The following is a 140,160-nucleotide window of genomic DNA, read 5'->3' on the forward strand; positions in this document are numbered from 1 at the left end:
GGGAGTGGGAAGAGAAACGCAGGAAAGGGGCGGGGAGTGGGAAGAGAAACGCAGGAAAGGGGCAGGAAGTGGGAAGAGAAACGCAGGAAAGGGGCAGGGAGTGGGAAGAGAAAAGCAGGGGATGGGAAATAGAGGGGCAGGGAAGGGGCGGAGAGTGGGAAGAGAGACGCAATTCATCTCATGTAAACAATAACGTGGCGCACAGCGTGACGTGAAAAAAGTCACATACCTTTGACGTTGCCTGACGAACTCTGTATTCCTCGTCCACACGTAAACGCAAAAAAGGAGTTTTAAAAAAATCTCAGTTTTCAGTGATTCCAAACGCCGTTTACGTGTGGACGAAACAGCTGCGTTTTCAAAAGTAGGTGCGAACGTAGCGTAAAAGAGTTAGTAGTTTATTTTCTTACTACCTGTAATTTATTGCAGATTACTTGTATTTGCTTAATTGTTTACTAAATGTTTGAGGTGTGAAATAAACCGCAATGGAGCAAAATATGGGTGTGTGTGGTTGCAGGATGTGTTTGAGTGTGCGCTTGCGCGCAAGCATTTTTCTTGTAAAACAAGGGGGGCCTTGCAAAAAAAGTTTGGGAACCACTGAGTTAGGGCAACAAAAGATGCCTGGGACAGTTCAGCCATAACTTAAATCTTTTCCTGCTCATACATGCTTGGAACGATCTTGCCACTAAAGTGGGCGCGAATGGCAGGGCCCTAGAGTGCGACCAATTTGCTCGCAAATGCGACCAAATTTTTCAGTGGTGCGACTAAAAAAAAAAAAAATTTGGTCGACTGTTCAGGTAACAAAACAAATAAAAAATCTCTGCAACTCTCCGTGTGGTGAACAACAGACACACATTTTGCCCCTATCGTGGACTAAACCAATCAGAGATAGTCAGGGGCGGGACCTCTCTGATTGGCCGTGGTCCAGTTGAAAGTGCAGGTGGAAGAGAGAGGTGAGTAGTTTGAATAAAGCGATATCGATTCATTAACGGATTCCACACAAAGACGTAAACACAGAGCGGACCCGACGCATCAGAATCAGCTTTGTCTTTCTCGGCTTTCTCACCCAACGGCCCATAGACGGATACACTGTCGGAGCTTAGCGATTCTGATGACACCACGATAAAAATTACACTTCATACACTCTCTGTGTGTACTTCAAGAACAGTTTCCCATCTCAAAGCTGTTTTCTCCTTCATGTTTTTCTGTGTTTTATTCTCAGTTACTTTCACTCAAAGGCATCTGCTGTGATGTTCACAATTCTGATGAAGTCTCATGTGTATCAGTACTGATAAATGATCAGAGTTATAATATTTCTGACTGTCTGAGGCTAAAGTGAATCAAATCAGGACTTTGAGAACCGGAATCGAATGGATTATAGAAATCAGTGATGATACCCAGCCCCAGTGAGCAGCCTACGCCCGACAGAAGTGGATGTAGCTGTGGGTAATAAGAAAAGATGAAAAGAACGATTGATAACTTTTTTGTTAAGGCCTGAACCGTCTGAAATGCACTGCCCAAGTGTCCCCTCTCCCCAATGCCTTTCAGCAACAGACAGCAGCAAACAGGTCGTCAGAGGAGGCCAAGATGATGATTAAGTTTAACATTTTCTACAATATTGACAAAGCACTTTAAGCACAAGTTTGTTAGTTAATAATTTAGAAATGAATATTGTCTGTATGGACTTACCCCCCAAAGAAAGTGCACATGTAAAACTGCAGTGATAAGCGATGTGGTTGAAAAATTTGAGTGCGCCTAACTTTTGTGCCGGTACGCCTAAATTTTTTAAGTTAGGTGTACCGGTGCGCCCATGTCAAAAAGTTAGTCTAGAGCCCTGAATGGGATATCATAGCGTGGCTCAAGCACGTTCATCATAGTTTAAACCCCTTGTTTTGCACAACGGAATACGGCCTCCCGTCTGCAGCTAAACACACCAATAGCTTTTGTAATAGCTTTAGCCCGGTCGGATTGGGCAGCAAAGGGCTGCTTAAATTCCGCAAACTCCTCTGCTCCTCCACTTGGACCGCTAGCGCTGGCCATAACTATCGCTGGCCATAACTATCGCTTGACAGACCCACCACGTGCACCATACACATACTTTTTTTTCTTCTTTTTCGAATCTTCGGATCACGTGCGCGCTGAACCGTGGAGTGGGATCAGTTCGGATTACGAATAAACCGTGATCCAGTGCACCACTACTCTCTTGCTCTCTGTCCTGCCAGGCCCTCTTATTGGCCTCTGTGACCTCCTTAGTGATCAGGAGGGGGTGTAGTCTCCCCAGGACACAATAAAACATGCAATAAAATATAAGAACAAAACACTGTACATTATTAAAATATTGAAACTAAAAAAACACATGCACATGCAACACATGCAAAATAAAAACACTTAGGTGAACTTGTCCATTTCACCCCGTGACATAAACAAAGAAATTGTCTGTGTGGTAGCTGACGGGAGTAAAAGTGACTCGTGAGATAATTAACCAAGAGTTTTTGAATTGCCTTTTTTATAACGTGGCCTACCCTTTTTAGTTTTGTCAATATTGTAAATACTGAAAAGTGTTATTGTAGGTGTTGGGTCTGCACTTCAGCAGGCCCGCTAGTTCAGACTTATTCCTGTGAACAAAGCAAGACAGCTCAACCAGTTTTACTCGCTAGCAAGGGGAGGATCTCAGAGCAGCACCTCTGCCTTCAGTCTCAGACCACTCCAAAAACCCAGCTTCCCCTGCAGCCTTTTATTCTGTGACACACAGTTTATGCAAACACACATTATAAACCCCCCCCCTATGGTGCATCATAAAACTAGGGCACTGAGTGTGTGTGTGTGTGTATGCATATGCAATCGTGTGTGCGTATATGCATGTGCACGTGAGTGAGTGTTGTGTGGATGTGGGTGTTTTTGTGTGACTTCCTGCTGATCACAAAGGGTCATCTCCCCTCACCCTTTATATGGCACAGGTGCAAGCACAGGTGAGGACATAAAGGGCAAGAAGTAAAACATCCTCACTAAATAAGGACATCCAGAACCTTACATGCAATGTCTGCAGTTAAACACTATAACTAATTACCTCCCCCACCATTGAGCCCGGGGAGGAGGACAGAAACAGAAGAATGTCTTTGATCATACAGTTTAAGGCAAGGCTTACAAATTTAAGTACAATATTGGCAACATGTAACAATTTCAACCTAACAGTTGGGCTTGAATATATTTGATATAGGCCACCCAATTAAGGTAAATATTATGTTTTTAGTTGTTAGAAGAATCTGATGAGCGATATTTAATTTTTTGTTGTTTTGTTTTTCTGGTTTCCCCCTGAGGGATTGCCACCTTAACGTTGTCAGGGGCTTGCATCCCTCAGTGACTCTAAAAGCTAAACTAGCAGAAGCTTAGCCTTCAGGTGGGACACCCAAGTTGATCATGTCTTAGGATAGTGGCCTAACAAAGTGTAATCAGCTGAGACTGAAGAAGTCACTTGGATGAGAGACAAAACGTTTCTCCCACAAAACGCTACGTCCAGATGAACAGAATCAACTTTTGGAGATAGAGTTATGAACCTTTCACATGCCATGCTAGATTAGCAACATTTGTCTGCTCAAATATAAATATGCATAATAATAATTAAATTTTAAATAGACAAAAAAACCCAACAATGTAACAATGAAATTAATATTTTACCTACATCCTCAACTTGTATAACACATCTATGTCCACATGACAATTATGACCCAAGAATGTGTTTATAGTTTAAGTATCCATGTGGACTGTCTTTTATAATAGATGATGAACTCTCCACCTAAACTAACTCAGTCAGTGCCTTGTGTCTCAGATATTTCTCCAAGCAGTAGATAGCAATGGGATCTCTGTCTGCATCAAACTTATTTGCAAAAAGGTGATGCTGTTCAATCAACCACTGCAGGTCTCCAGCACCATACACACATACTGATTTGACATGGTGGCCTTTACATTCTGGGTATACTGCTTGCAGGGAACCCTCTGACCCCTCGTGCCACTGCCACTTGACCATCCGGGCAATTGCATTCATGTCCGTCATGTCGAATTTACGGTTGGGCCATGTTGAGCCAGGAACACCAGGTATTCGTTGTATTGTTGCCCACAGAAACTCATCAGGACTGTAGGTGTCTTTGGCCCACTCAATGAGGGCCTGTATTCGCTTGTCTTCGAACACACTGCGAACGTAACCTCGGTTGACCACAATATAGGCATTTCCTGATAGTATGGGCAGATTGAAGGGAGCTGGATCCTTTGTTTTTCCTATTGGCTGGGACAATTGAAAAGTTAATATGATGGTGAAGTTTTTTACAATAGCAAGGTGAATTGATTAATAGCTACATGATACAATGTAAAAAATCTCCAAATGAAGTACCTGGACTTTTCCATCAACTACTCGGTGAGCATTAGACACTCTTCCCTTCTTTCCTTGAGGCATTTCCTCTGACTCCAAACTGTTACCTCCTTTTAGTGCACGCAAAGCTTGCACAATTTCCAAGTTAGTTTTTAGAGGGAAATCCTGACCACAGAGGTTGATGAAGTATTTCCATGTTGTACTGGTATTATAGAGATCAGCCATGCAGTTAAGATCAGCCTGGACACGTGTCCAGCCAGTGTAGACCACATTCATAGCTTCGCTGACCATGAACACATTTGAGAAACAGGAAGTAATGGCTTTGATGGCAGCAAAGACTGAGGCCTGTGCTTTTTTGTCCACATGGACACAATAAATATTTTGAGGTGCGTAAATAGCTCGCAGTAGTCGCTCAAAGTTCTGCACCTATGGATAAAAATAATTTAGTTTTCTTTGTGAAATGTTTTTGCTGGAACTGTACTGTACTAATGACTTAATGGACAACAATGTTTGATATATATATATATATATATATATATATATATATATATATATATATATATATATATATATGCGTTGTTATGGGTTAACTGTCCGTTGTTATGGGTTAACTGTCCGTTGCCATGGGTTACCGGTCCGTTGCCATGGTAACCGGTCCGTTGCCATGGTAACCGGTCCGTTGCCATGGGTTACCTGACCGTTGCCATGGGTTAACTGTCCGTTGTCATGCGTTAACTGTCCGTTGCCATGCGTTTACATGTGTTGTTATGGGTTAACTGTCCGTTGCCATGCGTTTACATGCGTTGTTATGGGTTAACTGTCCGTTGCCATGCGTTTACATGCGTTGTTATGGGTTAACTGTCCGTTGCCATGCGTTTACATGCGTTGTTATGGGTTAACTGTCCGTTGCCATGCGTTTACATGCGTTGTTATGGGTTAACTGTCCGTTGCCATGGGTTATATGACCGTTGCCATGGGTTAACTGTCCGTTGCCATGCGTTAACTGTCCGTTGCCATGTGTTTACATGCGTTGTTATGGGTTAACTGTCCGTTGCCATGCGTTTACATGCGTTGTTATGGGTTAACTGTCCGTTGCCATGCGTTAACTGTCCGTTGCCATGCGTTTACATGCGTTGTTATGGGTTAACTGTCCGTTGCCATGGGTTATATGACCGTTGCCATGGGTTAACTGTCCGTTGCCATGCGTTAACTGTCCGTTGCCATGCGTTTACATGTGTTGTTATGGGTTAACTGTCCGTTGCCATGCGTTTACATGCATTGTTATGGGTTAACTGTCCGTTGCCATGCGTTTACATGCGTTGTTATGGGTTAACTGTCCGTTGCCATGCGTTTACATGCGTTGTTATGGGTTAACTGTCCGTTGCCATGGGTTAACTGTCCGTTGCCATGCGTTAACTGTCCGTTGCCATGCGTTTACATGCGTTGTTATGGGTTAACTGTCCGTTGCCATGCGTTTACATGCGTTGTTATGGGTTAACTGTCCATTGCCATGGGTTACCGGTCCGTTGCCATGGTAACCGGTCCGTTGCCATGGGTTACCGGTCCGTTGCCATGGTAACCGGTCCGTTGCCATGGGTTACCTGACCGTTGCCATGGGTTAACTGTCCGTTGCCATGCGTTAACTGTCCGTTGCCATGCGTTTACATGTGTTGTTATGGGTTAACTGTCCGTTGCCATGCGTTTACATGCGTTGTTATGGGTTAACTGTCCGTTGCCATGGGTTATATGACCGTTGCCATGGGTTAACTGTCCGTTGCCATGCGTTAACTGTCCGTTGCCATGGGTTAACTGTCCGTTGCCATGCGTTAACTGTCCGTTGCCATGCGTTTACATGCGTTGTTATGGGTTAACTGTCCGTTGCCATGCGTTTACATGCGTTGTTATGGGTTAACTGTCCGTTGCCATGCGTTTACATGCGTTGTTATGGGTTAACTGTCCGTTGCCATGGGTTACCGGTCCGTTGCCATGGTAACCGGTCCGTTGCCATGGGTTACCGGTCCGTTGCCATGGTAACCGGTCCGTTGCCATGGTAACCGGTCCGTTGCCATGGGTTACCTGACCGTTGCCATGGGTTAACTGTCCGTTGCCATGCGTTAACTGTCCGTTGCCATGCGTTTACATGCGTTGTTATGGGTTAACTGTCCGTTGCCATGCGTTAACTGTCCGTTGCCATGCGTTTACATGCGTTGTTATGGGTTAACTGTCCGTTGCCATGGGTTATATGACCGTTGCCATGGGTTAACTGTCCGTTGCCATGCGTTAACTGTCCGTTGCCATGCGTTTACATGTGTTGTTATGGGTTAACTGTCCGTTGCCATGCGTTTACATGCGTTGTTATGGGTTAACTGTCCGTTGCCATGCGTTTACATGCGTTGTTATGGGTTAGCTGTCCGTTGCCATGCGTTTACATGCGTTGTTATGGGTTAGCTGTCCGTTGCCATGCGTTTACATGCGTTGTTATGGGTTAGCTGTCCGTTGCCATGCGTTTACATGCGTTGTTATGGGTTAGCTGTCCGTTGCCATGCGTTTACATGCGTTGTTATGGGTTAACTGTCCGTTGCCATGGGTTATATGACCGTTGCCATGGGTTAACTGTCCGTTGCCATGCGTTAACTGTCCGTTGCCATGCGTTTACATGCGTTGTTATGGGTTAACTGTCCGTTGCCATGCGTTTACATGCGTTGTTATGGGTTAACTGTCCGTTGCCATGCGTTTACATGTGTTGTTATGGGTTAACTGTCCGTTGCCATGGGTTACCGGTCCGTTGCCATGGTAACCGGTCCGTTGCCATGGGTTACCGGTCCGTTGCCATGGTAACCGGTCCGTTGCCATGGTAACCGGTCCGTTGCCATGGGTTACCTGACCGTTGCCATGGGTTAACTGTCCGTTGCCATGCGTTAACTGTCCATTGCCATGCGTTTACATGCGTTGTTATGGGTTAACTGTCCGTTGCCATGGGTTATATGACCGTTGCCATGGGTTAACTGTCCATTGCCATGCGTTAACTGTCCGTTGCCATGCGTTTACATGTGTTGTTATGGGTTAACTGTCCGTTGCCATGCGTTTACATGCATTGTTATGGGTTAACTGTCCGTTGCCATGCGTTTACATGCGTTGTTATGGGTTAACTGTCCGTTGCCATGCGTTTACATGCGTTGTTATGGGTTAGCTGTCCGTTGCCATGGGTTAACTGTCCGTTGCCATGCGTTAACTGTCCGTTGCCATGCGTTTACATGCGTTGTTATGGGTTAACTGTCCATTGCCATGGGTTATATGACCGTTGCCATGGGTTAACTGTCCGTTGCCATGCGTTTACATACGTTGTTATGGGTTAACTGTCCGTTGCCATGGTAACCGGTCCGTTGCCATGGTAACCGGTCCGTTGCCATGGGTTACCGGTCCGTTGCCATGGTAACCGGTCCGTTGCCATGGGTTACCTGACCGTTGCCATGGGTTAACTGTCCGTTGTCATGCGTTAACTGTCCGTTGCCATGCGTTTACATGTGTTGTTATGGGTTAACTGTCCGTTGCCATGCGTTTACATGCGTTGTTATGGGTTAACTGTCCGTTGCCATGGGTTACCGGTCCGTTGCCATGGTAACCGGTCCGTTGCCATGGGTTACCGGTCCGTTGCCATGGTAACCGGTCCGTTGCCATGGGTTACCTGACCGTTGCCATGGGTTAACTGTCCGTTGCCATGCGTTAACTGTCCGTTGCCATGCGTTTACATGTGTTGCCATGGGTTAACTGTCCGTTGCCATGCGTTTACATGCGTTGTTATGGGTTAACTGTCCGTTGCCATGCGTTTACATGCGTTGTTATGGGTTAACTGTCCGTTGCCATGCGTTTACATGCGTTGTTATGGGTTAACTGTCCGTTGCCATGGGTTAACTGTCCGTTGCCATGCGTTAACTGTCCATTGCCATGCGTTTACATGCGTTGTTATGGGTTAACTGTCCGTTGCCATGCGTTTACATGCGTTGTTATGGGTTAACTGTCCGTTGCCATGCGTTTACATGCGTTGTTATGGGTTAACTGTCCGTTGCCATGGGTTATATGACCGTTGCCATGGGTTAACTGTCCGTTGCCATGCGTTAACTGTCCGTTGCCATGTGTTTACATGCGTTGTTATGGGTTAACTGTCCGTTGCCATGCGTTTACATGCGTTGTTATGGGTTAACTGTCCGTTGCCATGCGTTTACATGCGTTGTTATGGGTTAACTGTCCGTTGCCATGCGTTTACATGCGTTGTTATGGGTTAACTGTCCGTTGCCATGCGTTTACATACGTTGTTATGGGTTAACTGTCCGTTGCCATGCGTTTACATGTGTTGTTATGGGTTAACTGTCCGTTGTTATGGGTTAACTGTCCGTTGCCATGGTAACCGGTCCGTTGCCATGGTAACCGGTCCGTTGCCATGGGTAACCGGTCCGTTGCCATGGTAACCGGTCCGTTGCCATGGTAACCGGTCCGTTGCCATGGGTTACCTGACCGTTGCCATGGGTTAACTGTCCGTTGCCATGCGTTAACTGTCCGTTGCCATGCGTTTACATGTGTTGTTATGGGTTAACTGTCCGTTGCCATGCGTTTACATGCGTTGTTATGGGTTAACTGTCCGTTGCCATGCGTTTACATGCGTTGTTATGGGTTAACTGTCCGTTGCCATGCGTTTACATGCGTTGTTATGGGTTAACTGTCCGTTGCCATGCGTTTACATGCGTTGTTATGGGTTAACTGTCCGTTGCCATGGGTTATATGACCGTTGCCATGGGTTAACTGTCCGTTGCCATGCGTTTACATACGTTGTTATGGGTTAACTGTCCGTTGCCATGCGTTTACATGTGTTGTTATGGGTTAACTGTCCGTTGCCATGGGTTACCGGTCCGTTGCCATGGTAACCGGTCCGTTGCCATGGGTTACCGGTCCGTTGCCATGGTAACCGGTCCGTTGCCATGGGTTACCTGACCGTTGCCATGGGTTAACTGTCCGTTGCCATGCGTTAACTGTCCGTTGCCATGCGTTTACATGTGTTGCCATGGGTTAACTGTCCGTTGCCATGCGTTTACATGCGTTGTTATGGGTTAACTGTCCGTTGCCATGCGTTTACATGCGTTGTTATGGGTTAACTGTCCGTTGCCATGCGTTTACATGCGTTGTTATGGGTTAACTGTCCGTTGCCATGGGTTAACTGTCCGTTGCCATGCGTTAACTGTCCATTGCCATGCGTTTACATGCGTTGTTATGGGTTAACTGTCCGTTGCCATGCGTTTACATGCGTTGTTATGGGTTAACTGTCCGTTGCCATGCGTTTACATGCGTTGTTATGGGTTAACTGTCCGTTGCCATGGGTTATATGACCGTTGCCATGGGTTAACTGTCCGTTGCCATGCGTTAACTGTCCGTTGCCATGTGTTTACATGCGTTGTTATGGGTTAACTGTCCGTTGCCATGGGTTATATGACCGTTGCCATGGGTTAACTGTCCGTTGCCATGCGTTTACATACGTTGTTATGGGTTAACTGTCCGTTGCCATGCGTTTACATGTGTTGTTATGGGTTAACTGTCCGTTGCCATGGGTTACCGGTCCGTTGCCATGGTAACCGGTCCGTTGCCATGGGTTACCGGTCCGTTGCCATGGTAACCGGTCCGTTGCCATGGGTTACCTGACCGTTGCCATGGGTTAACTGTCCGTTGCCATGCGTTAACTGTCCGTTGCCATGCGTTTACATGTGTTGTTATGGGTTAACTGTCCGTTGCCATGCGTTTACATGCGTTGTTATGGGTTAACTGTCCGTTGCCATGCGTTTACATGCGTTGTTATGGGTTAACTGTCCGTTGCCATGGGTTAACTGTCCGTTGCCATGCGTTAACTGTCCATTGCCATGCGTTTACATGCGTTGTTATGGGTTAACTGTCCGTTGCCATGCGTTTACATGCGTTGTTATGGGTTAACTGTCCGTTGCCATGGGTTACCTGACCGTTGCCATGGGTTAACTGTCCGTTGCCATGCGTTAACTGTCCGTTGCCATGCGTTTACATGCGTTGTTATGGGTTAACTGTCCGTTGCCATGCGTTTACATGCGTTGTTATGGGTTAACTGTCCGTTGCCATGCGTTTACATGCGTTGTTATGGGTTAACTGTCCGTTGCCATGGGTTATATGACCGTTGCCATGGGTTAACTGTCCGTTGCCATGCGTTTACATACGTTGTTATGGGTTAACTGTCCGTTGCCATGCGTTTACATGCGTTGTTATGGGTTAACTGTCCGTTGCCATGGGTTACCGGTCCGTTGCCATGGGTTAATTGTCCGTTGCCATGGGTTACCGGTCCGTTGCCATGGTAACCGGTCCGTTGCCATGGTAACCGGTCCGTTGCCATGAGTTACCTGACCGTTGCCATGGGTTAACTGTCCGTTGCCATGGGTTATATGACCGTTGCCATGGGTTAACTGTCCGTTGCCATGCGTTAACTGTCCGTTGCCATGCGTTTACATGCGTTGTTATGGGTTAACTGTCCGTTGCCATGCGTTTACATGCGTTGTTATGGGTTAACTGTCCGTTGCCATGCGTTTACATGCGTTGTTATGGGTTAACTGTCCGTTGCCATGCGTTTACATGCGTTGTTATGGGTTAACTGTCCGTTGCCATGGGTTATATGACCGTTGCCATGGGTTAACTGTCCGTTGCCATGGGTTATATGACCGTTGCCATGGGTTAACTGTCCGTTGCCATGCGTTTACATACGTTGTTATGGGTTAACTGTCCGTTGCCATGCGTTTACATGTGTTGTTATGGGTTAACTGTCCGTTGCCATGGGTTACCGGTCCGTTGCCATGGTAACCGGTCCGTTGCCATGGGTTACCGGTCCGTTGCCATGGTAACCGGTCCGTTGCCATGGGTTACCTGACCGTTGCCATGGGTTAACTGTCCGTTGCCATGCGTTAACTGTCCGTTGCCATGCGTTTACATGTGTTGTTATGGGTTAACTGTCCGTTGCCATGCGTTTACATGCGTTGTTATGGGTTAACTGTCCGTTGCCATGCGTTTACATGCGTTGTTATGGGTTAACTGTCCGTTGCCATGGGTTAACTGTCCGTTGCCATGCGTTAACTGTCCATTGCCAAGCGTTTACATGCGTTGTTATGGGTTAACTGTCCGTTGCCATGCGTTTACATGCGTTGTTATGGGTTAACTGTCCGTTGCCATGGGTTACCTGACCGTTGCCATGGGTTAACTGTCCGTTGCCATGCGTTAACTGTCCGTTGCCATGCGTTTACATGTGTTGTTATGGGTTAACTGTCCGTTGCCATGCGTTTACATGCGTTGTTATGGGTTAACTGTCCGTTGCCATGCGTTTACATGCGTTGTTATGGGTTAACTGTCCGTTGCCATGCGTTTACATGCGTTGTTATGGGTTAACTGTCCGTTGCCATGCGTTTACATGCGTTGTTATGGGTTAACTGTCCGTTGCCATGGGTTATATGACCGTTGCCATGGGTTAACTGTCCGTTGCCATGCGTTTACATACGTTGTTATGGGTTAACTGTCCGTTGCCATGCGTTTACATGTGTTGTTATGGGTTAACTGTCCGTTGCCATGGGTTACCGGTCCGTTGCCATGGTAACCGGTCCGTTGCCATGGGTTACCGGTCCGTTGCCATGGGTTACCTGACCGTTGCCATGGGTTAACTGTCCGTTGCCATGCGTTAACTGTCCGTTGCCATGCGTTTACATGTGTTGCCATGGGTTAACTGTCCGTTGCCATGCGTTTACATGCGTTGTTATGGGTTAACTGTCCGTTGCCATGCGTTTACATGCGTTGTTATGGGTTAACTGTCCGTTGCCATGCGTTTACATGCGTTGTTATGGGTTAACTGTCCGTTGCCATGGGTTAACTGTCCGTTGCCATGCGTTAACTGTCCATTGCCATGCGTTTACATGCGTTGTTATGGGTTAACTGTCCGTTGCCATGCGTTTACATGCGTTGTTATGGGTTAACTGTCCGTTGCCATGCGTTTACATGCGTTGTTATGGGTTAACTGTCCGTTGCCATGGGTTATATGACCGTTGCCATTGGTTAACTGTCCGTTGCCATGCGTTAACTGTCCGTTGCCATGTGTTTACATGCGTTGTTATGGGTTAACTGTCCGTTGCCATGCGTTTACATGCGTTGTTATGGGTTAACTGTCCGTTGCCATGCGTTTACATGCGTTGTTATGGGTTAACTGTCCGTTGCCATGGGTTATATGACCGTTGCCATGGGTTAACTGTCCGTTGCCATGCGTTTACATACGTTGTTATGGGTTAACTGTCCGTTGCCATGCGTTTACATGTGTTGTTATGGGTTAACTGTCCGTTGCCATGGGTTACCGGTCCGTTGCCATGGTAACCGGTCCGTTGCCATGGGTTACCGGTCCGTTGCCATGGTAACCGGTCCGTTGCCATGGGTTACCTGACCGTTGCCATGGGTTAACTGTCCGTTGCCATGCGTTAACTGTCCGTTGCCATGCGTTTACATGTGTTGTTATGGGTTAACTGTCCGTTGCCATGCGTTTACATGCGTTGTTATGGGTTAACTGTCCGTTGCCATGCGTTTACATGCGTTGTTATGGGTTAACTGTCCGTTGCCATGGGTTAACTGTCCGTTGCCATGCGTTAACTGTCCATTGCCATGCGTTTACATGCGTTGTTATGGGTTAACTGTCCGTTGCCATGCGTTTACATGCGTTGTTATGGGTTAACTGTCCGTTGCCATGGGTTACCTGACCGTTGCCATGGGTTAACTGTCCGTTGCCATGCGTTAACTGTCCGTTGCCATGCGTTTACATGCGTTGTTATGGGTTAACTGTCCGTTGCCATGCGTTTACATGCGTTGTTATGGGTTAACTGTCCGTTGCCATGCGTTTACATGCGTTGTTATGGGTTAACTGTCCGTTGCCATGGGTTATATGACCGTTGCCATGGGTTAACTGTCCGTTGCCATGCGTTTACATACGTTGTTATGGGTTAACTGTCCGTTGCCATGCGTTTACATGCGTTGTTATGGGTTAACTGTCCGTTGCCATGGGTTACCGGTCCGTTGCCATGGGTTAATTGTCCGTTGCCATGGGTTACCGGTCCGTTGCCATGGTAACCGGTCCGTTGCCATGGTAACCGGTCCGTTGCCATGAGTTACCTGACCGTTGCCATGGGTTAACTGTCCGTTGCCATGGGTTATATGACCGTTGCCATGGGTTAACTGTCCGTTGCCATGCGTTAACTGTCCGTTGCCATGCGTTTACATGCGTTGTTATGGGTTAACTGTCCGTTGCCATGCGTTTACATGCGTTGTTATGGGTTAACTGTCCGTTGCCATGCGTTTACATGCGTTGTTATGGGTTAACTGTCCGTTGCCATGGGTTATATGACCGTTGCCATGGGTTAACTGTCCGTTGCCATGGGTTATATGACCGTTGCCATGGGTTAACTGTCCGTTGCCATGCGTTTACATACGTTGTTATGGGTTAACTGTCCGTTGCCATGCGTTTACATGTGTTGTTATGGGTTAACTGTCCGTTGCCATGGGTTACCGGTCCGTTGCCATGGTAACCGGTCCGTTGCCATGGGTTACCGGTCCGTTGCCATGGTAACCGGTCCGTTGCCATGGGTTACCTGACCGTTGCCATGGGTTAACTGTCCGTTGCCATGCGTTAACTGTCCGTTGCCATGCGTTTACATGTGTTGTTATGGGTTAACTGTCCGTTGCCATGCGTTTACATGCGTTGTTATGGGTTAACTGTCCGTTGCCATGCGTTTACATGCGTTGTTATGGGTTAACTGTCCGTTGCCATGGGTTAACTGTCCGTTGCCATGCGTTAACTGTCCATTGCCATGCGTTTACATGCGTTGTTATGGGTTAACTGTCCGTTGCCATGCGTTTACATGCGTTGTTATGGGTTAACTGTCCGTTGCCATGCGTTTACATGCGTTGTTATGGGTTAACTGTCCGTTGCCATGGGTTATATGACCGTTGCCATGGGTTAACTGTCCGTTGCCATGCGTTTACATACGTTGTTATGGGTTAACTGTCCGTTGCCATGCGTTAACTGTCCGTTGCCATGCGTTTACATGCGTTGTTATGGGTTAACTGTCCGTTGCCATGCGTTAACTGTCCGTTGCCATGCGTTTACATGCGTTGTTATGGGTTAACTGTCCGTTGCCATGGGTTATATGACCGTTGCCATGGGTTAACTGTCCGTTGCCATGCGTTAACTGTCCGTTGCCATGCGTTTACATGTGTTGTTATGGGTTAACTGTCCGTTGCCATGCGTTTACATGCGTTGTTATGGGTTAACTGTCCGTTGCCATGCGTTTACATGCGTTGTTATGGGTTAACTGTCCGTTGCCATGGGTTAACTGTCCGTTGCCATGCGTTAACTGTCCGTTGCCATGCGTTTACATGCGTTGTTATGGGTTAACTGTCCGTTGCCATGCGTTTACATGCGTTGTTATGGGTTAACTGTCCATTGCCATGGGTTACCGGTCCGTTGCCATGGTAACCGGTCCGTTGCCATGGGTTACCGGTCCGTTGCCATGGTAACCGGTCCGTTGCCATGGGTTACCTGACCGTTGCCATGGGTTAACTGTCCGTTGCCATGCGTTAACTGTCCGTTGCCATGCGTTTACATGTGTTGTTATGGGTTAACTGTCCGTTGCCATGCGTTTACATGCGTTGTTATGGGTTAACTGTCCGTTGCCATGCGTTTACATGCGTTGTTATGGGTTAACTGTCCGTTGCCATGCGTTTACATGCGTTGTTATGGGTTAACTGTCCGTTGCCATGCGTTTACATGCGTTGTTATGGGTTAACTGTCCGTTGCCATGCGTTTACATGCGTTGTTATGGGTTAACTGTCCGTTGCCATGGGTTATATGACCGTTGCCATGGGTTAACTGTCCGTTGCCATGCGTTAACTGTCCGTTGCCATGTGTTTACATGCGTTGTTATGGGTTAACTGTCCGTTGCCATGCGTTTACATGCGTTGTTATGGGTTAACTGTCCGTTGCCATGGGTTATATGACCGTTGCCATGGGTTAACTGTCCGTTGCCATGCGTTAACTGTCCGTTGCCATGCGTTTACATGTGTTGTTATGGGTTAACTGTCCGTTGCCATGCGTTTACATGCGTTGTTATGGGTTAACTGTCCGTTGCCATGCGTTTACATGCGTTGTTATGGGTTAACTGTCCGTTGCCATGGGTTAACTGTCCGTTGCCATGCGTTAACTGTCCGTTGCCATGCGTTTACATGCGTTGTTATGGGTTAACTGTCCGTTGCCATGCGTTTACATGCGTTGTTATGGGTTAACTGTCCATTGCCATGGGTTACCGGTCCGTTGCCATGGTAACCGGTCCGTTGCCATGGGTTACCGGTCCGTTGCCATGGTAACCGGTCCGTTGCCATGGGTTACCTGACCGTTGCCATGGGTTAACTGTCCGTTGCCATGCGTTTACATGTGTTGTTATGGGTTAACTGTCCGTTGCCATGCGTTTACATGCGTTGTTATGGGTCAACTGTCCGTTGCCATGCGTTTACATGCGTTGTTATGGGTTAACTGTCCGTTGCCATGGGTTATATGACCGTTGCCATGCGTTAACTGTCCGTTGCCATGCGTTAACTGTCCGTTGCCATGTGTTTACATGCGTTGTTATGGGTTAACTGTCCGTTGCCATGCGTTTACATGCGTTGTTATGGGTTAACTGTCCGTTGCCATGCGTTTACATGCGTTGTTATGGGTTAACTGTCCGTTGCCATGGGTTATATGACCGTTGCCATGGGTTAACTGTCCGTTGCCATGCGTTTACATACGTTGTTATGGGTTAACTGTCCGTTGCCATGCGTTTACATGCGTTGTTATGGGTTAACTGTCCGTTGCCATGCGTTAACTGTCCGTTGCCATGCGTTTACATGTGTTGTTATGGGTTAACTGTCCGTTGCCATGGGTTATCTGTCCGTTGCCATGCGTTTACATGCGTTGTTATGGGTTAACTGTCCGTTGCCATGGGTTATATGACCGTTGCCATGGGTTAACTGTCCGTTGCCATGCGTTTACATGCGTTGTTATGGGTTAACTGTCCGTTGCCATGCGTTTACATGCGTTGTTATGGGTTAACTGTCCGTTGCCATGCGTTTACATGCGTTGTTATGGGTTAACTGTCCGTTGCCATGCGTTTACATGCGTTGTTATGGGTTAACTGTCCGTTGCCATGCGTTAACTGTCCGTTGCCATGCGTTTACATGCGTTGTTATGGGTTAACTGTCCGTTGCCATGGGTTATCTGTCCGTTGCCATGCGTTTACATGCGTTGTTATGGGTTAACTGTCCGTTGCCATGCGTTTACATGCGTTGTTATGGGTTAACTGTCCGTTGCCATGCGTTTACATGCGTTGTTATGGGTTAACTGTCCGTTGCCATGCGTTTACATGCGTTGTTATGGGTTAACTGTCCGTTGCCATGCGTTTACATGCGTTGTTATGGGTTAACTGTCCGTTGCCATGCGTTTACATGCGTTGTTATGGGTTAACTGTCCGTTGCCATGCGTTTACATGCGTTGTTATGGGTTAACTGTCCGTTGCCATGGGTTATATGACCGTTGCCATGGGTTAACTGTCCGTTGCCATGCGTTAACTGTCCGTTGCCATGTGTTTACATGCGTTGTTATGGGTTAACTGTCCGTTGCCATGCGTTTACATGCGTTGTTATGGGTTAACTGTCCGTTGCCATGGGTTATATGACCGTTGCCATGGGTTAACTGTCCGTTGCCATGCGTTAACTGTCCGTTGCCATGCGTTTACATGTGTTGTTATGGGTTAACTGTCCGTTGCCATGCGTTTACATGCGTTGTTATGGGTTAACTGTCCGTTGCCATGCGTTTACATGCGTTGTTATGGGTTAACTGTCCGTTGCCATGGGTTAACTGTCCGTTGCCATGCGTTAACTGTCCGTTGCCATGCGTTTACATGCGTTGTTATGGGTTAACTGTCCGTTGCCATGCGTTTACATGCGTTGTTATGGGTTAACTGTCCATTGCCATGGGTTACCGGTCCGTTGCCATGGTAACCGGTCCGTTGCCATGGGTTACCGGTCCGTTGCCATGGTAACCGGTCCGTTGCCATGGGTTACCTGACCGTTGCCATGGGTTAACTGTCCGTTGCCATGCGTTAACTGTCCGTTGCCATGCGTTTACATGTGTTGTTATGGGTTAACTGTCCGTTGCCATGCGTTTACATGCGTTGTTATGGGTTAACTGTCCGTTGCCATGCGTTTACATGCGTTGTTATGGGTTAACTGTCCGTTGCCATGCGTTTACATGCGTTGTTATGGGTTAACTGTCCGTTGCCATGCGTTTACATGCGTTGTTATGGGTCAACTGTCCGTTGCCATGCGTTTACATGCGTTGTTATGGGTTAACTGTCCGTTGCCATGGGTTATATGACCGTTGCCATGCGTTAACTGTCCGTTGCCATGCGTTAACTGTCCGTTGCCATGTGTTTACATGCGTTGTTATGGGTTAACTGTCCGTTGCCATGCGTTTACATGCGTTGTTATGGGTTAACTGTCCGTTGCCATGCGTTTACATGCGTTATTATGGGTTAACTGTCCGTTGCCATGGGTTATATGACCGTTGCCATGGGTTAACTGTCCGTTGCCATGCGTTTACATACGTTGTTATGGGTTAACTGTCCGTTGCCATGCGTTTACATGCGTTGTTATGGGTTAACTGTCCGTTGCCATGCGTTAACTGTCCGTTGCCATGCGTTTACATGCGTTGTTATGGGTTAACTGTCCGTTGCCATGGGTTATCTGTCCGTTGCCATGCGTTTACATGCGTTGTTATGGGTTAACTGTCCGTTGCCATGGGTTATATGACCGTTGCCATGGGTTAACTGTCCGTTGCCATGCGTTTACATGCGTTGTTATGGGTTAACTGTCCGTTGCCATGCGTTTACATGCGTTGTTATGGGTTAACTGTCCGTTGCCATGCGTTAACTGTCCGTTGCCATGCGTTTACATGTGTTGTTATGGGTTAACTGTCCGTTGCCATGGGTTATCTGTCCGTTGCCATGCGTTTACATGCGTTGTTATGGGTTAACTGTCCGTTGCCATGCGTTTACATGCGTTGTTATGGGTTAACTGTCCGTTGCCATGCGTTTACATGCGTTGTTATGGGTTAACTGTCCGTTGCCATGCGTTTACATGCGTTGTTATGGGTTAACTGTCCGTTGCCATGCGTTTACATGCGTTGTTATGGGTTAACTGTCCGTTGCCATGCGTTTACATGCGTTGTTATGGGTTAACTGTCCGTTGCCATGCGTTTACATGCGTTGTTATGGGTTAACTGTCCGTTGCCATGGGTTATATGACCGTTGCCATGGGTTAACTGTCCGTTGCCATGCGTTAACTGTCCGTTGCCATGTGTTTACATGCGTTGTTATGGGTTAACTGTCCGTTGCCATGCGTTTACATGCGTTGTTATGGGTTAACTGTCCGTTGCCATGGGTTATATGACCGTTGCCATGGGTTAACTGTCCGTTGCCATGCGTTAACTGTCCGTTGCCATGCGTTTACATGTGTTGTTATGGGTTAACTGTCCGTTGCCATGCGTTTACATGCGTTGTTATGGGTTAACTGTCCGTTGCCATGCGTTTACATGCGTTGTTATGGGTTAACTGTCCGTTGCCATGGGTTAACTGTCCGTTGCCATGCGTTAACTGTCCGTTGCCATGCGTTTACATGCGTTGTTATGGGTTAACTGTCCGTTGCCATGCGTTTACATGCGTTGTTATGGGTTAACTGTCCATTGCCATGGGTTACCGGTCCGTTGCCATGGTAACCGGTCCGTTGCCATGGGTTACCGGTCCGTTGCCATGGTAACCGGTCCGTTGCCATGGGTTACCTGACCGTTGCCATGGGTTAACTGTCCGTTGCCATGCGTTAACTGTCCGTTGCCATGCGTTTACATGTGTTGTTATGGGTTAACTGTCCGTTGCCATGCGTTTACATGCGTTGTTATGGGTTAACTGTCCGTTGCCATGCGTTTACATGCGTTGTTATGGGTTAACTGTCCGTTGCCATGCGTTTACATGCGTTGTTATGGGTTAACTGTCCGTTGCCATGCGTTTACATGCGTTGTTATGGGTTAACTGTCCGTTGCCATGCGTTTACATGCGTTGTTATGGGTTAACTGTCCGTTGCCATGGGTTATATGACCGTTGCCATGGGTTAACTGTCCGTTGCCATGCGTTAACTGTCCGTTGCCATGTGTTTACATGCGTTGTTATGGGTTAACTGTCCGTTGCCATGCGTTTACATGCGTTGTTATGGGTTAACTGTCCGTTGCCATGGGTTATATGACCGTTGCCATGGGTTAACTGTCCGTTGCCATGCGTTAACTGTCCGTTGCCATGCGTTTACATGTGTTGTTATGGGTTAACTGTCCGTTGCCATGCGTTTACATGCGTTGTTATGGGTTAACTGTCCGTTGCCATGCGTTTACATGCGTTGTTATGGGTTAACTGTCCGTTGCCATGGGTTAACTGTCCGTTGCCATGCGTTAACTGTCCGTTGCCATGCGTTTACATGCGTTGTTATGGGTTAACTGTCCGTTGCCATGCGTTTACATGCGTTGTTATGGGTTAACTGTCCATTGCCATGGGTTACCGGTCCGTTGCCATGGTAACCGGTCCGTTGCCATGGGTTACCGGTCCGTTGCCATGGTAACCGGTCCGTTGCCATGGGTTACCTGACCGTTGCCATGGGTTAACTGTCCGTTGCCATGCGTTAACTGTCCGTTGCCATGCGTTTACATGTGTTGTTATGGGTTAACTGTCCGTTGCCATGCGTTTACATGCGTTGTTATGGGTTAACTGTCCGTTGCCATGCGTTTACATGCGTTGTTATGGGTTAACTGTCCGTTGCCATGGGTTACCGGTCCGTTGCCATGGTAACCGGTCCGTTGCCATGGTAAGCGATCCGTTGCCATGGTAACCGGTCCGTTGCCATGGGTTACCTGACCGTTGCCATGGGTTAACTGTCCGTTGCCATGCGTTAACTGTCCGTTGCCATGCGTTTACATGCGTTGTTATGGGTTAACTGTCCGTTGCCATGCGTTAACTGTCCGTTGCCATGCGTTTACATGCGTTGTTATGGGTTAACTGTCCGTTGCCATGCGTTAACTGTCCGTTGCCATGCGTTTACATGTGTTGTTATGGGTTAACTGTCCGTTGCCATGGGTTATATGACCGTTGCCATGGGTTAACTGTCCGTTGCCATGCGTTAACTGTCCGTTGCCATGGGTTAACTGTCCGTTGCCATACGTTTACATGTGTTGTTATGGGTTAACTGTCCGTTGCCATGCGTTTACATGTGTTGTTATGGGTTAACTGTCCGTTGCCATGCGTTTACATGCGTTGTTATGGGTTAACTGTCCGTTGCCATGCGTTTACATGCGTTGTTATGGGTTAACTGTCCGTTGCCATGGGTTATATGACCGTTGCCATGGGTTAACTGTCCGTTGCCATGCGTTAACTGTCCGTTGCCATGCGTTTACATGCGTTGTTATGGGTTAACTGTCCATTGCCATGGGTTACCGGTCCGTTGCCATGGTAACCGGTCCGTTGCCATGGGTTACCGGTCCGTTGCCATGGTAACCGGTCCGTTGCCATGGGTTAACTGTCCGTTGCCATGCGTTAACTGTCCGTTGCCATGCGTTTACATGTGTTGTTATGGGTTAACTGTCCGTTGCCATGGGTTATCTGTCCGTTGCCATGCGTTTACATGTGTTGTTATGGGTTAACTGTCCGTTGCCATGGGTTATCTGTCCGTTGCCATGCGTTTACATGCGTTGTTATGGGTTAACTGTCCGTTGCCATGGGTTATATGACCGTTGCCATGGGTTAACTGTCCGTTGCCATGCGTTTACATACGTTGTTATGGGTTAACTGTCCGTTGCCATGCGTTTACATGCGTTGTTATGGGTTAACTGTCCGTTGCCATGCGTTAACTGTCCGTTGCCATGCGTTTACATGTGTTGTTATGGGTCAACTGTCCGTTGCCATGGGTTATCTGTCCGTTGCCATGCGTTTACATGCGTTGTTATGGGTTAACTGTCCGTTGCCATGCGTTTACATGCGTTGTTATGGGTTAACTGTCCGTTGCCATGCGTTTACATGCGTTGTTATGGGTTAACTGTCCGTTGCCATGCGTTTACATGCGTTGTTATGGGTTAACTGTCCGTTGCCATGCGTTTACATGCGTTGTTATGGGTTAACTGTCCGTTGCCATGCGTTTACATGCGTTGTTATGGGTTAACTGTCCGTTGCCATGGGTTATATGACCGTTGCCATGGGTTAACTGTCCGTTGCCATGCGTTAACTGTCCGTTGCCATGTGTTTACATGCGTTGTTATGGGTTAACTGTCCGTTGCCATGCGTTTACATGCGTTGTTATGGGTTAACTGTCCGTTGCCATGGGTTATATGACCGTTGCCATGGGTTAACTGTCCGTTGCCATGCGTTAACTGTCCGTTGCCATGCGTTTACATGTGTTGTTATGGGTTAACTGTCCGTTGCCATGCGTTTACATGCGTTGTTATGGGTTAACTGTCCGTTGCCATGGGTTAACTGTCCGTTGCCATGCGTTAACTGTCCGTTGCCATGCGTTTACATGCGTTGTTATGGGTTAACTGTCCGTTGCCATGCGTTTACATGCGTTGTTATGGGTTAACTGTCCATTGCCATGGGTTACCGGTCCGTTGCCATGGTAACCGGTCCGTTGCCATGGGTTACCTGACCGTTGCCATGGGTTAACTGTCCGTTGCCATGCGTTAACTGTCCGTTGCCATGCGTTTACATGTGTTGTTATGGGTTAACTGTCCGTTGCCATGCGTTTACATGCGTTGTTATGGGTTAACTGTCCGTTGCCATGCGTTTACATGCGTTGTTATGGGTTAACTGTCCGTTGCCATGGGTTACCGGTCCGTTGCCATGGTAACCGGTCCGTTGCCATGGGTTACCTGACCGTTGCCATGGGTTAACTGTCCGTTGCCATGCGTTAACTGTCCGTTGCCATGCGTTTACATGCGTTGTTATGGGTTAACTGTCCGTTGCCATGCGTTAACTGTCCGTTGCCATGCGTTTACATGTGTTGTTATGGGTTAACTGTCCGTTGCCATGGGTTATATGACCGTTGCCATGGGTTAACTGTCCGTTGCCATGCGTTAACTGTCCGTTGCCATGGGTTAACTGTCCGTTGCCATACGTTTACATGTGTTGTTATGGGTTAACTGTCCGTTGCCATGCGTTTACATGCGTTGTTATGGGTTAACTGTCCGTTGCCATGCGTTTACATGCGTTGTTATGGGTTAACTGTCCGTTGCCATGCGTTTACATGCGTTGTTATGGGTTAACTGTCCGTTGCCATGGGTTATATGACCGTTGCCATGGGTTAACTGTCCGTTGCCATGCGTTAACTGTCCGTTGCCATGCGTTTACATGCGTTGTTATGGGTTAACTGTCCATTGCCATGGGTTACCGGTCCGTTGCCATGGTAACCGGTCCGTTGCCATGGGTTACCGGTCCGTTGCCATGGTAACCGGTCCGTTGCCATGGGTTACCTGACCGTTGCCATGGGTTAACTGTCCGTTGCCATGCGTTAACTGTCCGTTGCCATGCGTTTACATGTGTTGTTATGGGTTAACTGTCCGTTGCCATGCGTTTACATGCGTTGTTATGGGTTAACTGTCCGTTGCCATGGGTTATATGACCGTTGCCATGGGTTAACTGTCCGTTGCCATGCGTTAACTGTCCGTTGCCATGCGTTTACATGCGTTGTTATGGGTTAACTGTCCGTTGCCATGCGTTTACATGCGTTGTTATGGGTTAACTGTCCGTTGCCATGCGTTTACATGCGTTGTTATGGGTTAACTGTCCGTTGCCATGGGTTACCGGTCCGTTGCCATGGTAACCGGTCCGTTGCCATGGGTTACCGGTCCGTTGCCATGGTAACCGGTCCGTTGCCATGGTAACCGGTCCGTTGCCATGGGTTACCTGACCGTTGCCATGGGTTAACTGTCCGTTGCCATGCGTTAACTGTCCGTTGCCATGCGTTTACATGCGTTGTTATGGGTTAACTGTCCGTTGCCATGCGTTAACTGTCCGTTGCCATGCGTTTACATGCGTTGTTATGGGTTAACTGTCCGTTGCCATGGGTTATATGACCGTTGCCATGGGTTAACTGTCCGTTGCCATGCGTTAACTGTCCGTTGCCATGCGTTTACATGCGTTGTTATGGGTTAACTGTCCGTTGCCATGCGTTTACATGCGTTGTTATGGGTTAACTGTCCGTTGCCATGCGTTTACATGCGTTGTTATGGGTTAGCTGTCCGTTGCCATGCGTTTACATGCGTTGCCATGGGTTACCGGTCCGTTGCCATGGTAACCGGTCCGTTGCCATGGGTTACCGGTCCGTTGCCATGGTAACCGGTCCGTTGCCATGGTAACCGGTCCGTTGCCATGGGTTACCTGACCGTTGCCATGGGTTAACTGTCCGTTGCCATGCGTTAACTGTCCATTGCCATGCGTTTACATGCGTTGTTATGGGTTAACTGTCCGTTGCCATGGGTTATATGACCGTTGCCATGGGTTAACTGTCCGTTGCCATGCGTTAACTGTCCGTTGCCATGCGTTTACATGCGTTGTTATGGGTTAACTGTCCGTTGCCATGCGTTTACATGCGTTGTTATGGGTTAACTGTCCGTTGCCATGCGTTTACATGCGTTGTTATGGGTTAACTGTCCGTTGCCATGCGTTTACATGCGTTGTTATGGGTTAGCTGTCCGTTGCCATGGGTTAACTGTCCGTTGCCATGCGTTAACTGTCCGTTGCCATGCGTTTACATGCGTTGTTATGGGTTAACTGTCCATTGCCATGGGTTATATGACCGTTGCCATGGGTTAACTGTCCGTTGCCATGCGTTAACTGTCCGTTGCCATGCGTTTACATGCGTTGTTATGGGTTAACTGTCCGTTGCCATGCGTTTACATGCGTTGTTATGGGTTAACTGTCCGTTGCCATGCGTTTACATGCGTTGTTATGGGTTAACTGTCCGTTGCCATGGGTTAACTGTCCGTTGCCATGCGTTAACTGTCCATTGCCATGCGTTTACATGCGTTGTTATGGGTTAACTGTCCGTTGCCATGCGTTTACATGCGTTGTTATGGGTTAACTGTCCGTTGCCATGCGTTTACATGCGTTGTTATGGGTTAACTGTCCGTTGCCATGGGTTATATGACCGTTGCCATGGGTTAAATGTCCGTTGCCATGCGTTAACTGTCCGTTGCCATGTGTTTACATGCGTTGTTATGGGTTAACTGTCCGTTGCCATGCGTTTACATGCGTTGTTATGGGTTAACTGTCCGTTGCCATGCGTTTACATGCGTTGTTATGGGTTAACTGTCCGTTGCCATGCGTTTACATGCGTTGTTATGGGTTAACTGTCCGTTGCCATGCGTTTACATGCGTTGTTATGGGTTAACTGTCCGTTGCCATGCGTTTACATGCGTTGTTATGGGTTAACTGTCCGTTGCCATGGGTTACCGGTCCGTTGCCATGGTAACCGGTCCGTTGCCATGGGTTACCGGTCCGTTGCCATGGTAACCGGTCCGTTGCCATGGTAACCGGTCCGTTGCCATGGGTTACCTGACCGTTGCCATGGGTTAACTGTCCGTTGTCATGCGTTAACTGTCCGTTGCCATGCGTTTACATGTGTTGTTATGGGTTAACTGTCCGTTGCCATGCGTTTACATGCGTTGTTATGGGTTAACTGTCCGTTGCCATGCGTTTACATGCGTTGTTATGGGTTAACTGTCCGTTGCCATGCGTTTACATGCGTTGTTATGGGTTAACTGTCCGTTGCCATGCGTTTACATGCGTTGTTATGGGTTAACTGTCCGTTGCCATGGGTTATATGACCGTTGCCATGGGTTAACTGTCCGTTGCCATGCGTTTACATACGTTGTTATGGGTTAACTGTCCGTTGCCATGCGTTTACATGTGTTGTTATGGGTTAACTGTCCGTTGCCATGGGTTACCGGTCCGTTGCCATGGTAACCGGTCCGTTGCCATGGGTTACCGGTCCGTTGCCATGGTAACCGGTCCGTTGCCATGGGTTACCTGACCGTTGCCATGGGTTAACTGTCCGTTGCCATGCGTTAACTGTCCGTTGCCATGCGTTTACATGTGTTGTTATGGGTTAACTGTCCGTTGCCATGCGTTTACATGCGTTGTTATGGGTTAACTGTCCGTTGCCATGGGTTATATGACCGTTGCCATGGGTTAACTGTCCGTTGCCATGCGTTAACTGTCCGTTGCCATGCGTTTACATGCGTTGTTATGGGTTAACTGTCCGTTGCCATGCGTTTACATGCGTTGTTATGGGTTAACTGTCCGTTGCCATGCGTTTACATGCGTTGTTATGGGTTAACTGTCCGTTGCCATGGGTTACCGGTCCGTTGCCATGGTAACCGGTCCGTTGCCATGGGTTACCGGTCCGTTGCCATGGTAACCGGTCCGTTGCCATGGTAACCGGTCCGTTGCCATGGGTTACCTGACCGTTGCCATGGGTTAACTGTCCGTTGCCATGCGTTAACTGTCCGTTGCCATGCGTTTACATGCGTTGTTATGGGTTAACTGTCCGTTGCCATGCGTTAACTGTCCGTTGCCATGCGTTTACATGCGTTGTTATGGGTTAACTGTCCGTTGCCATGGGTTATATGACCGTTGCCATGGGTTAACTGTCCGTTGCCATGCGTTTACATACGTTGTTATGGGTTAACTGTCCGTTGCCATGCGTTTACATGTGTTGTTATGGGTTAACTGTCCGTTGCCATGGGTTACCGGTCCGTTGCCATGGTAACCGGTCCGTTGCCATGGGTTACCGGTCCGTTGCCATGGTAACCGGTCCGTTGCCATGGGTTACCTGACCGTTGCCATGGGTTAACTGTCCGTTGCCATGCGTTAACTGTCCGTTGCCATGCGTTTACATGTGTTGCCATGGGTTAACTGTCCGTTGCCATGCGTTTACATGCGTTGTTATGGGTTAACTGTCCGTTGCCATGCGTTTACATGCGTTGTTATGGGTTAACTGTCCGTTGCCATGCGTTTACATGCGTTGTTATGGGTTAACTGTCCGTTGCCATGGGTTAACTGTCCGTTGCCATGCGTTAACTGTCCATTGCCATGCGTTTACATGCGTTGTTATGGGTTAACTGTCCGTTGCCATGCGTTTACATGCGTTGTTATGGGTTAACTGTCCGTTGCCATGCGTTTACATGCGTTGTTATGGGTTAACTGTCCGTTGCCATGGGTTATATGACCGTTGCCATGGGTTAAATGTCCGTTGCCATGCGTTAACTGTCCGTTGCCATGTGTTTACATGCGTTGTTATGGGTTAACTGTCCGTTGCCATGCGTTTACATGCGTTGTTATGGGTTAACTGTCCGTTGCCATGCGTTTACATGCGTTGTTATGGGTTAACTGTCCGTTGCCATGCGTTTACATGCGTTGTTATGGGTTAACTGTCCGTTGCCATGCGTTTACATGCGTTGTTATGGGTTAACTGTCCGTTGCCATGCGTTTACATGTGTTGTTATGGGTTAACTGTCCGTTGCCATGGGTTACCGGTCCGTTGCCATGGTAACCGGTCCGTTGCCATGGGTTACCGGTCCGTTGCCATGGTAACCGGTCCGTTGCCATGGGTTACCTGACCGTTGCCATGGGTTAACTGTCCGTTGCCATGCGTTAACTGTCCGTTGCCATGCGTTTACATGTGTTGTTATGGGTTAACTGTCCGTTGCCATGCGTTTACATGCGTTGTTATGGGTTAACTGTCCGTTGCCATGCGTTTACATGCGTTGTTATGGGTTAACTGTCCGTTGCCATGCGTTTACATGCGTTGTTATGGGTTAACTGTCCGTTGCCATGCGTTTACATGTGTTGTTATGGGTTAACTGTCCGTTGCCATGGGTTACCGGTCCGTTGCCATGGTAACCGGTCCGTTGCCATGGGTTACCGGTCCGTTGCCATGGTAACCGGTCCGTTGCCATGGGTTACCTGACCGTTGCCATGGGTTAACTGTCCGTTGCCATGCGTTAACTGTCCGTTGCCATGCGTTTACATGTGTTGCCATGGGTTAACTGTCCGTTGCCATGCGTTTACATGCGTTGTTATGGGTTAACTGTCCGTTGCCATGCGTTTACATGCGTTGTTATGGGTTAACTGTCCGTTGCCATGCGTTTACATGCGTTGTTATGGGTTAACTGTCCGTTGCCATGGGTTAACTGTCCGTTGCCATGCGTTAACTGTCCATTGCCATGCGTTTACATGCGTTGTTATGGGTTAACTGTCCGTTGCCATGCGTTTACATGCGTTGTTATGGGTTAACTGTCCGTTGCCATGCGTTTACATGCGTTGTTATGGGTTAACTGTCCGTTGCCATGGGTTATATGACCGTTGCCATGGGTTAACTGTCCGTTGCCATGCGTTAACTGTCCGTTGCCATGTGTTTACATGCGTTGTTATGGGTTAACTGTCCGTTGCCATGCGTTTACATGCGTTGTTATGGGTTAACTGTCCGTTGCCATGCGTTTACATGCGTTGTTATGGGTTAACTGTCCGTTGCCATGGGTTATATGACCGTTGCCATGGGTTAACTGTCCGTTGCCATGCGTTTACATACGTTGTTATGGGTTAACTGTCCGTTGCCATGCGTTTACATGTGTTGTTATGGGTTAACTGTCCGTTGCCATGGGTTACCGGTCCGTTGCCATGGTAACCGGTCCGTTGCCATGGGTTACCGGTCCGTTGCCATGGTAACCGGTCCGTTGCCATGGGTTACCTGACCGTTGCCATGGGTTAACTGTCCGTTGCCATGCGTTAACTGTCCGTTGCCATGCGTTTACATGTGTTGTTATGGGTTAACTGTCCGTTGCCATGCGTTTACATGCGTTGTTATGGGTTAACTGTCCGTTGCCATGCGTTTACATGCGTTGTTATGGGTTAACTGTCCGTTGCCATGGGTTAACTGTCCGTTGCCATGCGTTAACTGTCCATTGCCATGCGTTTACATGCGTTGTTATGGGTTAACTGTCCGTTGCCATGCGTTTACATGCGTTGTTATGGGTTAACTGTCCGTTGCCATGGGTTACCTGACCGTTGCCATGGGTTAACTGTCCGTTGCCATGCGTTAACTGTCCGTTGCCATGCGTTTACATGCGTTGTTATGGGTTAACTGTCCGTTGCCATGCGTTTACATGCGTTGTTATGGGTTAACTGTCCGTTGCCATGCGTTTACATGCGTTGTTATGGGTTAACTGTCCGTTGCCATGGGTTATATGACCGTTGCCATGGGTTAACTGTCCGTTGCCATGCGTTTACATACGTTGTTATGCGTTAACTGTCCGTTGCCATGCGTTTACATGCGTTGTTATGGGTTAACTGTCCGTTGCCATGGGTTACCGGTCCGTTGCCATGGGTTAACTGTCCGTTGCCATGGGTTACCGGTCCGTTGCCATGGTAACCGGTCCGTTGCCATGGTAACCGGTCCGTTGCCATGAGTTACCTGACCGTTGCCATGGGTTAACTGTCCGTTGCCATGGGTTATATGACCGTTGCCATGGGTTAACTGTCCGTTGCCATGCGTTAACTGTCCGTTGCCATGCGTTTACATGCGTTGTTATGGGTTAACTGTCCGTTGCCATGCGTTTACATGCGTTGTTATGGGTTAACTGTCCGTTGCCATGGGTTATATGACCGTTGCCATGGGTTAACTGTCCGTTGCCATGCGTTAACTGTCCGTTGCCATGCGTTTACATGCGTTGTTATGGGTTAACTGTCCGTTGCCATGCGTTTACATGCGTTGTTATGGGTTAACTGTCCGTTGCCATGCGTTTACATGCGTTGTTATGGGTTAACTGTCCGTTGCCATGGGTTATATGACCGTTGCCATGGGTTAACTGTCCGTTGCCATGCGTTAACTGTCCGTTGCCATGCGTTTACATGCGTTGTTATGGGTTAACTGTCCGTTGCCATGCGTTTACATGCGTTGTTATGGGTTAACTGTCCGTTGCCATGCGTTTACATGCGTTGTTATGGGTTAACTGTCCGTTGTTATGGGTTAACTGTCCGTTGCCATGGTAACCGGTCCGTTGCCATGGTAACCGGTACGTTGCCATGGGTTACCGGTCCGTTGCCATGGTAACCGGTCCGTTGCCATGGTAACCGGTCCGTTGCCATGGGTTAACTGTCCGTTGCCATGCGTTAACTGTCCGTTGCCATGCGTTTACATGCGTTGTTATGGGTTAACTGTCCGTTGCCATGCGTTTACATGCGTTGTTATGGGTTAACTGTCCGTTGCCATGGGTTATATGACCGTTGCCATGGGTTAACTGTCCGTTGCCATGCGTTAACTGTCCGTTGCCATGTGTTTACATGCGTTGTTATGGGTTAACTGTCCGTTGCCATGCGTTTACATGCGTTGTTATGGGTTAACTGTCCGTTGCCATGCGTTTACATGCGTTGTTATGGGTTAACTGTCCGTTGCCATGGGTTATATGACCGTTACCATGGGTTAACTGTCCGTTGCCATGCGTTAACTGTCCGTTGCCATGCGTTTACATGTGTTGTTATGGGTTAACTGTCCGTTGCCATGCGTTTACATGCGTTGTTATGGGTTAACTGTCCGTTGCCATGCGTTTACATGCGTTGTTATGGGTTAACTGTCCGTTGCCATGGGTTATATGACCGTTGCCATGGGTTAACTGTCCGTTGCCATGCGTTAACTGTCCGTTGCCATGTGTTTACATGCGTTGTTATGGGTTAACTGTCCGTTGCCATGCGTTTACATGCGTTGTTATGGGTTAACTGTCCGTTGCCATGCGTTTACATGCGTTGTTATGGGTTAACTGTCCGTTGCCATGGGTTATATGACCGTTGCCATGGGTTAACTGTCCGTTGCCATGCGTTTACATACGTTGTTATGGGTTAACTGTCCGTTGCCATGCGTTTACATGCGTTGTTATGGGTTAACTGTCCGTTGCCATGCGTTAACTGTCCGTTGCCATGCGTTTACATGTGTTGTTATGGGTTAACTGTCCGTTGCCATGGGTTATCTGTCCGTTGCCATGCGTTTACATGCGTTGTTATGGGTTAACTGTCCGTTGCCATGGGTTATATGACCGTTGCCATGGGTTAACTGTCCGTTGCCATGCGTTTACATACGTTGTTATGGGTTAACTGTCCGTTGCCATGCGTTTACATGCGTTGTTATGGGTTAACTGTCCGTTGCCATGCGTTAACTGTCCGTTGCCATGCGTTTACATGTGTTGTTATGGGTTAACTGTCCGTTGCCATGGGTTATCTGTCCGTTGCCATGCGTTTACATGCGTTGTTATGGGTTAACTGTCCGTTGCCATGGGTTATATGACCGTTGCCATGGGTTAACTGTCCGTTGCCATGCGTTAACTGTCCGTTGCCATGTGTTTACATGCGTTGTTATGGGTTAACTGTCCGTTGCCATGCGTTTACATGCGTTGTTATGGGTTAACTGTCCGTTGCCATGGGTTATATGACCGTTGCCATGGGTTAACTGTCCGTTGCCATGCGTTAACTGTCCGTTGCCATGCGTTTACATGTGTTGTTATGGGTTAACTGTCCGTTGCCATGCGTTTACATGCGTTGTTATGGGTTAACTGTCCATTGCCATGGGTTACCGGTCCGTTGCCATGGTAACCGGTCCGTTGCCATGGGTTACCGGTCCGTTGCCATGGTAACCGGTCCGTTGCCATGGGTTACCTGACCGTTGCCATGGGTTAACTGTCCGTTGCCATGCGTTAACTGTCCGTTGCCATGCGTTTACATGTGTTGTTATGGGTTAACTGTCCGTTGCCATGCGTTTACATGCGTTGTTATGGGTTAACTGTCCGTTGCCATGGGTTACCTGACCGTTGCCATGGGTTAACTGTCCGTTGCCATGCGTTAACTGTCCGTTGCCATGCGTTTACATGTGTTGTTATGGGTTAACTGTCCGTTGCCATGCGTTTACATGCGTTGTTATGGGTTAACTGTCCTTTGCCATCGGTTTACATGCGTTGTTATGGGTTAACTGTCCGTTGCCATGCGTTTACATGCGTTGTTATGGGTTAACTGTCCGTTGCCATGCGTTTACATGCGTTGTTATGGGTTAACTGTCCGTTGCCATGGGTTATATGACCGTTGCCATGGGTTAACTGTCCGTTGCCATGCGTTTACATACGTTGTTATGGGTTAACTGTCCGTTGCCATGCGTTTACATGCGTTGTTATGGGTTAACTGTCCGTTGCCATGGGTTACCGGTCCGTTGCCATGGTAACCGGTCCGTTGCCATGGTAACCGGTCCGTTGCCATGGGTTACCGGTCCGTTGCCATGGTAACCGGTCCGTTGCCATGGTAACCGGTCCGTTGCCATGAGTTACCTGACCGTTGCCATGCGTTTACATGTGTTGTTATGGGTTAACTGTCCGTTGCCATGGGTTATCTGTCCGTTGCCATGCGTTTACATGCGTTGTTATGGGTTAACTGTCCGTTGCCATGCGTTTACATGTGTTGTTATGGGTTAACTGTCCGTTGCCATGGGTTATCTGTCCGTTGCCATGCGTTAACATGCGTTGTTATTGGTTAACTGTCCGTTGCCATGGGTTATCTGTCCGTTGCCATGCGTTTACATGCGTTGTTATGGGTTAACTGTCCGTTGCCATGCGTTTACATGCGTTGTTATGGGTTAACTGTCCGTTGCCATGCGTTTACATGCGTTGTTATGGGTTAACTGTCCGTTGCCATGCGTTTACATGCGTTGTTATGGGTTAACTGTCCGTTGCCATGGTAACCGGTCCGTTGCCATGGTAACCGGTCCGTTGCCATGGGTTACCTGACCGTTGCCATGGGTTAACTGTCCGTTGTCATGCGTTAACTGTCCGTTGCCATGCGTTTACATGTGTTGTTATGGGTTAACTGTCCGTTGCCATGCGTTTACATGCGTTGTTATGGGTTAACTGTCCGTTGCCATGCGTTTACATGCGTTGTTATGGGTTAAATGTCCGTTGCCATGCGTTTACATGCGTTGTTATGGGTTAACTGTCCGTTGCCATGCGTTTACATGCGTTGTTATGGGTTAACTGTCCGTTGCCATGGGTTATATGACCGTTGCCATGGGTTAACTGTCCGTTGCCATGCGTTAACTGTCCGTTGCCATGTGTTTACATGCGTTGTTATGGGTTAACTGTCCGTTGCCATGCGTTTACATGCGTTGTTATGGGTTAACTGTCCGTTGCCATGGGTTATATGACCGTTGCCATGGGTTAACTGTCCGTTGCCATGCGTTAACTGTCCGTTGCCATGCGTTTACATGTGTTGTTATGGGTTAACTGTCCGTTGCCATGCGTTTACATGCGTTGTTATGGGTTAACTGTCCGTTGCCATGCGTTTACATGCGTTGTTATGGGTTAACTGTCCGTTGCCATGGGTTAACTGTCCGTTGCCATGCGTTAACTGTCCGTTGCCATGCGTTTACATGCGTTGTTATGGGTTAACTGTCCGTTGCCATGCGTTTACATGCGTTGTTATGGGTTAACTGTCCATTGCCATGGGTTACCGGTCCGTTGCCATGGTAACCGGTCCGTTGCCATGGTAACCGGTCCGTTGCCATGGGTTACCTGACCGTTGCCATGCATTAACATGGCAACGGACAGTTAACCCATAACAACGCATGTAAACGCATGGCAACGGACAGTTAACCCATAACAACGCATGTAAATGCATGGCAACGGACAGTTAACCCATAACAACACATGTAAACGCATGGCAACGTTTACATATACATATATATATATGTATATATATATATATATATATATATATATATATATATATATATATATATATATATATATATATATATATATATATATATATATGTATAAAAACACCCAGCACGCCCCTGCGGGCGGTTTATCCTTCAAGCTTGGGTCCTCTACCAGAGGCCTGGGAGCTTGAGGGTCCTGCGCAGTATCTTAGCTGTTCCCAGGACTGCGCTCTTCTGGACAGAGATCTCCTATGTTGTTCCCGGGATCTGCTGGAGCCACTCGCCTAGCTTGGGAGTCACCGCACCTAGTGCTCCGATTACCACGGGGACCACCGTTACCTTCACCCTCCACATCCTCTCGAGCTCTTCTCTGAGCCCTTGGTATTTCTCCAGCTTCTCGTGTTCCTTCTTCCTGATATTGCTGTCATTCGGAACCGCTACATCGATCACTACGGCCGTCTTCTTCTGTTTGTCTACCACCACTATGTCCGGTTGGTTAGCCACCACCATTTTGTCCGTCTGTATCTGGAAGTCCCACAGGATCTTAGCTCGGTCATTCTCCACCACCCTTGGGGGCATCTCCCATTTTGACCTCGGGACTTCCAGGTTATACTCGGCACAGATGTTCCTGTACACTATGCCGGCCACTTGGTTATGGCGTTCCATGTATGCCTTGCCTGCTAGCATCTTGCACCCTATATATATATATATATAAGATAGATGTGTGTGTGTGTGTGTGTGTGTAGAAAATTTTGAAATTTAAAATGTAAACAATCCAAATGTAAGCACCGTTTACATCTACTGCAAAGATTTGCAGTAAAATTTTATTATACAAAATACATACCTTGTGATGGACAACCATAGAGTAAGCCAGAGGAAAGTCCTCTTCTTCCTTGCTTAACGGGAATGTTATGTATTTCCTACTTTTTTGGAATTTCCTGTAAATTCACAGTTTTGAAGAAGTAACGTTGCTTTTAAAAGTCCATATATTAAAATCATGACCAAGAGTTAAAGAGTTACTGAAAGCTGCCATTTAGAGCAACAAACCTGCAGTCTTGGGTTGCATTGATGTAATACTCATCAGGGATCTGAATAACCTTCTGGAAGTTGTTGGTGATGGTCAGTAATTTGGCTTGCAGCAATGCCTCCTTCTCTCCCTGCAGGATTGCTGAGCAGTTGCAAACTTTCTCTGGGCTCTCATCTTCATCGGTATAAACTAGCCATTGATACTTGAGGATGTAGGCAGGACTTTCGCCTGTTTTTAGCTGACTAAGTAGGAAAAGTATCCATAGTGATCCCAGTACAGCACTGAACTTGAATAATTGTAGCCAGCAGCCTCGTTTTAAATATCGCATTATTTACAGTAAGTAGAAAATCTCAAATACAATAATAGTAAAGCTTGTGATAGCTGCTAAAAATGTCTGTCAGACACCTGTGAAACAACAAAATAATAATGATTAATGTTTGTTCCTTTCATGAAGGTATGCAAATCAGTCCATCCATTACTGCACCTGGAACCAAGCAATAATGTGAGTAAGGAAAACATACACAGACACACTTTTTTTTTCATGTGAAACGCTACTTCTTTTTGGAACTTTAGAACAAAATATTCATATGTTGGACTGAAATGCAAAGCAACACTACATGTTTGGAAATCTCTGTCGTTTAACATCGTAAATCTGAGTGGATTCACTTGAATCCACGTTTTTTTTTGTCTTCCATGTTACAGTGGGGCAAAAAAGTATTTAGTCAGCCACCGATTGTGCAAGTTCCCCCACTTAAAATGATGACAGAGGTCAGTAATTTGCACCAGAGGTACACTTCAACTGTGAGAGACAGAATGTGGAAAAAAAATACATGAATTCACATGGTAGGATTTGTAAAGAATTTATTCGTAAATTAGGGTGGAAAATAAGTATTTGGTCACCTCAAACAAGGAAAATCTCTGGCTCTCACAGACCTGTAACGTCTTCTGTAAGAAGCTTTTCTGTCCCCCACTCGTTACCTGTATGAATGGCACCTGTTTGAACTCATCATCTGTATAAAAGACACCTGTCCACAGCCTCAAACAGTCAGACTCCAAACTCCGCCATGGCCAAGACCAAAGAGCTTTCGAAGGACACCAGGAAAAGTATTGTAGACCTGCACCAGACTGGGAAGAGTGAATCTACAATAGGCAAGCAGCTTGGTGTGAAAAAATCAACTGTGGGAGCAATCATCAGAAAATGGAAGACATACAAGACCACTGATAATCTCCCTCGATCTGGGGCTCCACGCAAGATCTCATCCCGTGGGGTCAAAATGATCATGAGAATGGTGAGCAAAGATCCCAGAACCACACGGGGGGACCTGGTGAATGACCTGCAGAGAGCTGGGACCAAAGTAACAAAGGTCACCATCAGTAACACACTACAACGGCAGGGAATCAAATCCCGCAGTGCCAGACGTGTTCCGCTGCTGAAGCCAGTGCATGTCCAGGCCCGTCTGAAGTTTGCCAGAGAGCACATGGATGATACAGCAGAGGATTGGGAGAATGTCATGTGGTCAGATGAAACCAAAGTAGAACTTTTTGGTATAAACTCAACTCGTCGTGTTTGGAGGAAGAAGAATACTGAGTTGCATCCCAAGAACACCATACCTACTGTGAAGCATGGGGGTGGAAACATCATGCTATGGGGCTGTTTTTCTGCCAAGGGGACAGGACGACTGATCCGTGTTAAGGACAGAATGAATGGGGCCATGTATCGTGAGATTTTGAGCCAAAACCTCCTTCCATCAGTGAGAACTTTGAAGATGAAACGAGGCTGGGTCTTCCAACATGACAATGATCCAAAACACACCGCCCGGGCAACAAAGGAGTGGCTCCGTAAGAAGCATTTGAAAGTCCTGGAGTGGCCTAGCCAGTCTCCAGACCTCAACCCCATAGAAAATCTGTGGCGGGAGTTGAAAGTCCGTGTTGCTCGGCGACAGCCCCAAAACATCACTGTTCTCGAGAAGATCTGCATGGAGGAATGGGCCAAAATACCAGCTACTGTGTGTGCAAACCTGGTAAAGACCTATAGTAAACGTTTGACCTCTGTTATTGCCAACAAAGGTTATGTTACAAAGTATTGAGTGAGGCAAATCTGAACACATCCTGTCAGCATTTTTCAGATGAATACATTTAAGTAAACAACTTAGTTTCACACTTTAGGATCTGTAGCCATTACAAGAGTTATAGAGCATTTTGGGGATTGCACAGGCATCGGTTTTCTATTGCCCATTTGCGGGGAGTAAGCGCGCCCCCCATTTGCGAGGTGTGCCCACTGCTTGCTCCACAGGGTGGAGACCAACAGAGAAGGGCGGGGGATTCTCTGGCTTCTGGATTCATCTGATAACCAGCTCGCAAAAAAAAAACGAAATAAAAACAAACCAACAAACACAAAAACAGAAGATATTATGACACAGCCTTTCAATTTGCACCGATGTGTTTTCCAAATTCTATCATACACATATATGCAAAAAGTGAGCGCGAGGGTCCTCGGTGCACCTGCTTGCTGCTGTGTTGAAGTCTCTCACACGCATGCACACACACACACACACACACACACACACACACACACACACACACACACACACACACACTGTTTTAATCACTTTCTGTCCTGTGCTTGAAGTTTGATTTAGGCTTCTGCAGGAAATCTATGTCCTTTTAACCCTATGTTCCAACCTTCCACGCCATTCAAGTGTAATTATATTTCATGGGAGGTGCACATCAGGTCACGTGGAAGGTTATGGTGTAGATTTCAGGGATTTTTCTCATCATGAATGTATTAATGCAGTTTAAAATGCTCTGCACAAACACCTTTAGACTCTTTTAGGCCACAGTAACGTGATGCCAGCCAGAAAACAAGTGTTCCAGTATGTGTTTCTTGTGTTTTTGTGGGTTTTTTTTCTCTTCTTTGGTTCTTCAGTTGTATTTTAAAGATTCAAGGACAGGGGCAGGTTAGCTGAGAGTAAATGCTGTGCTACATTCATATCGCCCTACACATTAATGTCAAATAAATTAGATTAAGATTTGCAAGCTTAGCAAAATTAAGGCTATAAATGATCCATAATGCAGCTCTGCATTTCAAACCTGTCAGAGAACAATCGGGGTACATTTAATACATGTAATTAATCGTCTTTTCCTTTCTTTTTTTTAGGCTTGCTTTATATATTATACTTCATATTAAAGATTGACAATCCAAAATATATTACTTTTAATTAAGCCTTTCTTCTCTGCGGGCTCTTTTGAAACACACAGAGTTGGTGTTTAGTTTGGTGTTTACTTTAACACAATCTGCCGCATGCGTGTGTTTGTGTGTGTGTGTGAGACCCTTAACATTAATTTCCTGTTTAAATTAAACGGATCAGAGTCATGAGCTTAATGGGCACGCTCTCTTTACGTTTCTGTCTCGTTGTCATCTTATCTTTAATGCTGTTGTGTACACGTTCTGTTATTTTTACAGCCTTTGCCCTTTATTTTCGCCCTCGTGACCCCCCTGCTGTGAGTTTTATAGTAATGCACAAAGCTGACAGGTGAATGGATAGTTCTATAGAATAAAACACAAAAGCGGCTAAATAATCACCTACCATGGAAAATGCAGACAAAAGACGGCCAAGCGTCATTTCTCCAAATAACATGTTGTGTTTGTCTAAGCGAGACAGTCACTGGGTGTCACGTACGTTCACACAAATACACAAACGCATGACCTGCTGTCATCTATAACATAATCTGAAGATCCCACTTCCTCTTCCTCACATTTAATCTGATGACTGCTGGTGTCTCGTTTTTGTTGCAGTGATGATCGATTGATTAGTAAGAATGTGCAACTTTATGATTGGATCCCAAAAAACTAGTCATCACACACAGTACTGTGTAAAAGTCTTGAGCCACCCATTATTCTTTATGTCTTGGCAGGTGGATGATTTATTGAAACATACATGGATATACATATACAGCATATACAGTAAAAACAGAGCTTGTACTATTCTAACGAGCTTCAGAGTGAATATTAAGTATGAGTGCCTTTATTCTTCAGCTCTATGTCAGCTCTGTGAGGATCTTCAGGATCAGTTCTCCAGGGTTCATGAAGGATGTTCAAAGCTCTTCTTTGGATGTTTCTGCCTTTTGTTCTGTTCTCTGTCAGGATGATCTCACAGAGATCTGGCTCTGGGGAGGCCCATCCATCACTGATAGTGTTCCTCTATATGTTCTTCTATCCAGGTATGATTTAATTATTAGCAGATGGGTTCCAGAAGGTGGATCAAACTGATTGTATTTTTCTTCCTTCATAATTCATCTGTTTATCAAAGATCTCCAACATCACAGACTGACCTGCAGCTGAGACCATGACAGAGCAATCTGTCTGAGAGACTGCAGTCAGTCCAAATTGGGCTGCAACTGTTTGGAGATGGGTTGCCTCCCACCAGACAATCTGTGCAGTTACTCTGCAGTCAAAAGACGCTGAGGGTGTTACACGATCAACATCTGGGCCTTTAGTTGGTTTAGTTGGTTGCTGGAACTACTTGCAGTTCGTCATCAAACAAAAAAGAAAATTCAGTGTAATCACGGGACAACCACAGATTTATCTTTCCCTCGTCACAAGGAGGTTGTCATCCTATTTTTACTCTAATCCAGGGGTGGGGGACTCTAAATTGCGTCCTCAACATGTCTTGAAGTTCTCCAGAGGCCTGGTAATGAACTGATCATTTGATTCCGGTGTGTTGACCCAGGGTGATATCTAAAACCTGCAGGAGACGGGGCCTTGACCCCTGCTCTAGTCCAATATGATAAAAGCTAGCTTGGCTCGTACTAACTGCTAAATGGAAGGAATCCGGTCTTTGGGTGATGACGTGATGAATCCTGCTTCCGGGCCCAAACTACTCTGTGTTTAATAAGGCTTTTGTGTTTTTTACATGTTTTAATGCTTTGTATCTTGTTCTATTTAATCTCAACAAGCCCTAAAAACAGTCAGTGATCACTGTCGGCCTCTCTCGGGTTTTATTACCACTAATCATTTTAAAGCTTAGTTTTCAAAACTTTATGATGTAACTACAGCCCAGCCCATTCAGCAGTATATTAATAACTAATCTGGTATTGTGGATGGATTATCTCAGCTGTTCTCCCGACTGAAGTTCGGTCCGTTTACAGCATCCTGCCATGCGATTGCATTTGTCCCGAACCTTCGGGAACACTCACGTTAACTTTGAGTGGAAAAAAGTTAGCGTTCATCGTCTAGCTTCAGTTTATATTATGCTAACATATCTGTGTCGCTAGCGATCAAGTAGCACATCATTATATACCAGCTAACCCAATTTCAGTAATCCTACAAACGTCACTGCTGTTTAGTTTCCTGTCTTCATTTATGTTGGAAGTGATAGCAGAGCTGTACGTTTTAATTTGTTTTGCAAATCTCTCATTCAGAACATGGTATATTTTATTAACAGATAAGTTACAGAATAGAGTAATCTCAAGAAACATCCTTCAGCTACTTTTTTACTTTTACTTGAGTAAATGAGTTGAGTCAGTACTTCAACTTTTAGTGGAATATTTTTTAACAGTAGTTTATGAACTTTTACTTAACTAATGTCTGTACTTTTGCCAGCTCTGATACTCAAATGGGAATGTCTGACTAGTTGATGGTATAAATTTCTGGCTTCAGACTAGTTTTTGCACCTTTACTGACAGTATAGTTTCTCGGTTAACATCTCTCACTTACTTTTGCTCTCTGCCTTTCAACCTGCATTAAAGAGAACACCTCAAAGGCAAAGTATGGTTTAATGCCACTCAAGCAGATCAATACTAAAACTCCATCCCTTTTAATTACATTAATTAAATTTCATGCAGCAGTTCATTCACTTTAGTTAATTTGTGTGAAAAAAAGCAAAGTAGAAAGTTGTGATTTAACATAAACTTTATTTTACAGTTATTACATAGGAGAGAGAGAGAGATTCTTAAGCATTCTGGGCCTGAGCTGCCATCATTCGCTCTTTTTGCTTCATTAGACATTTCCTTGCACTGGCATAAGCTCCCAGGTCTCCATCTACAAAGAGGAAAGATGACAATTTAATACATGAAGCGACTGTGCAGCAAAACAGAAAAAGCTCTCCAAAAATCAGGAAATCACAATATGCAAAAACCCAAATCTCCTTTACATAGGAAAAGAAAAGCAAACTCACAAACTCAAAAGCTGGAAATAATGACACTTAATGATAAATGTTGTGTGCCATGACTGAACACTTATTGCTTATAAACTGCACACATCAAAGCTCTGGAACAGCTCAGTACTTACAGCGTGACTGGAAGTTCTTTGTCACCTCATTGAACTGCTGAATTTCCTTAGCACAGTTCTGCTGGTAGCTGTGTCCTTCTCTCTGCTGGCAGGCCCTCAAACGCTCCTGGATCACCTTCACGATCTCCTGATCCACTTTGCTGAGGGACAAGACAGAAACACAAGGGGATTTTCATTTTCTGTCAAAGTCTGTCAGACAGACTTGCCATCTTCTGATCTCTCCCAAATTGTTATGTGTCTTTCAGTCTGGCTGACTGGAATGCTCTAATGCTGTTTGAGACCGTTTCTGAAGCCAGCAAGCACCATACTGGCAGTTTGCTTTGTGTCATTGTGCTACAAGGTGAACTGCTGCCCCCTATTCATGTTACTGCACTCTGGTGAACACAGTTTCTTTAATGTTCTCCTATATTTGGCTACACTCATGCAATCCCTGCAAAAAAATCTCCAAAGCATGCTTGGGGATATGTGCTCGATCCTGTCACCACCATGCTTTTTGCAGAAGGTGTGTTGGCCAGGTGATGAGCTGTAGGTATTGCTCTGCCAGAATGCTGGGACTTCTGGCCAGTTACATCTTTTGCTTCATGCTCTGAGTCATTTAGAAGCATCAACACAAACGCAAAGAAGTCTGTCAGTATCCTGTCACATAAAGAAAAAAGCCCAGAGCCTCATGAAAGATCCACCCCACCCCAGACACTGTTTTAACTTTTCAGAACAGTAGAAACAGTGAGAAAAACAAAAACTTTTTTTTTTAACCAAAAGCTATTTTGTAAAGTGAAAAACAAATCGTGCAATAAATGGCTGTAGAACATGACATGTCCTGTTTTGGCATGATCTATGTTTTACTTAGACATTTTATAAATTCTATGTTTACTTTTACAGGCTTGTACATATATTATAGGCTTTATACAGTTGTTTGTTTTTTAAATAGACATATTGTAAGCCTCTTGTCCCCCAGAGCTTTGTATTGAGAGGACATTGCATGCAATTTCACTATATATTCATTCATCTATAATATGAACCAAAGCCTAACCTTATTTTTTATTTATTAAATACAGTACACATTTTCTTTATAAAATGAATTTGAGCTTTGTAAATATTAACTCGGTTACTTTCCACCCTACTGATTAAAAAAACAAAAAACAAAACAAAACAGTGTATGAGACTTTTTTGATGTCAGAGGGGCATGCTAACAAAACTTGTACTTCCTGACCTGCACCATGTTATTTATTCAAAATGCCCACAAACCTTTTGACAAAGATGAAGCCCAAAAGATGAGGTTGTGATGTGAGTATTTTGCGTTTTTGTAGACGATTTTACCTAGGCATAATGCAATATGTGTTTGATTCATTAACAGTGTGTGTGTTACACTTGTGCCTCCACTCAAGTTGAAACATCTTTAGGACTTTTAATGCACAATAAATGATGTCTGTATATATTTGCAAAACGCATTTCAGTTGCTTAAATTTAATTAGTTTACAAAACAACTCTAAAACTATGTTTTCCTTTGTCATTAACATTACAAAGTGCAGACTGGTGGACAAAAAATGCATTCATGTGAAAAGTTTTCATCCCTCTGAATCTCACTCGTATGTTACTTACTAGTCTCTCCTCCACTGCATCTCTGCCTCGTAGTAGCAGGGGTAATCTCCCTCTTTGCACTCCGTCAGGTCAGGAACACGACGGAACTTCTGGTGGTAGTACACGATCTTGTTTTTAGCCCGAATACTGTCAACAGCATCTGGGCGAAGGAAGGAAAGGGTTCAAAGCTCATATAAACTCAGTCCAGGCTGAGTAGGTTGTACATTGCTAGCATAAACATCTAACTAACCGCGGACTTCTACCGCAAAACCTGACATCTACTCGCACAAAACAAAGCTTGTAACTTATCTAGATTTAAACAATTCAGTGGAAGAAAAAGCACCACTTTAAATAAACCAGAATGCGTATACAGCGTCCTCAGTTCTTGTGCTATGTTGTAGAGCTACCCTGTTAGCCGAGTTAGCTTCCAGTTACCTCTAAATGTGGTGACAGGCAGGTCCACGGAATAATAGAAGAGCTTAGACAAAATCAGAGCTGGGTTTGGCAGTGCTGTTTGTTTGTCCACAACCGGAGTCTGCCGAGGAGGCTCTGGGTATGCCCCTTTATCGTAGTCTGCAGGCATTTTTGTACCCTGTTTTGAACAAAACTGAAAAACCCCTACAATTCGACCTCGACAGGTCTCCTTTGGACGGAGCGCATGCGCAGGAAAAGCAACATAATGGCGAATTAGAGGTCAGCAAATAAAAGCGTTCGAACGTCCTTATGCCAGTCTTTATTACTGAATTAGAATTATTACAAATAAAAAACAACTTAAAAGAAAACTTGGAACGAGCTCACTTCAGTTTTCGTAAAATATGAAGGTCGAAGGGTAAAGGTTGCAGGTTGGACTGTTGTACTAGTTAGCTACAGTAGGGGGCGGCAGGGAGCCGACTATGATAACTTAAGTTGGAATGCAAAAGTCTTGAACCGCCCTTTTTTTCCTCAATATTTTGCTAGGAAAATGGGAAATTGTGCTTGAAAGTACTTGTACTCATCAGTACTTGGCATGACAACTTTTATTCTTTAATATAGTCTGAACTTTTTTTAGGTAAGCTTTCTATCCAGTCTATTGTGATGAACCAAGATTTGAACCTGACTTGAACAAGAATTTCAAATTTGGATTCTATGCTATTCCAGACCTGTTGCCACAGATTTTTAGTGCAGTTCTCGTGTATTTCAGCATACCTCAACCTTTTTTACCTTCACTAAAAATAGCCTCTTGACAGTCACCCCTTCCACTGAGACCATTTCAGCAAAAAGTAGATGGGTCAGCTGAAGGGCCAGATGCATCTCTCAGGTCCTGTGTCAGCTCTTTACTGGATCCCCTTGCCCCCTCAATTTCTTAAGGACATGAGTTTCTGAATTCATCGGTGTGGAGTGGTCCTGGGCTGAAAAAACTAAATCAGGTCAACATTGGTCACATGATCACATGGCAGCGAAGACTTTCTTCCTCCTCCTCTCCTTTCTTGGTTGTACGGTTCCTGTCCACTAGGCCTCCCCACCACCTCAGACCTCTGACATTACCATCTTCCCTCCTCCTATCTGGTCAGGACTTGGCAGAGATCGTCTTGTTTGAAAGCGAATACGTCTCCTCATCTGGGCCAAACACCAAATTAGAGCCCTGTGTGTCATCTTATGTATGACTCTAGCATCTGCACTGGTTTCTGTCTCTTTCTATCTGTCGCTGGGACAATCCGCAGACATGGTCAGTGCTCCTTGTGTTTTTGGTTGTTTTCTTCTTTAGAGGATAGTTAAAGCTGCACTTTTTGGACTGTCTTTGCCTCCTACATGTGTGCATGTGTGTGTGTGTGAGATGATTTATCACTTTCTTTGACCTTTTGAATTTATAAGAGTGTATGAAGCACACTGAAATCTAGTAATGGCTACGCTTAGGAGAGCACGTGGAACACTGCGCTGGTGACCTTTTTTTTCCTATAACAAGACACCATCGTTTCAAGTTTTCTTAATTATTTTATTTGGATTTCTGAATTACAGATATGAAACAGAAACAGAGTGAAGCAGAAGCACATGGCCTGAATACAAAGGCAACAGATTGGAAGATCATGACAGATGACTCTTTTTGTGTTCCGCTAACTTAACACTGTTAAAGATTTGGAGGACGTTAAAGAAAATGAGGAAATGATCACAAACAGTTGCTCAAAAACATGACTGATGTCACCATATAATACAGTAACTAAAATGAATAATTTGTTTTGCTATGTAAATGTGTGCTACACTTTTAGTATAAAGTGATGTGGGTGTCTCCCACCACTGAAGTGTACATTCGAATGTACACATCTGGACACGTGTGGACATCAGCTTATGTTGTACACTGGCAGTGTGTTTATGACCTGACAAATAATCAAAAGGAGATGGTAACTGTAAAAATGAAAGTAACACTAAACACCCATGGGTTATCTAAATGTCATCAATTTGGGCGTGCACCAACTCCATTGTGGCTTTTCAGTCTCATCGCAAATTCCATGCTCCTCGCCACGGGCACATGGGGTTCCTGCCTTGCAAGCGAAGCAAGAAGCACAGGGGGAGGGTGCGTTCATGGCCCAAAGATAACCCCAGCCATCCCGTCCACCTCACTGCCTTCCTGGGATATAAGGCGGGCATGACCCACACGCTGAGAGAGGTGCACCGCACTGCCCTCAGTATGTAAACATTGATGGATGCAAGACTTTAGACAATCTGTTATCTATTTAGTATATAGCATGCATTATTTTAGAGATGTAAATAGAAATTGAAAGTTGAATAAAATCAAATGATACAGAAAGAATAAACTGGGCATTGCTCAGGCTGCATTCAAGCTGTTAGTGTTAAAAACTGAAAGCTGCTTTGATTTTGTGCTGAGGCTAAACTTAAAATGCATTCCTTCACGTCTCTTTTGTTTTGCATATTTTTACCTTTTTATCACCTTCTGTTTACTTGCTGCATGTTTCACTGACTTGAATCTGTCAGTTTTCCTAGCAGGATCTGCCTCCTTCTGTCTTCCACAGAGCAATCAAAGCGAGAAGAAGTTGAGGCGGTGACCATCATCGAGACTCCGCCTGTCATTGTGGTGGGTGTTGTGGGATACATCAAAACGATCCGTGGTTTGCGCTCCCTGAAAACCATCTTTGCTGAGCACCTGAGTGACGAGTGCAAGCGCAGATTTTATAAAAACTGGTACGCGTGTGTGATCATTTAAAGCTCTCCTGTGCATAGAAGTAATTGACCCGCACATACGGTCTTGTCACACTGTTGTTCCTTCAATATGTGCTGAGCTTTTCTGTGTTTCAGGTATAAGAGCAAGAAGAAGGCCTTCACTAAGTATGCTAAGAAGTGGCAGGACGAGACAGGCAAGAAGCAGCTTAACAAAGACTTCAATGCCATGAAGAAGTACTGTTCAGTCATCAGGGTTATTGTTCACTCACAGGTAGGTTCTAAAATCACCATCCTGCATCACATTAGCTCCGTTTTTAGTTTTCCATCTGATTTCATCGGCTAGTATAATCACTGATATTTATTTACTTGATCTCCTTCTGTTAAATCTCTCCCATGGAGGGGGCAGAGGTGTCAGAGTTATCCAACTGCCCACATGCAACAGAGACAAAAGCCTCCAAATCCCCAAACTCTTGGCTGTCGGTAGCTGGATGGCTTTGACTACAACGATCACCCTGTGGGGAGCACTGGAGGGCAGTTTCAAATAGCAGTTTATAAATAATTTTCACGGGGGATGAAGGCCACTCACAGAGTCTTTGCCTTTATGTTGGCAGCATGAAGCCAAAGATCAGCCAAGATTTCAGTTCTTAAAATCCTGCTAAGATCAAGCCTCCTCAGCTCATGAAAAAAAACATCAACATGCACATTTAAATATCAGAGTTGTTCCAAGTGACTGGTGTTACATCTGAGAGTTCAAACATGGCCACATGCTGAATAATAAATCTAATTATAGTAACTTGAAAGCAAGATGCTTTTCAGTATGCTTCTCAAGCTCTGCATTTAACAACATAGTTGTTTTAGACTTGGGAGCTGCTTCTGTTTGCAGCTTGCAGGCTTCCCTAATTACTTTCCATCTGCCTCCAGATGCGACTGTTGCCCTTAAGGCAGAAAAAAGCTCACGTCGTGGAGGTGCAGCTAAATGGGGGTACCATCTCGGACAAGGTGGACTGGGCGAAGGAGCACCTGGAGCAGGCTGTGCCCGTATCTGCCGTCTTCTACCAGGATGAGATGATTGATGTCATCGGTGTCACGAAAGGTCACGGCTTCAAAGGTAGGAAATGTGCTGTGGCAGCCCCAGGCGTTGAAAAGTTTAATGAGTAATAAACCGGAAGGTCCAACCATGACTTTTACGTCTTTGGGCTGATAGGCGTGACAAGCCGCTGGCACACAAAGAAACTCCCACGGAAGACTCACAAGGGTTTGAGGAAGGTAGCTTGTATTGGAGCCTGGCATCCTGCCCGTGTGGGCTACACTGAAGCTCGCGCTGGTCAGAAAGGCTATCATCACCGCACTGAGATCAACAAAAAGGTTTATAGCTTTAACAACTTACTATATTATATTTGCACACACCTAGTCAATGTTTGTTGGTTGCCTAAACATCTCTTTAAATAAGGAGTATTATGAATTATTATTATTAGTATGAGGGGTTTTCCATAATTGAAATCTTGATGTCCTCTTTTGTTTTTTCAGATCTACCGTATTGGTAGGGGTCTTCACATCCAGGATGGAAAAGTGATCCGGAACAATGCGTCTACTAACTATGACATCAGCCAGAAAACCATTACCCCCATAGTACTCCCAGCTTTGTGTTACAGTATCATATTGTGCATGAAAGTTTTCTCGTATCCAAAGTCGATATTTATAATGTATCAACAGTAATATAAAATGAAGAGTTTGCATCAGGTGAGATATTTTAACCTTTATTACTACATTTATGTCATAGGGAGGCTTTCCTCGCTATGGTGAAGTGAATAATGACTTTGTCATGGTGAAAGGCTGCATTATCGGGGCTAAAAAACGTGTCCTCACCCTTCGAAAGGTAGGGTGAGGAATTTAAAGTCTTCAGCTCTTACAGGTATCATTCGTGTAAGTGTAGTTTAACGTTTTTGGCTGCTCCTCCTCACAGTCTTTACTCACGCACACATCGCGCAAGTCCAAGGAAGGCATCGAGCTCAAGTTCATTGACACCACTTCCAAATTTGGCCATGGGCGCTTCCAGACAGCCCAGGAGAAGAGAGCATTTATGGTGAGTGTGAAAAAACAACCATAAAGAAAAAAACAACAACCAAAAAAACCCAACTGAATACCAGGAAGCAAAGATTTTGATCGAGTGAGGCAAAATAACAGCACAATATGATTCAAATGTTCAAACTATCCACTGATGACATAATAAAATCTGCAATTATCCTGCTGTGTTTTAACTCCCGACCTCTTGTTTACCTGCAGGGGCCTCTGAAGAAAGACACCCAAAAAACAATGCCAGGTCCTCTGCCAGAGGAGGCCTGAAAGTGTGGATTATAAACCCTACAAAACAATAAAATGTGTAAGTTATACTTGAATTTTGTGTTTTAACTGCATTTGTGTTTCTAATCAATAAGGAACACACGAGGAAAGTTTTCATCAAATTTTATTCTTTCCTGGATGGATGGACGGATGGATGATAGTTGGCTCAAACAGCATTCCCTTTTAAAAATACATCAATAACCCTTTAATTTTGTGCAGTTAGCAGTTGTCAGCATTGTAAAAAACATTTCTCTTGTCAGTAATGAACTTCACAGTAGGGGGCACTGCAGCATCATTCTCACAGTCAGGAGGTCACTGCTGAGCTCAGCGAGGCTTCAGGAGACGTTTGTCCTGCACTGGTAACAGAGAACCCACTCAAGCTGGGACCCAGCTGCAGCAGCCTCTGAATCCATTAGAGATTCAGGATAATAGCTGAACATCAGCAATTTTGCCTCAACATCTGAGGCATCAGCCGCGCCTACTCTGACAGGTACTCCTGAGACTCCATGGACGATTGCTGGGATGAGGAATGGATTGAGGAATGGTGGGATGCGGGTGGGTTGTCCAGTCCAGATGTCATGAGGGGCAGATACAGATCATCCATGTTGGGCATGACAAACACTTTCTGTTCAGAGACAAAGGACAACACAACCATATTTAATTACTAATGCAATCATTAAACGTTACTGTCACAGACGCAGGAAATTTCTGCTCATGCTGATATCAATCTGTCAGAACATAAATGCATGAATTATTAATCGGAATCATCCCCGTGGGCAAACGGAAACACTGATGGACTGACCTGGAACTCACACTGCAGTTTTTTCTCAATCCACTCAGTTACATGAGTGAAGGTGACCTCCCTCTCCCCCAGCATGGGACGCACATGAAGGTCCAACCTGGGAGGCACCCGGAAACTGTACCTGAAAGAGAGCGGCTATCACCATGGTGTATAATGAGTAAAGAAACAAAACCTGCAGTTTGCACTGAATTTCTTGATGGTAATTAAATTCAGTGAAGTGGTAAGACAGCCAAGAGAATCAGCACCATATCCTATCAGTAGGAGGAGGAGGGATGTTGATGGCCAGCGTCCCAGAAAGCTCCAGGACCTCAACGCTCAGCATCAGGGGCATGTTGGAAACCTCAGATATCTTCTTTCTTATGTACTCATTCTCTGTGGCTTTCTGGAAGTATTTGGACTTTGCTATCTTGTCCACGAATCTCAAGATTTTCCTGCTTGTCCTGCCACCTGCGTGCCTGTAAAGGATAAAGACCAAGAACAGTCAATAGGGACTACCTCATAGTGATGAAATGTCATCACCATGCCTTCATATTTCTAGGTGGAAAAATTCTAAATAAGTTTTTAAGTTACCCGTCAGCCGCCATTACAGGACTCTTGTCTCCCACGCATCCGTGTAGCTCAGATGGAGGGACCTCCTCTTCATCAGATGACCCTGCGCTGGATGACTCTTCATCACTATCAGCCAGTATACACAGCTTCATCTTAGAGCTGAAAAAAACATAACAGTTCTAGTCATCATATCAACCTGCTCAGGTTAAAAACACATTTCTTCGCAAACACTGAAATGCTAAAGTGGGTCTCACCCCACTTTCTGGGTCTCTGGTACACTGTGAGCCTCATCCTCTCCCTCTTTACCCAGCTTACACAGGTTCATCTTTGTCTCTAGGGTCATCTGAAGGCAGCCGGTGTACACCAACTCCAGCTGTAGCCACAGACCTTGGGGATAAAGGTGTGGGGGAAAAAAGGAAGGGCTTAAAGCTTATAGCAGCTGAATTCTTAATTAGTTCAAAACCCTGAGTTTGGTTTGGTCTCTCTTCTTAATCCGTTTTGGCACGGTGTTGTGCAGAAGGGACATTAGACTGGCGGATGATAGCTTCGGCTAGTTATTGTTGGTCGACGATAGCTCGGGCTAAGAGGATTGCTAATCGCTTCAGCGGGAGACAATGGAAAGCTTTTAGGACGGCCATGACAAACCAAACTCAGTAATGAAACAATTGAGATCTTGGCCTGTACTCACAGCAGGAATGCGACTGAGAAAGAGATCTGGGTATACGCTGTTAAGTAACCAGTAAAGTCTGGCTACTCCTCGCATGCAGTTAAAATGCGTGCGTTAGAAAGTATTTGACAAAGGAAGCATATGAACACAACCATGGTGTACCTCTGGAGTCCAGCGTAGGTTTAGATGTGCTAAGGATGTGAGGTAGGCAGGTGCCCATGTCCAGATCAGCTAGAGTCAGCTCATTCATGAAGTACGGCAGCTACAATGAGACAAAGGGAGTCTTGGTGCATTCACGTCAGTAAAAGAAAGCTCTTAAAATATAGTCAGGCAAAAGCACAGCAGAAGTATTACAAGGCTGGCTAATTACCTCCATGAAATGAGCGAGCAGGGGAAACTATACTGTGTGAATATGTGTGTGACTGTGTAAGAGAAAAAAAACAGAAGGTCTGTGTCACAGAGGAGTGTATGCAATGAGCAATGGGATGCTGCAGGACCATCAGTGCTCCTCTAAGCACTCCCCACCCATTGCCCTGGGAGCCAGAGGGAGTGCATTATCAGCAGACTCTCTCTCTCTCTCTCTCTCTCTCTCTCTCTCTCTCTCTCTCTCTCTCTCTCTCTCACACACACACACATACACACACACAACCCCATTCAGCTATCTTAGTGAGGACCTTCATTGACAGGTTTTCCTAGCCCCTTCCCCTAATCCTAACCATTAAAAATGAATGCCTAACCCTAACCCTTACCCTAAACCTAACCATAACCATAACCCAACTGTAACTCTGACACTAAAACCACATTTTGAGCCTCAAAAAGGCCTTCAAACATGTGAGGACCGGTGAGTGTGTCCTCACAAGTGACTGTTGGTTCTCACAAGTATAGTAGAATGCAGATTTTGGTCCTCACAAAGATAGCTAGACAGGAACACACCACACACACACACACACAGAAAAGGAGAAAGGCAGCGTTTGTGCACTTAATGTCATGTATTTTGACCTCTGACCTGATGTTCAGGCTGTCCTACAGTTTATTTAGTTTCCATCTCTTTAAGAAGCCACATCATTAGTCACAGGGACACTGCTGATGCTGTGGTATCTGACTAAGCTCGAAAAATAAATAACATTTTCAGCTCCCCTATGCCAACTGCTAACTTTTTGTGATCCATGAAAGGCAGCATAGAATGAGCAACACCCAACCTATGGTTAGTGTATCTGGCACCTTTGTTTGCTAGTATGATTGGGGTGCACTTGTCCCCTTATAGAGCAGTAAACCACAGGCGTAATGCATCACAGCAGTTCTGGTAGCATGCAGGGGCCAAATGTGATTTTTATGTTTCTCTTTCCTTTAGTTTGCTAAAAAACAAACAAAAAAAACCCCCACACCTAACCTACACACATTCTCATACACCATCACCTTGATCTTGCTGAGTTTCTTCTGGATTTTGTGCGCCACCTGATCGGCCCAGTATTTCTCCCAGAGAAAGTCCCAGAAGATTCTTCCCACCAGACAGTTAACCCAGGTGGGCTCACTCTCTGCAGAGCATTCCCCCGGCCCAGTACCTGCATCAGCCTCAGCTCCACCCTGACCTCCAGAACCATGCTCTTTGGCGTCAATCTGCAGGAAATATTTTTAAAAAAAAATGAGACATATATATTTCCACAAACATTTTTCAGGAGTAAAATGACCAAATAGGACTGAGAAACAAAATACGCACTTGCACTGTCATCTAAAATAAATACCACTCTCATTTTCTGTGGCACCTCCTCTAAACATCTGAACAGACTGTCCCTCTGTGGGGGTTCCAATCCCAAACCACCTAATTCAGCATTAGAAGCACAGACAAGTATGTTCCAGTCCCAATGAGTTACTATTTATAGTTTTCCAGCCAGATGATATCTGATATTGCTGAATACAAAAATTTGGTCCAGTCAGCAGGTGTATTTAGCTGAGCCAGCATTCTGGACAAGGCTCATGTGAGCACAGAGAACACTATAAAAGAAAAGTGGATATAAAGCAGCTCTGATCAGTGTGGGTTATTGTGACATGAGTTAAACAGGGCTAAGAAACACTGCTATATCTCCCCCGATGGAAAAAAAAACTATTTAAATGGAACCTGAAAAACAGTGACGGGAAGTTTAAAGTTTACATCACTTCGAGAGATGCTTGATAGTCAATCTAAAGCTTGTTCACTGACCTTTTTGCAAGTCGTGGGGCTTCCCTTGTCACTGTGGCAGGGGCTGGGGGTGGGATTGCAACTTTCTGAGCCCATTAGCTGAGTCATGTAGGAGCTGTAGTCCAATAGGGTTCTTGCTTTCATTGCTCCTGGGAAATCAGGCAGCTCCTCTGTGCTTTCTTTAATGGTCTCTCCACTGCTTAGTGTTTCTGTGTGACACATTTGAAAGTAAAGAGTTGGTGAATCTAAAAATACTGCTGAAAGAATGATCGAATAAGGCAAATTTGGCATTGAGTAACTTGTAGTACATGTATTTTAAATGAAAGAGGTGACTTTTCCGGGCTACATATAGTATCGCAACCAGCTGAATTTCTCCATATCACTCAACCAAGTCGTCTTCTTACCTGTGTTTCCTTCATCTCTTACACTGGTCTGGGCTAAGGCTCTAGAGGCTGACACAAAATGCTGGAACCACTCCTCCTTCTCTCTTCCAGTGCGACCAAACAGGTAGAGGGTGACGGGAAACTGCTGGTGGGGATCTGTGTTTTTCTCTTCCCTTTCTTCTTCGGTTTCCTGCCCTTCAACCACGCTTTCCTCCCCTACCTCCCCCTCAGCCAGAGTGATGCAGATTGGGTACTTCCTGTTCCACACCCTCTTACGAGCCAAACCAGGAGGCACCAGAGACACCTGAAGTAAAAATGTTGAAAAGAAGGACCAACTATTCATTTCATTTCTGTTCCATCTGCATTTATACAACATGCTCTGAAAGCACTGCCAGTGAATGTGTGTTAACTTTACTCTGTTATCATACAGGGAGAGCTACTTTAGTTTGCCTCAGTGGGCAGGTGAGATAGCGGAGAGGTCCGGTTTATTAGTTTTGGTCATAACTGTTTCAGTGGGCGCAGAGAAATAAGAGCAAGGGGTTCAGGTGGTTCTAATGTCCCTCTGAAAGGCAGGCTTGCTTTCTCACAAATGAACTGACCTTACAGTTAGCCAGCTGGTAAGTGCGTGAACGCAGAAAAACGGCTTTGTGGGGTGTCTCGTCGAAAGAAGCCCACCGGGCGATGTTGGCACGTGGGTATGCTAGTTGCAGCCGGCTGCCTTCCAGTGTAACATAGACAGAGTGTGTGATGGAGGGGTGGAAAGTCTCAGGGTCATAGCTGTGGGTCTCATTCATCCAGCCCTGAAAGTGAGTAATAAGAACATTTAATCCAAAAGGACAGGATTCAAGCAGAAACCTCTGCAGCCACAAACCATTTTATGTTTTCTTGGTAAAACTAAAGTACATCTACAAATACAAATATTTGTATTTGTATTGAGGCTGCATTTAACCAAGAGTTAACATTTAAGCATTAAATACGGCTAGGGAGGCAAAGATTGTACTGTGGCAAATTAGATCCACAGCAAGTGGTGCAAACTGTGACAAACAGCTCAGCAGGAGGGGAAACACGAGCCCGGGCACAATACAACTCTCACTTAACACCCTCTTAAGGCCCTCTATCCTGATACAATTTGTCTTTTTTAAAATCTTTTTAAGTATCACTGTTCTAGTCAGACTGACACAGAAGTACTTTGAGAAAGCTATTATCAGACTGCACCTCTCTTTCATGGATAATAATCGGTCCTCAGGGGCTACTTTTAAAACAGCAATTACCTAAAAACGATTCCATTAAGCACCATTCAAAGCACTATCTTTCTTTGATGCTATCTAATGCCCGCTGATCTTTGATATTTTGATCTCTCATCCTGCAAAACAAACATTTGAGCATTTCCATGTAGCCAAATTAGCAAAAGAGGAAACAGAAAAGGAGTGGCTGCAGAGGTTATTTTGCATACAGAGGCAGATCGGAGTGTGCGTAATCACAACAATGGCTCTTTAAACGGCAACATGTTTGTGATGGAAATGCTGTAATAATCTTTATCATATTAATGGTTGCAAATGAACACAAAGCAGAATTAAAGCAGGTGGAAAGCTATTAAAACAGATTCATTGTGGCGATACAAACTTTGACCTGCACAATTTCATTTAGAGGGAAAACAACAGTCCTCCTGGGTATCTGTCGTCTTGATCTGCCACAGTTTGACTGCATACGGATTTAGAGGTAACATTTAGATTAGTCTTCTTCTATGCTCATGTATAGAGTAATTTTTAAAACTAATTTATTACCTGTAGGTTGTGTAGATTTGCGAGCTCTCCGTCCAGTGGATTGTCATTCACGGCACTGAGTTTGCTATGTAAGACCCAGTTCCTTTTGGCGGCTGAGCGCTGTGGGGCAAACATGAACACCAGTACCAAGCCCAGCATAAAGCCACATGCAACCCCCACTGACAGACCTGTCACGTAGGGAGGAAGAGGCAGGACAAAGAAACCATAAGCTAGAAGGCCCACAGGAAAGAGCCAGTAAAGAGGCAAAGATGAACCCGGCACTGTCACTTGACACTGAGGGTAAGTTCTAGGATGTGTCTCTCTGGAGCTGTTCTGGCGCTCCACCACCTGAATCATATCCCCATAGGTGCAGATTTCCAAATGTTTGTCTCTGCTTAGGGTGTGCCGTTCTGGGGAGATGGAGGATTTTGTTAATGAATCCTTTTGGAGTCGTCTGACGGCAGTGTCACACACCCCTTTATGCTCACCGTCAGTCCTCCTCCGACACCTGAGGCCTGCTTCGTCGCTGCTTCCATCTCTTCCACCAGTGCTGTGGGGGGCTGGTGATTCTCCTGCACCAGAAGTCCTCCCCTGCTTGGGGCTTCCAGAGCTTTCATCCCCCATAATCTTACTCAGCATGCTCAGTGGGTCCTGCATGGCCTCCGAGAACTTCCGCCGCGTGTCCTCCAGCTCGGCGATAAGGGAACTGCCCCGTGGCTCCGTGGGAGACATGCTGCCCGTGGAGGGAGGTGAAACCCAGGCGTCGTTCTCACCCATTCCTCCTGTTTCAGGTCTGGCCTCCAGTATCTTTGGATATGTAAGCTGCTTAAAAGGATGCAAATGTAGCTTGGAGTCAGACTTGGAGAGGTTGACCTCGGGCTCTACACGGCGGGAGATCTCTGTGCTGAGAGACTTGACCAGACTGAGGAGGGGCTTGCTTCTTAAAGAGCTGCTTTCCCTTGGCTCCAGATCCGTGGAGGAAGATTTCACTAGGTTGGTGGTGACAGGCAGACCTGCTGATGATTCTGATAGATCAGCTAACGAGCCTGGGGAAGAGGGGGAGTGAGGCAGGAAGAGAGGCTGGGAGCGTTGCCCTTGGCTAAGGTCCAGATTGATCCACAAATTGGGTTCAGGCCGGCTCTCCCTGCTTTCTGGTTTGTCTTTGGAAAAGGTCACAGAAGGACCCTCCTCATGGCGGTCCAGACTGAAGATCAGCTTGCTGTCCTCCATGATGGTTGTTAATGAGGAGCTAAGATGAGGATGTGGTCAAAAAGATGGAGTTGTAGCCCTCCGAGACACGAATGCATGAGAGACTGTAACTGCATGGACAACTGGAAAATCCTTCTCAGGGTGGGTGCAGTCCATTGTGTTGGACCCTGAAAAAAACAGTGAAAATATAGTTTTAAATCCACTACTTTGACCTGCCCTTTATTTCCTTTCTCTCTGTTCCACTCTTCCAAACCTTTGAAAGTTTCTTTCCCCTTTCTCTTGTCACTTGTTTTTTCTCTCAGTCCTTTCTGCACCTTCTCCTTCGTCTTTTAAATGAATATCCTCAGATGTGGCTCTTATTTTCTTAAAAACAAAAGTAAGGTAAAAAAAAAAAAAATCTGGTAATTCTTTGTTTTTACATTCATCGGGCCCCAATATGCCCAAATATCAAAGAGAAATTAAAAATGCATGTCGTGGAAGAGTTCGGGTCTTAGGAGGTTAAAAACCCTTTAAATCAATCACGAGCATATATCATTGCCAGGCAGACTGTACAGTTTAATTCACTGAGAGTCAACACATCAAACGGCTGTAATCTTCCTGATTAAAGAAGCTTTTGTAACAGAGAACTAAATTACTCAGGGCACAAGTTGCATTTGATGAATCAGTCAGTTTCAAGTGCATTTATCCATAAACTAGCTCACACACACAACACAGTGTGATCTGCAGTATCAGTCAAGCTTTATGAGCAATGTAATGTGACCCTGCTCATCTGCATCATAATAAACTAAGAAATGCGGCTATTAGTGAGCAAATACAGTCATGCAAGGAAATAAGAAGCAAAATTTGAACAACATGATTAGTAATTGGTTCTGTGTGTTATAAATGATCTTGATGAAACCAATTTTCAGGGCCTGAAAAAGAAACCGGTTAACTTGCTTTGGGTGCCACCAAATCTCTCTGTGTCTCTGCATGACGCTCATACGGCGAGATATTAATTTTAGCACCAAGCTGCTGGGCTGCTTGTCAAATCTAATTAACCAAAAGTGCTGCTCTTTGAGTGCTTAAGCTGCCCTAGACAGTACTGCATTACCCTAATCAATTTCCACTTGCAAGTCAATTTGGATCAGTTCGTGCTGACAGGGGGAGGAAAACCTCCGCTGCTCAGTGGAATATAGAGTCAGCAGGGAGTTGGCAGCTTTCCAGGCAGGACTGTGGATGCAATTTTGCACAAGTAAGAGTGAGGAGGTGTAACCCTCAGAGGACTGGAGACAAAGATACAGGCAAGCCTAGACCTCGTGTTCTTGGTTTGTCGTTTGGGAGTGGAAAGTGGAGCAGATATTCCTCTGGAAAAAAATATGAAGGATTAGAAGCTAAAATTAGAATCTACACACCAACATTTTTTCTGTCACAGGAAAGAAATAATGAGCAGAAAAAAAGAACTAAAAACACGGTTCAAAGGAAACAAGCTCATTTTGTAAGAGAAAGTAAAATGCAAAGAAACCGAGACAGCAATAAATCCTTTGTTATAACAGTTTAGTAGCTTGTTAAGAAAATAATAGAGAAATGATAACTGAAAATGCAGTTCTTGGCATTAAAAAGCTGTCAACAGCTGGGCGACTCCCAGCCTTTCAGTGTGAAGGCTTAACCGTGACAAACTATCAGACCTGAAAACTTTCTATAAATGTGTGTTTTTTTTTAAATGTCACAAGCTAAAAGATCTTATACTCACGCACAAGGACACTGATGGAAAAAGTCACACACTGAACTCTAAGAATGCACATGTCGTATTTCATAGGTCTGTAAGTTCAGACTCTGTCTTCAGGTTAAGCTTCTGTATTGCACACGTCATTTATACCTGCCCATACACTCAGAACACGTTTGGTCAATTCAACCATCGTCCTATATTCTCTGTAAATATTAACCACATCATTTAGTTTAAATTTAGGAGCATATTGCCTACTTGTGCGTATTTAGTATTTGCACTGTTCTTCATGTTGAAGCAAAATGTTTTGTTTTATTTGCACTATGTGTTCACTGGGGTCTCCGAGATTTGCAGTTCCATCTCTCTGCACACTTGCATACAGCTGAGATGACAAAGTTCACGTTTGACACTGAAAGCGATATCAAATGATGTGCATTTGATATATTCTTCCAGCATATTCTTCCAATCAGCAGACAGCAACATATGAGTCAGAATGGATTAATGAGGGAATAATGATGGCACCAGCAGAGAGTCCCACTTTTATCCCTGACGTCAACACGGTTTTGAATTCTGCCAAAGTGTCATGTCTCCCCTGCTCTGTCCTCCTCTTGGCCTTTTTATCCTGGATTAAGTGGGGGGAATCGGATAAAGAGGAGACAAAATAATATTTCAAATGTTATTTTTTTCTGAGAAAGATTTAATTCATTAAAATAAATAGATTTAACTGTTACCTGGGATCATTTGAGGACTGGCCCTAGAGGCTGGCATCACGCACCTTTATTTCCATGCCATCCCTGTGCCTCTTAATCTTGCCCTCAAACAACCATTTGACCACGGTGACACATTTGGCACTGGGTGGTGTTTGTTTGGGTATCACAAGGTAAGTATCAGTGGACTTGAACTGAAGCAGGTTATTAAGATAATACTTCAGGGGCTTAAAGAGTCTGTTGGAGCACATCCTCCCTCAAAACTTTTTTGTTTTTTAGCTTTTAAACCGTTCCCCGCTGATAAGTAGAGCTATTTCAAAACACACCAAATTCACCAGAGCATGATGAGGACGAGAAAATCAGTGTCTCAAGACAAAATCCTACAACTCTGATTTTTTGGTAGTAAAATAATCTATTCTATTGCACTGACAGAGATTTTTCCCAAACAAAAGAAAAACAGCAATGCGTTAGTACTTACCTAAACGTGCCATGACTGACCATCTGCCCCTCTAATATATCAGTGGCAGAGGTTGGGTGAGGTCCAGAGTAATTTATTGCGCTTCCAGCGCAGGCTGCAGTGATCGGTCTGGATGTGCTGCAGAGTGCGTGCTCTGCACACGGGGATTCACGCCACCCAGCCAACCACCTACCGCAGGAACGCTCACCCAACTTCATTCACATCACCTTCGCTGGGGAAACCATCCAAACTCCCGAGAACAAATGACTGGCGTTTAAACGCGCAGTTCAGCTTTGAGAGACAAGCAAGCCAGCGGCGGTGCCACGACTTGACATCGCCACTTCCGCCCGCTTCGGGAGGCGTCAGGCCGAAACAGAATAATGTGATTATTGGTGTCCTGGCTGCAGAGTGGACCAAACTGTAATCCAGATTAGATCTCAGAGGCCAACAGTTGGCGGAGTGACGACTCCTCTCTGCTCTGCCCCACAGCGTGAAAACAGAGCCTGAGCTCAACCCTCCTCTCCGCTCCACACCGCAGTCCCCGCTGTACGCAGACTTATGTAATTGCGCGACCTGGAAAATTCACGCCGGGATTAATGTTCAAAAGACTGTTTTTATGGCAATCCAGCTAACATTGAAGCCCCGCTTTCATCTGTGCGTGCAAACAGGAAACTTTTCATGACTCCCTTCTAATTAATTTACTAATTACTTAATTGACTTAAATCATTAACATTGTTTTTTTAAAGCTCCATATTAATGATTTGCATCATTGGGTTTGTGCTTGTGTGACTTAAAGGAATATACATTTAGAAAGAGAAGGATTAAACGGGAGGCAATAACCTGATTTCCCGCGACTGCTTTTAGGTTGCCAGCTGTATTTGTGCTCGACGGTTGTATTGTTTTTATTATTATTATTATTACTATTATTATTATTTGTGCTTCAGATATCAGTTATTGCATAAACCTTTGGGTCCTGTGCTGAAACATGCAAACAAACAAAGGGTGGGTGCTAGCTTAATATAGTTTTTCGGGTAATCCACTGACAATCATTAATTATAAGTAACTGGGGTCTTAAAGGCTTGAAGTGTTGAGGCACGGACCGCCTATAAAACAACAGTGTTGCGACATGGTGCATCAGTCCTAAATTTAGTGTCTGCTGCCACCTGTTGGGAAAACAGCAGAACTCATTATTTGCTCACTTAACCTCCTACGACCCAAACGTTTTCATGGCATGCATTTTTCATTTCTATTTGGGCTGATTGGGACCTGATGAATGTCAAAAGAAAGAATTAATTTATTTTATTTTTATTTTTTTTACCTGATTTTTGTTTCTGAGAAAAATGAGATCCACATATGAGGACATTTGCTTTAAATTTTGATAGGACAGTGGCAGAACAATGTCCTCACGAGTGGAGATCAGGCCCCTGTAGAGCAAAATTTAGTATTTTGATCTGGATAACCCAAAATCTGATGTCCACATATGTGGACGCCAGGTCCCAGGAGGTTAAAGCAGCGTTGTTGAATGAACATTGTGTCTAAGAAAATTCTTGTGCCCTGAGTGATTTACTTCTCTGTTACAATTCAGCTACAACTGAGCAAGTATGATCAAATGTCAAATTCACTTTAGGAACATAACATCATCTGGTTCGATAGGATAAAGTAAAATGGGAGGCAGAGCCTTCAGCTTTCAGGTTCCTCTTTTATGGAGCAACTCCCAGTTCGTATTTGGGAGAGAGACACTCTCTTTACTTTAAAAATTAGGATTAAAACTTTCCATTTTGATAAAGCTTATAGTTATGGCTGGATTAGATGACCTTGAATCTTCCCTCAGTTATGCTGCAATAGGCCTCTGGGAGCTTCCAGTGATGCACTTTTCATTTCTTCTTCAGTCACTTTCTCTGAGTTGGTGTTAACACACCATTCTGCATTTAATCATTAGTTATTATAATTTTTCTGGCTCTCTTCCACGTTGTGACTTTTGTCCTCCCTTATCTGACCCTCAACCAGTCTCAGTAAATGGCTGACCCTCCCTGTGCCTGGTTCTGCTGGAGTTTTCTTTCCATAAAAAACGTGTTTGTCCTTCCCACTGTAACCAAACACTTGCTCACAGAGGGCCATAGGGTCTTTTAAGTATAAAGCACCTTGAGGCGATTGTTGTTGTGATTTGGGGTTATATAAATAAAACTAAACCGAATCTTCATCAGCTCTATCTTCTTACTTCCCCCCTTAAGGGATAGCTGCATGCACTCTCACCTTTACTTATTATCTTATGAATTCTGATGCTTTTCATGTCAAAGTCTGACAGCTCAGAGTACTGGACAGATATCTGACTGATATTTCAATATTGTATTTTGAACGTCTGACAGAAGAAGAAAAACAAAGTACATGATGATTTGTGGTGGTGCAGAGCTAAATGGTTGTCTGCATGCATCTTGTATGCAGACCTCCCCTGCAGGGTCTGAAGGGAAATCTAAATACAGTGTGTCCACGGCTCAGAAAAAGCCTCTTTTATCATCAAAAAGCCACTGTTGGATTTAGTAACGAGGTGCAGCATCAGCTCTGGGTCTGAAAAGCATGGATGCAGCATGCTGGCTGGCCTTACTGCATATGTATTTGTAGCGATGTACTTCACAGCACATATATATTTGGCAAGGGAATGTTTAAATGAACATAAAACGGGGTGTAGTAAGGTTTGCAGCAAACTTTGCTGAACCGACTCTCTGTGAGAATCTCTGTGGGTCTTTTCTCAGCAGTGTGCACTCACAGCAGTTTTCATGTAGTTCATTTTTTAAAACTCCTCTGTATCAGATCCATACACCTGATATTGAAATGTCTATCAAAATGCAGCTGTTAACATGACTGTGTTTGTGTGTCAGACTTTATTAAGTATCAGCAGCCTCAGTCTGGAGAAGAAAAAGACAAAAATGCACAAATTTACACACAAATTCAAATTTCGTTGTTTTTTTTCTACCATTGCACAGCTCAGCTCTTCCACAGATTTCAGGTTCATATGGTGGAATAGTTTGTAATACTATTGTATTACCACTCCTCTAGTTAAATCTAGTTCATTCACACAGAAAACCATACTGATTATTCTGCAGCTATTTAACATATTTGCTTAGTTCAAATTAAAATTACAGCTAGAGGCAAAGAGAGTACTGTAGTTACAAAAATTGCAGGTGTAAGGCTTTTCTTCCACATGTGTGGTCTGCAAACATCACAAGGGTCCATTTGTTTTCCTGAATGGTACCTCATTTGTATTTTCAGGCGACTGCTTTGCAGAAAAAAAGTCTGCCACACTCTCCACAGTGGTACGTTTCTCCCCAGATTGGGTCCTCACACACACAGTGAGATTATCTCTGCGGTGAAGTGTTTTGCCACTTTCTTGGCACACTAATGTGTGTGTGCGTGTTTTTTTATGAATCTGGAGTCCATGCATCCGGTAAGAAGTCTTACCACCAACATCGCAAAAATGCTTTGTGAGTATTTTACTTGTATGTTTTTATTTGTTTCGTTATAGCAGCGGTGTAGCTTTCTGGTACTATGTACGGCGACTGTGTGTGCATGTGTGTAGCACCATCCATAGTTAGTTATAAAGCTTCCACTCGATACGCCTAGAAAAACAATTTAAAGAACTGAACCAGATTTCTGGTGTCGCAGACTTTCCCCCTCATCATTAGAGTTGATTAACTTCTGCTTCATGCAGTACTTCTGTGATTGTTTTCTCCTGCTGTTCGAGGATCTCCTTTGCTGCGTACAGCTGCTGGTGAACAAATGACCACGGCTGAAACGTCATGCCGTCCTTGTCTCAGGTGGGAGATAAGATGCAAAAACACAGACAACAACAACTGAACTGTCATTTGGTGTATAGGCACCATCGATAGTCAGGACCTGTTTCCCGACTTGAAGGCACAGGTAAGCAATTCTCTAATCCACTGGGGTAAATCCTAATATACAGCCAGTGAATTCCAGAGTGGAACAGAGTCTAACCCCTCTCCTGAACACTGGTTCCAGAGCCTGAGCTATGCATTGAGATGAGCCAGACTATATATATATTTGCTAACTCCCAACCTCACACACCAGGCTTGGGCTCCTTCCGCACCAGTGAGGTGACATCCCATGCACCACAAGCCAATTTTGGAGGCCAGAGATTGGGGGGCCAAGACCTCTGCCTCTGACTGCCACCCAATCCACTAAGCGCCAAACCCCTACGGCCCCTCCTGTGATCTCATAGGACAGGGGTAGGGAACTCCAGGCTCGAGAGCAGATGTCCTGTAGGTTTTAGATCTCACCCTGGGTCAGCACACCTGAATCAAATGATTAGTTCAATACCAGGCCTTTGGAGAACTTCAAGACATGTTGAGGAGGTAATTAAGCCATTGAAACCAGCTGTGTTGGATCAAGGACACTTCTAAAACCTGTAGGACACTCGGTCTCGAGGCCTGGAGTTCCCTACCCCTGTCATAGGAGAACAGACCCACGTGGCTTTTTGGGGCTCACGGTGTAACATAAAAACAACATTCAGTGATTCAGAAGTAATCTAAATGCTACATTTAACAAAGGTGCAAAGACAGCATAGTCCGTGCACTGTCAGAAGTGGCTCCAGTTGAGAGGTCAGGTTTGTTTCGTCATAACCCTTCTGATCTTTCACCTTCACTGGAGATGACCAAGTAATTGCAGACAGAGTGCAGGTGTTTCATTCTTCCAACTGAAAATTAATAATCAGGGTGTTTAATCCAGTTCAAACTGCAACATGAGTTTCTAAATGAGCATCAGAAAGGTGATTTAAGAGACTTTGAGCAGCTCTAAAGGCAAACAGGGTTTTAAGCAGGTGCACTTAATAAGAAGCATGAGTCAGGGCAAAAAACAACACTCAGTTAACACTGTGAATGGGTTTAGGCTGTCGTGTGCTTTTAGTAGCTCCTCTACTCTTATAAAGTGTTCGTACTTTTTTGATCTTGCTAAGTCTCATTGTTGCAGTCAAGAACCGCTTTGAAAGAACTATTATCAAAATGACCCTCTCTTTCATGTGTAATCTTCTGAGCCCAGGGGCCAGTTTTAAACAGCAATTCCCCCAAAACTACTCCATTAAGCACCACTGAGAGCGCTCTCCTTGATGCTATCCACAGCCTCACATAACTGCTCCTCTTTATTTTGATCTCTCATCCTGCAAAGAAAACATTCAAGCATTTAAATGCAAGAACATCACAATCTCACTTCAGCATGTCAGCATGCTGCCAGTTGCAAAATAGCACAAAATTAAATTTGCTAAAGTAGATAAAAATGTAAAGAAAAGTTATTTATGATTAGGATACACCCCATGCACAATCTCATTTGAAGGGTGGTGATCTAGTTCCCAACACACCAAAAAAGAAACTGCAACAACCTAAATGACTTTTAATGCTTTTTTTAAAGCCATGATGGCAGGAGTTTAATTAAGTTACTGCATGTGTGTTGACATTCCGAGTCTCTGATTGTTGTCTTTTTCATAACACTTAAAAAATGTATATATTTACAAAGGTCTTTTCATTATGAGATCATCAAATATTGCGATTAGATCATGACTTTCAGTCAAAGAAGTATTGTAGTTGATAAATACAAAAAACAAATGAAGTTTCTTTATCCTGATTTAGGCATTTTCTCAGAAGTTTTACTGGAATTCAAAATAACAGGAAAACTGTTGAAAATTGACACAAAGAAACAAATAAGCTCCTATGAAATCTACTGAACTTCCTAATTTTGTGGCATCATAAAGACATCGTTTAAAAATAAATAATCAAAAGCTTCTTTCCCTTCATTCAAAGGACTCCCAGACTCTAATCCATCAAAATGCAGAGTTTTATGAAGTAATAACATATTGAAAAAAATCCACATACATTATCTACATTATCCACAGATCTGAGACAATACACATACCAATATTACATTTAACACCATTTACCATCTAAATGTATGCACGTCATGGCTGCAGCCAGAGACAAGTGGATCACCGTAATGTTAAACCTTAGTGTCAACTGTGGAAATTAAACTCACAACACCAGAGCATCACAGAGGGCAACAAGAGCTGCAGATGTGTTGTTCTACACTCGTACTCATGCAGTCAAAGTTGAACTAATCTTGCATCAAAGCCCACTAGGGAAAACAGCAAAATCGTGTTAACCAACAGCAGCATATAGCTGTAGAAATGATGCAATGGTCTTTAAAGCAAACCAAACATTATGAATTACAGTTATTTGACACCACATCAGGCACAGTCGTGTTAAGCGGATGATATTAAAAGCTATCCAATTTCAACTAGACGGGAAAAAAAGGGATCACTCTGCTTTGATACATGTTTGCAAATGCAACTTGAGATTAGGTGCAAACAACACATATAGCAAGGCTAAGGCTTCTCGCCCATATGGGTGGTCTTGTGTCATGTCATGTATGAATTTTGACTAAAGCGCATACCACAAATATCGCAAGGGTATGGTTACTCCCCAGAATGGCTCTTCATGTGCGTAATCAAACAGTGTTTATACCGGTACGTTTTGCCACATTCCTGACACACAAACTCTTTCGTCAGTGTGTGTTTTCTTTCGTGAGTCTGGAGGCTGCGGACTTTGAAAAAAGTTTTACCGCAAACATCACAAAAATATGCATCTCTGTGTTTCTTTTTCAAATGGAAAACAAGTTCTTTTGGACACCCGTATTTCATCCCACAAATAATGCAACTGGTACACTTCTCGTGCGTTTTGATGTGCTTCATTAAAGAGGCGGTGTAGTGAAAACGCTTCCCGCACAAATGGCAAAACTTGCGACCTTTTTTCCTTTTAACCGAGCAGTTCTTATAAGACAAAGCTGCTTGGGCTTTCTTGCCGTCACTGATGCCGTCACCTTGCATCATCTTTGCTCTCTGTTTCACAGTTATGGCCTGTTCTCCTCTCTCCGTCTCCTCACTAACTGCTGCAGACAAGTTTGAAGAAAGCATCTGCATTTCATGTATTTGCGTGTCCGACTGTTCTTCCTCACTTTTCACAGTTCCTGGAGGAGAGAAAAAACTCTCATTCCTATGCTCCTCCTGCTCCATCTTCACCTCAGGCCTCTCCACCAGGCAGTAGTTCCCACTGTTACTGCTTAGATCTGCAGTGGGCTCAGGGGTTCCTGGATTCTCAGGGCTCGGTGTCAAGTCAAACTCTTCTGTGTTTGTGGGTCCCTCGCACTCCTGCAGCAGCGGGGAGTCACATTCATCTCCATGTTGGACGGCACTGTTGGTCATTGGAAGTTCTTCAGCTACAAAGGAAAATATCCACAAATGTTACCCAATCACCTGTAGGGTTTCCTCTTTGCTTTTAAATGGAAATAAATGTAAGTGCTAGAAAATGCTGTCCTGAGAGTTTCTGGAAAAGTGCTCTTCACACCTCTAAATAGAGTTAAGAGAGACCAACATGTGAGATTTTGGTTTTATTTTAGTTGTTTTTAGTGGATTCTATGCTGTTTTATCTTGTTTTTTAATATAGGGCTGTTTTAATTTTTCATGTATTATGTGTTTATTTATTTATTTTTGCTATTTTCTGTTATTCTATTGTTTTTAACTTATTTTCTGTACAGCACTTTGGTCCTGTGCTTTGTATTTTAAAGTGCTTTATAAATAAAATTGGATTGGATTGGATTAAAGCAGTCAAGCCTTAAAGTCAAGAGTAACGCGGCCCCCTCAAAAACCAAAAATCCAATGGAGTTCACCCGACCTTAAATCTTCATTCTAATCAAAATAAAAGAAAAAATAATATATTTGCTTGAAAATGGTATTAAAAAAAAAACAAAAACAAAACATAAATAAGACAGGCTGCTGGCTATAAATTGCTATTGCTATCCAGGCCAATGTCTTTAATACGATATCAGTAAATTTAGGTAAGTGTAATGAATAATATCACGAACTAACTATCTCCTGTTTAAGCATTTGCTTAATGTGAATACATTCACATTATTGTTACCCTCCTGCACATTTTTTGGCACTTAACTTCTTCTGCATACTTTGTGCTTACAGAAACTGTTCTGGTATCAAATGTTTAGCGTTTTGTGTCTTTTAAAAACACATATCCTGCTTTAGTAAAATCTCCTTGTGCTCGTAGTGTCAAAAGTTTGTCAGTGGGACCTAAGGTTTTCGTGTGGCAACCGTTTGTTTCTGGGTATCTCAGCAGTGATTTCTTCTGAGTTTCAGTAGGAAAAATAAGGAAAGAGACACAAGCTGCTCCTGATTGGTGGATACAAATTCAGCACCTTCAGATCAATGACTGTATAAAAGACAGTCATAGACTCAGACTGCTTGGTTGGAAGAGAAACACAGAGGCAGGTGTGTATCAATGTGTGTGTGCATATATTTTTAAATAGTGTTAGGTAATAACGATGCACAACTCACTCGTGAGAGTAAACGTGTGCACGTCCACATTTTTAAATACTGTTAGGTGAAGACGTCCTATGGAGTATCTTTAAAAAAAATCTTTTTTTAATATTTGAGGCAAAATCTTCAAATTTTCAACATTCAAATTGCATTTTTGCCAAGAAATGCTTTATCTAACATATATATAATTTATATAACTATGTAACTGAGCATACTTGTGAATGTCAGTTATTACCTGGAGCACCTGGAGCTAGGGAACACTTGATTATCAGAATATACCACAAAATCAGACCTAAGGGATATCAATCTGCCCAGTTAGGAAGCAGGAACCATTGCAAATTAAATTCAGCTCTTTTGTTACAAACGAAAGTGATGGCAGGTACACTGGAGAGAGAACAATAAGACAAAAAGGTGTTGGTTTTGCAGGTGGTGGCTGCAGATCATTGCCATCTCCTTATACTTTCCGACCACCCTTCTCCAGTTATGTTTCTTGCTAGAGTCCTTGTCACTTCTGGCAGCATGAAACTATACTTGCGGGTTTTCTTGTCGTTCCCTCACCAGTGCAACTTTTGTCACTTTCATTCACCAAAGCAGATGAAATGCATTTACGATGGTTTGTACTTCACAGCTGAACAAATTGATATCATTGGAGTAACTACCTTTATCTTATTCTGTGATGATTAAGTGCTACCTTACTATTTGTTAGCTTTGTATTGAACTATCTCTCATTATGCAGGAGCAAAGCTTTCTGGTATTCCGCGCGTGAATTATTTGCGCATGCGTGAACATCATTCATAGCCACAAAGCTGTTTATAAAGCTACGACTACAAAAAACATGACAAAAAAAATGTAAAGAATCGTCCTAAACCTGATTTCAGCTGGTGTCGCAGACTTTCCGCCTCCTCTTTAGCTCGAACGTCTGCCTCGTGCAAAACTAACGTGATGGTGTTCTCCATCTGCCCGAGGATCTCTTCAGCTGCAGCGTACAGGCGCTGGTGAACAAACAACCTGAGCTGAAACATCGTGGCGTCCGTGCCTCAGGTGGGCGATAAGAAACAAAAACAGCAACGGTTACCAAAAAAAAAGAGAAAGAAAGTTGGGGTTTTTTTTGTTTGTTTAAAAAAAGACAAACTCCAACGTACTCAGAGCATCAGCCCAACAGCTAAGTTAAGAAGCCACTATGTTACCTCCGGTTTGGGCCTTTCAAAATTGGAGCGTACACGGAATGTGCAAGTAGAAGTCACATTTTTGGGAGTTACAACAGCAAAATACAAATTACATCGAGGCTAAAACAATCCAGAAAAAAATCTAATATAAAAGCTGAACTTAATTCGTGCTCTAAATACTCTAGGTTTCACATTGATGAAGCCTTTCAATATGCGGAACATTGAGGGTTCATATATAGAAATAATTAAAAAAGTTTTGCTGTATTTTCATATTTGCAGGTTCACAAAAGGAATCACTGGATGACGGTGAAATGTACCATACAGTCATTGATCATTACCCACAAAAAAAGAAAAAAGAAACAAAAGAAAAAAGTAGCAGGATGCTTTTAGTTTGAAGGTCAAAAACTTGGACCGGAAGTTGTTTTGTTTGCAACCGGTTCTTTCTGTGGACTTCAGTGTAGGTTCACGTTGAACATACGGAAAGAAAAAGCGATGTCTTTTTGCTCTTTCTTCGGTGGAGAGGTCTTCAGAGACCATTTTAAGTCAGGTACCGCTATGACTTTTTTTTGTTTAAACTTATTGTATTTTATTTAATGTTTCTATATAACTTAATCGGTTTTGGAGACAGGTGAACTATCCAATACAGCACAAATAACTTTTCAAACTGCTGGTTAGCTCGTTCTAACTCGTACTCATTGTCCTATAAAACCTATTAGGAAGTACTGTTTTTATATCCATGGTCGCAGGTGATTGTGATGTAAATAGCGAAAAACGTTCAACCTGTTGTGTAACCATGTTCAAGTTACATAACAACCAGATTACCAAACTAGATTAAGCTTCACATACAAGGATGTCATTAATTTTTTTTTACATACCCTTAACCACAGCTAAAAAGGTAACGATATCTTTAAAGAATTAGTGTTTCAAACGATGTAAAAAAAAATCTTTATATATATATATATATATATATATATGTGTGTGTGTGTGTGTGTGTGTTTGTGTGTATATATAATAACTGTATATATTATATAAATGTACATATTATTTTAAAACTGCAGTAGAGACACTATCGCTTCATGTTACATAACAGTCTCCTGCCTATTATTCCTCAGGGATTTATGTGTGCACCAAGTGTGATAACCAGTTGTTCTCCAGCCGCTCCAAGTACGAACACTCTTCACCCTGGCCAGCTTTCACAGAGACCATCCATGAAAACAGTGTGTCCAAACATGAGGAGAGGCCTGGGGCATACAAGGTACCATAATTAAAATAGTTTTAAGTTTTTAATTGACTAGGTTCTTCTTCAACTGCCCATGCGCAGTTTCACATGTGTATGATCAGTTTGAACCAGTTTGAATAGGATTTATATCACTTCATTCACCTGCTTGCTTTATACATGCTACTAATGCACATTCACCTAATGTATATATTATGTATAATGTTCTTCCTCCCCCCCACCCCCCTCTTTTTGCACAAGTCGAGAGGCGTGTCATGTTACATTTCACTGTGTGTTATACTTGCATAACTATGCATGTGACGAATAAGGAATCTTGAACCTACTCTCAAGCACTAGCTGGCTGTAAGTCAGAGGACTCCTGTGATGGACTTTCTTGGCTGCTCTAAATGCTGGTTAATTAATTTCTATCACTTTTTTCTCTTCTATCTGTCACTTTTGTCTTGTTCAAGGTGCAGTGTGGGAAGTGTGGGAATGGACTTGGTCATGAATTTGTGAATGATGGGCCGTCCAAAGGAGTCTCTCGCTTCTGAATATTCAGCAGCTCACTGAAGTTCATCCCTAAAGGTATAAACAGCCAGGCTATTTCTCCACACGAGGTTGAGACTAGTGTACCTGTCAAGTTATAATTTGTGATATGAGCCTAGGAATCGCGATTTGCAGTGAGCTCAAAGTTCTAGTGTTGTTAACCAGCTCCCATGTTATTTTTTCATCTTTAAATTTGCTTTAAAACCAGAATGTTATGTCCTCGTTCATGTGTGTAGTGTAGAGGAGCCTAAGGATGTGTTACTGTTGTGACACAGTCCTCAAAGGTATTAGTTAAAATCAAACCAGAGTTTAAACATTTCTTCAGAGGAGTTTCACAGTTAACTGTGCTCATCAAGATTTACATATTCCATCTCCTTTTCTTTGTCCCTTGTCCACAGATAAAGTTGATGGACTGTAAGGTGAGATTTCAGGAGTAAGTGCTGCTGGATGGATGTCTCTTTGCATTGCTAAAGGTGTGAACAGTCAATGAAGTACTCTGGGACAAAGCCCAGCGTGGGAGCACCAGAGCTCTGATGGACGATGGTCTCACTAGACAGCAAGAACAGAGGACAGCTCTCAACACATCTGCTATGCAATCATCACAGACTTTGCAACTTATTGATCACAACCTCAATGTCTCCATGTCTCCTTGGTTTTTATTTCGATTGACAGTGCAGTACTTATCACAGTCGTCCCATGAATCTTTTCCAAAGATTGCTCATTTAAAAAAAAAAAAAAAAAGTCCTAAACTCTTGTTTAAGGCGCTTGGTGTTGAAAATTAGGGGCCACGCAAACCTTTTTTCATTGAATGAAATGATTCCTGTGCAATATACCTCTCTCTCTAGAGAGGCTTTATGTAATAGGTCACAATAACCTGAATACACAGCAATAAAAAAATATATTTTAAATTATAAATAGACTATTTGTTAATGATTATATTTTTATATTCATTTGGTTGATGAATTTTTTGTTCCAGTATTTGTGAATGAAGGTAAGTAGGTATGCATTTTAGTTTTTCAGAAAATTGCCACCAGGTGGAAGCAATGAGAGAAGGATCGGGCATTACACAAGAGTCACGGAGCTGCTGACACTTGATCTGTGCACGAAGGTTTTTCAGGCCTAAGCTGGGCAACTGTAGAGATAAACTGCTTTGGCTCTGATGACTTTTGACTGAAATGGATGAAATGTCTCACTGCTCTTTTTCTGGTGGTGAAGAATATAAAAATCACTTCCAGCCTGGTGAGTGAAAGAAAGTGTGAGGCTGCATGTGACTGTGTAACAAGACACTGCTGTAAAAATATAGAAGACTGTGCCTCTTTCCTCATTCTCAGGTATATATGTGTGCTCCGAATGTGGCCACGAGTTATTTTCAAGCATGTCGAAGTTCGAGCACTCTTCTCCGTGGCCGGCGTTTTCACAGACTATCCGTGAAGACAGTGTCTCAAAACACCCTGAAGCTTGGGGACCGATAAAGGTAGTAAACAACATTTGTTAGGAAGCTTCAAATAATAAGCTGGACTAGATGTGATTTAACACTGTTACCAATCAGGTATAAGGTTTGACTTGCACAATCTGGATTAAAATACTTAGGTCTGTTGTGGGAAGTGTGGCAATGGACTGGGTCACGAGTTCTTGTATGATGGACCAAGAGAAGGGCTGTCACGCTTCTGAATCTTCAGCAGCTCACTTATGTTTATCCCTAAAGGTGACTATCAAGGGTTTCCTACATTGCACAGCTGGTTTCATACATTACACCCCCACTGTCCACCTGCAACCAGCTGTTGTTTCTTCTTTTCTCTAAACAGAAAAGGCTGATGGACAGAAAAGTGAGCAGTGAAAGACAAGAATTTTCCCTCCTGCTGATGTGTTCACAGCAAATGAAGTACTCAGGATAAAGTTTAATGGATCTCCTGGGCACTGATGAGAAAGTGGACACTAGGAAGAAAGGACTGGTCTAAACAAATCGTTCAACTGTGAGCATACAACACAAAAAATAGCTACAGCTACAGGAAATAGCTCAAATTCAGCCACATTGTTTGAACTTTGCACTTTTTTTTTAACTTGTCCCCTGGGCAAAGAGTGTCAGATGTTTATCAGCCACAGTCTCAGTTTAAATTAACCCATGTCTGGGAAAATGTGTTAATGACTGTGTGCCAATGTCTAATTTGTGATTCCACCAGCTGATGGTGCTATATAGCCTAAATAAGCTTTGTTTTTCTGCATTATTAGTCACTCTATGATGTTACTGTATAAAAAAACAAACAAAAAACCCTTTTGGTTTGATTGGTCCCAACCTCTAAAGCTCTCAGAGTTTCATGACTGGACTCATACAGTTAGAATCATAAGGAACTATCTTCATTCACACTGCGCTCAAGGAGTGAGCCCTACATGTGCTATAGTACCTGCCAAGTACCTCAAACACTGCACCAATTTGGCTTAGAGCATTGATACTGATTTAAAGTCATTTTAGTTGTTAATTTACCTTACGGTTGTATGAAAGTATCACATTGTACATCAGTTCAATATACATTTATTGGCTACTTTCTTAGGTAAACAGTGCTAATACTGTGTAGGATCTTCTTTTTCCTTCAGAACTCTTAATAAAGTGCTGGAAATATTCCTCAGAGATTTTAGTCCATTTTGACATGATAGGATCACACGGTTGCTCCAGGTTTGTTGGCTGCACATCCATGATGAGAATCCCGTTCCACCAGATCCCAAAGATGCTCTATTGGACTGAGATCAGCTGACTGTAGAGGCCAATGAGAACAATGAACTCACTGTCATGTCACGGCCTGAACTGTTGGTGCATGGAAGAATGGATCTGTGCTTTCATGGTATTTTTTTTCCCAGTCTTCTATTATCCAGTTTTGATGAGTCTGTGGGAACTGTAGCCTTTCTTTCCTGTTCTTAGCAGATTTCTCAGCTGCACATCATTTATGAGAATCCTGTTCCACCAGATCCCAATGATGGTCTATTGGACTGAGATCAGCTGACTGCGGAGGTCATCTGCGTAAAGTGTCCTATCCAAAAAAAACTGTTTGGGATGATTTGAGCTTTGTGGCATTGTTTGTTATCCTGCTAGAAGCAACGATTAGAAGGTTGTTCCACTGTGGTCATAAAGGGATGGACATAGTCAGCAACGATAGTTGGGTAACTGGTGTTTAAAAGGTTCTCATTTGGTGCTAAAGGTCCCAAAGTGTGCCAAGAAAATATACCCCATCCTATTACACCCCATCACAAGCTTGAAGCGGTGACACAAGAAGGGATGGATCAATGCTTTCATGTTGTTTACATTAAATTCTGACTAAATGTTGAGACTGATCAGACCAGGCGACGTTTTTCCCGTCTTCTATTGTGGAGTTTTGTTGAAAGCCTCAGTTTCCTGTTCTTACCTGAGAGGAGTAAGAAGTCTTCTGCTGCCTTCTGCTGCTGTAGCCCATCTGAGCCAAAGTTTAAGATGTTGCATATTCAGAGATGCTTTTCTGCATACCTTGGTTGTAATGGGCACTTATCTGACTCACTGTTGCAACTGTTATCAGCTTCATGCAGTCTGACCATTCTCCTGTACTGTCTGACATTAACAAGGCATTTTCACCCAGAGACCTGCTGCTCGCTTGACATTTTTTCTATGTGTGTGGGAAAATCCCATCAACAGTTTCTGAAATACTCAGGCCTGTCTGGCACCAACGACCATACCACATTGAAAATCTCTTAAACGACCTTTCTTCCTCATTCAGAAGCTCAGTTTGAACTTGAACAGATCCTCTTCACCACGTCTACATGCCTAAACTGATTGGGTGGTGAGATATTTGTTTTAACAAGAGGTTGAACTGATGTACCTAACAAAGTGTCCAGTGACCTTGACCTTGATTAGTGTGAACTGAATGACTGGAGTAAATAGAGAAGAAAGTCTCTATCAGCTCTCTGTACTCAAATTATCCTCATTCTCTGTAGCCAGCAACAACAAAGCAATGCTGAACTTATCAGCAACTTTTCACAGATGTTGTTCATTCACTTTAAGTAATTGTAGTAAAAGTAAGACGCTTCTGCACAAATAAGGCCTGATTTTCTTTTTCTAATGGAATTTAGGTGAGTTTTTTCTAAGATCCACTGATTGAGAGTGCTGCATATATCTGTACATCATGTCTCCACCGCACCGTGCTGTCTGCCTTTCAAGCCGGCAGCTTGTTTCCCAATCTAGATCCTGCAGTTATGGGGCGCTGAGCAGTAATACTCTGGTACAGACGTTAGGGGGTCGTGTGTGGGTTTTTTTTTCTCCACTTGGTAAAGTTTTCTAAATATCTCAGTAAGCAGCAGTTCTTGGCTGGTGGAGTGGTGGAATTTTAAACAAAGTGAGCATGTGGGTGTATATTCAACAGCTCTCATGCTGTTTAAGTGTCTAGGATGAGCAGGTGTGAAGCTGCTGATTTTCAAAGGCTGGTAGATCTAAGAGGGAGATGAAAGCTTCGCTGTCAGACAGAGGATTAAGAACGGAAGTGCAAACATTCATAGATTGTGATGTTAAAGTATTTAAAGCATAGACTTCTTTGCTCGTTTTAGCGGTGCTGATGTTTTCTGCAGCTGCATTTCCCAAAAAAACGAAAACAAAACACTAGTGGAACATCTCACCTGGTCAAACATCTCCCATACAACCTGTAAGTAACATATACAGAAATGTTACTGGATAGAAAAAGAGCATCAGTCTTTCACTTGGAAAGACTGGGAGACGCTAATTTCTCAGCGTATTTTTCTGTGTGGAAGACGCAAGGCTGAATGTAGGGTCGTGATCTCCAATCCTTCAAGCAGCGCTACATTAAAAATGTATACAATTCCATAAAAGAAATCCCTGAATGGGAACACTTAAACCACAGTCGGTAAATAAAGTTGTCACTGCATCCACAGTCCAAGGTAAAAGTCTAGCACGCTTCTAATTGCCTTCTCTAAGCAAAAGCTAATTTTAGGTTTTAGATTTTTTAATGGTTCAAAACCACAAAGCAGTCTTTTTGTAAATCCTGGATTTTGATGCTTACCAGCGCATAGTTTAAAAGTTAGTATCTCTCATGGTGTTGTGGTACGTTAGTGCATCTGGATTTGGAGCAAGAGATGCTGCCATCTCTTGATAAATGATGTGTTTTTCATAGCAGGCCTTGATTATTTTAGCAGGAATTACATCCTAGATATATTAACAGCATAGTAAAGCAGTCTGGTTGCTAATGTGGCTTGCCTGCAGTTGAGACCTGTCACCTACAGAAAATACATTTGGCAAACTATGAAACAAAAAACAGCAGCAGCTGGTCATTGTAGTTTCTCGTGGCCTTGTTAAAAGAAAATGTGATATGTACCACACAGCAGTAAATGTTCTCTGCAAGCCAGCTGCTGGCATCAAAAACTTGTTTAAACTAGTTTTTTTTAAAACCCAAAAAACCATAAACTAACATTTTAGGAAAGCACGATCAAAACAGCAGCTACAAATGTGCAGATATGATGTGATTTTGTCGGGTGTTTCTTGCTGTCAGAGCTTTGTCTAAAGTACTGCTCAGTTTTTCCACAGACTTTAAATCATCAGGCAGACTACACCGGGCCCAATCCCTCAAACTGTCAGCTCTAACCCTAATGTTGGCTCCAGTGTTTACCTCAAACTCTCATTAATTAACTAATACCTTCCATGTGACTGATTAGATGTTGCTCATTCTCTGTAATGTCAACATACGAGTGCACAGACTAAACTGCCCTCTGGGATGAGACAAAAATGCAGAGATAAACCAGATGTGACAACGAGAGATGGAGAGGAAAAGAAAATTGCTCCAACCCCACCTCCAACAAAAAAACAAAACAAAAACAGGAGTACAATTAGCATTTGCTATCTGTGAGAACAGCCTTTCTGGCTGGCATCTGAGCAAACAGGAAGGAGGAAGTGGCAATTCTCCGATAGAATCACAAGACAGACTTTATTTCCACTGACCTCCGTGTCTCATCCTGCTCGTAAACAAATGGGATCCTTAATTACATTAAACCACCACTGCTCCAAAGTCTTCCTCAGTTCCAAAGGCCAAGCCTCGAGGTTGGGCTAACCATATGTGTGTGTGCGCCAGTGACTCATTCACAGGACATCTTGCTTTAATTGTACCCTATATGAGGCTGTTGCTTAGATGTGGATGTTTACGGGCACTACACCTGCTTCTGTTTTGAGCCAAGCCAGACAAAAAAAGAAAAAAAGGGGAAAAAAGAGCTTATTTTGCTTCCACACGCCATGGCATTAGATTCAAGTTCATCAAGGTAGCAAAGCTCACTAAAACATCTGTCACCCAGTGGCTGCGCGTCTGCACACACCGCAAGCTGTGATCATTTTGCTGGAGGAATAAAGTGCCTGAATGCGTGACTGCAACTTAAATAAAGAGATATCCTTTCATCAGGGGGTAATATTTGCAGTATGTGAGCTAACCCACTATATGTCTCCATCCATACATATGTTGAGGGCCTGCCCTCCACATGTTTTAGGCATACATATGTTGGCCAAAACTCCATCTCCCTGCATAACGAATGAAAGAATAAACAAAGCTTTTATACGAGACACTGGTGGATGATTTCCGCTCTGGATCAAAGAAAGATGGAAACTCGAGGCGATCCAGGTTGGGCATAGTTATCAGGTCAGCATGTGTTCGAAGGAGACAGGGCTTAAACCGAAATGAAAATCCTCTTTGCAAGGTAAACCGCACCTCAATGATGTGTGGTTTACTGGAACTCATGTTATGTGCTGTGGGTATACAAAAAAGAATATCTTGATGACTTATAAACATAGTAAAAGCAGGAAGAAGAGTTATAAAACTACAGTTACTTTAAGGAGGAAACAATAGGCCACCTCACATTTCTGTTCTTTCCAGCAAAATGTCAAAGGTTTCAAAATGCAGGAGACAAAAGCAGACAGAAGAGCCAAAGCAGCGCACTGCACAGCTTACAGCATGAGGGCTCTCAATGAAAACAAAATAAACAACACGTGAAATCTCAGTGGCTTCTGCCACTTTATTGTCATCTCTATCACATTCCTGTCTGCGAAAGCCGCCGACTTCAAAAACACGGCGAGGGTTTTTGAACATATACATGTTTGCAAACATCACTCAGCTGCTATCTGATCTGCTTTAGAGAGATAGCACCCTGAGAGAGCAGCGCAGGTTGGTCCTAAAAGCTTCAAAGGAATACTTGAGGTGTGTGGCACAGGTATTGTTTGCACAGATCAGGCTAGGGTGGTGGTGGGTGGGGGTCGTTATTTTCGGGGATGCTGGACCGACTGAGGGATAAAAGCGGAGGTTTAAGAGGAGAACAAGACTGGCTGATTGTGTGCCCACATGACAACTTTTATCCGGCCTTGATCAGAGACTATACGGGGTTTGAAAGGCCTCAAAGGTGGGCACTGTAATCCAGGAAGGAACTTTGGGAAGGTTCTGCCCTCATGTCATGCAAATCTTTTTACTTTTCCTGTTATTTTTCTATATGAGTTCAGCCTCACAGATCACCAAAATGGTCAAATGGAGTCAGGGAAACCTTTATCAAAGCGCTATCTTCAGGCTATGGAAATACGAGCAAGGTTTAGGATTTCAGTTGAAAAGCTCGCAGATATTCAGAACAGTGACAGACTGGGAAAATGCAGTGTTTTTGTCAGCGCATGCCGAGAAATGTCACAAGTCTTTGACGTCTAAGTAAATGACTGCACACTACAAACATCTTTTTAGACATTTAAATTGTGCTGCAGAGAAGAAAGCAATTACTTCAGCCTTTCTCTGGGTATCGTGCCACAGAGTCATTTTTTTTATTCACATCCCACCCCCTTACCCAGACTACACCCACCCAGTCAGTTAACCCGAACTCCCTGCAATTTGTAGCTGCTCATCCTCTATCATCTTCATTAACAATCTAAGCATGCTTCATGTGCCATCCAGATCATACTGTGCGACTTAAAGAAGACTGCAAGCATGTCGATGCACACCCCTTCCTTGTTTGAGCCTGCATTTTTCTCTTACCGGCTGTCTGTATTTGCATTGTATATACACTGTGTACTGTACATATGGGGTTGCATAGAAATTGTAAACCCTTTACTCCCCACAGACCCCAGATGGGTGGTCGTAATAGTCAAAATTGCTCCTTTGGTCATGCTAATTGCTAACTTCTGTGCAGAAAATGTTCAGAGGTGCCTAAGCTCTTCATTCCACTCGACTCAATCAGAAACCTATAATCTACAGCATACATCATTCTCGGCCTCAGTCACTTGTATAGTATTTGACATTTTTCAGATGACTTTTTCACCAAAGATCAACAAGTAGAGACAGTGAGAGGCAAAAGAGGTATTTTTGTGAGCTTGTGTGCAGTGATAGCTACATCAACAGTTTGACAGTTTTTTAAAAGTGTGCTATGTTAGATGGGTACAGTGATGATACACAGATCAGGCATAACCGTCTGACCACTGACAGGTGACGGGAATAACGCTGATTATCTCTTCATCGTGGCACCCGTTAGTGAGTGGGATATATCAGGGAGCAAATGAACATTTTGTCTTCAAAGTTGACGTGTTAGAAGCAGGAAAAATTGCCAAGTGTAAGGATTTGAGCAAATTGACAAAGGCCAGAATGTCAAACTCACAAAAGTGGTTCAAGAAATCCAGAACTAGACAATGGAGCAATGAAAGAAGGTGGCCTGGTCTGATGACTCAAATTGTCTTTTACATCATTTGGATGGCATTCAGGTGCGTCACTTAACCTGGGGAACACCTTGCACCTGAATGCACTATGGGGAGAAGGGTAGCCAGTGGAAGCAGTATGAGGCTTTGGGTAATATTCTGCTGGAAAACCTTGGTTCCTGCCATCCACATAATCAGATTTTGACACATACCACCTACCTAAGCAAACCATGTTCCCCCTTTCATTGAAACAGTACTCTCTGATGGCTGTGGACTCTTTCAGCATGATATTGCACGCTGCCACAAAACGAAAATGGTCCAGGAATGGTTTGAGGAGCACAACATTGAGTTTGAGGTGTTGACTTGGCCTGTAAATTTGCCAGATCTCAATCCAATCGGACATCTGTGGGATGCATGTTGGCCCCACCTCGCGACTTAAAGGACTTAAAGGATCTGTTGCTAACATCTTGGTCCCAGATACCACAGCACACCTTCAGGGGTCTGGTGGAGTCCATGCCTCCATGGAACAGGGATGTTTTAGCAGCAAAAAGGGGACCGACACAATCTTAGGCAGGTGGTCATAATGTTATGCCTGATTGGTGTAAATCATTAAGGGGCAGTTTACGGCCTGTAAGTTTAGCTTAACATAAAGCCATAAAGCAAACATGAGGATGTTTCTGATTAGCACAGAGAAAATCAAGCAAATCATGTTTTTCAAATCTATATGAAAACCAGAATGCAAAAGTACAGTTTTCCTAAGGGTTCATGCACCAGATAGGTACTTACTGCCAGGGAGGAGCAACGTCTGACAAAGAAGTAACTCAGCACGTAAACCACAGGAAAATAGCAAATTATTGTTTTTACATCGCACTGCGGGATGTAATGCGTGAGCTTTGGAGCTTAAGTTTGGAGAAAAAGAGCCGTCTTCCAAGTTAGCTTCATCTTAAGTGTACAAACAGGAGAATTATATGGATCTTCTTATTTAACTCACCATCAGGAAACAAAGGACATTCCTCAAAATACTGTTTCTTTAAAGCACATGTGAACTCTGTGACACTCTACCCAAAAGAAGAATAATGATTGTATTGTGTATTATATCTGTGAGATTATATCTGTGTGTATTGTATTTATATGTGTGTGTGTGGATGTGTGTGTTTATTTGTATGATCATATCTGTCCCCATGTATGGGGGGGAATTCCATACCTCCATCATAAACCCTTCAGCACATATTGTGAAACACACACACACACACACACACACACACACACACACACACACACACACACACACACACACACACACACACACACACCTGGTTCCTTAATTACTCTTAGATTAATATGTCTTCACCTTCAGCACCCACACCCGCAAACCTTCATTTACTTCCATTTACTTCTGTGCCAGAAGAGCACACATCCCCATCAACTCCTGTGAGCTATTCTGCAGTAATTGCTCCTCTTAGTCCTTCAGCCTCTCCCTATTGGCTTGTCAGTGCCCTGGATTTTTGCAGAGAACACCGTGTTATGCCAATATTAACGACACTGACGACAGAGAGCAGTCTGCGTTTTTTTCCCCCTTGTGTATCTTTAACAATGATTGGAGGAAGCGAATGATTGCTCGGTCAAGAGAACAGAATCCAAATTCTTTTAAAAATTTATTTTGGGGGAGTTCACAGAAGTAAAAAAACTTCTTTTGGACCAGCAAGCTCTGTTGTGTCCCCAAAAATCACAGCCCTCAAAACCTAAAGTGAGTCCAGATGAGAGCTGAAGGCAGAAGAAGAAGAAGGAGAAGGTCTGCGTGTGCGTGACTTTATGTGTGTTGGTGTAGAGGGGGTTTAAAAAGAAGAGGTCAGAGTCTCAGAATACATTCCCACAGGAATGAGGCTAACAGACAACCCGATGTGATTATCAGCTTTAGAACAAAGTGAGGGTGTGGCGGTGTCGGTTTGACTAAAGAGAGCAGATATGCAGATTTTTTCATGACTCCACTGCAAAATGATAAATGTGTTGATGTGCAAAAGTTGAATTTACAACTAAGATTAAAGACATAACTTTTTTAATATAACCTTTAAAAAAAACCCCACTCAGATAGCCAAAGTATAAAACTGAAAATTCACTTCGTTTGTACAAGAAAGTGAAAATTTGGGGCTGCAACATAGATTTTGGTGACTTTGGACACACCCAAGCTGTATCCCCTCCATTTTTTTTATCCTTTTGCTTTAAAATATGCGAGTTGAATGCATGCATTAGCACAAGATAACTGAAAAGATAATGCAGACACGTGTATGTTAAAGCAATATTAACACTGTCAAATGCTGGATTCAGATGAGCCAAACAAGTCAATCTTTAAAGTGAAAAATCCAATTTTTCACACCTCATCTATCTCCCACAAGGTCTGATATGTCACGTCTTTGGTACACTCTTGTCGCCCTTGGCCAGAACAACCATCAGCACCTTAGCTGATGGTTTGCTTGTTTGAGTCACACACAATTTCACATTCCAGTGAAACGCAGACAGGGCCCACGGGGGTGGAAGCCTATCTCCTGTTTCTGCAGCATAAAAACAGTTTGGCACACGTGCTCGCTCTCCCTCTGGCCTGCAGGATCGCACAGGACAGGTGAGACCTGACTCAACTGTGAGGCAATGGACAGAAGACTTCTTTTTTCTCCCCCCTCCCTTTTCATTTTGAGGCTGACAGTTCTCGTTTTCTCACAGCCGCGGTGACAGATTGGAATTTGGAAAACATGGGAAACTCCAGAAAAAGGGGGAAGACAAACTGCTTTGGTTTTTACAGCAGTAATTACAGTCAGTTAACACCCGCCTGATGACTGTTTGTGTTTTTATTTACAGACACACATTTACAGACTTGTTACACATGGGGCATTCGCTTCAGTTGATCAATTCGCATCTTTTTCCCCACCCTTTTAATTGTTTTGGACCAGCCGAGCGATTGTGAAAATGGACGAGCGCCTCCATTTGGGTGGCGGTTCTGGCCCGGTAACAGTAGCACAGTGTTCAACCCAAGTGTCTGTGTCAGTGAACTGCACTGATGGAAAGAAAGTTGTTTTTCACGCAGTGGGCGGAAATAGATGGTGACAGTGACACATAAAAGGCAGGGCTGAGGTTTAGAGCTGACGTCATGGCAATCAACATTTAGGAGGACTGGGCCTTTCAGTGAAAGGAAGCCACACAGAGCAGCCCACAAGCATTTCACTAACAGTCTGAGACCGGGTACCGCAAGCTGTACATGAGCGTGCAGACAGGGAACAATAGGGCTCCACAGGCGCGTGGTTATATGTAGTATAAAAGCGTGAAGTTATAAAAGTCTTCGTGCATGCCAGTGCACTGCTTCACCTTTGCAGCTCTGTCAGATTTGGAGCCACATGACTTACTGAATCCCCCAAACTGAGCTCGAAGGCATGAAACTCTATACTCCGTCTCTTTTTTAACATCTCTTTTTAAACTTTCTCTCTCTCACACATGCACAGCTCCTGTCACACAGGCAAAAACACATATAGGCACCCTTCACATCCCCGTCTCCCTGCTCCTCCGCCCTTCCTCACACACCCAATATCACTTAAGAGCCAACCACCAGATCCCATTTTTCACCACAGAGCTGCGGATTAGAAAAGAAGGCATTTCCCAAACGGTCTGCGGCTTATGTGATGACATGATTGTCATTCAGTTTAATTCCCTCCGTTCTCTTTAGATTCCTGCTCCCCTGATTCTGGTGCTACAATAAAGCACAGAAAGTAAATAAGAGTTAAAAAAAAGAAGAAGAAGAAAACACGAGGCTCCTGTAGGGACATGCTTCCTCGAAAGGCATTTTAGATTAAATTGTCAAGATGAAAGACGTATAGAAAATTGTTATGTGCAGCTGGTTTCCAGTCGGGGAAGGCTTTTGTGCATTTTTGTTTATGCAAAACATATCCATAGGCTTATACGTGCATAACTGCTACGTAATTGAAGCTCCTGGTTTTGGGGTATTGCCCAGATTTAACTCCAGTGAAGTCAGAATGAACGCCAGCGAACTCTCCCTCAGCTATAAATTATTCCCATGTTGAACTTGAGGAATGATGTGAGCCTAGCACTGTCTAATGCTTCCAAGGCCGTTCAAAGTCTTGCATAATCTCCGAACATCTCTCCTCTCAGATCTTTACTACATTGATCCATTTAGTGATGTCTCTATAAAGTTGCAGAGCAAGTCTGGGACTCCGAAGGTCCCGCTGGAGGCAAAACAAAGAAGAAAAGTTTGATACACCTGCGTGAAGGTGGCGGGACACGAGGGATGGTGGGTAGGAGGAGAAGAGGAAGCTGTGGGGGCAGAAAAAAGTGCGCGGCTGGAGAGATCAGAGTGATTTTGTTCAGTCCTCCATCTCCTCCTTCACGCTGTCCATCAGTCATTCTCACTGAGGTTGCTTACATTTGCAGATAAAAGTTAGGAAGGTGGGGCCTCGCAGCTGCTTTGTTGTGGGCCTTTGAATTCATCCTCACTGCCTGAGGGATCCACCACTGAGCATATTGCATGTAGGAAATAGTGTGCATGGCATCTGTTGTTGCTTCAAAGAGAGATTCAGGCACAACGTGCACATTACGAGCATAAAACTTTCTTTTTGACAAGAAATCTAGGCGAAAAGCGAACATTGTATTGTATTTTTTTTTTTGTATTTTTGTATTTATTTATTTATTGTCATTGTCAGAGAACAATGAAATTGCATTTGGGGCTTCCGTACAACCCGTAAATAAAATAATGAAGAAAATAATAAATACCCCTTAAAACCCAAGTGTAAATATTTAACCCAGTGTGACTCCAGTGCAATAAGACAATCCTTAGCAACAACATGAGAACATGACAAGTAAACATGAGAACCTGACAAGAACATTCATCAGAATCAGAGGGGGACGCTCTTTTGTTCGTATATACTACTTTGCAGTTAACTACTACGAAATGTCTTGCTGATATTCATTCCACACACACACACACACACACACACGGTTCAGGCTCCATTTAAAGGAAAATACAGCCTTGCCTCTGCACTGCTTGATGAGGATCTCCTGGTTTCAAACATCTGTCATGATGGTTTTAAGGCGGGGACTCCAAACTCATTTTATATTGTGGGCCACATGCAGCCCACTTTGATCTTAAGTGACCAGTCAAACTCTTCTTTTTGATACTGTAAAATTTAATCACACATTTAATCCCTGGGATATTTTAACATAAAAAAGCGCAATTTTAACAAAACACCTCAATTTTCTTCATGATAAAGAAATGCTGCTTTGGGCCTAAAATGTAAAAAGAAACATGGGAAATTACAGAAACAGTTCACTTAGCTTATTGCACAAACTTTTTGTCTTTTGTTTTGGAAGGGGGCGATTTATGGTGAACCCACTGTAAATATCATACATTTCTATAGTACATAGTGAAAAAACTGGAACTTTCTTTCATTTAACGGTTAATCTTTTAATTATTTACTTTGGTGTAGTATGAATGAACATGGAGGAAGTCTTTATCAATGCGAAAAGCTGACAAACTTGTGAAAATAAAGTTAAAAATCTCAAATGTATGCCCTTCTTCACATTTCCAAAGCCATCCATTGGGCAGGATTGGAGTCTTTGGCAGGCCACTCTGGCCTCAGGACCTAATGTTTGACACCCCTGTTTTAAGAGTTCTGCTGGGTTTTGCAAATGGGCGACAGCTTCTTCCTCACACTGGAAATTACACAACGAGAGTGGAACATTCAGCTTTTTGCTGTGCAGGATTTGTAATTTGCTGTAATGGCTGACACATGTACGCGCCATCGGCAGGCTTCCGGCTATGGAAATCTCTATCTGTGGTGCACACAGGGATGCGGCGCCAGCACGCACCTGCAGGCACAGCGGTGGGAAATATAGTCTGGACTGCACACATGCATACATAAAAACGTGAGCACACAGAGATAGAGAGGAGCATACAGGCAAACACACCCACAGATTGATATACTGTATTATCCGACCTCAATCCTATATACACAGATGCAGCTCACGACTTGTATATCACATTTGTTTCTTCAACACTGCTGCTGCCTGTTTGTTTCTTTAATCTCACTGTTTATATTTCTGCGTCCAAACCTGCCAGTATAACTCCAGCTAGGGCAATTAGCATGAGGGAAAAGCAAATAAAACGTCTGATGAAAGCAAAGCCCGGATCCTGACCTCACTCTGACTGAATGTGGCACTACAGCCAGCGGACGGTCATTTCCAAAAGCTGTGAATTCCTCGATGCCAAGCTGGCCTCTTTTGCAGTGGATTTACAATGGCTGTTTGTGTGTCAAAACATATCATTATTCTATATTTGCCTGGGTCATGTACGAATCCACAGAGACCTTTGTTTCAGCAGACGGCGGAAACTGCAATCACGGGCTCTGCAATTCTTAACTTTGAAAGCTTTTCCTTAAAGGAAAAGTTAGACACTGCGGGACAGAGCTATTAAGAGACTGTCAAGACTTAGATGAAAAGATTGATACCACTCTCCTATCAGGATGCTAAGAATACTAATAGCAATCAGCTAACTTGGCGCAAAGACTGAAAATGGGAGGGAAATCTGAAAAGTCACAAAATTCACCCAGGATCTACAGAGATCACGTTATGTGTCACTTCTGTAGTTTGCACAGAAACTGTAGAAGTAAAAAGTGTAAAAACACATTTTTTTTGCACTTTGGAGCGAAACATAGAGCGTCTGCTGTTTTTAGCCTCGCACTTCACACCCTACAACCGCTGACACTCTCTTGCCATTTTTGATTTTCTATACACACCAAATACAATATGTTAATAAGCCAGCTCCTTCTGTTACCTTTAAACACAACTGGCAAGATGTTTCACTCGTACAGAAATCAAAAGAGCGCATTTTCAAAAATGCCAAACTCTGTTTTCTCTGAGGATGTTAAAGAACGAAGGTGAATGATAATAAAAAGCATAAAATTCTCAATTAGTCGGTGCAGTGCCAAGTGGATTTACTATATCTGTCTGCTCCAGGGCTGAGCGTGTCACAGACAGATTATCTACCCTTTAACCCCCCCCCCCCCCCCCCATCCTCTCATCCGTTCAAACAGCCGGTGTGTTAATCAGGTTCAAAGTCTGAATTCATCTCGTTGCCTGAAGAAACTCTATATCTGCTCCAGCTCGGAGTCAGGGGAATGTCCCAGAGCCAATCCTTCCTGCTCACCCCCAAAGATGACACACTCAGTCTCAGATACTGTATTTATGGGAAGAGGGTACAAGAGAGATATGGGTTGCAGGTATCCCCTCCTTATGTTAGGCCTATTATTTTTGGGGGGGAGGTTTGTGCCAAGAGACCATGTGTTGAGCTTCAGAGTGCAAGAAGAGTACAAGAGGTTTTAGATAGACGTCCTCGGGGCTCGTGTTATTCACAAAGCTGACTGGGATGTCTATCATGAGTTCAAAGGGGCGAGGAAGATTTTCTTTGGTGGGGAGTCATCTTACATTTGTAAAACACTGACGTGGGCTCTTTAGAATAAAGTGCTCATCATTTTTTCCCACATTGCTGAGCTAAAGAAGCTAAATCATGTGCCTTACACTTGACTTGACATAAAATGACTAAATTCTTTATTAACTTATTAAAAAAATCATTTTCCTAATGGTGCTTTAATACGCTACAGTTGTTTTCTTATGATGATACATACTGTAATGATTTATTAAGAATGTTATGCCTCATAAATTTTTAATTATACAGGATAAAAAACCCTTCATCCTATCTGTGCTGGAACGATCTATCTATAAGATGTCACAGCAGGAAAAGGGTGGGGACATGTAAAAGGAAAAAGGGAGGGGTGTAGGGGGTGTAGAAGAAGCAAAGAAACCTTGAATGAGAGCTTCCAGGACCCTAGAGCGCACAGACACAACAAGCTGGAAAGTCTCAGCTAACTGAGTTTTAAAGGACAAACGATTCAAAATGATCAGAGGACATCTTTAGTAGCTCTTTTCTGAATTATGAATGTAACTTCTGACAAGTCCACTGTGCCACTCCACTGCTGAGAGAAGCTCCCCGTGTGATGGATCAGCTTTGCGCAACAGGTTCTCCAAAGAACATTTAAGCTCGAACTCTGATCCATGTAGGGAACAAAAAGAAGCATGCTGTCACCGCTTTGGCCCTTTGGCATCGAGCAGGAGATCAACTCATGGGATGTAGTGGATGCAGATTCAGGGTCAACTTTGGGAAGGCGCTGTCCAAAGTCTCGGTCTTTTTCACCATGGTCCTAATCTTCACCTACTTCTTCTACTGCCTCACCGGATTTTGTGATTCGGCTCCAAGAGCTGCATACAGACAAGAAACTTCAGACTTGGACTATGACATTTTGGACGATCTGCGGCCACCCCGGCGTCTCTTCCCCGATGCGCCGTTTCAGCGGAACCGCACAGGCTCCGAGGACGCTCCGGCTGAGCCGTCACAGAATACGCTGGACAGCGAAAAGGAGACTGTCCAGAGCAACGGCATCCCCGTGTCCAACACTTTCGGGACCAAAAGGTTTCCGCAGGCGATTATAATCGGCGTGAAGAAGGGAGGGACACGCGCCCTGCTGGAGTTTCTCCGCATCCACCCGGACGTGAGAGCGTTCGGCGCGGAGCCGCACTTCTTCGACAGGTTTTACGATAAAGGGCTGGAGTGGTACAGGTAAGGATGAACGCACGAATCCACTCATACAGAATGTGGCTGGCTTTTAGCCCAGGTTTGACCGCAAATCATAAAATGTAAAAACTGTAAATCGTGGACCATCGTAGGCAGTCCAAAACTTTAAAACGACACAGGGTGTCTGCTGTAAAAACCGATGTGCTCTTTATAAGTGAATCTGACGGGTTTATTTGGAAAAAGTTTGAACACGATTGCATATTTGGATGTCATGCGGGCCAATGCAGGATTGTATATGCTGTAAGGGTAAAGGGTCAGCTGAGCAGCACTGATGTTTTTGCTGACATCTTATCACCTGTGCAGATGTGCTGATTTCCTCCGTCAATAGAAGAGACAGCAATGCATTGGCTGGTTGATAGATTCGGATCAGCTTTAGACAATGCTCCCTCTCTTGTGCTGCTCTAGATCAAAAGGGCTAGTGAGGTCCCAGAGGAGCGTTTCATCATCTTGACAGTCATCTAAACACCATTTATTCACTTCAGCATGACATCCTGTATAGTGTTCCCCTTTTTGCTCTGCAACAGAGCCACAAAGAACCCATGCAAACATCACATCGATTACTCTAACATGTAAAATCTACAGCAAATACCTCATCATATACCATATAAAGCACCTTGGGGTGATTTGGAGCTATATAAATAACATGAAATTGAATTGAATTAGAGAATTTTAAAAAAGCAAAAACACAAAAATCTGATTGACAAGGAGAGCAAACACTGAGTGATGATCTTAGTTAATGTGATCGCACAGTTCCTTTACAAAAGGCACATAAAATGCTACTGTCATACTGACAGCACATGATTTGGGGTGGCCAGGCTGACCAGAGCCCTCATTTGGGTGTAGTTAAGGCCCTAAAGAAGGATTTATTTGTCCGTGAAGCTGGTCCTGATCATCTCCATATGTTCTACGAGCTTCTGGACATGATCCCAGCTGAGCAGCGTGTGAGAACACAGTGCCATTTGGGGACCTTTAAGCAAGAAAGGTGTCATAACTACACAGAGGTTTGACAGGGTACGGATCATGAATAACAGGCACTTTGATAGCAAGATGGTGTAATTTAATCTTCCTTTGCCTTATTTTCTAAACCCCCCTTTGCTGCCTTTTAATAGGGAACATAAGGACACATGGAAACGGTTTCACCACTGATAATTTTAGCATGCCGTTAAATTTCCTCTCTCTCACTTTTTCTCTGTGCACACACAAACACTCATATATACCGTATGTATGTTAGCAATCTTAAGCACTATGTTACCTATCCTCTGTCTCTCCATGCCACATTTACAACTCATCCTTCTCCCCAGATTCTTCCTTGTGACTTTCTCCTTCTCTCCTTGCTTCTCTTCTCCTCACTCTCCCTTCAGAATAGCAGAATGTGAAAATACCTGTGACCAAACTGGTGTTTCCGGGGCATTTTTTTTATGTGTGTTTTAATTAGGCTGACTTGTGCTGTAAAGCTGTTAGGCCTTAACGGTGTAACACAGCACTGCCACTAACACGGCCTGTAAAAACACGGCCTGTAAAAGGTAGATCAGTCGTGCAGTAATATCGCCTAAACCCAACGACAAATCTAAGTCACCACATGCAACATGAACATTTTTCAAAGTGTAGCCAAGTTAAGAGGTGTAATTACAGTAAAGTGATCACCTGTAAGTGTTTAAGAGATTAAATGGGAGTTCTGCATGGATATAACTGATAATACCTGCATTTGTTCACATTCACAGTATCAGAACGTGAATGTGAATTATGGTTTTGTCTTTTGCTGTGATTTTTTTTAAAGAAGTGAACTTCACTGAAAGTTGAGGCGGAGAAAAGTTGGAAGGATTAATGCAACAATGGAGAGCGACAGCAGCAACATGATACCGGATGAAATCACTGAAAGATGATTCCGCTGTTGTCACTGAATCGCAAAAATTGAGCAAATCTGTTTGCTGTCATCTGCAGTGACCCACAAAGAAGCCGCTGGAAGTTGTAGACAGCAGCATTTTGTGTATGTGTGTATGTGTGTGTGTGCATGTGTGCGTGCGTGTGTGTGTGTGTGTGTGTGTGTGTGTGTGTGTGTGTGTGTGTGTGTGTGTGTGTGTGTGAGAGAGAGAGTCAGTGACAGAAAGAACTTATCCATGTGGAACAAGCAAGTCCTCCTCATCTGACTGTCAGTCACAGGGTCAACTCTCTGTCACATCTGGATGTGACACACACACACACGCACACACTCAATGCAGTGTAAAGCAGGAGTTTAAGACAGGCTCTGAAAACGCAACCCCTGCTTTGACATTTAATCTTTCTGAAGTTCTCTGTCTCATCTCATCTCATAAGATAGAGAACCGATTGCTGTAGATATTCCTCCGGATCATCCATTTAATATTACCACAGCACTTATTTATCCATATCATAGGTGATAAAGTGATGATAAACCGCTTTAATCCTGAATCTTTTCCTTCAGACAAATATGACCTTTGCGTGCTTATATATCTGCCATAATCCCCATGAAAAAAAAATGATGCGTTGGAACTGCTGTTGATTATTTTTACAGACGAGTCACGATTTTATAAGTAACAAACAGCCGCTTGCCAAGATACATGGTCACACACTTGCATATCTGAAAGCAATTTGTGCACTGTCATAGTCTGCTCTCTTTCCTGGATGGAGAAATAAGCACAAACCGAAGGCGACTGTAGCAGATGGATGAGGGTTGTAATCTGTCATATTTGAGTCATTGCTGTCAGATGTTGGATGAAACCAGGGGCGATCTGCATGCTGGAGACACTTCATAGATTCAGCAGACAGAAGTACCCTCCCGTGCGTGTTGTTCCAACAGCACTGTCTTCTCGAAGACAAGCTCAGACCTCATGCATGTGTGTTTTCCATTGCTTTTATCTGAGCGATCAAGTCAGTCTCCGCTCTCTTTCCCTCTCCGCCCTGTCTGTCTCTTCATGCCGTTCTCTCGTTTGCATGTGTGCATACGAGCCCATTACGGGAATGGAAAAGCCACAAATAGTGCATTGAAAATAAGGCAAAGATTTAACGGTTTTCTGTGTTGTTTTACGGCTTTAAAGAGACTTCACAGAGTGATGGGTTTCATATGGGACTTAAGAGCCACCGCAGAAAGCTGAAAAACCTCAGCTTTCCATGGCACAATAGTTGTAATTGTCACGGCTTTGTCACAGTGATGAGGCCTGGAGTGAGTAATGATTAAATTCTGTCTGATGACGTCAAAGTGAGCGCATTTATTTCTCATCTTGTAGAAGAACAAACTCTTTTTAGAAAGATTACTTCTTCATTTCTGTTTGAGGAAAAACTCAAGTTCTCATGGCTCATCAATATTTTACAAGGTTATCAATTAGCTGACCTGTAGTCTTGACACCGCAGGCCATGCCTGATTGGATTGCAATTAAAACATGGTATAAATCCATTAAGGGTAACAGCACAAGGGCAAGCAAAAATGCCAGCTCTGCTAAAAATTACATCAGAAATGGATTTATGCAAACAAGACTGGAAATAGATGACAACAGATCAAAATAAGAGGAGGACATGCCGATCTTTATGGGGTCAGACTGATATACACATTTGATTTTATTACTTTAAAACGTATAATCAGCATTTACACCAGCACCAAAATTTAATTTTATCCCTTGATTTTTCTAGCATAACCATTAAAATATACATATCTGCACATTTTAAATGTCTCTTTTTATTTATTTATTTTAGATTACTGTTATATTTCAGCTTTAGTTACTCTGGAAATCCTGACGATGAGAGTCCTAACCAAAAAAGACAGCAGTGCAATCAACTAAGTTGCATAAACTAGACCACATGCACAAATATAAACAGAATAATACACAAATTAACTATACAAAAATACAGCTGGTGAAAATAAAGTACGACGACAACCAAAAATTTATAAACGTCAGCAGCAATGAAGCCTAAAACATCAATATTGTCTCACGCCAGAAACAAGGGTAATATTCAGGCAAAACATTTGCAGGATGAACGAACTGCATCCAAGTCATTTAAAATCGCCTTAGATTCATTTTAGTGTGACCACTTCCTTAAATTTTAGCTGATTGTATATAAAAAATGGACGCAACCACAGTGCGGTCACCCATTGGTTAGTGAAATGCTGGCTTGAAGCCTTAAGCTGGGCGCTCTCACTGCCACCATCAGACTTCACTTGTGCGTGGTGAGGATGGCAGCTCCAAACCGTACCCTGCTTTATCCTCCTTTTGGACTCTCGTGGAGACTTTAAATTACAAAGTGAATGTCACGTTCTATTAGGTAAGACTTGAAATTTGCATCTGAGCCCACAAACTCATCAGAAAAGTGTTTAATGAGGTCATAGATCAAAGGAGCCAAAGGCGTGTTTTCCCACAGGCTGAGGTTTTGGAGAGACATGGCTGCTCACAATGTCACATCAACATGTGTTGCTGTAGGGTCAAGTGAATAAGACCCCGTTCACACCGGCCTTTTAAGAGGGGGAAAATGTGTATTCTCCAACCAGTTGCTGCAGGCTGATGGCAGGCACGATGGAATCTAGCGCTAAACTCTACATAGGCCTAGAGCTCTGGTTGGTGACCCATAGCAACCACCAGCAACCCCAACCAGTTGGCACAGACCTCCTTGCAGTTGCTTTGGTTGCCAGCAGAACGCCACAACTGCTGGTAATTTGCATGGAAAACGCCAAGTGGTCTACAAACACTCATCAACAATCCTCAGAGCTGTAGCGAAGCTGTGAAAACAGCAACACAAACTAGAAGTTGCCTTCAAAGTAAAAGTTGCACCTTTTCAAATGTATTGGCTGCAGCACCGGAGTCAATCCTTTCTTCGAATGTGAACATTCTCTGTTTACGGTTTGCATCGCAGTTCTTTCAGTTTTCATTACGTGTTTGCAGACATGTTAGCGTCTTCTATGCACAATAATGTAACTGCTGTCACTGAAGGTTTGCAAACCTATATGTCAAGTATAATCCGTTCAGCTGAAAAAAAAATAAGATATTTTCAGGCACTTTAGTCAGCTGGGACAGATTTGTGTGCACATCATTTAACAACTTATATCTTTAATATTATTTGAAGTATAAATAAGACAAGATATAGCCACAGTTAAGTCCATAAGTATCTGGACAATGACACACTATAATTTTGTGGTTTAACAAAATCATTGCTTTTTAGGATTTACAACCATTTCTATGCATAGCCCCCCTTTTGCATGTGCTCGCCCTGAGTCCAAATAACAAAAGTTATGTCGCTGTCTAAATACTTAAGGAACTAATGGTACAGTTTGGATTGTTCCAAAGTCATCCTGTGCTTTGTGCATGCTTTATCTCAGTATTATCCGAGAGGGGAGATTCAGGCACTTACCCTGTCAGTTTGGATTTTTGACAGCTGAAATGGTGAAAGTGGAGCCTAATGCACGTCCACGGGGAAACGTTTTCCAGAGTGAGGGTGATTTTCTCAACACCTCATTCTGTGCACAGCCCTCAGGCCTTAGACACTGAACATGGCTGATTGGTGTAACAGGCCAGGAAGTGGTCTCTGTAGTGTTGGGTTGTAGTGTGTTTTAATGGTGCCAGGTTTTGGCTGGACTTAAGTCTAGGTGGTATTATAAGGTTTGAAAATAGCCACATTCACACTTCATATGGTGAGAATTATAATAATTTGGGGTGCTTTGTAATCCATTATGGGGCGCCTGTAAAATCTTGGGGAGGTTTCTGTCTTGTCTTTTTTCCCCCCCTCAGCTCTATGCTGCAGTTAGCTGGTGAGAAAAGTACTTTTTGAAGAAATAATAGTTTGGGCCAAAATTAAATGTTTCAAATGCTTGGTAGTCATGTTCAGTCAGGCAACCATTTCCAGAAAAGAATAGCGTGAGCCTGAAAAAACACGAGAGTATCCAATGGAAACACAATAATATGGCTCCTGGGAAATTTGAAAAGACTATGTTTTACCACATAGCTTCGATGTTTAAAGGGTTTGAATGAATCCAGATCTATAAAAGAAAAGTATGTATCTGATTCTCATAAGAGATGAACAACAACAGAGACACACTCACAATTTTCTCTTTTAGCTCCCGGGTTCATCAAACTTCAGCAAAATCTGTCTTGATTATTAAAAATCCCTGTTTACATATTTATGACAATGTTAACATGCTGATTTAATAATTATAGAGTTTTCACCGCCTTAGCGCAGGGTGTTAGCATGCTAACATTTGCTAATTTAGAAGATCACAGCAACTCTCTGCATGTCCTCCTTCACTGCATTTATGAATCTTTCTTCTGGTCTTCCTCCTGTCTGGCGGCTCCATATTAAGCATCCTTTGTCCAGTATATCCACTATCCCTACTCTGCCTGTGTCCAATCAATCTAAGCCTTGCCTCTACTCAACTTTGTCTCCAAAGTCCTCAACCTGGGCTGTCCTTCTGATATACTCATTTCTAATACTGTAAGGATGCCCAAAGAAAATCAGAGCATGCTCTTCAGCTCTGCCAACTCGAGCTCAGCCCTTTTTTGGCAGCCCCATCATGTCCAAATAAAACATCATATCAGGTCTCACTACCAACTTGTGGACCTTCTGTAACAAATCACCCCGACACTCATCGCCACCCACTCCACCCTCCTGCCTGCATTCTGTTCTTCAGCTCTCTTGCGCAATGACCTTTAATTTGGATGATTGACCTCAAGTGTTTAAACTCATCCACCTTAATTCCATCCATCCATTTGCTTCCGCTTATCCTTTTCAGGGTCGCTGGAGCCTATCCCAGCTGTCATAGGGCGACAGGCAGGGTACACCCTGGACAGGTCGCCAGTCTGTCGCAGGGCCAACACACAGGGACAGACAACCATTCGCACTCACATTCACTCGCACATTCACACCTAGTGACAATTTGGATTATCCGATTAACCTATCCCCACAAGCTGCATGTCTTTGGACGGTGGGAGGAAGCTGGAGTACCCGGAGGGAACCCACGCAAACACGGGGAGAACATGCAAACTCCACACAGAAAGACCCCGGCCTGATGTTGGAATTGAACTCAGGACCTTCTTGCTGAGTTCAATTCCACCATCAGGCCAGGGTCTTTCTGTGTGGAAGTATTGCAATTTGTACTTGGTGATTGTGCTTGAAAATTGTCAGGGAGTCCACTAAGATATTGGAATGAAACTTGATGGACAAACATATACAGAAAGACTGAATCTTAGATCCATCCATTTTTTTTAGCTATCATAGGGAAAGAAGCAGGGCACAGCACAAAGAAACAAATAACCTACAGCCAGTTTTGAAATACCAATTAACCTAACCAGTGCATGTCTTCGTACTCTGGGAGGAAGCTGGATACCCCCATGCAGGCACGCTGAGAACATGCGAAGACCTTCGCTTGCTGATAGATTCAAACCCAGATTCTCCCCCCAGTGAGAATTCTGCCCTTGTGGGCGCCAACTTCCCAGCAAAGCATCACGGACTTCACATCCTGTCAGGACTCCTAATTATAACTGGACATTCAGTCTTTAATTGGGCATCGACCTGCATAAAGTAATTCCTTTATAGATGGACTCCCCCCTTCCCATGTATGTGTGTGATTTTAACTCCTTTCCACCCACACACTCACACTCTGGTCTCTGTGGAAGTGTTGCACTTCAGCCAACCTCATGCAGAGAAAACCATTTACTAACTCCATTACTTTGTAGAGGAAAACATCATCCAATGCAATTAAAACTAGAGGGTGGCAACAGTTTTTTCTCGCAGCTGGGTTCCAATTGTGATCAAACCATCCAGTGGTCCTGTGACTGACACTTGCAGAGGTGTTTAGTGTGTTTGTGTCTGGTTGAAAGTCACTTCAGTGGTAACACACACACATACGCAATACTATTTGTAAAGTTTCTGCTCCACACTTTCTCATTCAATGTTTCACTTTCTACACATCAGCTTATGTTCTTTTCCAACTTTGATGTGTGACACTTTTAGGTCTCAAACATGGCGATAGCAGGGGAAAAACTGCACTTTGTATCCTAGAGACCAGAGGTGTGGACTCGAGTCACATGACTTGGACTCGAGTCAGACTCGAGTCATTAATTTTATGACTTTAGACTTGACTTGAAAAAATGTTGTAAGACTTGTGACTTGACTTGGACTTTTACACCAATGACTTGGGACTTGAATTGGACTTGAACCGGTTTACTTGAAAAGACTTGATATTTTACCCCAAATATAAAATTTAACATGCATATTATATAGAGATTGAAAATGTGACGTCATTCAGGGGTAGAACCGCAAAGGATTCTGGGAACTCGTGGCAAGCGGTACTAGCGCACGCAGGCTTTCAATTAAAATCAGTTACACAGCGATAAAAAGAAACACAAAAATGTCAAGAAGCCGTTGTATTATTAACTGCAATAGCCGGTCGCATGACAGCCACGGGAAGCCGACGGGTAAAGAGATCGGTTGTTATCGGATTACGTCGTTGAAGAGAAATTGTTCAAGCCATGTTTCCGAAGTAACAAAGATGCGACGGATGGCCTGGATTGCAGCCATTCAAAGATCAAATATAACGTCCCAGAACACTCCAGCTCACAGGTTAGTCTGCTCCAAGCATTTACACGAAGGTCAGTGTTTTTTAGTAGTTAATGCGTCATTTTTCTTAACATAATTGGTGATATAGGTTACAAGCAAGTCTGGCGCTGAACAGAAATTGTCGGGCTATGCTCCTTTATTTATTGTGCATAAATAGTAAATTATCCTGACACAATATTGCGTTTCGCTTCTGTTATTATGGTACATTGACAAAAACATATGCTTTTATTCACAGGATAAAACAGGTTTTTTGTATCACTAATTGCCCAGTACGATTACAGCATCCAATATTATTGTCACTGCTACATTTCTGTGATGCTACCAGAAATTATTTCCACTACTAATTAATTACCGTTGAGCTCAAAGGTTATATTAATAAACGGTTAAGGAATGTATATTTATGACGACGATTTGTGAGACTGGTAAACTTATGATACGTACGATGGTCTTTCGTTCGACACGGTGCATTTCAAGGTCCTGCACCCATCCGTCGGTAAACTGTACCTGGGCTTGTTGCAGTGACCGGAAGTTACTAAACTTCATGAGTGTATGCGCTCACTCCAAGAACCGTATGATTATAAATATGCATATAAATATGCTAAGATGAGATAGCTGACTTCATCTAACTAGCAAATGTTGTCCAGGCTACGTTGGTGATACAGTTTTTTTTTAATGTGTATGATATTTTTGTCATGCGATTTTAAAGCCAGTCCTACAACCGCATCCAAGAATAACATGCAGCTTATCTCAGAACTGTCGGTGAAAATTATTCTTGGAGCTAGGTTTAATTGAGCTGCATTTTAAAGAGGTGCAATTTCACAATTTGTGTATATTTTCTAAGTTCACTATTTTGTCATGTGTTGAGGAAAACACAGATTTTAAAATTACATGGTCTAATATTTACATTTAGCATAACTGCAACATTATTTTTTCGTTTTTTGTTTTTTTAAAGACTCGAAAGGACTTGAAATTCAAAGTTTCAGACTTGTGACTTGACTCGGACTTTTACACCAGTGACTTGAGACTCGACTTTGACTTGCCTGACATTACTTGAGACTTGACTTGAGACTTGAGGATAAAGACTTGAGACTTACTTGAGACTTGCAAAACAATGACTTGGTCCCACCTCTGCTAGAGACAATAATGCCTCCTGCTGTATGTGTTCACTTCCTTGTAGCTAGATGAGATTTGCCCCACACTCTTGTTTGTACTGGTTTAGCCCACCTTAGCTTGGTCAGAGGGGAATAGCAACATATGTTTCATCCAGACATGATGCTGTAAATCAAGGTTCCCACACTTATCCTGTCAGACTGACAGACTTTCCGTTGCCTCCAGGTTGCTTCTGTCACCCTTCGAGCATAGCGACACAGTTGGGAAATGTTTCCCTCAGTTTGACATTTATGCTCTCTCTCGTTTTTATAGCCTTGATTTTTCACCACCTGTTTAATTGGATCTCAGCTGAAAAGGCCTTTTGGTGTGGATGCCTGCCAAAGCAGAAGCCTCCTTCAGGAAGACCGTGTGTAGCGTTCCATCTGTGATAACTGATGGAATTTCAGATCGACAAACCGACGTGATAATTGGATTTTCCGGCTCCACTTCTGTGCAGAATACCTTTTGTTTCTGCGCCGCAGGAGTATGTGGCTCCCACTTCAGCGGGAGAGCCCATAATCTTGGGGGGCAGGAAGTCTCTTGGCCACATCCTTGTTGCCAGGGTTGTTATTTAATCTTATGATCCAGGCTCCCTCGAACATATCAGTAGAGTAATCAGCTCTGGAGCACTTCAGGGAGGAAAAGCACTACATCCTTTTAACAGCAGGGAGTTCCAGACTAGAGTGGCGAGTCAGCAAGTCTTTCCGATACAACGCTAAATAGAAAACATGTTTGAGTTCTTCTCTTTGCACATTTAAATGTTAACAATAGTAGGCTAAAAGGCATTTCCCTTAAGCTAAATCAAAGAGGTGTATGTAAAGCATATATTATTGCAGATTAATTGTCCCTGATCTGTTTACAGTATACTGACACCACATACAGACAGATTTATGACAGAAAATGGCCTCTATCGATTCTCCGATAATGAGACTGATTGTGATGAGGGAGATAGGGACCTGAGCAGAGTGGGGGTAAAGTCACAATTCATTAACTATTCATGAATATGGAAAGACAACTTATGGTCAATTACAGAAGTGTCATTTATGTGAAGAAGTGAAGGAGAAATCCAAAACTATGAATGAGAAAGCAGAAGACGGACACTGTGGGTGTAAAGATGTTCATTTTCTCATCAGTATTCACTGACACCTCCGTGCTCAAATATGCACATGTGCAAAAAAGCAGTCATACACACAGCGACACACACTGAGCACAATCTGTCATATAGAGACAGACGTATTGATCAGACACAGATAAACAGGGGACGGGCAGGCAGTGATAGGCCATTTGCAGCTCTTGAAATTGGATAGTAATCAATTAATGGTCTTTTATTATGGGGATCATTTAATGGGGATGGATTGAAACGGCTTAACTTTAAATGCAGAGGAAAGACTCAAATCTCTAAAAGTTTCCTTCTCACTCAAAGTCATGTACTTTATTGTGCACTTTTAACCTTTGTTTCCTCTTAAAACTTCTACAGAGAACATTTTACATAAATAAGAGACCAAACTAAACACTGAACCACAGAATAGAGTTTCCATCAGGAGTTAAATGAGCAGGAACACCTTGTTAGTACCACATCTTTTTACTTTAGAGCTGACTTAATTCTTTGTGGCATAGATTTACTAAGTTTCTGGAAAACCTCCTCAGAGATTTAGGTCCACGTTGACATGGCAGTATCAAACAGTTGCCCAAGATTTGTCGGCTCTGTACATCCATGATGGGAATCTCTCGTTCCACCACATTCCAAAAATGTTCTATTGGGTTGGGAGCTGGTGACCTGAGAGGCTGTTTGAGTACTGTGAATCCAGTGTCATGTCCAAGAAACCAGTTTGACATGATTAGAGTTTTGTGACATTTCACGTGATCCTGCTAGAAGGAACCATCAGAAGATGAGTACAGTGTGGTCATAAAGGGATGGACTTGTCTGTGACATTTTTAATTAATTAGTAATAAGGGTCCCAACAATCTACCGCCAGCAACCCTAACTGTTGATACAGGCAGGATGAATCAGTGCTATCATGTTGCTTATGTCAAATTCTGACCCTACTATCTGAGTGTTACAGCACAAATTCAGACTCATTAGACTAGGTAACTTTTTTTTCTCCAATCTTTTATTGTCCAGTTTTGGCGAGCTTGTGCAAACTGCAGCATCGGGTTCCTGTTCTCAACTGACAGGAAAGGAATCGGTGTGGTCTTCTGCTGCTTTAGCCCATCTCCTTCAAGGTTCAACACGTTGTTTGTTCAGAAATGCTCTTTTGCATGCCTTGGTTGTAGTGAGTGGTTATTTGAGTTGCTGTTCCCTCCTGATCAGCTCAAAGCAGTCTGGCCACATCAACGAGGCATTTTCAGCCAGAGAACTGCCACTCACTTTTTTTTCAACCCTAGAGATGATTGTGTGGGAGAATCCCAGTAGATGAGCAGTTTCTGAAATGCTAGCCAGTCTGGCACCAACAACCATATTTTATTCAAAGTCATTTAAATCAACTTTTTTCTCTGTTCTGATGCTCAGTTTGAAATTCTGCAAGTCTTGACCATGTGTGCATGCTTAAACGCATTGAGTCGCAGCCAATTATATGTTTGCGTTAATGAGCAGTTGAGGTTAATGACGCTTAATGAAGCGTGTGTGAGCACTGTTTTTACGAAGAAGGTTAATGCAATTGCACAAAACCTATCTAGGTGGTCAAAAGTTCTTATAATGAGATTTTACTGTGTTTGGTTGACTTTGTTGAAGCGTTAAGATCTTCATTTTGAGTGAAATATCAACAGCCTATTTCTTGTTCTTCATTTGATGTACATTTTCTCATATTTCCCTGGTATATTGTATTAGATATGTTTTTAAAGAGCAAAAGTAAAGTCAGTGAACTTGCATGGACTACAGTCATCTGCTGCTTTGTTTCCGTGAAAGGGAAGTCATGAAACTTTGCTGAACCTTAATTCCCTCAGATCAAAGAGGAAACACTTTAAATAATGTGGGCATGCAACTGTCATTACTCAAGTAAACCCATTTGAAAGTGTTTATTTTCCTAATTGATTAAAAGCATTTTTACTACATTGCACTAATACACGGTTACTTTACAAATACTCATTAAAATAATCAGGAAAATGAAAAACAAATCCCCCCTCGGATGTCATCTACACTTCTGAATGGCCTTTTGTCATTGACATTTGGAGTTAATGCAAACTTGCAATCTGAAACAAATAAAGCACATATGCTCCATTACTTGTTTATTTTATGGGAAACCACATGAACGCTCTCTGTTTCCAGTAACACAGTAAAGGATGTGTTGGGTAAATGAACTGCAGGCGATTCATTTGCTGCTTTAAACATTGCTCATCATCCATTTGTCGTGCAAACAATTTGTTTCCGAAATCCAAATCCACCACAATGCTGGCTCAGGCAGTTTGTCAATGTTAAATGTAAACACATGAATAAATGCTGGACCTGTTGAACGCCATGTTTTCCCTCACTGTCTGTTGGCCAGATATTGCTGAAATAAGAGGAGTCCGCATCAGTCAAGGGTGTTTCATGCAGCTGTGACTCGATGGTTTTAAATCAAATCAGTAGAAGAAGAAAAACTTGCTTAATCATCTCAGGAGAGCAGGTGCCATGAAAGATAAATCAGCAGATTAGATGTCACAGCGCTGGTTAAAGCTTAAGGTACATTTTGCATCATAATGCAAAATCTATCACCCCAACACGGTAACACCTAATTTAGCACAAGTCTTTCCACTGGTATATTCTACCCAGCATCTCTCCTCATTACTGCCATGTGTTTAACACACTAGCTGAGCTCAGCAGCTCGCCATCCCGGTCGCACTTCCTGCAGACTTTGGCCTGCTTGAGTCCTTGTTGGAACCTATTGGGGAGGTGATGGTGAGGGGGTGGGCATTTTGCTCTTGCAGGAAGAAGAGGGGGTGGAAATCTGTAGGAAATTGCTGTTAAGTGGTTCTCGAGGCTTTGTGGTTTTGACTCACTGGGCCCGTGGTGAGTGGATGGTCCTGTTCTGCAGACCTTGCAGTGAGACCCGGAGGGGCTGTCTGGGGCCCTCGAACATTAACAGAGTAGTGTCTGAAGCTTTGATCACACAGATTTTGAGATGCTTTAATAGCAACAGTGTGTGATGTTCTTACATTATCTCTTAGTGGTCTTTTTGCTGAATGTAGCATGGGATTAAAACAGCAAGTGGTGCTGGTTTTGAGTTATAAACATTGAAACTTTATTGTGGTAGCTCAGAAACCAGTGGTGTAGCCGGATCAAGAGTGTTTTGTTGAGTTAAATACATGTAACATAGCAGGTTCACACAACTTGGCTCGACATATAACGTAAGCAGAATATGGACATAATGTCTTCAAGTGGCCAAATTTAAAAAAAAAAAAAACATTTCAAGAAATCAAAACAAGTGAAGTTAAGCTCCAGACCTGCTGGATGTACTGAAGTGAAATAGACTGTGTCAATATTTATCTGACAGTTTCTTCTTTTTTAATTTAGGAACCTGATGCCTCGGACACTCGATGGGCAGATCACTATGGAGAAGACACCCAGCTACTTTGTCACCAAAGAAGCTCCAAGTCGCATCTGCACTATGAATTGTCAAACCAAGCTTATTGTCGTCGTCAGGGACCCGGTGACGAGGGCTGTGTCTGACTACACCCAGACGCTGTCCAAGAACCCAGGGCTTCCATCCTTCCAGAGCCTCGCTTTGAAAAACTCCTCCACAGGTTTGATTGATACCACGTGGAGTGCTGTGCGCATCGGCCTCTATGCCAAGCACCTGGAGAACTGGCTCCAGTACTTCCCTTTGTCTCAGTTTCTGTTTGTTAGCGGCGAACGACTGGTGTCTGATCCAGCTGGGGAGATGGGCCGAGTTCAGGACTTCCTGGGTTTGAAAAGGGTTGTTTCAGACAAGCACTTCTATTTCAACCAGACAAAAGGTTTTCCCTGCTTGAAGAAGCCAGAGGGGAGCAGCAGACCCCGCTGCCTCGGAAAGTCTAAAGGCAGACCTCATCCCCAGATCCCCTCTGAGGTACTGCAGAGACTCAGAGATTTCTACAGGCCCTTCAACCACCGTTTCTACCAGATGAGTGGACAGGACTTTGGCTGGGACTAAGCAAGAGTCTTCTTTGTGGAGAGATGCTCATTTACTGTTTCCACAGGGCTAATGTTCTCAGGGTACTGGGAGAGACAAAGTCCATTCTGCCTCAGTGGAGTCAACACGACATGCAGCACTCATGAACTGTCACTGTTTTGTTGTATTTTGAGGCTCAGACGGACATAGTGCTGCTAATATGAAAACGACAAATTTAGTTAATGGCTTAAATATATAACCGTTAAACTGTTTTTGACATTCTTTATGTACAGATTAGAAGAAAAGGTGATATTTATAGTTTCTGTTGAATACAACAGGTATTTTTTTATTATTATTATTAAAGAAGTGTATTTATTGCGTGACAAAGCCGGACATAATACCAACATCTGACAGGACATTGGGAGTAATGTAATACTCTTTGCCTGCATTTACATATTTTCCAGTCTTTTGAATGCTACATACAGTTTGATGTTGCAGGACATTCCTCAGTGCATTGCAGTTGATATACCAATGATACCTCATTTGTAAATATTAAGTCGAAACCATGCGTAGACACATTCCATTTGTAAGTATTTTCCAATAAAAGCCGCATCATATTTTATATTGTAATTCCTGGATGGGATCAATTGTATCAGCTGTTACTCACAATAAATTGCTACTTTTGATCTGTGATTATTCTGAACCACTGTAACTGTAAAAAAAAAAAGTGTTCAAATTACAGTGTATAAAAAATGTGCCTCTGATTCTCTGTGTTGTGAAGTAAACTTTTATCTGATGTGACAAACGAATTTGTTTTCATTTCATGTGTTAGCGTTAAGGTCAGATTTTGTATGGTTACATCAGGCTGCAAAATTGTCACCAGAGGTTGAAGACTGTACTGTACTGCCCATTCTCTATGTAATACAGTTTACACAGCTGGATCTTTTCATATCAAGAAAACAAAGTCCTGTGAAAACAAAGGAATGTGTAAGTACCATCCGTGAAAGTTTTTAGACTGTTTAAACGTTTTAAAAATATGGTTTCTTAGAGAAAAAGTGTCTCTGTGGCTCAGTTTGCATCAGCTTAAGGGATAAGTGGACCATCTGGGGGTAAGCTGACCATTTAAATGAATGAGTAAACCAATCAAATGAAGTTTAAATTTCAATATCTTTTGATTGCATTTAAAGAATAGAATAGAATAGAATATATCTATTGTCACTACCATACATATATTGTACAGTGCAACAAAATCTGATTTTCAGCTGTACAGGTGTTCAAAGAAAGATTATATTAATTAATGTTAATGAAAAATGCAAGACACAAGAAAACCTCCCCCCTAAAAAAATAAAATAACAAGTAAAACAGAGACATTATTGAGCAAAATTAAATAAAAACATAAATTAAAATGATTAAATAAATTGAATACTGTTACCAAAACTATCGGAGATTGAAACAAAGTAATGCCACTCAAATGAATAAAAAGAAAAAAAAGTTACCACCAGAATTTAACTGCCCCAAAAGTGAGATGTGTAGCATCAATATATGTTTATAATCAGGTGCAAAGTATATTCTGGTTGTCATCAGCGATGGGTTCTCTAGCAGTTCAGATTTAATTTAACTTCAGTGGCTTTTGAAGGGCTGAGTGGCTCAACTTAGCCCACACATTTGACTCACTTTGACCCAAAGGTGCCATTTTGGAGAAAACTAGTTAGCTCATTAATTCAGGCTAATATTTAGCTAAATTATTTGCACACATCATAAATACAAAGACAGCAGGCATTACATCTGATATGCTATTTTTTTTTTTTACATTTCTTTGACAAGCCAAATATGATATATAGCACTAAGATGCCAAAGGCAGTTTTTAAAGTAAATTGGTGTTGTGCACTCGTCTCAGGTGCATCACAGTCTGGCAGAAATGAGTTTCAAAATTAACAGTCACATATCAATAAAAGTGCCTCTCTGACTTCTTGGGCTGTAATCTGTCAACCATCCATCTCATGAACGATGTCACAAGGCTAAAGATACGTTCAGTTTTTGGCAAAATCATTTTTGTATATGCTTTATTTATCCAGATAAAAGTGTTTTTGATATTAAAATGCCATTTTCAAGAGGGCAGCAGAAATGTCATCCCAGTTGTGAGTACAAGCTTGTGTCCACCTGCAGCTGGGCTTGTGACTCCTCCCAGTCTTGAATATAGGATTTTCAGCAAATTAGGTGAAAGTGAATGTGTCTGAAACACGATTCAGTTCCCCCCTTTTTTATATCAGTAATTTATTTCAAATATATGTTCTTTTGCCTCCGTTAATAACATGCTTCCCCATAGAAAAGAAAAGTTAACCAAAAGATAACTTCTTGCTGTCTGCCTACCACTTTTTCCCTATTGACTATAATTCTGATTGATAAAAGTTGTTTATTCAACTTTTGACAAAGTATTGTGCTGTTATCCTGGCACTAAGATGCTTTTATTCTTTCCTCCCTCTCTTTCTCTCTCACTTTGCCCTTGTTCACCCCTCCTCCCATCACTAAACTCACTCTCTCTGCCCTCTAGTCCCCAGTCTCTCGCGCTGCTTGTCCTTACCACTTCCATGCAGTGCGACCACATTACAGTCTGAGGTCTCCATGTGTTGTGGCCTTTAATTATGAAATATGTCAGATCACACAGAAAAAAACCCTCCTTTCACTCGGGGCTTACAATTAACAGCAGAGATCTTCTCTTTCATGGTGTATATTCCTGTGTGGAAGAAAATAAAAGGTTCCTGTGAAGCAACTAACAAAAGAGCTTGTGAAGTGAAATATACACATAGTGGCGTCATGCGTTTTTTAAAAACTAATTTACTGAAATATGTCTAACTGTTAAAATAACTGTTAAAACAGAATTTAAATTAAGAGTGAGCTTTGTTTGTGGAAACGTCAGTGGCTTGTGAATGAAATGGCCGGCTGCTTGCATGAGCATGCTGATGTGTGTATATGTGCAAGTTTAACATCACAGCACGCACACTCCTTACGTCTTCTCTCCTTTAGCTCCAGTCAGTATTTCTCTCACATTCCCCTTCTGTTTTATTTGTCTGGCATTAACGTTTAGTGGGTCTCACTAAAATTTTTAACATACTTGGCTCATTTCATTTGTGCCAACTTTTATTACTCTGTATTACCAGGCACGCTGATAGGGCACTGCCATTTTGCCGTGCCAGCCCAGCAGCAGGCATTAAAAGATAACTGATATCCCATTCTGCCATCTGGGAAAGATGTTTGTATCAATCTTCACAGGACTAGCCCAGTCATTAAGGGTGATTAAATCAGCAAGACATTCTGCATAATCTACAGCTGTCACTAAACATTGGTAATGATGTGAGAAATCTAATTGAGGTGAATGAAGAATTGGCAAGTGATTGAGAGCCAGGAACAAAATGATCTACTGCGCATTTATAAAAGTAGAACTTCATCCAACTTTTTAATAGAAGCAAATAAGGGGCGACCATGGCTCAGGGGGTTGGGAAGCGTATCTGTAACCGGAAGGTCGCCGGTTCGATCCCCGGGCTCTCTGTCCTGGTCGTTGTGTCCTTGGGCAAGACACTTTACCCTACTTGCCTACTGGTGTTGGCCAGAGGGGCCGATGGCGCGATATGGCAGCCTCGCTTCTGTCAGTCTGCCCCAGGGCAGCTGTGGCTACAACTGTAGCTGCCTCCACCAGTGTATGAATGTGAGAGTGAATGAATAGTGGCATTGTAAAGCGCTTTGGGTGCCTTGAAAAGCGCTATATAAATCCAATCCATTATTATTATTATTAAATAAGTCTTAAAGTGTTGTCTCTGAATATGACCTCACGAGAAGCCGCCCTCTCCTTGCGGCTGCCGCAGCAGTCTGTCGACATCACCAGCATTTTGTCATATTTTATGACCGCCATCAATCCAGCAATTCACAAGTCTTGGTTTCATTTAAAGTGTCAGACTTCACCAGACATTTAAATAACAATCAAAATGTATATGGATGTATTTTACAATTCCAAACCAGTTTGTTCTCAGAAAACAAATTTTCTCTGTGTTCACTAAAATATGAAATATCAAAGCGTGAATTTGCAGTTCGTTGGTTTTTAACCAGTCGTGATCCACAATGCAACTTTATATTTCCCAGGTCTGTGTAGGCCTGTAAAAAATTAAGTAAACCCATAGGAATTAATAATCCAAGTAGCAGCCAGGTGCTTCTAATTAAATTAACTGATCATCAGCAACCACCTGTGAAAATGACAGGGTTTGGAAGTTTGCTGGCACATTCCGCTGTGTGAACGCAATGCCATCACAGTAAGAGTCCCAGCAAACTCACCTCAAGGTCAGACCGTGCCATTCTCAGAGAAACCGCAGAAAAGCCAGCTCATACTAACTGTTAAAACACGGTGGAGGAGGGGTCATGTTTTGGACCCCCTGCTACAGGACCTGAGCGCTCTGCAGTCAGTGATTCAACCATCAACTTCTCTGTATACGAAAGTACTCTAGAGTCAAATATGAGGCCATCTGTCTGACAACAATTGCTTGGCTTAAATTGTCTCATGCAACAGGACAATGATCCGAAGCACAGCAGCAAACAGCTGCTGAAAAAAGCCAGGTCAAAGTCTAGACCTCAAACTGTTTAAATTGCTGTGCCTTTCACATACAACAGAACAACAGCAGCGCTGTGCTAGGAAAACAGTTCTTTTCTATGGCTTGTGTTGAAGCAATAAAGGATTCCTGCTGCATCAAGCAAACTGCAGCACAAGCGTTTGGGCTTTGAAGACCTGCACATTTTGCAGTCAGGCAACACAAATTTTGGGCCGTTTGTTCAACATAGTAGTCAGTCACATCCAGATGAACAGAATGAAACTTTTAAAATAAAATTAAAACAATACTGTAAATAAATAAATTAAAAAACTGCAGTAATAAATGGTAATAAACCATTGTTACTCTGCAGTATAATCTAACCTCTTCTACACCTGCTCTTAAATGACAGATAACATAATGTGCTTTTTAAAAGTCAGAAAAGTGCTGTCAGGAGTGTCGTGTGTGGATGAGAGGACGGGAGGAAGGGACCCAAACGCTGGACTCACGGTGTCGGATAATGGTATTTATTGAAACGGCTGGCTGAAATGAAGTGACTGAACAGAACTGAACACACGGGAACGGCAGTGACAACATCAATGACACCACGGTGAACAGAAGGAAACTGAAGACTTAAATACTCTGACTGATGATGACGATTGGAGACCGGTGAGTACACAGCTGAACATAATCTGACTAATGACACATGCAGTGGAACTAGAACATAATGCACAGAGACAGAAGGTTGGCACAGTGAAACACAAGCATGTAGGAAACTGAACACGAACAAACTGAAATCACTGGGTCAACGACCCAGGAACCCTGACAAGTGCTAACGTATACACAACATTTCCTCTAAGATTGCTTGAAATATAGATAATCTATAATACCATAACTGGTCAAAACAACTAAAATGCAAAAGATACATTTATAAATTGCACGTTTGTAATCCTCCCCTTGTCATGGGAACAGTAATTTGTTTAGCTTTCACCAGCATGCAGCTTCCAGTGATTTCAGTCTGCAGTTGCACGCCATCAATACAGAACATGAGGGATTTGTTTTTATGAGAGAAAAACTGCCCAATGTGGATTGAGTTACAGGCCACGGTGACTATTTGAAATTAGGCATGATGGTGGATGTCTATTTCCTTCTTTTTTTTTTGATGACTCTAATTTTTGAATAATGGGCACCCAGCTAACTAATCAGAAACACTCGGGAGGGGGGGCTATGAACTGAAGACCACGCTGAGGGGAAGAGCGCTGATTTCTACACACCAGATTAAAAGTAGGATTAGCGTGTAAAAGTGGTTTCCCCTTTGAGCAGCCACAAATGAAGATAGTTCATACTGAGCACTCCACACATTTTCCACCCTTACCGCAGACTCCGTGGATTCAGGGAAGAAATGCTTGGGGATTTTCTCCCTTTTCGTTGTGGTTAGGCCTCACACTATCTTGTTAAATTTTGACTCCGCTTTTAATTGATGAGAAAGAAATTTGGGCTGGGGAGATTTTCAAATGCTCGTGGCAGTTCAGTGCAAATTAGGAAAACTTTTGAGGGACGCCGGATTAAGAACTTTTACAATAGGATTTTATAGCATTGTTTTTCTGGACACATTTCAGCATATGTTTCCATTTCTATTTTAGACTACAGAATACCAGCTCCAGTTTGCTTATTGAGCTTTGATTGGAAACCTTTACAGAGAAGCTTGCACTTAGTTGATGAGGTACAGCGTGTTGCCAAATGAATGGAAAGCTTTCACACTAAAAATAAAACTGTATTCAACTCTTCTGGAAACACTCTTTGGAGGAGCTTTTATTTTTATTTTGCTGCGTCCACATCTGTATGGAAGCAACGTGTTTCGCAGTTTAGCTGTTAAATCTGCTCCGGTTTGCCTTCCGCCAGCAGCTTCAAACAAAGTGTTAACAAACTGTGTGCAGTCAATCACTTTGAATGAAAGAGGTCTGCACCTGGGCGTCATGCATGGTTCTTTTTAATTTGTCAAAGACCCCATTCATTAGTCGGTGAGAATGAATTATGGCTCCGCAGTTTGGCCCGTGAAGATATAACACATCCATTTTTAATTTCCTCCATTGTGTTAGTAATAACTAATGATTAATGCAACTGTCGTGTGCACACGCACAGGAGAGTCCATCAAACACGGGATAAAGACACATATTCACCGAAAAACCTCAGTTGATGTATAAGTATGCACATAGAGTCCTGTCACACGGAGCTGCTTTTATGCCTTTCCAAAAATGACATCAAATCAATTTCTTGGCCGTATGAGAGCATGTCTCTTTGATGCAATATGTCATATGCATTCCCTCTGACTCAGTCCTTCCTATGGTTGGTATTTTTTTCCCTAAGAATAGCCACACCACAGCCCCATCTGGTGACTTGCAGTGCAGCACGCAAATCTAGGCCTAACAACACACAGACAGACACGAGCTGGTAATCAAGGGATAACGCTTTATTCTCTCAGAGAATGGACAGTCCAACGTCTTATTTAAAAATTTATAGTTGTTTTTCAGTTAGACTCAACGCTGCAGCATTCTTGCCTTACACTGTATATTCAAAAAAACAAAGGCTGGATGCTGATTTAAACTGATATTACACACTATTATAAAACAAACTGAAAACAGTTCAGTTTCCCTTCAGTGAATCATTAAAGAATAGGTACATGTTCAAGCCTGTATTCACATGCACATTGTTTTTCATCTGAACCTGCGATATTTGACGCAATTACCTCAAGCAAGATGATACCTCGGCACTAAGTCTCGCGATGAGCTGATGGCTATTAACAAATGTTGAAACAAGTCTGCCAGAATATGCCATAAATGTCATTTTACAATAGATTTAACAGGTCTCAGATTCAACCAGCCACATCCTGCCAAATTATTCTACCCTGTAGTCTTTTTGTGAACCTCTGTCTTCAGACACAATATGTGGTTGTTTATTCTTGCATTGTGATAATCTGTAGATGAGGAAGTGTTCATAAATGTTGCCACTTTCCGCGTTTAGATTTTTATACATAGCACATCGCTGGTCCCAAATTCTACAAAAGCCCTAAACTCATCAACATTGAGTCAGTCTGGGATTACATGAAGTTACAAAATGTGTTAAATCCACAGGCTGAGGACAGTTTGCTCTGTCTATGATGTTCACTGTTACCATTCAAGGGACTGTGCATAACATTTCTGTCAATCCATTTTTTTTTTTACCCATTTCGGGGTCATGTTTGGGCTGGAGCCTATCCCAGCTGTCATAGGGCGAGAGGCAGGGTACACCTGCACAGGTCACTAACCTATCACAGGGCTGTCACAGAGAGACAGCCATTCACAGTCACACCTATTGCCAATTTGAACCATCACTTGACCTAATGTGCACATCTTTGGACTCCCGGAGGAAGCTGGAGTATCTGGAAAAAACCCACACAGGCACAGGGAGAACATGCAAACTCCACACAGAAAATCCGAGCAGGCCAGTAGCCTCAGCCTGTAGTGCTAATCACCACACGACCACATAACAATTCTCAGATACTAAATGCACACCAGCAGCTCTCTGACAATGTACTCTGATCGACTCTGTTTATAAGACTCAGTTACCACCTGGGCTGACATCTTGAGTGATGTCACCGTTATTGTTGCTGAACCGAAAGACTGTGGTCCTCAAGTAATCCCTGCTCAAAGCGTCAAAAAAACCTTCTCAGGCTCGTTGACACGGTGCTGGTTTATGTGCTGAATGTTAAACCAGAGCTGAGCTCCAGCTTTGAAGCCGTTGTTAAAAACCTGTGAGGCTTTAATACCTGCAGTCACACGGGTACAATGAATAGTATGATTCATACCTCATAAAAGACGACACCTGTGAGCACATAGCATACTAACCCTGTGATGAGGAAAAAAATGGGCCATGGAAACATTTCCCAGCTCCTGAATCTAATTGAATCTGTCATAACTGTTCTAATGACAGACATACATAACCCCAGAGTTCCCTGCAGGCCAGGGCTTGGCACTAAGAGTGTTGCAGACAACATGCCCTACAGGTGTAGGAAGATGATGTATATAGACTCAGGTTACGGCAGATTGGCCTGGGACAGGCTGATGGAGGCTCTGATTGATCCTGAAAACAGAGAAGCCTGTGGGAGAATTGTCTCTGAACCTGGAAGAGAAGTTTAAAAGTCTAAGAACTATCAGGGTACGGTGAAGGTTGACATCCTAGAAGTCAAAATTACACTGGATGTGCAGAAACACCACAGCTGATAATCTGGGTTAATGGAGGCCCTCTTTTATGTGTCTCAGATTGTTTCAAGCAAATCAAAGAAAGTATCAAATGCAGTATTTAGGTGTGACGCAATTAAACATTCGGAAGGAAATACATCTCGGCTGGTTCAATGAGCAGCAAAATACACCCGGTTTAACAAACGCTTTGTTAGTTATACCTGTTAGGCTGCTTGTTAATGCAAATATCTAATCAATTACATGAGATGAGATGAGATAGCCTTTATTTGGCAGTTGCAGGTCTTTTGCCCACAACCGAGATGACAGACCTTGCCGACCGTACATACAATACAAACATCACATTGGGGAGACAGGTCAGGCTAGGTAGCGAGGAAAAAACATTGAAATGTGTAACACAAAAGGATAATACAGGAATGCACAGGTATCAACACACCATAACACAATAAACACAGACAAGCAACATGGGAAAGTGTTCCAGTGTGTACATCTCATCTGGGACCGCTGCAATCTTTCGACTGCGCCTCCAGCTGACCCGATGTCCACATCATGGGGGAGGTAACCGTTGGAGGTGGCGTTGGATAGGGAGGGTGATGCGTCAGTGAGTGCTTATCAGTATCAGTATATGTATGTGTGTGCGTGTCCATAGTTGAGCTGAGACAGTGTCCTTCGCCCCGCCAGGCTAAGTAAACAATCTTCCAGCCAACCCAGGTGGCCTTGTAGGGAATGGGAAGGAACAGTTGTTCGGCTCCAGCCTTGAGCCCACAGCTGGCGCCGAAGGGGTAGCCGCATTATGATGGTAATTTTTCTTTTGCAAACAACTCATGAGAATTTCAAGCTGTTTTTAACACTCCGATACTGGTCTCTCAATCTCCCGTTAATAGCTGCGAGTTTCTCCGTGACGTTATTAGCCGTCGATTCTGTGGTCTTGTCACTCTTTTTTGCTCACATAGCAGATTCTGAGACCTCACAACCGCATCCAACTGATCCGAGATGTTGCTTCCGCCCAGAGATGTTGTTCTGAGTTGATGGTGACAGCACCTTGGTGCGTTTAGGGTTGTTGACATGGACAAGAAAGCTGCTGAAGTTCAAACTGAGCATGAAAATGGAGAAGAAAAGTGACTTTTAGTGACTTTGACTGCGACGTGGTTGCCAAAGTATTTCAAAAACTGCTGATCTACTGGGATTTTCCCCCATAACCATCTCTATGGTTTACAGAGAAAGACCCGAAAAAGAGAAAATATCCAGTGAGCGTCAGTGCTCTGGGTAAAAACTTGTTACTTTGTTAATGCCAGAGGTCAGAGAAGAATGAAGGCAACAGCAAATCAAATAACCACTTGTTACAACAAAGGTATGCAAAAGAGCGTCTCTGAACACCCAAAGCGGATTCATCCTGTCTTGTACTAACAGTTCAGGTTGTGACATGACAGTGAGTTCAAATGCTCAAATGGCCTCCACAGTCAGCTGATCTCAGTCCAATAGAGCCTCTTTAGGATGTGCTGAGAAAGGAGATCCTCATCATAGATGTGCAGCCAACAAATCTGCAGCAGCTGTGTGATGCTAACATGTCAATATGGGCCAAAATCTCTGAGGATGTTTCCTGCACCTTGTTGAGTCTGTGCCGTGAAGAATTAAAGCACTTCTAAAGGCAAAAGCAGGTAGCTACAGTATGTACTGAACTGGCTGGTAAGTGTAGCCATGTTCCTAAATTAAGAACAGCTGGGTAGTGAAACCTGTATTTCAAACTCCCGCAGTGACAAATCTGATGTTACTTTCAGCTGCTCCCTTATTCACAGGGGGCGCCACAGTGGGTAGCTCCACATGTTTGATTTGGCAGATGTACTTTTTTTTTTTTAAACTCCGGATGCTTTTCCTGATGCAACCCCAAAGGGATTTGTCTCTTCTCCTGGGATTGTAGAAGGACTTTTCACTCATTGGGTAAATGTGTAAACTGCTACACTATGGAACTGATCCCGTGCTAATCAAACAGGTTTTTTCAAACTGAATTCTTCTGAGGACAACAAACATTTTCAACCCATAAGCTTCTCTAAATTGTAATAATTCCTTAGATATATTAAAACTTTAATACTTAAATGAACCATACGTTTTTTGTTTTTTTTTTGTAAAACTCATGGTCTTTCATGCAATTTACATCTACACTATAATGTAAGGAATGCTTTCTTAACGTTACCTGTACCTTACTGTTATTATTGTAATTTTAGATTTTACTATATAACCCACTGGGAACAAAAGCAATGCCACTAATTATTGTGGGGGGAAAAAATCAACTTTTATATCAACATTTTGAAGTAATTGTTTTTAAGTATTTTGAGTGTGTTTCAAACATCTGGTGTACAAGATTACGAAGAGACACTTTTTCAACATTAACATAAAAACATATATGTGATTATACATAGATCACATCTGCGCTGAGAATACTATTTGAACTTTAATGCATTTATAAAAAGATGAATACTGATATGAACTGTCATTACCAATGACAAGTATTTTTTTTTAATGGAGGACTTGTTTTTATTATGAAATAGCTTTCTTATTTACTGTTTTATTTACTGTTTTCTGAAAAATATGAAGTTTCTCAAAAAGGAGAATACAAGATGCTGTTTTCAAGTTTCTGCAATCCTTTTATTTTTTACAGCAAATGATTAAAAAAGAATAATAAATTACAAAAATATAATGATCTAATGCTCATTTTAGTTTTGTTTTTTTACATCATTACACCTTTCATTTTAATACTATAAATTACTTCATAGTCTGGTGAAAGACATAGTGACACTGTGTGATGAATATGTTTTTTATATCATGGCTAAAATACAGTAAAATAGATTATAGTTGTCCTGATTTTGCTCAAACGGTGTCACGAAACTGTGTGTTGTACTTCGGCTCTTCTAAAATGCTGGGCAAGGCAGCAAGAATTGATCAGAAATACAGTCTCGGTGGCACAGCACTGCCATCTGCTGATGCGCAAAGATTTTAAAAAAGATTGAAGCACCTTCTCTTCACGAGTCTTTATTATCTCATCTGCCTCAGTTAAGTCTCTTTTCCCGCTAATGGTCTTGTCTGTCTACTGTAAAGCTCATCGTAACAATGTCCTCGATCCCAGCCTGCAGCTCATCGTGCTCCTGCACGGCGGAGACTCCTTTAGGGGTCCCGGTCAGGATGAGATCCCCTTCCTCCAAGGTGATGAAGTCGCTGATGTAGCTGATGAGATATGGGACGGAGAAGATCATCTGAGAGGTGCAGCCGCTCTGTCGAAGCTGATTATTTACTTTCAGCCACAGGCTGACCTTCGCCGGGTCAGGGATGCGCTCTTTGGGGATGAACTCGCTGACAGGACAGGAGGTGTTGAAAGCCTTGGCCATGGTCCAGGGCAGACCTTTGGACTTGCACTCGTCCTGGATGTCTCGGGCTGTCATGTCCAAGCACAGAGCATAACCCGCAACATGCTCCATAGCGGCGGACTGCGGGATGGCCGTGCCCCCTTTCCCGATCACCACCCCCAGCTCCACTTCATGGTGCAGATTAGTGGTGTAAAGGGGCACCAAGATAGGCGAGCCCTCTCTCACATATGCAGTAGGAGGCTTCAGGAACAAGACAGGCTCCTTAGGAATCGCGTTTTTCAGCTCTTTGGCGTGATCCGCATAGTTTCTCCCAACGCAAATGATCTTCCTCCCCCATTCCCAGAACCGGGAAATATTCCGTGCTGTCATCGTGGAGAACCGTGAGCTGTTTCGGCTGCCTTGATGCAGTCAGCACGAGTGTAACTAAACTTTGACCGACACCGTTTTGACCGCTCCGGAACATCAACCTACGGCAAGCCTGAAGGGACATGCGCAGAGCACAAACGTCGAATCAATGCTATCTTATTTGAGATAATTACTGGGACTAAAATGTAAAACAAAACCACTTACTAACTTTATTAAACTACTCTTGTGCAGAATTACGTAAACAAGTTAGACAGTCACGTGTAACTTGTTTACGTAAATAAATACGTAGATAGATCATTCCCGATCTATATACCCAAGACTTGATTGGCGGAGCCTTGGAGGGCAAAGGTCAAAGGGAGCGGAGGCGGAACTGAACCAAAACCAAACTTTTCTGGTTTGCACAAACGTGATAAGACTTTAGCTACTGTTGTTATGTTATTCAAGTCACTAGTAGGGAGTGCCTGCACTCTATTAGGAGCTGCGACAGCCTTAAAATTCGGTACGTCCACACGGTTTTCTCTCATTTTCAGCCCGCGAAGGTTTAGCGTAGTTTTCGCTTGCTTCGCTGCCGTTAGGTGGGTAGATGGCGTTTGTTCGTTTGTTTATGTTTTGTCGTCTTAAAATGCGGGGAGCTGTCACATGAGCACAGCCGGCCTGTCTGAGCGCATACCTGTTTCCTCTTATATAACCTCCTCTATGACAGTCATATCGGTGTAATTAATTAGCGTGCCCACAAAAAATCCAACACCGAAGCGTGTTAACGTGTGGCGTTCACTTGTCCAGCGGGGCGGTGAGGTGTGTTAAGTTTCTCGCGTTTGTGGCATTAAACGAATGTAAGGCAAGGAGTATGTGAATATATTACAGAGGTACAGGGGACTAGAAGTTAAACTGTCCCGATTTCTGTCTGATGTGGCTCGGTGTTAAATATCGGCTTTTATCCCCTCATGAAGCTCCGGTGGAAGTCAAGGCCCAGGCAGCCGCCCTCCTTCACAGTGTGGTCAGGAAATCTAATCTGGTGGAGCAAGCAAACATGAAGATTGAACTGCTCCCTGCGCTGTCTGACAACTACATGTACCTACTGATCGATGTGGACTCCAGAGAAGCAGCTGTTGTAGACCCCGTGGAGCCAATAAAGGTCTGTTCAGTCACTGTATCATATCAAGTAATGTTATATAAACCAGTTGACAACACTTTAACACCAATGCAGAAAGTCTACCTACAAGTGATTGTGTTAATCTTTACACACTATTCAAGTCAAAATTGTGTCCTTTTACAAATATTTGATAGCAACATAGTTTTCTTTTTGTTTTGTCTTTTATTTATTTTTTTATTTTGAGCCTGAAAGTATTAATATTATCATTATTATTGTTGTTGTTGTTGTTACTATTATCATTATTATTATAATTATTACATGATATGGTATCTGAGGAAGTGTCTAGTTACAGGACAGTTTGCAGTTCGTTCAAGGTGCAATTGTACCTGCTGCCAGTTCACCTGAGGTTAGTGTGTGTGTGAGGAATAACCAAGTTAAATTAAGTATTTACTACACAGAGTACTGTAGTAGTTGCTTCATTTAAATGAGAGAAAGTGTGTGAAATAGTTTAGACACTTTTTTTGTTTAGTTTTTGTGTTTCTGACTGACTTTATGACTATACCTAAAATGATCCAAAATCTTATACTGTTGTACAGGTGCTACAATCTTTTGTAAACTGAGGCTGTTTGTGATGAAATGTGATTTTTAGATCTACCAGTGTGGGTCAAATAAAAAAAAAAGTGGTTTTAGGGAATCTTGTGTGCAAGTCATGCCTATGTGGGTTTTTTCCTTCTTTACTTTTTATTGGACAGACGTGACAGACGTCAAGGGGGACCTTGACACTGTCACGTAGACTGTCTGCGTCCTCACTATATTTGCCCAGGTTCCCACAGAGACCGGTACCAGCTGGTCTGTGAGATGGAGTGATCTCCAAACAGTGCACAAGAGGTTACATAGATGTCAGTGAGTGCCTTTAGGGATGGTGCCTTGACACAGACATGAGATTTGAAATGACTCAGCATGATGGTGCAATGGTTAGAAGTATTAGAATTGTTGCCTTTCAGCAAGATTATAAAGATACCTGAACTGGCATTTAGGTGAGTGTGGGAAACACTTGCGCAAGTTCCACACATGCAAGGTGTCCTACCACTGCCCTGAATAAACACATTAGTTTGCAATGAACAAGTTATTGAATTATTATAGATATTGTTATAGGCTGCAGTTACAAGCAGTTTTTTTATGACATATCAAGGGGCAGTGTTTAACAGTTGTAATAGTTTTGCATTGTTATATAATAAATCCCAAAAGTTGAGGTCATTAACATTTTCACTTTGAGTAGAATATAATTAAATCATAATTTCTCTCCTGCTTTCAAGTATTAGATGTTTTTTTTCCACTAAAAATGAATCTTGTAAATCTCAAAAAAACACTATCTGGTCTCTGAAATATTAATTAAGCATTAATCATCCAATTTTTTTAGATATGCTATTTATGCATATTCTATTTATATAATCTGTAGTTCAAAATGTTGTATAAACATTTATACCAGTTCTTAGCATGGGTCAAAACTGACCGCAACCATATTCTGAAGGCTTGAAATGCGAACAGTTTATAAGGGTTAAAATAGTCATTCATCAATGAGAATACATATAGTGTTCAGCATCATAACTCTGAGAGAATCCACTCTGCGTTTTGCTGGTGATATTGTGGACTTAAGAAAAATATATTATTGTTGTTGTTATTATTATTATTATTATTGTTGTTGTTGTTGTTGGGTGTAGGTCAAAACATAACCCTAGACTATTGAAAACACTACGTAATTCTATCCAAGCGTGATAGATTTCTTCTTATTTATGTATTTATTTATTTTACTATTTTTATTTCATTATTTTTGTATGGGAGGTGCCTACTTTCAGGACAGTTTGCAGAAAGGTGCAGAGTACCTTATATCAGTTTGAGGTTAGTGTGTATGTGAGAAAAGGTTAAGTATGTACTGGATAGAATACTGTAACTGTTGCAGGAAAATGCATCCAATCTTTTTATTCAGAGAATACTGAGAATGAAATTTGATATGATGTGCATTTTTATCTGCCCGACCTTTGTTTGGGCATTATAATGATATGTAGTGAAGGACAGACACAACTTTCCAACTACGCAGTAGTCCTTAGTTTGGAAGAAGACCAATCTCCTTTCAACTATATACAGAATCTGCGTAGTTTGAAAGTCTACTATCAAGTCAAAGGTATTTATAATATTAGAAAATATCAAGTATTTGGTCATTGCTACATTTAAAACTAGCGTGTGAGTAAGAAATACCAATTTGATGTTTTCAGCAAGTTTTCAGCAAGTCTAAAATCCAAGAACCCTGACTGGCCCTAATAAATTAGTAGTAGGGCCCAAATCTGTGAATTCTCCATAGAAAAAGCTGTAACTAACAGCTTTTTCTCTCCTATTCTTCATTAAGACCTTTAATAACTAATTGTTGTTGGATACTTATTGATAAATTAAGTAGTTATATTGGCATGGCTCCACTCAGCATTTTTTTTTTGTGTGTGTGCTTTGAACAGGTTGTTGAAGCTGTCCGAAAGCATGGTGTAAAACTCACCACAGTTCTAACCACCCATCACCACTGGTAAGCTGCTGCTTATTTTATAACATTGATGAATTTATTTATTTTTTTTTCAAGATTATTTCTCCATAATAAGTAAGCTAAAAAAATACTTATTGTACCTGTTAAGGCAAAAGATACATTTTATATTCATCACCATTACCATTAATATAACCACGTTCACATCCAACGTGCTGTGTGAACAAAGTATTAGGTCCACTCTGATCATGGAAGGCTGTGACTGCAAAGTAACCTACCTACTGTACTGTACTCACTCAAAATTTGTAAAGTCTTTTTTAGGACAAGGTATGCTTATATATTTCTCCACCAGTTTCTCACGCAGGGCTGCAGTAGGAGTCAAGTGATTTTGTTTGCTTTGATTTACTTTCTTTTAATTTTCTCATGCTGATGTGCATCTTACTACCTGGTCACATGCTGCATTTAGCAGCAGCATTCTCCAGTCTAACAAAGTGCTTCTAGGAAAAGCTTGTGGCAGACATTGTGTTTAGCTTGATGCTGGCTGACAACACAGACCACAAACTACCTGCATCATTATACTAGCATTACTATAGTAATGGTGCAAATAGCCTGCAAGAGAAGGAATGATGGCCTAAAAGGTGTTGCTGTGCAAACATGATCCCAAAACATCAGATGCTGAAGTCAGAAGATGCTCCTACTACTTAAGACGTCATCACCCCACCCATTTCCTGTCATTATGTTTCCCAGAAATCAGCAAATTGTCTTGATTGTTTTGCTGTGAATACCATTTACTGGTATTAAACGCTACTGCCCACTAAATGCACGCTTTATAAATAAACATTTCCTTTGGCTCCTTATGCTAAGAACCTGCTAAACCTGTATTGGACAAAAGAGTAATACAACACACTAATTTTCTGTTTTAGGGATCATGCCGGTGGAAATGAGAAGATGTTGAAACTAATGCCAGGTCTGAAGGTCTATGGAGGGGATGACAGAGTTGATGCCATTACAAAGAAAGTTTCTCATTCCAACGCTTTCAAAGTGAGACGAGCAAACTCTCTGCTCTGTGGTCCAACTATAAGCTTCAAATGAATGATTGCTCACTTATGTTTTTCTCTCCTCAGGTTGGCTCACTCCATGTTAAATGCCTTTCTACTCCTTGTCACACGACTGGTCACATTTGTTACTACGTGACCAAAGAAAACAGCACTGAACCACCAGCTGTCTTTACAGGTGTGGTTACTTAAGTTAAACATTTATATGAGATAAACTGCGAGTGTAAATAAAGACATGTTTTGTGTGAACTTAAAGGCCCTAAGAACTCCTGTTTTTCCCATGTAGGGGATACTCTGTTTGTGGCTGGCTGTGGGAAATTTTTTGAGGGTACAGCAGAGCAGATGCACAAAGCCTTGATAGAAATTCTGGGTCGCCTTCCTCCTGAAACGGTAACTGCAAACATAGGCGTTAATTTTACAGATTTTTAGGATGGAAAAGGAAAGACTTAAATTCTTCAGTAGTTGATGAGTTAACTTTGCTGTATGTTTAAGGTGTGTGACTAACTTTAGCGTGTTTGTGTTTAAGCGTGTCTATTGTGGTCATGAGTACACCGTCAACAATCTGAAATTTGCACGTCATGTGGAACCGCACAATGAAGTAATTCAGAAGAAGTTGGCCTGGGCAAAGGTACGTGATTCATACAGTAACCACTTCAAATCAGTTATCCTTAATTAATTAAAACAACTTTGCAATTTTTGTGTATTTATCTGTCTGTAGGAGAAGTGCAGCAACGGAGAACCAACTATTCCGTCCACTCTGGCAGATGAATTCACATTTAACCCCTTTATGAGAGTAAAGTATGTATAACTTCATTAAAAACAGCCTTGTGAAAAAGAGTTTTCACAGGACTTAATGTAGTCTTGTAAAAAACTAAGTACAGCAATACTACTTCTATAGGAATTTAGAGAATAAGCAGTAGCCAGATGCTGCTAATGAATTGGACTTAATTAACTGATTATCAGCGAGTGTGGACTTGTAGAAAAGCTGACATTTGGGCAGCTTGCTGGTCTGGCGCATTTAGGGGTCTGTTAATATAACTAAGGTAATACAAGTCTTCCCAGGAGTAGATGTCCCGGCACAATCATCTAACAGTCAGACTGTAATGCTCAGAGAAAGTGAAAAAAAGAGAGCTCCATCTTAAACTTGACAGGCATAATTTAGCATGTTAAATGTAAAAGTTTGTGACATTACAATTAGAAAAATGCTGAACAAGTAGGGCTGGTTTGGAAGGGTTGACAGGAGAAAGCCTCTTCTCTCTACAAAGAACATGGCAGCATGACTTAAACTTTGTAAAGTTGGATCAAACCACAATTGCCTTTGGACAGACGACACAGGAGTGGAGATGTTTGGCCATAATGTACAGCGCTAACACAGCATATTTGAGGTGTTATTGGGGTGATGATTTGGGCTTGTTTTAATCCACACGACCTTGGACATGTTGTCCAAAAGAATTTTAGAATCAAATGTGAGGTTATCTGTCCAGAACTTAAACCTTGGCCCAAATTGGATCATGCAACAGGATGACGCACAGGAGCAAATCTATACCAGCATTGCTGAAACCAAAAAGAGTGGAGGTGTTGCAATGGCGCAGACAAAGTCCAGACCTTAATCCTGATTAAAATGCTGTGGTGGGACCTTAAGAGTGCTGTGCAAAAACAAATGCCCACAACTATCAATGAACTGAAGCAACGTCATGTAGAGGAGAGTATGTCGAAGTTCCTCTGCAATGATGTGAGAGACTGCGAGTCATACAGGAAATCATTACTTATTGCTGCTAGAGCTGGTCTACAAGCTACTGAACCTGGGGTGCACTTACTTAGTACAGGGCCCTGTGAAATTCCTCTTTTTCACATCACTGTAGTAGTAATTACAGATGATTATAATTTGTTTTGAGGTACCTACAGTGAGAGTGCTGCCTGACTACATTTGTTTCTCCCCCCCCCCCCCCCCCCCCCAATGTGTAATTTAGAGAGCCGTCCGTTCAAGAGCATGTGAAGCAGACAGACCCTATCGAGACCATGAGAAGTCTTCGGAAGGAAAAAGATAATTTCCGAGTGCCCAAGGAGTGAAAGTGCACCAGAGTTGGCATTTCAACTGATTACAACACTGCAAGCTGTCAATTATATACTCAAAGAAATACCTGCAACTAATCTGTAAACCGACTGAAAAACAGCACATCCATTGCATTGACTTTAACTCAAGGTCCATTTTTTTCTATCACAGTGTTCAGCATAACATATTAGACTATAAATCTATAAATAAATCATTCTTTTAGATATATTTGAGTTTTTTGGGTTGGCAGTTTTAAGGAATAAATGGCCATTATTTGAATGTTTTAAAATGAGAAAAATGTAGTTATTCTGTAAATGTATCAGAAAAGTTATTTAGTCTTATGCTTTAATATATTGATGTTCAAACTACTGTTTCACTCAGCGTTTAAACATTTAACAAGACGAGGACCACATGAGTAACAAATGTTGGCGTATGTGGACACTTTCCGTGAGTTGGTTTAATAATAGGTAATCATTTCTTCGCCTACAAAACTTTGTATCAATGTTTCTTCATGTCATTTATTTTCACGCTTGCTTAAAAGATGCTAGTTTGGTTGTTTATGTGCAAAATACAGCATAGCTGCCTTTACATATAAGTAATCAAAGTGATCTGTGAGCTCAGCCTTGTCTACCTCTTGTGTCAGCATTGTTAGAAACCCCAAATCATATTTTGCTCGTAAAGTAAAATCTTTCAAGGACTATTGCATGAAGCAATTTGGAAAAAGCAATAAAGCACATTTGTTTCAGTAGGTTTACACAAAAGTTTGTGTCAATAAATTGTGTCATAAGCAAAATATATTCCTGATGCAGAATAAGGCCATTAAAACTGTTATATTCTCATATACATCTCATATTATTGGATTATTACAGTAGTAGAAGTTTGCCTTTGGCGAACGCTTTCATCGGTGTTATCTAACTTTTCCAGTTACATTTTGGGAGATGCTTTGGGTTATAATTGCTAAATCTTGTCTATTAGCAAACCATGGAATTAAGCTTCTCTCATGTCTAAATATGATGAAAGTATTAAGAAGCAGGTCCGGTAGCATTTTTTAAAAATAATTATTATTTTGTTTCATTTAGTAGGTGATTGATGTGGACACATCATTATTATTATTATTATTATTATTAGGACTGTGTGCACACAGTCCTAATAATGCAATTGAGGGGAAAAAAACAAATGTGTAAGCACATTATGGATATGTAGCCATACTTAATCTGTGGGCTACTCAGAAACAATAGTTGTGGGCCTTTCAAAGAAGCCCGGAAAAGGGAACCACAGTTTATAAAATGTGTTTTTTCACCCACAAACTGTATATCTATTTTTTTCTAAATCCATACAGGACATATCTTTTACCCATTGCACATACGAGGGGGGAGAAGAGTCTTTCCACTTAAGTAAAATAGCTCATCTGGCCAGCACTAATGAAAAGTTTAATGTTCTGTGTCTGGAGTTGGGCAACTTCAGGTTCTGGCCCGCACCAAACATAGCACAGAGTGACTCTGGTTTAATTTGATGCTGCATGACTTCAGACATTATATAGAAAGCAGAGGTCCAAAAGTTGGCCAACGAAGGACAGGATCAGTGCATATGAAGTAATCTACCAGGGGCACCCCCACACCTTCTACAGGTTGGGTCTGCCTCTGGCACCAACTTAGCCCTTAAATTCAATCTTAAATTGAATGAGTGTGTGTCGAGCACACAATGATATAATGTGAACTTGGCCAAGGATAGAGTCCCACAGTTCTTTTGTCAAATGAGAGTTAAGGTCCTGTTCCCATTTAGATTTGATGGCAGCTACTGAAGAACATTTTAAATTGGAAATTGAATTGTACAAGGCTGATATTATGCCCCTAGAGGCTGGATTGACTATTAAAAAGCCATACTTTATCCATTGTTTAGTAATTTGAACTATATAAATGCACCACATTCATGTTTGCTTCTATATAAAAACTCTTTGCAAAATAATGATTAGCCATCCTAAAAGGTGTCAGATAATGTCTGAAAATGCCTATTCATGCTTTACTAATAGTTAATTACTATTATAAAATAATTATAGTCTTTAACAATGTAAAAATGTGAATAATTATTTGAAATTTTAGATGTTAATAATTTAACTGGTTTTTATTTTTAACCAAGGCTTGTACATTTCCAGGGGCAGAGAAGCATGAATCAAGAAAAAACACATTGATAAATAAGCCCCTACGACACACACACACACGTATATATTTGTAACAAATTTAAAGGCGTTTGACTGTTTCCAGCTCGATTAAAAGGTCTTAGTTTTGACCCTTTGATTCCACGATGTCGCGATAACTTCTTCGTCTGACAGAAATGTGAGTTAATAATTTGAAGATGGGCACCGTCCAGCTGCAATAAACGACCTGATCGGTACACTTAAAGAGAGGTAGCTCTTCTCTGATTTTTTTAAAACTATTTTTAGATTTTAGAGTCATGTGACATCATCAGGAAGTACTCGGCTACATGACACTGTAGTTTACGGGCTGGCGCAGCTTACACCGGCCAGCATGCTTATATCGACTACCTGTTTATGCTTGACGAAGTATTTAACATCTCGTGCAGAAGACAGGTGCGTTCAAGTAAATGATTCATACGTTGACTAATCAAACCTCTTCTTGAAGCGTCGCTCACTGTGGTGCGCATGCGTGTGCGGGTACCATGAAGGTAAAGGTGATCTCCATCCTGGAAGACAACTACATGTACCTGGTGATAGAGGAGCAGAGCAAACAGGCGATAGCTGTGGACCCGGCTGTGCCACACCGGGTGAGAGACATTGTTGTGCCTGTGATTTAAAAATGGCGTCATACTTCAGAAAAGACTTCAACTTATTTTTTTGATCATCTATGTATCTAACAAAACAAGGAAACAGTTTAAAAATTGATTCAGTGAAAAATCGAAAACTGGTTTGTTAAAAATAAGGAAATTTTATGGAGAGGTCAGAGGTATACAGAGGTCAAAAGGAATTGCACTGTCTCCAGAGAAGGCATGATAGGGTGCAAAGAGACACACTCTGGAAGTCAGTATGAGGAAGTGAGGAGTGACAGAGAAGTAGGGTGATGCAGGACCTGTATGAGGACAGCGAGATGGTGGTGAGGTGTGTTTGCTATGATGAGGCAGGAGTCAGGCAGGAGTCTCTGTGGGGACTATCATGTTTGCAGCAGACACTGTGATTTGTAGTGAGAGTGAAGCAAAACAGAATACATGTGTGTGAATGAGAGGGCGACAGGTGTGACTCTGCAAGGGGCAAAAGAAGGGAAGGTGGATCAGTTTAATTATGAGCCAACAAAAGAAGAAGAATTTTAAGGGCTGCAATAAATGTTTGCTTTCCTCATCATTTAATGCACCTTGTACATTCTCCTACTATTACACTTTTCTGAAGCTAAAACAATCATAGGACAAAGAAGCTGCACCTGAGGACTGTTTGGCTGTTTTGCTTTAAAAGTGACTGGATGATTTTTTTTTTCCCCCACAGCTGCTAGAAATAGTGAAACGAGAAGGCGTCTCCTTGATAGCTGTTCTCACCACACACCATCACTGGTAAGAGGAGCGTTTCGTGTCAGGTAACAACACTGCAAAGCATCTCAGTCAAATTGAGGCTAATGGAGTAATTTGGTGCCTCTGCTTACTAGGGACCATGCTCGTGGGAATGAGGCTCTGGTGAAGGAGGTCCCTGGCCTGAGGGTGTACGGGGGAGACGATCGAATCGGGGGTCTGACGGATAAAGTGACAAATGCACAGGAACTGAAGGTGTCCACAAAGCACCTACAGGAGCTCGATGAAGATGCCGTTTAGCTGCGTTTTGAAATTTTACAAACCTGTTGTCTTTTTCAGTTCTGATTTTTTTTTGCCTCGTTGTCCTTTTCTTCATCTGCAGTTTAGCTCCATCAATGTGAGGTGCCTGTTTACTCCCTGCCATACCTCTGGTCACATGTGCTACTTTGTTTGGGAGGATGAGTGCACTGACGCCCCTGCTGTGTTCACAGGTCTTTTTCTGTACACATAAAGAATCAGTGCACCGGTTGAAATCCAAGACACTAGTAGATTTCGCCATACTGCTTCTGACTGTACAGTAAAGGCAAAAAAAAAGACTCACTTCATGTTGCAACTGTTGTGTCTTCAGGCAAATAATCTTAATAACTGATTTCTGAGTGGCTAGAGATATGAATACTATAAGTTGTCCATGTTGTGTGCGATGACAAAAACTGACCACTGCCTCCTGTGACATCCCCTTGTCCTTTCTTTGGGTTGCTAGGGGATACGTTGTTCATTGGTGGATGTGGACGGTTCCTTGAGGGTACAGCAGAGCAGATGTACCACAACCTCACCCAGGTGCTTGGTTCCCTACCTCAAGACACGGTTAGTGGAAACAAGAAATACTAACTGTTTGCGTATGCATGTGTGTACGACCTCTACAGGGTTAACAACAGCTAGCATGACCTCAGATAAGTCTAAATCACTATAGTGAATCATCACTCCACAACAATCAGTGAATTGAGGGCAGGACTGGCTCTCTTTTCACCCTTCATAGTACAAACTGTCTTAAAAATGGCACAAAGCCCAGAATGAGTAAAGATACTGAAGCTGTGCTGTGAGCTAATCCCTACTTTAAATGAGGCTTTGTTCATCTTTTAGAAGGTGTTTTGTGGGCACGAGTACACCATAAAGAACTTGAAGTTTGCCATGCTGGTGGAGCCAGAAAATGAAAAGGTTAAGGAGATGCTGAGCTGGGCCAGGGTGAGCATGATACAGGAAGCTGCTACAAGAATAAGGCTTGCAGTTTTCTCTGGTGTTAGCCTGTCTCCTGATACGCAAATATATACAGATTACATAGTAGGTGATCCACAACTATTTCCAGTGTGTTAAAGGCATTTCAGTTAGATCATTGTTGTTGTTGTTTTTAAATATCTTGGACAACAATGGTGGTCTGTTGCACAGATAAGTAATCCTTTACAGGCTTTTGCTGCACAGAGAATAGTCCAAGCCTTAATCTTTAAATACATTTAAATATGTTTATACCAGGTTTCTTAAAGTGTTTGCTGTCTCTGCAGGCAAGAGATGATGATGACAAACCCACAGTGCCATCTACACTGATGGAAGAATTCGAATACAACCCTTTTCTTCGTGTCTCGTGAGTCTGGATGTTTATGTATAGCATATATAGAGTGATGGGTCAGGTGAAACACAATTACTTTAAAATCAAGTTAGTCACTATAAGCAACCTTTAATTCCTGTTCCAGAAACAAAAACTCCCTTTGTGGGAAACCCTTTGGGTCATTTCCAGCTCTGTGCTTTACCAGCTTTGCATCATTCACAGTTTAAAATAACCCTTGTTTATGTTATAATGGCTCTTGGAACTGCCTCCTACTAACTAAGTAACTAACTTTCTTGTGATTGGCTACCCCTCACAAACAGATTAGATACATTTTCTAGTCACGATTCATCTTTGTTTATATTTTGCTCAGAAAATGGGAAATGGGTGGAGGGATTCATTGAAACAGCTACAAACATATACATCAAATAAAAGTATATAAGACAAAAACATATTCTGTACAATCCTAACAAGCTTTAAAGTTAATATTTGATATGACCACCTTTATTCTTTAATACAGCCTGAACTGTAGTCTTCAGGAAAAGTCTTCCAGACTTCTTGAATTAGCTTCAAAGCTCTTTTTTTGGATCATGGCTGCTTTTTGTTCTGTTTTCTGTCCAGATGATCCCACACTGCTTCAAAAATGTTGCAGTCCAGCCTCTGGGGAGGCCAGTCCATGACTAATAGTGTTTCACTGTTTGTTTTTCTATCCAAGTGTGCTTTTACTGCATTGACAGTGTCGTTTCCACATTGCACTGATCTTCAGTGCTGTTCTTGTGTAATTTGGCATACCTCAGCTTTGCCTCCCTGTCCTTAAAAATTGCTTCTTAACAGCCACCCTTCCACTTCCTGCGGCTGAACAGATTTTCCTATTTGTTAATGGCATGACTTTCAGATGGTGTTCATCTGCTATCAATATATATATATATTTTTAGGCGTGCCACTTCTTCTTTTGTCTTCCACTTGTCCAGTTTCCTCTCTTTCTTCTTGTTTTTTTTTTAAGGACACTGTACACCAAGCTTTCAGCGAATAGTTTTTTAAGCTACTATTTTGTGTCAGTCAAACTGTATTATCTTTGGTATTTTTCATAGATGTAACTGTAACAAATTATGTGTTTTTGTTACAGGCTGCTAGAAACAAAGTGCCTAAAGATACTGTTTAAAATAGGTTCTTTGCTAATTTGTCACAACACCGGTTCATCACTTGAGTTGGATTCGTTGTTTATGCTCGAATGATTCATAGGTCAGTGTTAAGTGGCTGAGTAAATAATAACAATAAAAAAACATTCCTTTGAAAATGATTCACACTATTTTGCTCAAGACCACTTTAAAACGTTACAAGATAGTTTGATTCCTTGGAAGCAAAAGGGTGACTCAAGACTTGCACAACACTTCACGTACGACTGAAAAACAGGAAACGCTCAGTAACCGTGTGTTATTCTCTATGCTCGAATCAGTTTGTGGTCAACTGTTTTTAAAACCTGGACTGAACTAGAGGGAAGCTCTTAGTTTTCTCAAATATTTTTATTTTGTACTATAGTGTAGTGTAGTGGTGCATCAGTTGTGTTTCTTCCTTTTCAAATCTTTTTTTACTGCAGGGAGGAAGCAGTGCAGAAGTTCACGGGGAAGACTGACCCCATAGAGGTGCTGAGGGTCCTGCGAAAAGAGAAGGACAAATTCAAGAAGCCCAAGGAGAGACTTCCTCCTCACGCCATGCTGGCTCTGGAATGGGGGCTCCTCAGACCTTGAAGTCCACATTCACAGGCATCAGCAGTAGTATGTAAATCAGTTAACCAGAGCTAACAGAATGAGGATGAAGGTGAAAAACTGAATGCAGCAAGACACAAGACCTGTAGAGTGCATTGTTTTGTTGCTTTAAAACAAAGTCTGACCAATACACCCCTGAGTGCTGGTTAACCATCAAGTGGAATCCCCTCTTTGCATTTAAAATGCAGTACAAAGCTGCTGTCATTAAATATTCCTCAGAAACAAATTAATTTAGAGGCCGGTCTCCCAGTCTCTTACACACCAACTGCACCAGTTAACGTCTGTTAATACCAATTTTCAGTAAAACTGTCGAGATTACATTTTGTGTATTTATTGATTCAAATAACTGGTTTTGGAAGAAATGTAACCTTCAGTTCATTATTATTTGTATGCATGTGAAACTTTCATTGCTTTGATATTTACTTTTTTTTTTTATAGACATTTTTCTGTCTGGTAACATTGCTACAGTTCTCTCATTTAACTTTTTTGGTCAGTTTAGAGATGATGTATATGTGTATATATATATTTCCCAGTGTCTTTGTCCTCTTAATTCTGGAAGTGAAAGCTTCAGATCTAATTTACCTTAATTTAAGTGAATTTGTTTGTCATTTAGACTCTACCTTGTGCTCACTATTTTGGGACAGGTATCGAATATGTTAAAGTGTATTACAAGGGTAGAAAAATACATGCAGTGAACATCACTATGAATGTAAATTGATGATTTTCATCCCAAAGATTACATGCACAAAATACAAGAGCCTAAAAGCTGTATATGGGAGTCAAAAGATTATTTAATAAAACATCGGTCTCAATCCATATTCAGGACACATTGTTCTTTTTTCAGTAACTTATAAAACACACAGCTATAATTAATGTTTATTTTCAAAATGTGTACACACATGTAACGATCAAATCAATGAATACATTTTGCTTACATTTTAACAGGTTTTCACATATTTACTAAGAATATATGAGCTTGTTGGCTGTGTCAACTTTATACCAAAGTTTTCAGCAGCACAAAGGTGGCCCAGTGGCTAAATCACTGCGATGACTTTTGCTGAACCTGTTCAAAGCAGGTTAAATGGCACATTTTCATCTTTAAATGCAATACAGATTCTCTGCTGGTGGAATACCTTACATATGTGCACGTTATTAAGCCGTATCTTAGTAACATCACAAATGAAGCTCAGCTGTAAAGCATCATCTCTGATTAGAATTGGATGACACTCATAGGGATCATTTTGTGTGCAAGAGTCGTCGTGTGATGTGTGAAATGCTCATTTTTTAATGTGAGTGTACATAGAACCTGAAGCAGAAATGCCAGTTTAACAGAGAAACTTGATAACCACCTCCATTATCGCCGACTCTGGTTTTAGGTTTTGTCAAGGCAGCTAAGGAAGAGACAGCCTGACTGTGTTGGTCTTCCTTCATTGTATACCCCTCTGCCATAAAGCTTTTAGGTGAGGAAAGTGTTTTACAAAGAGGTATTAGCAAACAAATATTATATATTTGGACGATCTGTAGACACAGCCTGTCCAAAATTTGTGCAAAATAAAACTCTGCAGAAACACTCTGCTGGACAACAAAAAACATGTATCACCACTTCATAGCGAGACCATTGGTCATTTTTTCCACAGTGTGGTATTGTGTGTGTAACAGCTCTTTGGCTCTTTCATCTCCTACACTGTTGAGCCAGGACTGGTACAATTCAGCTACGCGAGCGTCATCTTCTGGCAACAGGGGGCGCTCTGCTTTGTAGAGATCCTCAACTTTCTGGAGCAACTCCTTTTGGTTTTGGCCAGTCGAGGGCTTCACCTGCCCGCCGCCATTCAGGCATCCTGAACAAGAGGTAAAGACAAACATAGATAAACATTAAATAACAAACGGCAAGCTGATGTGACTATTGTGGAGTTTGTTTGTTGGTTATTCCCCTGACGATGTAATGCATGCATGTTGTACTATTCACTTCACAGATGTGACTAAATGCTGCATCTTATAATTTCATGTCCATTTGTATGTAGCAATGCCATTTTTAAAACATTCGGACCAGCTTATCGCTTAGCGTGGCTAATTTGCATGTAAAAATGATAGTGCTGAGGTAACAATTCAGTCTCTTATGTGGGTAACCTCCTATTCTAATAGGTCAAAAGTTCAATGGCTCACATGAAAAAAAAAAAAAAAAAAAAAAAAAGGTATCTGGAAAGTTGAACATCTGCATTTTTCACCTCACCTGATGGGCAGGCCATAACTTCAACAAAGTGGTAAGGCGATTTTCCCCTCTTGAGTTTTTGCACCAGGTTCTGAATGTTGCGGAAGCCGTAGGCTGAGGCAAAGCACAGCAGGACAACGCCATCTTTCTCTAGACTTACCTCCTGGAAGTCTTTATTCCTGTGGCAAAGAGTGATTGTGTCGGGTTCTTGCATCATATAAATCAACAGAAACTGAACATTCCCCTGACATGGTGGAGTGGCATAATCAGTCTCATGAGTAGTGTTACTTTGAGATGATCTAGCTACTGTGAATGTGCATCACGAGCACAGAATGTGTCCTCATTTATATTTGGTTTCGAGCTTGGCTGTTCCAGAACACATCACACCACCGTGAAGCGCTTCTGCTGCTTTAAGAAGAGGCGACATGCTCACCTGAGGGTCTTGTAGGTAAGATTCTTCACCTCCTCTCCGAAAAGGTGCTTGGCAGCATGTGTAAAAACGTGATGCAGGTAACCTCCTGATCCACTCCCAGCATGACTCAGGAACTCATCTCCACAGAAACTGCTGAACCTGTGATAAAAAAAATAAATGAATAGGGAATGAGTCTAGCTATGCAGGTGGAATTGTATAATTACTTTATGTGAGTGAATTATCAAATTTTTTTAAAAAAAAAAAAGCAAAATGAAAAAGAATGTACATTGTATCTGGGGCAGCAGACTCCAGATCATTAAGGGACACATTTTCCTCCTCCAGCATTTTCAGAACCTCCCCTTTAATAGATAGGAAAAATAAGACCGACGATAATGCGAGTCCATACGCACAAAGACCACTATAGGAGTAATCACTGTACCAGACGTGATGACACAATCCACTTCACGGGTCTCAGCGTTGGGCATGTAGAAGTCTGACCGTGAAGCCTCAAGTTTCTTGTCAAAGCAAGGCATTACTGCCACATGGTAGATCTGCTGTGGACTCAGCTTCTAAAAATACATGGAACACACATTTCAGCAGCCTCTCTTTTTGAGACTTTTGAACTGTGTATATTTACACCACTCCTCAACAAATACAAAGCTCACCTGTCGTTCAGCAAAATAGCTTTTGACCAAAGATCCCATCATCTGCTGGGGGGAGCGAGTGGTACTAATAAATGGAAGAATATACTCCCCGTGAGTCTTCTCTGCATAACAGATCCACCCTGAACCAAAGAGAGACACTTGCCTAAGACAGTCCAGGCTGGGTTGAAGAATAAAGTTGGTCAGACTAATTATTGACTTTCAAGCTTGTTAGAATTGTACAAACTCTGTGTACCCATTATCTACTCTATTTCAGTTTCATTTTGCACATTTCAATAAATCACTCCATCTATTTCCACCATTTTTCTAGCAAAATATAAAGAAATGAAGGGTGGCCCAAGACTTCTACACAGTATTATGTCAGTTATGTGGCCCATCACTGTTAACTAACCCAACTGCATACTGGATTACTAGATATTATTTGACACTGGAGGACTGACTTCTGTTAATTTAACCTTTGATCAAATCAATAAATATAATAAGTAGCTAATAAAATTTTAAACATTCTTTCTTTGTGAGAGTGGAACATTTATTTATTTATTTATTTTTTTACACAAGGACAGTAAACGATTAAAGACAAACAAGGATGACGTGAAAAAGGCAGGACCCTCCAACATCACTAATTTTACTTTGTGCTCCTGAGTGTTTCTGGTGGAATACCTGGACAGGCTGACGTTAGCATGGGCAGGGCCTTACTATCCTGTTCCTTCCTTTGGAAACGCTCCACAAACTCTCTCTGACTTTCCAGCAGACTAAAGGTCCGACTGAAGCTGGTATCAAACACATGATGAACTCCTGCAACAACAGTAACAACAACAATTTTCAGAGGTGACTATGTCAACCTAAATAAGCCCATTGTTTGAATGCATATTTACACTCACCAAGGTCTTTGAAGAACGAGGTAAGCCTCCTGCCTGCCTCACTACTGCTCAGGTTATAATGTGCTGCCAGGGAGGCTCTGGCCTGTGGTGACACTGACACCACCACAATCTTTTGCTCTGTCTCATTGGCCTGAAGTTGAAATGATTCACAGGTGAAAATGATGCCAGGCTAAATTATTAGTCTCATGTAAGTAGCATTCAGACGACGTAACTCTACCTTGTTCCTACGGAGCACTTTGAAGAGCTCTTCATGGCTTTGCTGTGTGATGAGGACACTCTCAGCTGAGGTGATACAGCCACTGCAGGCCAAACAGTCGTTCAGTGTGATCTTTGCTTTCTCCAACTTCTGCTTCCCACCATCCTAAAAACACATTTGATGAACTCAAAATATGGGGCGGTGCAATACCTGAAATTCAACAACTCAAACTCAAGCCTTTAAACCCACCTTGTTGACTTGTACATAACTGCCATCATCTTCTATCTGTATTTTGGCCACAGATTTACCTTGTTTCTTCTCTACTTTGACAGGCTTAACACACTCCTGCAGAAAAAAGTCAACAAGAAAAAAGAAATTAGCAATTTTTTAAATGCTAAATCCACATACAATGTTCTTTTAATTCTTTTATTGTTCTCAATTTTGGGGTTTGCCACGGTGGATCATCTTCCACCACCTGGCCCTAGTATCCCCTCCTGTCACACCAACTCTCTGCATGTCCTTTTTCACTACATCCATGAATCTCACTAAGGTCTACCTCTTTTCCCCATTCCTGCTTTCTCTGGTTCCACAAAGACACAGTGCAACACCTTCAGACCTTCTCTATCAACACTCTCAAAGCAAACATTGCTCCTTCTCGGAGCAACATACTGAAACACATACTGCTGCTCACTGATTGGTCACCTTCACCTTAGGTCTTCTTAACCTAACTTCCACACCTTTTTTCTCATATCTTCATGGTGTGGCTCATCAGCTTAATCTGGTTAAAAGGTTCACTAGGCATTTCATTCCTCCATAGGTATGTCATCTCGATCAACCGCCTTTCCATTCATGTACAATAGAAAACAATTTATGACAACGCCCAGAGGCACCAAAGAAAACTAAAACAACACAGGAAAAAGTATATGATAGGACATAAAACACAAAACCATTGCTAGCGAGCGCGATAAGCTCTTTTTAAAAGACTTGTTTCCAGCAGTTCGTCATACTTGCGTCATGATCGCTATAACTAGCAGTAAGCTAACTGCGCAACATCCGTCTCGTCACTTTAAAGTTCACGGATTTTACAAACTGAGACAAAATTACTCCAATTTATAAATATCGTAATATGGCGAACTTTGTTCGAAAACTACTCTATGTCAACTCACAACAGATAAGAACAGTTACGGTTAGATATGCTAGCGACTTGGGTAGGTTTTCTTCAATTAGTATTATTTTTTTATACATACACGTGAAGCTAATCACTCGTTAGCGATGTCCCACAAAAATACATATGATATTGTAAGATGTTACACGAGTGTTACAAAACCTGCCTGAGAAGGAGTTATAAAATCATCGAGGTCTGTCAGCTGCAGCACACCGCTGAAATGAGAAGCCATATTTACTGCCGTAAAGTTTACTCGTATGTCGCGAATAGCAGGGAGAAACACAGACACAAACCTTAGAAATGTCAACTGTATACCTATGTCAATAAATACATAAATTATATTGTTTTACGAAGCCAAAACACTGATACCCACAATTATCTTTTTTCTACGAATGTTTTCTTTAAAGCGTAAAACCACTTGACCCTTAAATGACCCCCCCACTGCAAGGTCATTTAAGGGTAAAAGATCACCAGTACATTTGCCAAAGTCTTATTTTTGTACTGCTTAGTGTTGCCACTCATGACTCATAAAGGTCTCTGTGTAAATATGAAATGGCTGTAACATAAGGCAACGAAGCATTGAAACAGGCGATGTGAAGCAGGGACAAGAGTTTGTTCCTTCTCCATTTAAATCAATACAAATGTAAGTTCATAAAATTAGACCTCTTGAAGAAGTCTCCCTTGCATTAAGTGCAATGCCATGGGCCATTATCAAGGTTCGATGTGAGCAACTACAGCCAGCATGAACCTAGACTACACACTTGTTACATGGATGTGGAAATTTATTTCTGCCACAGTAAAAAAAAAAAAAGTAAGGCAGAGCTGGGTCGAAATCTTGAGTTATTATCTCAAACTTTCAAGTTACATATTTCCACTTACTAAGTATCTTAAAATTTCGAGTTATTTATGAAATTTCAAATTTTTCAATATATCTAAAGTTTGTCTTACAAATAGCAAAAAACAGTTTTCTTCAGCAGTGGGAACATGTTTCTGCTGAAAATTTTTGTTTCCTGTCCATATGTTATGTATCATACATTTTCAAGATACTCAGTAAACTGACATTCTAACATAATAATCTGAAATTTTAGAGGATGATTTAAAATGTCGATTTAGCTCTGGCATTAAAGAAGAAGAAGAAGAAGAAGATAAGTATTACAACTTAGAAGTGATTTAAAGTTACCTTTCACTCAGCAGTTAGCTCTAACCATACCAGGAAAAATACCAACTGGAGCATAACAGAAACCGTTGTTTTCCTCACTCCTTTAAGTTTAACTCATTTGGGATTAACTCGTTTAAGAGTGTGGGTGCAAAGGAGCACTCCTCACATGTATTATTGCCACCGGTTTGTGGGATTTCCCAGTGGTTTGTAAAGACATACATGTATACAGCGAGCGCCATTTATAGTTTGTTTTCTTCTAGAAATGTCTCTATATATTATTTACCCGTCACACGTCATTTCAACTGCGCATATATGAAGGAAAAATAGAAATAGAAATATTGTATATTCTTTCCTAATAAATCTTATATTAAATGTACTGAGCTGAATGAGAGCTGCCTGTATTATGTGTATGTAAACATGCATTTTCAACATAATGAATTTTCGCCTTTCTGTCCGCGAGAAGACATACGCACGCGCTCTTTGTTGTTATGACTACGGGGTCGTAAATCCGCCATGTTTTCCTCCCTTTTGCAGCGTTGCGACAGAGACGGAGGATTGAAACGACATGAGTGTGGAAAATAATCATACGGCAGAAAGTGAGCGGGAGCAAACGAAGAACGGCAATGAGACAATCACCATTCAAACCACGCTGGGAGACGAAGGTGAGTCCTCATAGCAGCTAAAGCAGATCTGAACTGTTTATTGATTATTGTGTTTGGGCCTAACTTCCTTCATCTTCAAATGTTGCTAACTGCCGTTAGCAAGATTAGCTTGTTTGCGACCTCGCCTCAGCGTTGTCCACGTTAGAAGTCCAGCCAGTATTTGGGAAAACTTTACAGCAGACAGGTGATGGCTTACTGCAAAAACAGGTGAGGTTGCCGCACATTGTAAGGGCTTGTTTCTGTGCTTTTTAGATGAAGATGTACACAAGTGCGGACGCTGTCAGTCCGAGTTTTCCACATTGGAGGCTTTCATCCAGCACAAGTTACACCACTGCAAACGTGTGGAGGCACGGGACGCCAGCAGCCTCGATGGCAGCCCAGAGGTATAAGATGTGATGTGTGTTTTCGGGGAACACTCTAAAATCGGAGGGTTTTTACTGAGTCACATCAGGTTGAATGCTGTAAAATTTTCACAGGTTGCTGCGGTCAATGGAATTTCTTCTTCAGAGGCGAAAACGGCTGAAGGAGCATCTTCAGCAGAGGCAGTGAAGACTACCGACGGTGAGTCAAGCAGCAAAATCTATTCCCCTGTTAGCCGTTTAGCTAATGCAATGATAGACCTCATAATACAAATTTTAAAAATGGATCCTTTGTAAATATAAATAAACAGAATTTAATGATTTTCAAACCTCTTAAACCCATATTTTATGAAAAAGCATTAATGATGCCTTTCCAGATGCCCAAGCTTGTAATTACATAAATATTAGTGCACACTCATAACATCAGAGATGCAGGCTTTTGACCTTAGCGCAGACGACAATCCCATGGTCTCTCTGTCTTTAATCCAGAGGACACTGCATCCATCTTTTCCAAAAAGAATTTCAGATTTTGACTTTATTTGACCGCAGATCTGTTTTTCACTTTGCCTCAAATCCATTTTAAATGAGCTTTGGCCCCGAGAAGCCGTGATACAGTAATTTTGATGAGATAATCGTGCCTGGTATCAGTTTAAACATTTAATTTTTTTTTTTGTGTTCTATTGTGAATAAATTAAGGGTTTATGAGATTTAGAAATGGATTCTGTTTATATTTACAGTTTACACAATGACCCATCTTTTTGAATTTGGCTTGTATTTACCTGCATTTCCCACATTGTATTTTTCTCAATGTGTGTTTAATCCCAGCATTAATCTAAATCCTAAGAGGCTGAGATGAGACAATGTTCAGTATGTTAGTGACAAGTCTCTTCAGCTCAAGTTAACATTGTTTTAAGCTTTTTATTAGATTTCAGATTGAATTATTACTTTGGCTTTTTTTTCTTTTTCCTCCTCACAGATGTAAGCGACACTCAGTTAGGTCGAGGGCGCAGGAAGAAAACTGCTTCCCTTAAAGTGTCTGACCAGTCAGATGAAACAGAAGGAGTCGTATCTGACAGTGGTGACAGTGACAAGCTCATGTATAAAGTCAACACAGAGGGACGTTACATTTGCCACCTTTGTAAAAAAACATTTAAAACTGTGAGTTTGCATTTATTTTAATTGGAAAATGTAAACACAATGGTTATTAGGAGTTTATGTTGCTAATTTGGCCTGTGTGATTTATTCATTTTTTCTTCTTCTCAGACCAATATCTTGAGAACGCACATGAAAACTCACAGTGACCAGAAAAACTTCTCATGTGACCTATGTGGGACGTCGTTTCGAACAAAAGGTTCCCTGATTCGTCACAACCGTCGCCACACCGGTACGACGAGAAAACCGACGTCACACGAGACCTATTTATTTAATCCGACGTCATCTCGTGAAAATGACCTAACTACATTTTAAATGACATCTTTTCTCTTGCAGATGAGCGGCCGTATCGATGTACCCTGTGTGGCCAGGCCTTCAGAGAATCCGGTGCTCTCACCAGACACCTCAAAGCTCTCACACCATGCACAGAAAAGATCCGCTTTGTTCAGTACAAGGAAATCCTGGTCAGCAAGGATGGAGTGCAGAAAGGTTGGATTTAGCTCCTGTCTTTGTGTATTTGTTCTTAAGAAACTAGCTAAAAACTAACAAGTCGTCTTTATGGATGTATAGTCAGTTTAATTTATAGTGTATTATGCCTCAGTTTGAAGATTTGCTGATTCTTTGCGATTTGTTCAGGAATCGACGCTGATCAAGCTGCAGTGGCTGCCCAGCAAGAGGTTGTAGTTGTGGAGGAGCAGCAGCCGGTGGAGCAGGAAATGGTGGAGGCTGAGACCGCTGTGGTCAGTGTGGTAGAGTCTGGTTCCCAAGAGGTTCTCCATCAGGTCCACTTTACAATGGAGGTTGATGGAACTACACAGGAGCAACAGGTTAGGATGAAGATTCAAACACTATTTTTAAACTCTTGCTAAAATGCACACATAAGACATACTGAATCCTCTCCTTTAAAGTTATTTGGTGCATTTTTGCACGAGATTCTTTTGAGGCAGTTTAAAGTAGAGTTACACAGAATTTTTTTTTTTTTTCTTCAAATCTGCAAAGAGATGATTGCCAGCATTCATAATTTCTGGAACTTTTCTTTGATGTAGTTTTCTATTTGTTCAAATGTAACATTTCTCACAGTGCTCCAGCTTACTACAGAGAGCTTTCCTGTAAAAATGAAATCAGTTTATCCCACTTATATCTAACATGCTTTTCAATATCTGCACCCCTCTGTAATTACACTGCAGATACACTAGTTGGCAGTGGTGGTACTATTGAGGTTTTGCAGATGTGTGACTGGTAACCATGTGACATTAACTGGGATGTAACAAGCAAGGTGAAAATGTAGGATTAAGTGAATAAGGCCTGAGTCACACAGGTCAGTGACCATCTGGCAACCGCAGGTCATGAGGGGAAAAATAAGTTCACTGACCGGTTGCATGTGGTGGCTGCAGCTTGATGACAATTGCTGGGAAAATCATTGCTAAAGCCCCAGTCACACAAGCCTAGAGACCAGTCAGTGACACTGGTTTTCTCATAGCGACTCATCTCTCCCTGGGGAAAACATTGTGTATTCCTCGATCAGTTGGCAGAAACCTCTTTGTGATTATTTGGTTGCTAGCATATCGCTGCCATCGCCTTTAGTTTGCATGTAAGAGACAGACTTGTCTACAAAATGCTCACCAGCTACTCTCCGGGCTGCAGTGACTGGTGAGAGGCAACAGTCAGCTGCAGGCTAGTCTAATGAAATTAGCACAGATTGTGTTATGACTCATGCTCTCTAGTTTAAAGCCTGTCATTCTTTCCTTGTCTGTGCTGTCGGTCTCTCTCATGTCAGGTGGTGGTGGAGCAGTCTCAGGCAGAAGCTCTGGCGGCTGCTGCAGCAGCAGGTGACAATCTCATCTGTCAGGCCATCATCAACTCTGGCATTGCACTGGGGACAGAGGAGACTGTAGTTGAAGAGACAGAGACCCCACATGCAACTGAGGAGATAAATAAAGTTGTTTCGGAGCACCCTGAAGCCGACGGAGGCGTCATTGAGATCCAAGTTAAAGAGGAGTTTGTGGAGATGGAGGAGGTAAGTACTGGGAGTGTGAATTGACACAGCATATACATTCACCAGACCAGGAAATGGTACGCTTCGTTATTTTGTTAAAAGTCAAGGTTTTTCATCACGAGACACTGTTGTATTTTCTTTCTGGTGCATTTTAAGTTTTCTGTGGTTTTTGTTTTGTAGGAAACGGGTGACAGTGGTGATCGGACATCATCAAAACTGCACACTTGTCCACACTGTAACCGCTCCTTCAAGGGATTGAATTATTTCCGCTTTCATGTTAAGGGCCATTTAGGTAAGTCTCTACCCAGCACTGCGACTTCATCAATTAATGGTTGTATGGAGGCTGTGTCAGAGTAAACTGGTATGAAACCACTTGACTACAGGAATCACATTCTTCATGGGCGTGTGGATGTTAAACAGCAAGGACTGAAGGTTGCTGACTCTAGCACTGCTAACGTTAGCTAAAAATACGACTTCATTATTAAAGATTGTTTGTCACTTTCCAGTGGCTCTTAAATATATGCTGAATATTCTTGCTACATTTAACCACACCCATTATACTGGTGCCAGGATTTTGTTTAAAAAAATATAGATAAATAAGTAATTTATTTATGTTTTAATTATTAGGCCTTTATTTTCACAGGGCAGTAGAGTAGATGGGGAAAGTGAGGAGAGCAAAATGTTGCGAATGACTTGGAGTCCACTCTGTCATTCACACGTCTTTTGGTTGCTTGCTCAACTTTGTTAGCTATACTTTCGTAATTTTATTTAACCTGTAATTTTTTTTATTAGGGTTAATGAGATTTTTTAGTCACCAGAGACCTCCCTCGTCCTTGTCATGTTTTTTTGTTTGTTTGTTTTTTTGTTTTGAAATTAACTCTCATCGTGTGACTCGGTCTTACCAACTTCCAACATAGTTGTTCCTGTTGCCAAATACAGAGAAATACAGAAAGTCGCCGCTGATTTCTCTATCGTTATTTACACTCTACAAAGTCATGCCAAGTGTGCTGGATTCAGTCTTTTGTTGTCTCAGTTCTGACCTTCTTGCTTTATAGGTGCCACTTGTGGTAAAAGATGTTTTGTTCTTGTGTTTCCCTTCCTCTTTATGCAGGTTATAAGCCCTTCAAGTGTACACTGTGCCATAAAGAGTTTCTAACTGGTTACCTGCTGAAGAAACACATGGAAGTCCATGTCAACGAGAGGAGATACAAGTGCGGCGAGTGTGGCAAGCTCTACAAAACCATCGGCCATGTACGGGAACACATGAGGGCACACTCAGATGACAGACCTTACCACTGTACCAGATGCAACAAGGCATACAAAACCAAGGTAATTCATTAAAAAAAATTCTTGAACTAATGGCTTGGGGGATTTCACTCCAGTCTAACAGATTTTCTTCTCTTTCTCAGAATGCCTTGCAAGTGCACCAGCGGACTCATGGTGATGTAAGACCGTATGTGTGTCAGTTTTGCTCGAGGGGCTTCAGAGAGAAAGGCTCTCTGGTACGACACATCCGCCATCACACCGGCGAGAAGCCTTTCAAGTGCCCAAAGTGTGCACGGGGCTTTGCTGAGCACGGGACTCTCAATCGGCACATGCGCGCTAAAGGTCAGGACGACACACAAAGCCTAACTGA

The 140,160-nt window shown here is 42.7% G+C and overlaps 12 protein-coding genes and 1 pseudogene across 17 annotated transcripts in view; 7 read left to right on the forward strand and 6 right to left on the reverse strand.

Moving 5' to 3' along the window:
* Window positions 1–3,790: 3,790 nt before the first annotated feature.
* LOC146671540 (beta-1,3-galactosyl-O-glycosyl-glycoprotein beta-1,6-N-acetylglucosaminyltransferase-like) lies at window positions 3,791–34,662 on the reverse strand. Its single transcript, XM_085403785.1, has 4 exons — window positions 34,355–34,662; window positions 34,152–34,245; window positions 4,382–4,786; window positions 3,791–4,276 (listed from the first exon to the last, which is right to left on the reverse strand). The coding sequence occupies exons 1-4, from the start codon at window positions 34,660–34,662 to the stop codon at window positions 3,791–3,793; spliced, it is 1,293 nt and encodes a 430-aa protein (XP_085259911.1).
* A 5,565-nt stretch (window positions 34,663–40,227) lies between these two features.
* On the reverse strand, window positions 40,228–42,824 carry ndufb10 (NADH:ubiquinone oxidoreductase subunit B10). Its single transcript, XM_085403799.1, has 4 exons — window positions 42,637–42,824; window positions 42,223–42,361; window positions 40,624–40,763; window positions 40,228–40,374 (listed from the first exon to the last, which is right to left on the reverse strand). Exons 1-4 carry the CDS (start codon window positions 42,782–42,784, stop codon window positions 40,286–40,288), a joined length of 516 nt encoding a protein of 171 aa, XP_085259925.1. The 5' UTR covers window positions 42,785–42,824; the 3' UTR covers window positions 40,228–40,285.
* Window positions 42,825–43,821: 997 nt separating this feature from the next.
* Window positions 43,822–47,763, forward strand: LOC146671542 (large ribosomal subunit protein uL3-like). 2 transcript variants are annotated; one of them, XM_085403782.1, is made up of 10 exons: window positions 43,825–43,906; window positions 44,669–44,861; window positions 45,207–45,375; window positions 45,490–45,625; window positions 46,276–46,462; window positions 46,559–46,719; window positions 46,882–46,983; window positions 47,135–47,230; window positions 47,318–47,437; window positions 47,638–47,763. In XM_085403782.1, exons 1-10 carry the CDS (start codon window positions 43,841–43,843, stop codon window positions 47,695–47,697), a joined length of 1,290 nt encoding a protein of 429 aa, XP_085259908.1. In that variant the 5' UTR covers window positions 43,825–43,840; the 3' UTR covers window positions 47,698–47,763. The 2 variants fall into 2 exon arrangements, with proteins under 2 accessions (XP_085259909.1, XP_085259908.1); XM_085403783.1 differs by lacking the exon at window positions 44,669–44,861 and having other exon boundaries at window positions 43,822–43,906; window positions 47,638–47,762.
* Window positions 47,764–47,833: 70 nt separating this feature from the next.
* LOC146671543 (testis-expressed protein 2-like) lies at window positions 47,834–58,627 on the reverse strand. Its single transcript, XM_085403764.1, has 12 exons — window positions 58,131–58,627; window positions 54,056–55,410; window positions 52,871–53,071; window positions 52,293–52,575; window positions 51,910–52,097; window positions 51,129–51,329; window positions 49,875–49,974; window positions 49,300–49,432; window positions 49,067–49,204; window positions 48,742–48,951; window positions 48,497–48,617; window positions 47,834–48,319 (listed from the first exon to the last, which is right to left on the reverse strand). The coding sequence occupies exons 2-12, from the start codon at window positions 55,262–55,264 to the stop codon at window positions 48,173–48,175; spliced, it is 2,931 nt and encodes a 976-aa protein (XP_085259890.1). The 5' UTR covers window positions 55,265–55,410; window positions 58,131–58,627; the 3' UTR covers window positions 47,834–48,172.
* Window positions 58,628–63,924: 5,297 nt separating this feature from the next.
* LOC146671544 (uncharacterized) lies at window positions 63,925–67,686 on the reverse strand. Its single transcript, XM_085403787.1, has 2 exons — window positions 67,358–67,686; window positions 63,925–65,381 (listed from the first exon to the last, which is right to left on the reverse strand). Exons 1-2 carry the CDS (start codon window positions 67,509–67,511, stop codon window positions 64,582–64,584), a joined length of 954 nt encoding a protein of 317 aa, XP_085259913.1. The 5' UTR covers window positions 67,512–67,686; the 3' UTR covers window positions 63,925–64,581.
* A 395-nt stretch (window positions 67,687–68,081) lies between these two features.
* LOC146671545 (methionine-R-sulfoxide reductase B1-A-like) lies at window positions 68,082–70,332 on the forward strand. Its single transcript, XM_085403798.1, has 4 exons — window positions 68,082–68,202; window positions 68,768–68,910; window positions 69,342–69,456; window positions 69,816–70,332. The coding sequence occupies exons 1-4, from the start codon at window positions 68,148–68,150 to the stop codon at window positions 69,833–69,835; spliced, it is 333 nt and encodes a 110-aa protein (XP_085259924.1). The 5' UTR covers window positions 68,082–68,147; the 3' UTR covers window positions 69,836–70,332.
* Window positions 70,333–70,451: 119 nt separating this feature from the next.
* LOC146671546 (methionine-R-sulfoxide reductase B1-A-like) lies at window positions 70,452–71,254 on the forward strand (annotated as a pseudogene). The gene is made up of 4 exons (XR_014911628.1): window positions 70,452–70,656; window positions 70,749–70,891; window positions 71,008–71,122; window positions 71,223–71,254. The product of XR_014911628.1 is annotated as a methionine-R-sulfoxide reductase B1-A-like (transcript).
* Window positions 71,255–85,966: 14,712 nt separating this feature from the next.
* Window positions 85,967–102,331, forward strand: LOC146671547 (heparan sulfate glucosamine 3-O-sulfotransferase 6-like). Its single transcript, XM_085403786.1, has 2 exons — window positions 85,967–86,756; window positions 100,963–102,331. Exons 1-2 carry the CDS (start codon window positions 86,263–86,265, stop codon window positions 101,579–101,581), a joined length of 1,113 nt encoding a protein of 370 aa, XP_085259912.1. The 5' UTR covers window positions 85,967–86,262; the 3' UTR covers window positions 101,582–102,331.
* Window positions 102,332–112,602: 10,271 nt separating this feature from the next.
* fahd1 (FAH domain containing oxaloacetate decarboxylase 1) lies at window positions 112,603–114,189 on the reverse strand. Its single transcript, XM_085403797.1, has one exon. The coding sequence runs from the start codon at window positions 114,071–114,073 to the stop codon at window positions 113,411–113,413; it is 663 nt and encodes a 220-aa protein (XP_085259923.1). The 5' UTR covers window positions 114,074–114,189; the 3' UTR covers window positions 112,603–113,410.
* Window positions 114,190–114,409: 220 nt separating this feature from the next.
* Window positions 114,410–121,637, forward strand: LOC146671549 (hydroxyacylglutathione hydrolase, mitochondrial-like). 2 transcript variants are annotated; one of them, XM_085403788.1, is made up of 9 exons: window positions 114,410–114,569; window positions 115,021–115,205; window positions 117,671–117,735; window positions 118,614–118,731; window positions 118,815–118,923; window positions 119,032–119,135; window positions 119,272–119,373; window positions 119,464–119,543; window positions 120,716–121,637. In XM_085403788.1, the coding sequence occupies exons 1-9, from the start codon at window positions 114,503–114,505 to the stop codon at window positions 120,813–120,815; spliced, it is 930 nt and encodes a 309-aa protein (XP_085259914.1). In that variant the 5' UTR covers window positions 114,410–114,502; the 3' UTR covers window positions 120,816–121,637. The 2 variants fall into 2 exon arrangements, with proteins under 2 accessions (XP_085259914.1, XP_085259915.1); XM_085403789.1 differs by having other exon boundaries at window positions 114,533–114,645.
* Window positions 121,638–123,058: 1,421 nt separating this feature from the next.
* LOC146671550 (hydroxyacylglutathione hydrolase-like protein) lies at window positions 123,059–128,487 on the forward strand. 3 transcript variants are annotated; one of them, XM_085403791.1, is made up of 9 exons: window positions 123,059–123,202; window positions 123,438–123,579; window positions 124,289–124,353; window positions 124,446–124,563; window positions 124,691–124,799; window positions 125,069–125,172; window positions 125,449–125,550; window positions 125,865–125,944; window positions 127,503–128,487. In XM_085403791.1, the coding sequence occupies exons 2-9, from the start codon at window positions 123,475–123,477 to the stop codon at window positions 127,651–127,653; spliced, it is 834 nt and encodes a 277-aa protein (XP_085259917.1). In that variant the 5' UTR covers window positions 123,059–123,202; window positions 123,438–123,474; the 3' UTR covers window positions 127,654–128,487. The 3 variants fall into 3 exon arrangements, with proteins under 3 accessions (XP_085259917.1, XP_085259919.1, XP_085259918.1); XM_085403793.1 differs by lacking the exon at window positions 125,449–125,550; XM_085403792.1 differs by lacking the exon at window positions 123,059–123,202 and having other exon boundaries at window positions 123,209–123,579.
* Window positions 128,488–128,535: 48 nt separating this feature from the next.
* ciao3 (cytosolic iron-sulfur assembly component 3) lies at window positions 128,536–133,467 on the reverse strand. The gene is made up of 11 exons (XM_085403781.1): window positions 133,363–133,467; window positions 132,281–132,376; window positions 132,053–132,196; window positions 131,836–131,965; window positions 131,615–131,749; window positions 130,958–131,076; window positions 130,732–130,861; window positions 130,579–130,651; window positions 130,314–130,451; window positions 129,902–130,059; window positions 128,536–129,509 (listed from the first exon to the last, which is right to left on the reverse strand). The coding sequence occupies exons 1-11, from the start codon at window positions 133,426–133,428 to the stop codon at window positions 129,268–129,270; spliced, it is 1,431 nt and encodes a 476-aa protein (XP_085259907.1). The 5' UTR covers window positions 133,429–133,467; the 3' UTR covers window positions 128,536–129,267.
* A 1,416-nt stretch (window positions 133,468–134,883) lies between these two features.
* e4f1 (E4F transcription factor 1) overlaps window positions 134,884–140,160 on the forward strand; it is a 7,569-nt gene continuing 2,292 nt past the window's right edge. Inside the window, exons 1-11 of the mRNA XM_085403766.1 lie at window positions 134,884–135,017; window positions 135,270–135,400; window positions 135,494–135,578; window positions 136,353–136,534; window positions 136,640–136,760; window positions 136,865–137,017; window positions 137,165–137,355; window positions 138,306–138,545; window positions 138,705–138,816; window positions 139,636–139,853; window positions 139,934–140,132. Coding sequence (XP_085259892.1) covers window positions 134,921–135,017; window positions 135,270–135,400; window positions 135,494–135,578; window positions 136,353–136,534; window positions 136,640–136,760; window positions 136,865–137,017; window positions 137,165–137,355; window positions 138,306–138,545; window positions 138,705–138,816; window positions 139,636–139,853; window positions 139,934–140,132 — 1,729 coding nt within the window. The 5' untranslated portion in view covers window positions 134,884–134,920. The remainder of the gene's footprint in view (window positions 135,018–135,269; window positions 135,401–135,493; window positions 135,579–136,352; window positions 136,535–136,639; window positions 136,761–136,864; window positions 137,018–137,164; window positions 137,356–138,305; window positions 138,546–138,704; window positions 138,817–139,635; window positions 139,854–139,933; window positions 140,133–140,160) is intronic.

This window comes from Rhamphochromis longiceps, linkage group LG4 (genome assembly GCF_057381845.1).
Source record: "Rhamphochromis longiceps isolate RC_006_pf linkage group LG4, R_longiceps_female_GT1.1, whole genome shotgun sequence".
Taxonomy (NCBI): domain Eukaryota; kingdom Metazoa; phylum Chordata; class Actinopteri; order Cichliformes; family Cichlidae; genus Rhamphochromis; species Rhamphochromis longiceps.

What these genes read in the sequence shown, in the direction of transcription:
- LOC146671543 (XM_085403764.1), bottom strand. Translation starts at nt 55,264, where the DNA reads ATGGAGGACAGCAAGCTGATCTTCAGTCTGGACCGCCATGAGGAGGGT. An exon ending in CAAATCTACACAACCTACAG is followed by an intron (nt 53,072 to 54,055) that starts GTAATAAATTAG and finishes ACTCACTTTCAG; the next exon opens with GGCTGGATGAATGAGACCCA. An exon ending in GCCCCACGACTTGCAAAAAG is followed by an intron (nt 51,330 to 51,909) that starts GTCAGTGAACAA and finishes TATTTCCTGCAG; the next exon opens with ATTGACGCCAAAGAGCATGG.
- LOC146671542 (XM_085403782.1), top strand. Translation starts at nt 43,841, where the DNA reads ATGACTCTAGCATCTGCACTGGTTTCTGTCTCTTTCTATCTGTCGCTG. An exon ending in GCACTGAGATCAACAAAAAG is followed by an intron (nt 46,720 to 46,881) that starts GTTTATAGCTTT and finishes TTGTTTTTTCAG; the next exon opens with ATCTACCGTATTGGTAGGGG. An exon ending in AGGAGAAGAGAGCATTTATG is followed by an intron (nt 47,438 to 47,637) that starts GTGAGTGTGAAA and finishes GTTTACCTGCAG; the next exon opens with GGGCCTCTGAAGAAAGACAC.
- ndufb10 (XM_085403799.1), bottom strand. Translation starts at nt 42,784, where the DNA reads ATGCCTGCAGACTACGATAAAGGGGCATACCCAGAGCCTCCTCGGCAG. An exon ending in GCCTGTCACCACATTTAGAG is followed by an intron (nt 42,362 to 42,636) that starts GTAACTGGAAGC and finishes TCCTTCGCCCAG; the next exon opens with ATGCTGTTGACAGTATTCGG. An exon ending in AAAGAACTTCCAGTCACGCT is followed by an intron (nt 40,375 to 40,623) that starts GTAAGTACTGAG and finishes TCCTCTTTGTAG; the next exon opens with ATGGAGACCTGGGAGCTTAT.
- LOC146671549 (XM_085403788.1), top strand. Translation starts at nt 114,503, where the DNA reads ATGTTATTCAAGTCACTAGTAGGGAGTGCCTGCACTCTATTAGGAGCT. An exon ending in GTCGCCTTCCTCCTGAAACG is followed by an intron (nt 119,136 to 119,271) that starts GTAACTGCAAAC and finishes TTTGTGTTTAAG; the next exon opens with CGTGTCTATTGTGGTCATGA. An exon ending in AACCCCTTTATGAGAGTAAA is followed by an intron (nt 119,544 to 120,715) that starts GTATGTATAACT and finishes TGTGTAATTTAG; the next exon opens with AGAGCCGTCCGTTCAAGAGC.
- ciao3 (XM_085403781.1), bottom strand. Translation starts at nt 133,428, where the DNA reads ATGGCTTCTCATTTCAGCGGTGTGCTGCAGCTGACAGACCTCGATGAT. An exon ending in GTTATGTACAAGTCAACAAG is followed by an intron (nt 132,197 to 132,280) that starts GTGGGTTTAAAG and finishes ATGTGTTTTTAG; the next exon opens with GATGGTGGGAAGCAGAAGTT. An exon ending in CTTACCTACAAGACCCTCAG is followed by an intron (nt 130,060 to 130,313) that starts GTGAGCATGTCG and finishes TCTTTGCCACAG; the next exon opens with GAATAAAGACTTCCAGGAGG.
- fahd1 (XM_085403797.1), bottom strand. Translation starts at nt 114,073, where the DNA reads ATGACAGCACGGAATATTTCCCGGTTCTGGGAATGGGGGAGGAAGATC.
- LOC146671550 (XM_085403791.1), top strand. Translation starts at nt 123,475, where the DNA reads ATGAAGGTAAAGGTGATCTCCATCCTGGAAGACAACTACATGTACCTG. An exon ending in CAAATGCACAGGAACTGAAG is followed by an intron (nt 124,564 to 124,690) that starts GTGTCCACAAAG and finishes CTTCATCTGCAG; the next exon opens with TTTAGCTCCATCAATGTGAG. An exon ending in GTTCCCTACCTCAAGACACG is followed by an intron (nt 125,173 to 125,448) that starts GTTAGTGGAAAC and finishes TTCATCTTTTAG; the next exon opens with AAGGTGTTTTGTGGGCACGA.
- LOC146671540 (XM_085403785.1), bottom strand. Translation starts at nt 34,662, where the DNA reads ATGCGATATTTAAAACGAGGCTGCTGGCTACAATTATTCAAGTTCAGT. An exon ending in AATGCAACCCAAGACTGCAG is followed by an intron (nt 34,246 to 34,354) that starts GTTTGTTGCTCT and finishes GTGAATTTACAG; the next exon opens with GAAATTCCAAAAAAGTAGGA. An exon ending in TAGTTGATGGAAAAGTCCAG is followed by an intron (nt 4,277 to 4,381) that starts GTACTTCATTTG and finishes CAATTGTCCCAG; the next exon opens with CCAATAGGAAAAACAAAGGA.
- LOC146671544 (XM_085403787.1), bottom strand. Translation starts at nt 67,511, where the DNA reads ATGTTTCAGCTCAGGTTGTTTGTTCACCAGCGCCTGTACGCTGCAGCT. An exon ending in GCGACACCAGCTGAAATCAG is followed by an intron (nt 65,382 to 67,357) that starts GTTTAGGACGAT and finishes TTTCCTTTGTAG; the next exon opens with CTGAAGAACTTCCAATGACC.
- LOC146671547 (XM_085403786.1), top strand. Translation starts at nt 86,263, where the DNA reads ATGGGATGTAGTGGATGCAGATTCAGGGTCAACTTTGGGAAGGCGCTG. An exon ending in AAAGGGCTGGAGTGGTACAG is followed by an intron (nt 86,757 to 100,962) that starts GTAAGGATGAAC and finishes TTTTTAATTTAG; the next exon opens with GAACCTGATGCCTCGGACAC.